Genomic DNA, 144,179 nt, shown 5'->3' on the forward strand with positions numbered 1-144,179 from the left:
TTAATAATGTGAGACAGCCTTCTTAAGTAGTCTTGCCTTTCATTGGACACACCTGCCAAACTAATTAGCACAGGTGTCTGCAATTGCTTACAGTGATATAAAGAGCCCTGACACACATCACCATCAATGAGTTTAACTGACAAACAAACAAATTCTTCCCTTATCACTCCTAAACACTTTTTTCATAATAATTTGGAACACAGTGTACATGTGCTTTTCCACAAAACACCAGTGGTTCACGTAGTGAATCTTATAGTTCTAACTTGCCAACCGTGGTCTGTATGGAGTTGTTCAATAAAGGGCCCAAAATTAAGATAACATAGATGGGAGAGGTCTCTATGAATAGGAATTCCTAAGTATTTGATACCCTGTGAGGGCCAGGCAAAGGGAAAGTTGGACTGGATGGAATCCTATATGGATTTGGGGAGGGAGACATCGAGGGCCTCAGACTTCGCTGCATTGATTTTAAAATTTGACCATGTAACAAAGTGATCTATTTCAGCCATAACAGCATGGATGGATATATGTGATTGAGTGATATATACTAGGACATCATCAGCAAATAGAGAGCCCTTGTACTCGGTGCCTCCCACCTCAATCCACCTAATAATGGGGTTATGGCGAATTGATGAGTGCAGGTGCTCCGTCACTAGGATGTGTAAGAGAGGGGACAGAGAACATCCCTGCCTTGTCCCATTGGTGATTGTGAAAGGTGATGAAAATGTTCTGACGCGCCCCCTGGGCCTTGGGACACCCGGAGCCGGACCCTTTTTGGTGGATGCTGGTGGTTGTAGTCTCCGTGGCGGCGACCCGGTTCCATGGCTCAGGGCGGTCAAACCAGTGGCGGAACTATTTATGTGGTTTTGATGTTTAAATGTCCGACTACGCCACCCGTGGATTGCGGTCAGAGTGAACCGCCGCTCCAGGTCAGACCGCTGAGGTTGGTGTTGTGGGTGCAGCAGAGCGTAGCATAACTCCCCACGGGAGGAGTATAGCCTCAGGGCAGTGTATGCGGAGGATGGGGGTGATGGTGCAGGGCAGCAGCAGTAACGACACGGAGTCAGTGATGCAGTCCAGGGCCTTTACTCACAGTTCTTATTATCCAGACCACGTCTGCAGGTAACGGCTGCCCACGTCGTACTGTGCTCACCAGGTGAGGGGCTCAGACAACTCCCAGATAACTTTGGAGCGCTTCACAGGACCCCCTTTGTGTGTCCTTTGTCTGGCCTTTCTTACCAACCCTTCTGTCCGGCTGCCTCGGGCCTCCTCTTGGTAAACTTGGCGCCAGTTTCCCTGACCCTATGTGGTGCCTTCCTAGCGGGTGTAGCGAGGGGCTGCGCCACATAAAATGTCACAGCCTCCTGTTTCTAGCTGAGGGTCGTTTCCTGCCTCCACTAGTTTCGGGGACCGGTCTCCCCCTTTGGCCTGACCCCTCCACGCAGGTGGATTCGGGCGTGCGGTGGCGACTCGCCCGTCCGCACCCCTGGGATCCCTTTGTTCCTCGTTCCTGGAGCCTTCTCCGCTCCTCTTCCTTCCTTCTCCCTCTTCCAGGCCTGGGCCTCTGTTACTAGGCCCGCCTCTGGAGCAGAGCTCATGCAGAGCCCCTGCTCCCTGCCACTTCTGCTCAGACTTCTCTGCACTGAACTAAGATGGTGCCCACCTTTTATACTCCCTTCTCAATGCACCCAGGAACTGTTTCCTCCCTGCTCCTGCACTACAGGGTTCCCCTTCCTCAGTGTTCCCTCCCCCCACTCCAGCCAGGGACAGGGACTGTCGTGCCCATCTCAGGGGCATATTGGTCGCCCTGCCCCACGGCAATGTGGTGTAATGCATGCAGGTGTCGGGTCCTGATCCACACTACATCCTTACCTGAGAGTGAGATATCACACCTCTGGGTGAGGTGCAATACCTCTGTAGCAACTGAGCCCTCAGGGTGCTACAGTTCCATTTATCTTCAGCCTAGGTGACATATTGCGATACAGGGCCGTGATTTTGGCTATAAAAGGGTCCCCTAGACCCCTACCCCAAGCTTTTTAAGAGAATCATATATGGCGTGCCAGGAGACTCTATGGAATGCTTTCTCAGCATCCAACGAGAGTATCTAATTACAAATTTTTAACTGCATCTAGCCCAGGAAATACTTTGTGCCTAGTAGCAGTGTCTGCTAGTCAGCGGATTATCCCGGCTGTTAAGCAAGCTACACCACCTGTAGTTTGGACACTTAATTTTTTCAAAGGAAATGCTTCGGGACCACGGGATACTCAGTGAAGAGCATCAGGAGGCACCCCAAGGCATAGGGGCTGGGACTGGCAGTAGGATGCCTTGCGGTGGACAGCCGAGCTCGATCCTTATAAAAGCTTTTTAACTGCAGCAGCTTTAGTGGACGCTACTGGAGCTGGAATTACGCGGCTGCTGGCATGAGACTTGCCCTCCAATAGATCCTTGTAAATGGATTTAAAGTGTATTCATTCAAATTAGAGAGACAATTTAAATTAAAAAGCTTAGAGCTGCCTCCACCACAGGGGGGCTCGCTCGACCCACCAGCGGACAGGCACCAGTATTGGGAGAGGGGGGCTGGCCGTCAGGGTTCACCGCGGCTCTGGCACAAACCCGGCGACGCGGAGGTGGCACGGGCAGGAGCGGACTGAACGTGTCGGCTTCTCACTTTTTGGATTTTAGAAGGGCATGACATGCCTATATCTGTGTCTCCCCCTCCTTTTACTCCTCCACCTCTTTTCTTTTCGCATGACTATATGTACTTGTCACTTTTCCATGTGTTAGTTGTGTCTTCTGAGCAGTTTGTCAGCTTTTGGACACCTTTGAAGGTGTTTTCTATGTGTTTCTATGTGTTTTTGTTTGCCTGCCATTGGTTTTAACGGTGTTCGAAGGTGTTCGACGAACAGTTCGACGAACAGTTCGGCGAACACACGGGTGTTCGACGAACCGAACCGAACTCGAACATTACGGGGGTGGCTCAACACTAGTGCCTAAAGATGTAATAACGATAGTATCACAAACTTTTTGTAGCTATTACAATGTAGGAAGGTAACCTACAATGCAATAGTTGAGGCTGCAAAAAATAGGCTAATACTAATCTGGCTGGGGCTGCAGGGCCCAATGCTGCAGAAAGGCTCCTCTATCTACTCCTATATAGTGTGTTTGGAACCAATTTAGCTGAATACGGATGGAACTGACGCGCCCCCTGGGCCATATTCTTTAGGGGGAATATCCGGAGCCGGATCAGATGGGAGTTGTAGTCTTCCGAGTGGCTGTGACCCGGTCCGTGCCCAGGGTGTCAAACTCAGTTGTATGTGGCAGTCCTTACTGATGTTACTAAAGTTCTTTATGTCGACTACGCCACCCGTTGTATTGCGGTCACTACGGCCGCCGCTGCAGCAGGGTCCGCTGAGGCTGATGGTGTTGGTGCAGCTTTTGGTGGTATAACCCCCAACGGGTGGGGTATAGCCTCAGGGGGTCAGGTGCAGAGGATGGGGGTTGTGGTGGTGCAGCGTAGATGTTAAAGGAAGACAGAGTCGGGTTATGCAGTTTAGGGTATTTACTCACTGCTGATGTTCCGGTCACTCCAGCTTCAAGTGACCTCCCGAGCCGTGCTGCATCCACCAGGTCCTGGATCCAGCCAACCCCCAAGCAAGTCCGGAGCGTGACCCTGAGCTCTCCTTCTGTCCTTTCTCTGGCCGTCCCCACTAGTGATCCACCCAGGTCCAGCTCCCTCGGGCCTTCTGTTGGGAGACCCTTGGCCTTGGGTTCCCTGACCCTCCACGTGGTATGCCTTCGTGGTGGATGTGGTGGGTGGCCGTGGCAGACGCTGCCCACGGCCTCCGGTCTCTGGCTGGGGTGTGTTTTTGCCCCCACCAGCTTGGGCTCCGGTACCCTGATGCCGACTCTTCACCCGTGGATTGGATTTGGGGTCTTAGAGTTCCTTTTCTGTTTCCCCCTCTGGGTCTTTCTGGCTTTCTCCTCTCTCTCTCTCTGGGTCTTCTCTGCTCCTCTTCCTCCTCTGACTTCTCTCTGCAAAAGGCTGACAGACTGACTGACTGTGGCTGACTGACCCTGTTCTTTGATGGTGCCCACCTTATATACACCCTCTATGTGTGAGCTCAGGTGACCAGCACCCAATGAGCTCCTATCTTTACCCAGGCTGCTCCCCCTATCTGCCCCTACACTACTTGGGATGTTCCACCCCCCTCCCACTCCAGCCAGGAACAGACTCGGTCGTACCTGCACATTTCTAAGTGGGAGTACCGTCGGTCTGCTCCTCGGAAATGGGATGTGTGTAGTGCATGCAGCCTACCGAGCTCAGATCCACACTCCATCCTTACCCGGGAGTGGAATATCACACCTCTGGGTTGAGGTGCAATACCCCTGTAGCAGCCGAATCCTCAGGGTGCTACATTCCCCCCTGGTAAATCACAGCACGTCCTCGGGCTGTAAGACATAACACCAAAAACATACAAATTTTTGCATAAACATATAAAACATATAAAACATTATATATATATATATCAAATAAACTTTTCATATAAAACATTCTCGTCGCCTCTGGCTCCTCCTCCGGTCACTGTGCAACGTGTGACCGGGTAAAGTGCGACAGTCTTTTCTTGAAAAATGGTTTTCTTATAAAACCGGTAGGGGGCGCTTTAGAAAGCGCAACTATTTACAAAAGGGAAGGTGGCCGCTCTCAGTCCTCGGCCAGGTAATGGGAATAGGGAGGAATGACCGCTCTCAGTCCTCGGTCAGTGGGATTTAAGGGTTAAACGGGTAAACAGTTCACACTCACTGGTCCCAACGGGGACTATATTAGCAACAGTTACAGTTTACTGTGCCCCGACGGGCAACTATATACAGCTTGTACTCTGCTGTACTTAACGACGGCGTCCTCCTGCTCTTTCTTTATGTTTTCCTTTAGCTTCAGACCCATCCGGGTCCTCTTGCTCTTCCTCCTCACACCGCAGCTCTTCCTCCGTCAGGCGATGCACATGGAGGGCGTAGGGTCCTTTGGCACACTTGTGCCGGGTGAAGGTGACCTCGTCCCCGATGTAAAGGTCACGACCTCTGTGTCCCTCCGGTAGGTGGGACTCAACGTCTCTCCTGGTCACGAAGACGTCGCCTAGGGTGTGGTGGTCTCGGATGAAGCCCCACCCATGCTGCATGTTAAACTTTATCACAGTCCCGGTGGTGCGGGGACTATGCGCTGCACGGGGGTCTCTCCTGGCCCGGCTCTTCTGCTCCGCGCTCCTTATTTGAGCTTGCTGTTCCCGGACCCGCCTCTCTCTCCGCTCCCTCTCAAAGTCCTCGAGCTGTTGGCGGCAGCACTCAGCACGCTCCGCTGCAGCTGCCCGAGTCTCTTGAGTGAACCCCATGAGGTCTTCTCCGGTGGGGTCCCACTCAAACTGCGCTTCTGCTAGCGGGGGCGAGATCCTCTTAACGGGCTTTGGAGCCGGGATCAGGGGTTCATCCAGGGGTCTCTCTCTCCGGAGTCGGGGATGGTGGAACTCCGGTGGCCATATAAATGGCTGCCCATCCGGGCACGTGTGCTGGGCGTACAGGTCCTCTCCCAGATGCGGCACTCTTGGTCTTATGGGCGCGGTGGTGTTAGCGCCCGGGTTGCCCAGGCCTTGCGGCCAGGCCTGGGGTATCTGGAAGGTGAAGGGCACCGTAAGGACGGCGGCGCCCTGGGCTACTTGGCCCTGCGACCAGGCCGGGGGCTCCGCGGAGGTAGGGGGCGCTGTTGGTATTGCGGCGCCCGGGGGTACTAGGCCTTGCGACCAGGCCGGGGGCTCCGCGGAGGTAGGGGGCGCTGTTGGTATTGCGGCGCCCGGGGGTACTAGGCCTTGCGACCAGGCTGGTGGTACTTCCTGCTTGGTCACGCTCGGGGTCGAGGCGTGTGACGTCACAGGGGTCGCGGCTCCCGTTTGAGGCCTAGTCTGCGGCGGTGACGTTGCAGCGACGGGCACGGCAGGATAGACTTCGGGCTCTGCGACGGGGAGCTGGGGCAGGTGCGCGGTTTCCCGGTTTGGGGTATAGACGTCCCCTTTACCTGCCTCCACTCGTTCGGCTCCCTTCTCGGCGCCGTCTCCGGCCTTCAGTCCTCCTGCGCCATCCTCAGAGGCGGTCTGTCTCCTCGTCTCGGGTGGCGTGCTCCGCTGACGAGTCTCGGTCTTCTGGGCCATCTCTCGGCTCCACTCCGCCAACGTCTCTCGCTGCACCCGGGCCATCCTCCGTGCGAGGCCCTCCAGAGCGGTCTGCGCACACTCCCGGTCTCGGGGGAGCTGTGCTAGGACCTCCACTAGGCCTAGTGGGGTCGTTGTTTCCAGCAGGCTCCTGACCAACGGGTCGGTGCTGCTCTGCTCTCCTACAGTTGTCTCCAGCAGGCTCCTGGCCAACGGGCCGGTGCTGCTCTGCTCTCCCTCCTCTGTTTCTAGCAGGCTCCTGGCCAACGGGCCGGTGCTGCTCTGCTTTCTCGCCATCTCCGGGTAAGCTCCTCCGATCTTCTTCTCCAGGCTTCTTGCCTCCGGGTGCGCTCGCTCCAGACTGCTCCAGGCGACACCCATCTTCGTTCTCTCCTTTCGTCTCCTCCCACTTCGAGGGCGGTCCCGGGGCCACTTGGTGACTGTCAGCTCCAGGGGCAGTTCTTTCACGCTGACAGACACCTCTAGCATCACAGTCTCTGTTGGTGGGGGCGGTTTCCACTTTTGGCGCCATTTTCGGTCCTGGCCCACGATGGGAGGTGGCCTCTCGCCACCCTCTGGCACGCCCATAATGGCGTCCGCTCTTCCAAGGCGGGAAACCTTTGGAAATGGCGGGAATCGCTTCCCAGTGGCGGGAAACTCTGCAGATGGCGGGAAAACGCTGTTAATGGCGGACAACCGGCTGGAATCGACCCGTGATGGGGTCCGATGGCGGGGACCCTCCGGAACCGGCAGGAGACTTCTTTTTGAGGTAAACTTGCACTTTTCTTCAGGCACGCAGTACCCGGTTGTTGTGGGCACGTAATCCTGCCGACTACGCCAAAGTTGACGCGCCCCCTGGGCCATATTCTTTAGGGGGAATATCCGGAGCCGGATCAGATGGGAGTTGTAGTCTTCCGAGTGGCTGTGACCCGGTCCGTGCCCAGGGTGTCAAACTCAGTTGTATGTGGCAGTCCTTACTGATGTTACTAAAGTTCTTTATGTCGACTACGCCACCCGTTGTATTGCGGTCACTACGGCCGCCGCTGCAGCAGGGTCCGCTGAGGCTGATGGTGTTGGTGCAGCTTTTGGTGGTATAACCCCCAACGGGTGGGGTATAGCCTCAGGGGGTCAGGTGCAGAGGATGGGGGTTGTGGTGGTGCAGCGTAGATGTTAAAGGAAGACAGAGTCGGGTTATGCAGTTTAGGGTATTTACTCACTGCTGATGTTCCGGTCACTCCAGCTTCAAGTGACCTCCCGAGCCGTGCTGCATCCACCAGGTCCTGGATCCAGCCAACCCCCAAGCAAGTCCGGAGCGTGACCCTGAGCTCTCCTTCTGTCCTTTCTCTGGCCGTCCCCACTAGTGATCCACCCAGGTCCAGCTCCCTCGGGCCTTCTGTTGGGAGACCCTTGGCCTTGGGTTCCCTGACCCTCCACGTGGTATGCCTTCGTGGTGGATGTGGTGGGTGGCCGTGGCAGACGCTGCCCACGGCCTCCGGTCTCTGGCTGTGGTGTGTTTTTGCCCCCACCAGCTTGGGCTCCGGTACCCTGATGCCGACTCTTCACCCGTGGATTGGATTTGGGGTCTTAGAGTTCCTTTTCTGTTTCCCCCTCTGGGTCTTTCTGGCTTTCTCCTCTCTCTCTCTCTGGGTCTTCTCTGCTCCTCTTCCTCCTCTGACTTCTCTCTGCAAAAGGCTGACAGACTGACTGACTGTGGCTGACTGACCCTGTTCTTTGATGGTGCCCACCTTATATACACCCTCTATGTGTGAGCTCAGGTGACCAGCACCCAATGAGCTCCTATCTTTACCCAGGCTGCTCCCCCTATCTGCCCCTACACTACTTGGGATGTTCCACCCCCCTCCCACTCCAGCCAGGAACAGACTCGGTCGTACCTGCACATTTCTAAGTGGGAGTACCGTCGGTCTGCTCCTCGGAAATGGGATGTGTGTAGTGCATGCAGCCTACCGAGCTCAGATCCACACTCCATCCTTACCCGGGAGTGGAATATCACACCTCTGGGTTGAGGTGCAATACCCCTGTAGCAGCCGAATCCTCAGGGTGCTACAGAACCACCACACTAATAGGAGATATCAGGAAAAATTATGAATTGGCAATAAAGGACAATGTATGAGGCAGTGACACACACTGAGTGCACTACAACCAGACGGGGTTGAAGCACACACTACAGGGTGAGCTGCACTCACACACCAGACCTTGCAGACAGCGGTGAACAGTACAGATGCAGAGCACTGTGCACTAGCGCTGCAAGACCAAAAAAATTTCTCTATCTACTCCTATATAGTGTGTTTGGAACCAATTTAGCTGAATACGGATGGAACCACCACACTAATAGGAGATATCAGGAAAAATTATGAATTGGCAAAAAAGGACAATGTATGAGGCAGTGACACACACTGAGTGCACTACAACCAGACGTGGTTGAAGCACACACTACAGGGTGAGCTGCACTCACACACAGAGACCTTGCAGAAAGCGGTGAACAGCACAGAGAACTGTGCACTAGCACTGCAAGGCACAGCGATTTATAAAGTAGCTTGGGTAAAGCAGAATAGACCAAATAGGTAGCTAAAACTGTCCCTCAGAACAACAGCGTCCTATCCCTAACTGAATTCACAGCAGAGTGAGCTCAAAATGGCGGCGGCGGCTTTTATAGTGCATCATGACATCATTTCAGCAGCCAATCACAGCCATGCCATTAGTTAAGATGCCTACATGCCTAACAGGATGTGCCCACACTTCTTAGGATCCTCATTGGCTGAATAAAATGAAAATGGCTCATTGCATTATGGGAACTTCCGATTCCGGTATACGATATTGCAAAAGTATCGGAATTAAGTATCGGAATTCCGATACTGCGAATATCGGCCGATACCCGATATTTCAGTATCGGAATGCTCAACACTAGTGATAACCCACAGCCACATTGACTGTGCCCCATGGGTAATAATGAAATTGCCATCATTAGATCAATGGAAATATAAAAATATTTTCAGTGAACAGAATATGAATGACCAATAAGACTTTTATTGAACACAACAGTATAAACTATGAACCAGGATCTCTCATTAGACTATCCTGTGTGGCCATGTATATGGCCAACATATTATACAGCCGCTCCTGGCCCAAAAGAATACAAAAAAGTGGCAATCGCACAGTCATTTACTTCATTGGACTTAACCAAAAGTCTACTGCATTCATAAGGTAAGCTCTCCATGCGTCCTCACTCAGCTGGGTGCGCTGCCATGTGTCTGCAATAGAATTGGTGCAAATTGACAAGCAAGACCCAGTTCATTGACCCAATCAGTAACCTGTGACAGCTGGACAGGATTCCTGAGAACCACCCCCTACCTGATGGCATTCACCGCTTTTCCTTTGATTAGTTGGCCTGACGAGACATCACATTTGTGTCACAACAAAGATCAACATCTCTAGGCTGGCTAATAAAAAGAAGAGTTGCAGCTGCATTCAGTAAGGAGGCGATTCTCAGGGCTTCTGTCCATGGGTTACCAATTACTCAAGTGGCCGATGGACCAGTTCTAACAATTGATTTACACCAACTTTAACCTGCATGTATATACTTTAAACAGCCCATCATTAGGAAAATAGCACAATACTTTATAGCTTTTGTTTTATTCTTTTTAATTGCTGCTCACAAGTTCTTTAAGAGATTTAAAGATGTTTTTCAATTCTGACTTCTTGAAAAAAAGGCATAGCCACTAGTGCGAACGTGCTCGCCACTACTCTGTACTCGCCCATGCATCACGGTGCTCGACAAGCTCGGTGCTCGGTGAGTATTTCGGGGTTGCTCGGGCGGGGTCCCCGCCCTGCATATTTGGCACTCTTTAGAGAGGCAATGAACATGCAGGGATTGCTTGCCACACACTGTAATGCCGTAGCCATGTTGGTTGTAGCATTACAGTGATTGGCTGGCCGCATAGCGTCATCAGGTCTATTTAAGACCCGGTGATGCTAGGCTTGTCACAATCTACCCCGGAAACAGGCAGAGTAGGGAGAGCTGCTGCTGAGTCAGGGAGAGATTTGCTTCTTTATTGTTAGTAAAAGTATTCCACAGCATATCTATATATCCATCTGAACTAACAGTCCTTCTGAGGACTAATCCAGCTGCATATATTCAGTGGTGATAGCAGGAGTTAGGCAGGCAGGGTTTGTGGCAGACTGCAGTGCATACAGCACAAGAGGGTCCATTGCACATTCTGTCTGCTTCTGCTGTTGTTACAGATATTTGTAGACATAGCCCCAGATATCAGGGGCCAGGGCAAATTTTTTTTTATATTAATCCTGGTTATTTGCTTAAAAAGCAATCCAGAGTACACCATTTTTCTGCTCCATTTTCTTGTTAGCACTGCAGAATACAGCCAGATCTTCTCCATATAACAGCGATAAAAATCCAGAAATTTGTAGTGAATGTGGAAAATATTGGCCTCCATTTACATTTTGTTGCAGTGTGTCAGTGAAGCTATTCACACAAGGTCGCTGTGAAGAATAGTAACTTACAGGCCCGCTATTTAAAACTGTGGTTTCCCGTCACATGTATCACATATAACTGCGCTCCTATTTCAGCCATTTCTGGCCTCCATTTACATTTTGTTGCAGTGTGTCAGTGAAGCTATTCACATGAGGTCATTGTGAAGAATAGTAACCTACAGGCCAGCTATTTAAAACCGTGGTTTTCCGTCAGACGTATCAGATATAAATGTGCTCCAGATTCAGCCATTTCTGGCCTCCATTTACATTTTGTTGCAGTGTGTCAGTGAAGCTATTCACATGAGGTCGCTGTGAAAAATAGTAACCTACAGGCCCGCTGTAGGTTACCGCTGCGGTTCAAATCCAGCCATTTGAATTGAACGTGGAAAATATTGTCCTCCATTTAAAATTGGCAAGGCGTGTAGCAAAGGACGGGGCAGTGAACATGATGGTGATGGTGCATGCAGAGGTCGAGGCCGTGGGCAAGCTGAAATTGTGCCACAACAAACACCCACATCTTGTTACTCAACCTTACTGTCCCAATTACTAGGGGACCGCAGAACACCACTATTGAACACAGAGCAGTGTCAAAAGGTTGTTGGTTGGATAGCAGATGCTTCCAGTTACTTTGCCACCACCACCACTACCCTGTCTTCCACATGGTCAAGTCTCAATAGCCGTGAGTCTGGACTGCATATTCCTCACCCTGATCCTCCTTCCTCCCACCACGCCGAGTGCCCAGAAAAAACTGATCCTACACTTGGACACTCATAAGAGCTGTTCACTTTTTCATTTATAGATTCGAGCCTCTCGCCCGGCCAGCTTCAAGCGGTTCAAGAGGAGAATGCATGTAACGATGCCCAAATATTTGAGCAGCCATGGTGACACGAAGGCAACAGTGGGAACGTGCAATTACTGTTGCTAAGGGTGGATGATGATGAGACACAGTTGCCAGAAAGTCAGGAGGAGGACCAGGGTGCGGAAGTCGATGACGATGTGGTAGATGATATAGTAACTAGCCCAACCTGGCAGGGAAACATGCAGAGCGAGGAAAGCAGGACACAGGGGGAGGGAGGCGTAGCACCACAACAGGCAGGAACAAGTAGTGTGGTGGCTGCAGACACAAGGCGGGGAAGCGTTCCCCGTAACACCAACACGACGGAAGTTGCCAGTACAACTGTTAGATCTTCCCGAGTCTGGTTGTTTTTTAAAGACTCTGCAGATAACCTCAAAAAGGCCATTTGCACCACCTGCCAGGCCAGCATCAGCAGGGGTAGCAAAACGAGCAGCCTGACCACCATCAGCATGATCAGGCGTATGGCAGCAAAGCACCCGACTAAATGGGCCAAACCCTAGGGGCCAGAAACAGTGTCTGCGGGTGACACCAATGCTTCTTCCACTGTTGTGCATGCACGCCAATCCCCTGTCCATGGCACATGCGATGATGCCTCTCGCCCTGCACCTGTCGTTGCACACTCTCAACTAGCACCATCAGCAAGTATGTCCACGTCCTTGTCCCAGTGCAGCGTTCAGTTGTCCATACCCCAGTCCTGGGAACGCAAGTGCAAATACGCAGTCAATGCCCCACAGGCCACACTACTAAATTCACACATTTCGTGAATGCTTGTGCTCGAAATGTTGCCTTTTAGGCTCGTGGAGATGGAAGCTTTCTGCAACCTGATGGCAGTAGCCGTCCCTCGGTACTCGGTCCCCAGCCGCCACTATTTCTCCCGGTGTGCCGTCCCCGCATTACACAAGCACGTGTTCCACAACATTAACCCTTAACAACGCAGTTACTGGGAAAGTCCACCTAACCACAGACACGTGGATAAGTGCTTGTGGGCAGGGACGGTACATTTCGCTGACAGCACACTGGGTTAATATAGTGGAAGCCAGGAACCAGTCGGACCTTAGAATGGAACACGTCCTCCCAATACAGAGGATTGCAGGCCCTAGGTCAATCAGGGTTGCCCCCACATTCTACAGCTCCTGCACCTCCTCCTCCTCTTCAGCCTCCATCTCGGAAATGACCACATCAGTCACAAGCTGGAAGCACTGCCTCGGCCTAGCGACAACAGGCTGTGCTGAAGCTAATATGCTTAGGTGACAAACCGCACAATGCTGAAGAGTTGTGGACAGCTGTGAAAGAGCAGGCAGATCTGTGGCTGACACCGTTGAACCTACAGCCAGGCATGCTCACGTGGCGGCTCTGAAGCTAGGCGAGCTCACACAAGTACCATGCCTGGCCCATGTGCTTAACCTCGTGGTTCAGCAGTTTCTCAAAACCTACCCGGATCTGCCGCATCTGCTTGTTAAAGTACGCCGCATGTGTGCCCATTTTAGAAAGTCAGCTACAGCTTCCGCCGCACTTGCCGTGCTTCAGCAGCATTTGCAACTTCCAGCTCACTGACAGGTGTGTGATGTCCCCACACATTGGAACTCTACACTGCAGATGTTGGGAAGGATTTGTGAGCAGAAGAGGGCAGTTGTTGACTACCAGCATCACCACGGCCGTCGGTATTCAGGTCAGATTCTACACATAAGACTTCAGGAGTGGACATGGATGTCAGACATCTGTACCATCCTCCAAAACTTTGAGGACTCCACTAAGATGGTGAGTAGCATGACGCCATAATTAGCGTCACCATCCCGCTTCTCTGTCTTCGGAAACGCTCTCTGCTCACAATTAAAGAGGATGCATTGTAGGCGGAGCACAATGAGATGGAGCAAGGAACCATACAAGGTGATTCCACACAGCCCAGCCTCATCTCATCCCAATTAGGAGGAGATGGAAGAACAGAAGCTAGTTTCATACGCTATAGACGGTACTACCTGCACAATTGTCATACCGTCTTTTCAGTGTGGATGGCCTGAGGACAGGGAGGAGGAGGAGAGGATAGTCAGTCGTCCTCTTGGTGAGGACACGGAAGTCTTGCCTGTTAGCAGTCTGGCACACATGGCTGAGTTTATGTTATGCTGCCTTTCCTGTGACCCTCGCATTGTCCAAATTTTGGGTGATAGTCATTACTGGTTGGTGACACTTCTAGACCCACGCTACAAGGAAAACTTATTCCCGCGGCGGACAGGCCTAATAAAATGGGGCAGTACCAGAAGGCCCTTGTTGCAGAATTATTTAAAAAATTCCCATCTGAAAACGCTAGCGGCAGAGGTCACAGTTCATTGGACAACCAAAGAGTACAGGTGAGAGAGACACAAATCCAATCCAGCAGAGGCAGGGGAACACTGTCAAATTTCTGGGACAGTTTTCTCAAACCCTCCCATCGCACAGGCCCTGATGCGCGGGGTACTCTCACAAGGAGGAAAAAGTTTCGGAGATGGTGAGGGAGTACCTTGCTGACCGTACCAACGTCCTCCATGATTCCTCTGTGCCTTATAATTATTGGGTATCCAAGCGGGACACGTGGCATGAACTGGCTTTCTATGCCTTGAAGGTCCTGGCCTGCCTTACCGCTAGCGTTTTGTCAGAGCGGGTTTTTAGTTCCGCTGGTGGAATTATAAATGATAGGCGCATCCGCCTGTCAACTGAAAATGCTGACAGGTTGACTCTTATAAAAATGAACAAGGGCTGGATTGGGCCAGACTTCTCAACACCACCGAATGATAGCAGCGTAACAAACTCAAATCCAGTGGGTTTTTTTTGAGAGGTCTATTCCAATGCACCACTTCACACCCAGACATGGATATACGCTTCCTGATTTTGTCTATTTGCTCTTATCCTCCTCCTTCTCCTCATCCTCCGTCACCATATCATTCACCACCATATCTAACATATCACCTCCTCTACGTGTCTTGCAAGGGGCATTGGAATGCCTCCAAATTTTTGACAGCCATTGCATTCACTGCATAAACAAACAGTATGGGAGACCCACTTCCTAATAATGGGAATATTGTTTTCAGGAGGCCCTCCTCTAAGTCTCTTGCAAGCGGCATTGGAGTGCCTCCAAATTTTTGGCAGCCGTTGCATTCACTGTATAAGCAAACAGTATGGGAAACCCACTTCCTAATAGTGGGAACATTGTTTTCAGGAGGCCCTCCTCTATGTCTCTTGCAAGGGGCATTGGAGTGCCTCCAAATTTTTGGCAGCCGTTGCAGTCACTGCATACGCAAGAACAGTATGGGAAACCCGCTCCTTTCTAATAGGAACATGTCATTACTGAGGCCCACCTTTATGTGTCTTTAAATTGTTATTGGTGTTTTTCCCAAATTTTGGCAGCCATTGTACTCACTGCATACCCTATAGCTGTATAGCCGACCCGCTCTTTTCTAATGGGAACATGTCATAGTCGTTACTGAGGCCCACCTCTATGTGTCTTTAAATTGTTATTGTTTTTTTCCCTAAATTTTGGCAGCCGTTGAACTCAAGGCACACCCTATAGCTGTATAGCAGACCTGCTCATTTCTAATGGGTACATGTCGAACTTGTTACTGAGGCCTACCTCTATATGTCTTTAAATTGTTATTGGGGTTTTTCCTAAATTTAGGCAGCCATTGTACTCAAAGCATACCCTATAACTGTATAGCAGACCCGCTTCTTTCTAATGGTAACATGTCGTATTCGTTACTGAGGCTCACCTCCATGTGTCTTTAAATTGTTATTGGGATTTTTCCTAAATTTTAGCAGCTGTTGTACTCACTGCATACCATATCAGACCCGCTCATTTCTAATGGGAACATGTCGTACTCGTTATTGAGGCCCACCTCTATGTGTCTTTAAATTGTTATTGGGGTTTTTCCAAAATTTTGGCAGCCGTTGTACTCACTGCATACCCTATAACTGTATAGCAGACCCGCCCCTTTCTAATGGGAACATGTCGTTACTGTGGCCCACCTCTGTGTCTTTAAATTGTTATTGGGTTTTTTTCTCAAATTTTGGCAGCCGTTGCACTCACTGCATATCCTATAGATGTATAGCAGACCTGCTCCTTTCTAATGGGAACATGTCATACTCATTAGTGAGGTCCACCTCTATGTATCTTTAAATTGTTATTGGGGTTTTTCCTAAATTTTGGCAGCCATTGTACTCACTGCATACCCTATAGCTGTATAGCAGACCCACTCCTTTCTAATGGGAACACGTCATACTCATTACTGAGGCCCACCTCTATGTGTTTTAAATTGTTATTGCTGTTTTTCCTAAATTTTTGGCAGCCGTTCTACTCACTGCATCCTCTATAACTGTATAGCAGACCCGCTACTTTCTAATGGGAAAATGTCATACTCGTTACTGAGGCCCACCTCTATGTGTCTTTAACCCCTTAAAAGCACATGACGTACTAATACGTATCTGCGCCCTGGGACTTAAGAGCCAGGTATGGAATAGTACGTCATGGCGATCGCACCCGCACACAGGCTGTGCGGGCGCGATCGAAGCTGGGTGTCAGCTGATTGTCACAGCTGACACCCGGTGCTATGTGCAGGGTTCTGCACCGCTCCCGACACATTAACCCCCGCAGCATTGCGGTGGCAAAAGAAGGTGATCGCGATATTCATCTCTCCTGCCAGCGTCCAACGCTGTCTGCCTCGGCTTCCCGGATGTTGCCATGATGACCTGATGTCATCATGACAACATCCGGGTCACCAGACAGTAGGAAGATACTTTGGTGATGCGCAGTGCATGACCAAAGTATCTTCTTCATCTGCAGCGCTGACAGCCAGTATAGCACAGGGATGGTGCTCCATCCCTATGCTATACAGGCGATCAGAATAAAAAAAGTGAAAGTCCCATAGTGGGACAAACACTAAAAGTAAAAACAAAGTCTTAAAAAAATAAATAAATAAATAAAAAAATTGTAAAAATATAAAAAAAAAATAAAAAAAAATAATCCACCAAAAATAAAAATATAATGGATCAATAAATATTACTATGGAAAAAAAAAAAAAACAATAAAAGTACACAGAACAACCTGACCTATAAAACTGTGCCACTAGTTAACCCCTTTAGTGAACATGATAAAAAAAAAACGAAGCAAAAAACAATGCTTTATCATCATACCGTCAAACAAAAAATGGAATAACACGTGATCAAAAAGACGAATATAAATAAAAATGGTACCGCTGAAAATGTCATCTTGTCCCGCAAAAAACAAGCCGCCACACAGCTCCATCAGCCGGAAATTAAAAAAGTTATAGCTCTCAGAATAAAGCGATGCAAAAAAATATTTTTTTCTATAAAATAGCTTTAATTGTGTAAAAGCGCCAAAACACAGAAAAACAATATCAATGTGGTACCACTGTAAACGTACTGACCCGAAGAATAAAGCTACCTTATCAATTTTACCACAAGCGGAACAGAATAAAAAAAATAAAAAAATAAAAATCCTGAATTGTTGGTTTTTGTTTATTCTGCCTCCCAAAAATCGGAATGGAAAGCGATCAAAAAATGTCACGTGCCTGAAAATGGTACCAATAAAAACGTCAACTCATCCCGCAAAAAACAAGCTGTCACACAATTCTGTCAGCCAAAATCTGGAAAAATTATAGCTCTCAAAATATGGCGATGCAAAAACTAGATTTTACAAAAAAATGTGTCTTTTAGTGTGTGACACCTGTCAGTCATAAGAATCCGATATGAATCTGGTATCGCTGTAATCACACTAACTCGAAGAATAAAGTCGTCTAATCACTTATACCACATGAGGAACGGCGTAAAAAATAAACTCTAGGGTTAGGGTTGTGTACATGGTGCATACTTGAGTACCCGATGCAAACTCAAGTAGCGAGTACTTGCGCTCAAGACTAATGACAACTTATTCAATATGATAACCTAATGTTATCAAATTCTCTGTCGTACCTCTGGGTTCAAAATGTTCACTATACCCCTTGATAAAATCATTGAGGGGTGTAGTTCCCAAAATGGGGTCACTTGTGGGGGATTTCCACTATTTAGGCACATCAGGGGCTCTCCAAACGCGACATGGCGTCCGCTCTCGATTCCAGCCAATTTTGCGTTCAAAAAGTCACACAGTGCTCCTTCCCTTCTGAACTCTGCCATGGCCCAAACACTGCATTTTCCCCACATATGGGGTATCGGCTTACTCAGGAGAGATTGCACAAAAAGTTGCATGGTGCAATTTCTCCTGTTACCCTTATGAAAATGCAAAACTGGGGGCTGAAAAACATTTTTGTGGGAAAAATGTGAAAATTTTATTTTCACGGCTCAATGTTATAAATTTCCGTGAAGCACCTGGGGGCTCAAGGTGCTCACCACACATCTAGATAAGTTCCCTGAGGGGTCTAGTTTCCAAAATGGTGTCACTTGTGGGGGTTTCCACTGTTTAGGCACATCAGGGGCTCTCCAAACGCAACATGGTGTCCGCTAATTATTCAAGCAAATTTTACATTCAAAAAGTCAAAAGCCGCTCTTTCTCTTCCAAGCCCTGCCGTGTGCCCAAACAGTGGTTTTCCCCCACATATGGGCTATCGACGTGCTCAGGGGAAATTATACAACAAATTACATGTGCAATTTCTCCTGTTACCCTCATGAAAATGCAAAATTGGAGGCCGAAAAACATTTTTGTTGCAAAAATGTGAAAATTTTATTTTTACGGCTCAATGTTCTAAACTTCTGTGAAGCACATGGGGGTTCAAGGTGCTCACCACACATCTAGATAAGTTCCCTGAAGGGTCTAGTTTCCAAAATGGTGTCACTTGTGGGGGGGTTTCCACTATTTAGGCACATCAGGGGCTCTCCAAACGCAACATGGCGTCCGCTAATTATTCAAGCAAGTTTTACATTCAAAAAGTCAAATGCCGCTCTTTCTCTTCTGAGCCCTGCCGTGCGCCCAAACAGTGGTTTTCCCCTACATATGGGGTATCGGCATGCTGAGGAGGAATTGCACAACAAACTGCATGGTGAAATTTCTCCTGTTGCCCTCATGAAAATGCAAAATTGGAGGCTGAAAAACATTTTTATTGCAAAAATGTGAAAAATTTTATTTTTATGCCTCAATGTTATAAACTTCTGTGAAGCACCTGGGAGATCAAGGTGCTCACCACACATCTAGATAAGTCCCCTGAGGGGTCTAGTTTCCAAAATGGTGTCACTTGTGAGAGTTTCCACTGTTTAGGCGTCAGGGGCTCTCCAAACGCAACATGGCGTCCACTAATTATTCAAACAAATTTTACAATCAAAAAGTCAAATGGTGCTCCTTCCCTTCCGAACCCTGTCGTGCACCTAAACAGTTATTTTTCCCCACACATGAGGTATCTGCATGCTCAGGGGAAATTGCACAACAAATTTTGGGGTCCATTTTTTCCTGTTACCTCTGCGAAAATAAAAAATTGGGTCTAAAGTAACATTTTTGTGAAAAAAGTTAAATGGCAATTTTTTTCTTCCACATTCCAAAAATTCCTGTGAAGCACCTGAAGGGTTAATAAACTTTTTGAATGTGGTTTTGAGCACCTTGAGGGGTGCAGTTTTTAGAATAGTGGCACTTTTGGGTATTTTCTGCCATAAAGACCCCTCAAAGTGACTTCAAGTGTGATGTGGTTTCTAAAAAAATGGTTTTGTAAATTTTGTTGGAAAAATGAGAAATCTCTGATCAACTTTTAACCCTTATATCTTCCTAATAAAAAAAATGTAGGTTCCAAAATTGTGCTGATGTAAAGTAGACATGTTGGAAATTTTATTTATTAACTATTTTGTGTGACATAACTCTCTGATTTCAGGGCATAAAAATTCAAATTTTGAAAATTGCTAAATTTTCAACATTTTTGCCAAATTTCTGTTTTTTTTCACAAATAAATGCAAGTGATATCGAAGAAATTTTACCACAATCATGAAGTACAATATGTCACGAAAAAACAATCTCAGAATCAGGGGGATCCGTTGAAGCGTTCCAGAGTAATTACCTCATAAAATGTCAGTGGTCAGAATTGTAAAAATTGGCCTGGTCATTAACATGCAAACCACCTTGGGGGGTAAAGGGGTTAAATTGTTATTGGGGTTTTTCCTAAATTTAGGCAGCCATTGTACTCACTGCATATCCTATAACTGTATAGCATACCCGCTCCTTTCTAATGGGAACATGTCATACTCGTTACTGAGGCCCTGCTCTATGTGTCTTTAAACTGTTATTGGTTTTTTTCCTAAATTTTGGCCGCCCTTGCAGTCACTGCATGGGCATTACCACTATAGGAGACCCACTCCTTTATAATGGTAGCATTTTTTTTTACTGAGGCCCTCCTCTATGTCTCTTCAAAGGGGTATTGGGGTGCATCCAAATTTTTGTCAGCCCTTGCAGTCACTGCACACGCAATAACAGTATAGGAGACCCACTCTTTAATAATGGGAACAACAAAGCATAGCCGGCTGATTGCCCTCTAACAATAGTGAGGGCCGACTGCTGGCTCTATAAAAATAGTCTTTGTGAATTTCAGAGTCCCTCCTTCATACATGAAACATGATGTGTCTGATGATGTCTCACACACCAAATGGCCAGATAATGTAGTAAAATGTTAAAATGACATTTAGCGGTGAATGTATTTTTCACCTTTGAAAGCAATGCAAAAGTGCAAAAACGCATCAAAAACACTACGTGTGAACATAGCCCAAGGTGTGGAGGAGAATTTTTGTTTTTGTATATTTATTTTTCATTATATACAAGTCATTATTCCGGAAAGGATGTTCCTTAACATTTTTCCCAGAAAAATCCATTTTGGTTTCGTTTTTGTATGTTCTATTGTGAGTCCGTAAAAGTGGCATACTACTCTGACAACATTGTTGACAGCAGTGACCTGGGAGTCAGAGATGCTTCCAGGGGTCTTCCCATGCTGTTCCCATGTCATTTGAGCACTGTTCCCGTCAATTTGAACAATTTTTAGGCCCTCAGCAGACCGCCAGAGTGGGGGGGGGTAGCGCCGGATTAATGCTCGAGTTTCCCATAGACTTACATCGGGCTCGTTGATTGGACCAAGCACTCGAGCATTCCAATTTGCTTGACTCGAGCAACGAGTACCCGAGCATTTTAGTGCTCGCTCATCACTAATAGCCACCTAACCAATTAGCAATGCTCCTCTTCTAACACTGTCCAGGTCCCCTGCCACCTCGATTAAGGGAGACAGGATTGTAATCGTTTCCCACAATCAGTGGCGGCAACACTGATTAGCTGCAGTGGTCACATTTGGACTGGCAAAGCAGGAAGTACAAAGACCAGTTCAGTACATCTTTTTCCTGTCATACACTACATGCCTGTTCACACCAGAAGTGGAAGCATGAGGAGTGACTGAAGTCCAGAGCAACTTTAGAAGAGGATCAGCACTCAGGTGGGTATATTTTTTTTACCTAACGAATCCTCAGGAGAGCTGTGGATTGGTAAAGTTTCATTTTTATTTTACCACCTGCTTAAGGTGTAGAAATCCCTTTTAACTATGCAAGAAATCTCAAAGTGATATAATCTGTGGTAACTTTACCTGTGGATGACTGGAGGCTATCCTGATGGTATTTATTATCATGGTTGTACATGTGATCAGATAACATCCTGATAAGAGACTTTGCACAAAAAGGGTTTTTATCCTGGAGCAAGGGACTGACTATCATAAAAATGTAAGGCTAGATTACAAGCTAAGATTCAACCTTCAGTCAGAAGGATGTGTAGCATCGTTCAGAACTTAGGATTCTGAGAAATACACTTTATTATGCCTTTAAAAGTTGGCAAAGGCAACTGTTTCCTATCCAGTTTCCTCTGCTGCATATAAAAAAAGTGCTGCCCTGATCTTCCTTGATATTTCAAGTTTTTTCAGTTCCTTAAAAGAGTATTCATATTAGACATTTATTGTAGAAGACACACCAGCATCCAATGAGCCCAGTAAAAAAAATCCAGCTTTATTCTTGTTGAATTAAAACATCAATACAGCTTCAGATATAATACCACCAAAACAAGATCCACCACTGACATATTTTGGTTCGGGCCAACGATGGTCATTATTTGTAGTGCATGGTGGACCTAGACATTACGTCTTGGATAATCACTACCAGGAATCAGATCATCATGAGAAAATCGTTTATTGAATCCCTGCAGCGCACCCTTAAGCAGCTGGAATTTATGGAGGAAAAAAATCATCTGCCAGGTGGACAAGGGAAAGGTTGTGGTTATTTTGGACCTTATGACAATCAGTAAACTCAGAGGCATGGGCTAGGCCAAAAGTTCCAGTCTATAGCGAAGAGGCCGGAGATGCGGTGTGACGGTGGAATGAAGAGGACCAGATGGCAAACGGCAAACAGTGGGGCTTCTGTAGCGGTCAGCTGTAAGGTGAGTATACGTTTTTTTTCCTGGCCCTGTTCCAACTTGCACACATATTTGGGTTACGAACAAACCTACAAAATGCAACTTGTTCATAACCCAGGGACTACTTGTAAACGTGAATCTTTGGAAATGTTGTGTGACACCAAAACATATGTTGAACTGGGTATTGATCTCACGTTCCAATTCTGATGTGCGTTAACTATGGTAGTAGAAAAAGGTGTCAGTTTAGGGAACATTTCAAATGAACAGGCAAAGTTTATATTAGTTGACCATCCAGTTTTGCCAGTACATCCTTGTCTTCCCAAAATTTAGAAAGGGAATTCCCTTCCCACCTCCACCCAGATGTGTCTGGTATGGGGTTCCTCAACGAACAATTCATGTGTGTGGGTGGACATCTTACTACCATCTTATATTATGATTCCAGCGTATACTTTTAAGACATGAAACATTTATCACATTTATCACCAGATAGAGCAGATCATGTGATGTGACAGATGTTCTTGAGTATCCATGGATGCTGCATCTCTTTATACTGTCATACCACATGATTTAGTCATAGTGGCACTCAAATAGTTTCTTCTATTTCCTTCAGGTTATTGGTGCATTGATGGAGGCAAAATTTTCCTCCATCGACAGCTACCATCTACATGGCCTGGATGGAGTCTCAGCACATTTTTACTGAATGTAATCCTTTTGTTAAATCTTTGATATGGTACGGCTGTTACATCGATGACTTGCTCCTAATTTGGACGTGTGCATCACAGTTGCCAACTTGACTTTTTATTTTTCTAGACAGCTTATCAAAAAATCATGGACAGAAAATATTTTATATGGACAAAACTATAATGAATCCTAATGATTATAAGTGATACATGACTACAGCCCGTAATTCTGATAAAAGTTGATTTTACTATATTCAGTGAAATTTATCTGTATAAATTTCTTCAGCTTCACAAAAATCACGGACATCATATTTTTTTTTACCGACAGCCCAAAAAAGTAGAAAAAAAGTAATGATATCAGCTCATCAAGGAAAATTCCTTGATTACGGTGCAGTGCATAGAGACTCCAGACCAGCTTCTGGGTAATGAATGCAACAAGAGAAGGGGTATAAATCCCCTAAAATTAGATAAGTATATTAAAACATCACATTTAATTAAGCAATTAAAAACAAGAAAAATTCAAAAAGAGAAAAAGGAAGGGAGAGAGAGACATCTGGTCTACGCGTTTCGAGCTCACCGCTCTTAGTCTTGGTGCCCTCGCTCTGGAAATTTATAAGGTAACACTGGAAAATACACCAATGGGTGTGAAGATAAAATCTCTGATGGCCTATGGAACAGATTAACTCTTCATGAAACTTAAATAACATGACAGAAGAATATTAAAGTTGAAATGTAAGTATAAATAAACATACATAAGTGACAGAAATACAATAATCCTATTGATGTCCAAAAAACTAAAAAAAACAGTCGTTTATACTCTGAGCAGAGTTTGACCAGAGCGTCATTAACATAATGATGATTGCAATTTCTTATTTTAACCAGTGAAGACTCACCAAAGTTGATCCATCATGTCAGTACATCCTTTTTTCCCCATTCCGCCACACTAATTTGCCCATAAAATGCACTGCTTAGTTACAATCCTACTCTCTTAGCTCAAATGAACAGGCAAAAAGTATTTAGGGCCTTGAGGAATCCCTAAATAAATCATTGTTTAAAGGATAACTATACTTTCATAGAACTTTTCAAAATAACGTGTCATATGTGAGTACATGAGGAATAACACTTTTTCTGGACAATAAAGGACTTGTATTCTGTATTTTTTCCTGTTTCCTCCTCGCAGTCTCTAATTTGCAATTGACTGAGCTGGTGTGTGGAGATAATCTGATTTCTTTTTATAGCATGCTCTATGGTACATTCACACATCAGTTTCCTTTTCACATCTATGTAAAATTGATCATTTTTCTATCATGTTATATTTATTGTCATTTTCCATTCGTGTTGAGTTCGTTCTTTTCTCATCTGTTTTTAACCCCTTAACGACATGTGCCATACATGTACGGCACATGGTGTGTCTCTCCTTTTGGCGCGGGCTCCAGCGATGAGCCCGCACTTTTCCAGGGACATGACAGCTGATCTGATCAGCTGTCATGTGCCCCTAAAAGTCGTGGGTGGAATCGCGATCCACTAGTCCCACCCATTGGCGTCCGTGTCACATGACCGCGGGTCACCGATAGGTTGGCATGGCAACCCGGGGTCTACAGGAGACCCCTACGGTTGTCATTTCCGGGAGACTATGAGCGCCGCCCAGCGCTTATAGCAAGTGAGCATTTCTGCTACACATAGGCAATCAAATGATCACAGCTTCTAGTCTCCCATGGAGACAATTGAAGCTAGTAAAAAGTAAAAAAAAATGTTTTTAAAAATATAAAAAAAAATTAAAAAAGTATAAAAGTTTAAATTACCCCCTTTCGCCCCACCCAAAATAAAACAATAAAAAAATCAAATATACACATATTTGGGATCGCCGTGTTCAGAATCGCCCGATCTATCAATATATGAAAAGAATTAATCCGATCGGTAAACAGCGCAATGATAAAAAGAAAATCAAAACGCCAGAATTAAGGTTTTTTGGTAGCCGCAATATTGCAATAAAATGCAATAACTGGCGATCAAAACATTGTATCTACCTCAAAATGGTATTAATAAAAATGTCAGCTCGGCGCGCAATAAATAAACCCTCACCCGGCCCAAGATCCCGAAAAGTGGAGATGCTACGGGTCTCGGAAAATGGCGCCTTTGTTTTTAAACAAACTTTGGATTTTTTTTTCACCACTTAAATAAAAAACAACCTATACATGTTTGGTATCAACAAACTCATAATGACCTGGAGAATCATAATGGCAGGTCAGTTTTAGCATTTCGTGAACATGGTAAAAAAAAAAAAAACATTTTCACCGCACAATTTTTTTCCCAATTTCCAGTACACGATATGGTAAAACCAATGGTGTCATTCAAAAGTACAACTCGTCCCGCAAAAAATAAGCTCTCACATGGCCAAAAAAGTTATGGCTCTGGGAAGAAGAGGAGCAAAAAACAAAAGCGCAAAAACGGAAAATGGCCCGGACGTGAAGGGGTTAAAAACTTAAGCAGGTAGACTGAACTTTTATTTATCCATTGACTCTTAGTAATGAATCTGTTAAAAATGGATGAAACATGGATAAAGCACTATAGTACAAAGTACAAAGCTATTAGGATTCGGACTTTATACAGCAGTACTGAGTAGTGTTGAGCCACCCCCGTAGTGTTCGAGTTCGGTTCGGTTCGTCGAACACCCGTGTGTTCGCCGAACTGTTCGTCGAACTGTTCGTCGAACACCTTCGAACACCGTTAAAACCAATGGCAGGCAAACAAAAACACATGGAAACACATAGAAAACACCTTCAAAGGTGTCCAAAAGCTGACAAACTGCTCAGAAGACATAACTAACACATGGAAAAGTGACAAGTACATATAGTCATGCGAAAATAAAAGAGGTGGAGGAGTAAAAGGAGGGGGAGACACAGATATAGGCATGTCATGCCCTTCTAAAATCCAAAAAGTGAGAAGCCGACACGGCCAGTCCGCTCCTGCCCGTGCCACCTCCGTGTCGCCGGGTTTGTGCCAGAGCCGCGGTGAACCCTGACGGCCAGCCCCCCTCTCCCAATACTGGTGCCTGTCCGCTGGTGGGTCGAGCGAGCCCCCCTGTGGTGGAGGCAGCTCTAAGCTTTTTAATTTAAATTGTCTCTCTAATTTGAATGAATACACTTTAAATCCATTTACAAGGATCTATTGGAGGGCAAGTCTCATGCCAGCAGCCGCGGTAATTCCAGCTCCAGTAGCGTCCACTAAAGCTGCTGCAGTTAAAAAGCTTTTATAAGGATCGAGCTCGGCTGTCCACCGCAAGGCATCCTACTGCCAGTCCCAGCCCCTATGCCTTGGGGTGCCTCCTGATGCTCTTCACTAAGTATCCCATGGTCCCGAAGCATTTCCTTTGAAAAAATTAAGTGTCTAAACTACAGGTGGTGCAGCTTGCTTAACAGCCGGGATAATCCGCTCACTAGCAGACACTGCTACTAGGCACAAAGTATTTCCTGGGCTAGATGCAGTTAAAAATTTGTAATTAGATACTCTCGTTGGATGCTGAGAAAGCATTCCATAGAGTCTCCTGGCACGCCATATATGATTCTCTTAAAAAGCTTGGGGTAGGGGTCTAGGGGACCCTTTTATAGCCAAAATCACGGCCCTGTATCGCAATACGTCACCTAGGCTGAAGATAAATGGAACTGTAGCACCCTGAGGGCTCGGTTGCTACAGACGTATTGCACCTCACCCAGAGGTGTGATATCTCACTCTCAGGTAAGGATGGAGTGTGGATCAGGACCCGACACCTGCATGCATTACACCACATTGCCGTGGGGCAGGGCGACCAATATGCCCCTGAGATGGGCACGACAGTCCCTGTCCCTGGCTGGAGTGGGGGGAGGGAACACTGAGGAAGGGGAACCCTGTAGTGCAGGAGCAGGGAGGAAGCAGTTCCTGGGTGCATTGAGAAGGGAGTATAAAAGGTGGGCACCATCTTAGTTCAGTGCAGAGAAGTCTGAGCAGAAGTGGCAGGGAGCAGGGGCTCTGCATGAGCTCTGCTCCGGAGGCGGGCCTAGTAACAAAGGCCCAGGCCTGGAAGAGGGAGAAGGAAGGAAGAGGAGCGGAGAAGGCTCCAGGAACGAGGAATGAAGGGATCCCAGGGGTGCGGACGGGCGAGTCGCCACCGCACGCCCGAATCCACCTGCGTGGAGGGGTCAGGCCAAAGGGGGAGACCGGTCCCCGAACTAGTGGAGGCAGGAAACGACCCTCAGCTAGAAACCGGAGGCTCTGACATTTTATGTGGCGCAGCCCCTCGCTACACCCGCTAGGAAGGCACCACATAGGGTCAGGGAAACTGGCGCCAAGTTTACCAAGAGGAGGCCCGAGGCAGCTGGACAGAAGTGTTGGTAAGAAAGGCCAGACAAAGGACACACAAAGGGGGTCCTGTGAAGTGCTCCAAAGTTATCTGGGAGTTGTCTGAGCCCCTCACCTGGTGAGCACAGTACGACGTGGGCAGCCGTTACCTGCAGACGTGGTCTGGATAATAAGAACTGTGAGTAAAGGCCCTGAACTGCATCACTGACTCCGTGTCGTTACTGCTGCTGCCCTGCACCATCACCCCCATCCTCCGCATACACTGCCCTGAGGCTATACTCCTCCCGTGGGGAGTTATGCTACGCTCTGCTGCACCCAAAACACCAGCCTCAGTGGTCTGCCCTGTAGCGGCGGTTCACTCTGACCGCAATCCACGGGTGGCGTAGTCGGACATTTAAACATGAAAACCACATAAATAGTTCCGCCACTGGTTTGACCGCCCTGAGCCACGGAACTGGGTCGCCGCCACGAAGACTACAACCACCAGCATCCACCAAAAAGGGTCCGGCTCCGGGTGTCCCAAGGCCCAGGGGGTGCGTCAGAACATTTTCATCACCTTTCACAATCACCAATGGGACAAGGCAGTGATGTCCTCTGTCCCCTCTCTTATACATCCTAGTGACGGAGCACCTGCTCTCATCAATTCGCCATAACCCCAATATTAGGTGGATTGAGGTGGGAGGCACCGAGTACAAGTGCTCTCTATTTGCTGATGATGTCCTAGTATATATCACTCAATCACATATATCCATCCATGCTGTTATGGCTGAAATAGATCACTTTGTTACATGGTAAAATTTTAAAATCAATGCAGCGAAGTCTGAGGCCCTCGATGTCTCCCTCCCCAAATCCATATAGGATTCCATCCAGTCCAACTTTCCCTTTGCCTGGCCCTCACAGGGTATCAAATACTTAGGAATTCCTATTCATAGAGACCTCTCCCATCTATGTTATCTTAATTTTGGGCCCTTTATTGAACAACTCCATACAGACCACGGTTGGCAAGTTAGAACTGTAAGATTCACTACGTGAACCACTGGTGTTTTGTGGAAAAGCACATGTACACTGCGTTCCAAATTATTATACAAAAAGTGTTTAGGAGTGATAAGGGAAGAATTTGTTTGTTTGTCAGTTAAACTCATTGATGGTGATGTGTGTCAGGGCTCTTTATATCACTGTAAGCAATTGCAGACACCTGTGCTAATTAGTTTGGCAGGTGTGTCCAATGAAAGGCAAGACTACTTAAGAAGGCTCTCTCACATTATTAAGCAGCCTACATTTTCTGCCAAAATGGGAAAGAAAAAGGATGTGTCGGCTGCTGAGAAGCAACAAATTGTGGAGTGTTTAGGTCAAGGCATGACTACAATCAACATTGTGCGATGATCAGGATGAAGTGTCTTGGCAATCAAGAAGTATGTAGCTGATTCACAGTACACACGTGTGCGTGCTGATAAGGGCAAATTGAGGACTCTTTCCTACAGGCAATTACGTCAGGTTGAAAGAGCAGCGGCAAAAAAGCCTTGTCATAGCAGCAGACAAGTTTTTGAAGCTGCTTGTGCCTCCAACGTCCCCCGAACAACAAGATGCAGGGTCCTTCAGAGGTTTGCAGCTGTGCATGCGCCATCCTGTCGACCTCCTCTATCCACTTCACACAAGCAGAAACGGCTCCAGTGGGCCAAACATTACATGAAGACTGATTTCAAAACTGTTTTGTTCACGGATGAGTGCCGTGCAGCGCTCGATGGTCCAGATGGATGGAGTGGAGGATGGCTGGTTGATGGACACCCCACGCAAACACGGCTACAGCGCCAACAAGGAGGAGGTGGAGTAATGTTTTGGGCTGGAATCATGGGGAGAGAGATTGTCGGCCCCTTTAGGATCCCTGAAGGCGCTAAAGATGAACTCCATAATGTATGTGGATTTTCTCAAACAGCACTTCCTGCCATGGTTCAAGAAGAAGAACCGTGTATTTCACAGCAAGATCATTTTTCTGCATGATAATGCACCATCTCATGCTGCACATAAAACATCTGCATCTCTGGCTGATATGGGCATAAAAGGGGACAAACTTATGGTGTGACCCCCATGCTCCCCTGACCTCTACCCCATTCAGAACCTTTGGAGCATCATTAAAAGGAGTGTCTATGATGGCGGGAGGCAGTTCACATCTAAGCAACAGCTCTGGGAGGGTATTCTGTCCTCATGCAAAACAATTGAAGCAGAAACCATCCAAAACCTGACAAATTCAATGGACGAGAGAGTTCAGAAGCTCCTTTCGAACAAGGGGTCTTATGTGAAAATGTAACATCACCTAGAATAAAGTTTTGAGTTGAAAACTGTTTGATTTCAGTTTCTAACAACCTGCTAATGCTTATAATTTCAAAAATGACCATTTTTTTGGTCTTTATTAAAATGAAAAGGTTGATCGAAAAGTTTGGGGGATCTAAGAGTGTGGCAACCCAGTAGTCATGATTACTTCGAATTCTGACAATATGAGGGTCATGCTGCAGGTAGTGCAGCAAGAAGGCACTTATGTGCCTTGCGCATCTCAGAGCCCCAAAATTATTTTCCGGGCTAGATGCAGCTAAAAATTATTTTTAATTTTAAATCTGCTGAAGCTTTAGTATAGATGGCCTAATAGGATCAGTGCTGCACACTGCTACAAAGCCCAAATTATTTTCCAGTCAAGATACAGATAAACATGATTAGTAATTTGAAAGCTTAAAACGGTTGGTAGGGTGATTTTAACCAATCATCAAGCTTTTACTCTCCCCAGGATGACACAGGGGTAGAAAAGTCATTTCGGATCCATGATTTGTTCATCTTTATGAACGTGAGTCTGTCTACATTATCAGTGGAGAGCCGCGTGCGCTTATCTGTCAGCACACCACCAGCAGCGCTGAACACACGTTCAGACAGAACTTGAACTTGAATTTGCAACCTGATGGAGGTCAGTATAGATGGACTAATACAAATAGTCCCACACACTGCTAGAAGCCCAAATATTTTTTCAGAGGTACTGTAGATGCAGATAAAAATTATTTTTAATTTGCAACCTGATGGAGGTCAGTATAGATGGACTAATAGACCAAGTCCCACACACCGCTAGAAGCCCAAATATTTTTTCAGAGCTAGATGCAGAAAAAAATTATTTTTAATTTGCAACCTGATGGAGGTCAGTATAGATGGACTAATAGACCAAGTCCCACACACTGCTAGAAGCCCAAATATTTTTTCAGAGCTAGATGCAGAAAAAAATTATTTTTAATTTGCAACCTGATGGAGGTCAGTATAGATGGACTAATAGACCAAGTCCCACACACCGCTAGAAGCCCAAATATTTTTTCAGAGCTAGATGCAGAAAAAAATTATTTTTAATTTGCAACCTGATGGAGGTCAGTATAGATGGACTAATAGACCAAGTCCCACACACCGCTAGAAGCCCAAATATTTTTTCAGAGCTAGATGCAGAAAAAAATTATTTTTAATTTGCAACCTGATGGAGGTCAGTATAGATGGACTAATAGACCAAGTCCCACACACCGCTAGAAGCCCAAATATTTTTTCAGAGCTAGATGCAGAAAAAAATTATTTTTAATTTGCAACCTGATGGAGGTCAGTATAGATGGACTAAAAGACCAAGTCCCACACACTGCTAGAAGCCCAAATATTTTTTCAGAGCTAGATGCAGAAAAAAATTATTTTTAATTTGCAACCTGATGGAGGTCAGTATAGATGGACTAATAGACCAAGTCCCACACACTGCTAGAAGCCCAAATATGTTTTCAGAGCTAGATGCAGAAAAAAATTATTTTTAATTTGCAACCTGATGGAGGTCAGTATAGATGGACTAATAGACCAAGTCCCACACACTGCTAGAAGCCCAAATATTTTTTCAGAGCTAGATGCAGAAAAAAATTATTTTTAATTTGCAACCTGATGGAGGTCAGTATAGATGGACTAATAGACCAAGTCCCACACACCGCTAGAAGCCCAAATATTTTTTCAGAGCTAGATGCAGAAAAAAATTATTTTTAATTTGCAACCTGATGGAGGTCAGTATAGATGGACTAAAAGACCAAGTCCCACACACTGCTAGAAGCCCAAATATTTTTTCAGAGCTAGATGCAGAAAAAAATTATTTTTAATTTGCAACCTGATGGAGGTCAGTATAGATGGACTAATAGACCAAGTCCCACACACCGCTAGAAGCCCAACTATTTTTCCAGAGCTAGATGCAGAAAAAAATTATATTCAATTTGCAACCTGCTGGAGGTCAGTATAGAAGGACTAATAGAACAAGTCCCACACACTGCTAGAAGCCCAAATATTTTTTCAGAGCTAAATGAAGAAAAAAATTATTTTTAATTTGCAACCTGATGGAGGTCAGTATAGATGGACTAATAGAATGATGCTATGCCCAAAAGATTTTACTTCACTAGGTGCAGTAAAAAAATTGGTATTCTATACACAGGTGTTATATCTTGCAACACAGATAGGCTACTCCACTGACTAACACACTCTGCAATAGGCCAAAAAGGATTAGGTTTGCTAGATTCAGCCAAATGCTGTGAAAAAAACTTGCACAGCACTGGCACAGACCTGCCTGGCAAAAACTGATAGGAACTCATGTAACCTAGTCCTGAAAAGGACTCCAATTACAATTAGTCTTTACTCCCACAACCTATCTATTTAAGAGCACAGACCTCCCTGATAAAAGTCGTAGGAAATGCTGTAACCTAGTCCTTAAAAGGACTGCAATCACAACTATTCCCTACTCCCAAGCTATCTGTATATTTGTGCGAAAATTGGCTTGAAATTAACAAGGTATAGCGCACACAGCAACAGCGGTGCCGTCTAACACGCAGCTGCAGCAGTGAGAAAATGGTGGCGACGGGGAAAATGGCTTGGTCTTATAGGGCAAGGACATGTGACATACACTGCCAATGACACATGCCCTTGCTTGTGTGAAAAAAAGCACTTCGCTCCGTGTGTGCGCTGCTGATAGGCTGACAGATTGCACCTCCCCACTGCAAATGCGGGAAAGAGAAAAAAAAATGGAGATCTTCATTGTTCCTGCAGAGATCCATCCCCTGCCCCTCCCCCCACCCCGCTGTACACTCAAACTGCGTATTAACATTAATTTTCATCATTACTGAGATTTAATCCAGTTATGATTTTGGTGCACGAACAGTTATCGAACATAACCTCGAACAGCCGAATTTTTCTCAAATTGTTCGTGTTCGCCGAACGGCTCGAACACCGCCCAAAACAGCTCGAATTTGAGATTGGCGAACAGTTCGAGTAGAACAACGCTCATCTCTAGTACTGAGCAGTGTAGTTGTGAATCCTGCACTTAGCTAATCTAAATGAAACTCTGCTCCTTTCTCTTCCTTCCATTTTATAGACTTCAATATGCTGTGTAACCTGGGTTTTTCTGTTTTTGCAGCTTAAGGATGGCTTGTTTCACCTGCATGGAGAGCTCCTTTGACCGCATGTTTACTTCACAGCAAAACCTTCCAAATGAAAGCACCCCCCCTCAAATCAACTCCAGGCCTTTTATCTGCTTAATTGAGAATGACATAATGAAGGGATTGCCCACACCTGTCCATGAAATAGCCTTGGAGTCAATTGTCCAATTACTTTTAGTCCCTTTAAAAACAGGGTGGCACATGTTAAGGAGCTGAAACTCCTAAGCCCTTCATCCACTTTTAATGTGGATACCCTCAAATGAAAGCTGAAAGTCTGAACTTCAACTGCATCTGAATTGTTTTGTTTCAAATTCATTGTGGTAATGTCTAGAACCAAAATTAGAAAAATGTTGTCTCTGTCCAAATATATATGGACCTAACTGTATATAATATGGTTGTACAGAACTGGAGATGGAAACCTAACAAACAGCACAGACCATGGTCGCTAACAAAGTGATTTCTAAATATCATATACCTCTATTTCTGGATGATAGGGGCTACACATAACTGAAAATGTTGAGAGTCTCCCTTCAGGTGCCCTCTTTCCATACCAGAAGTTGGACACTTCTGCACGGTTTAAGATTTGCTAAGCTCAAATATCGGATGCACGGTTTCGGCCTCTGCTGACCAATTGACATGACTCTGTGCAGCTACAGTCTGTGTGAATGGGAAGTGTCTGTGTCTTAAGCTTTTTAGATCTTTTTTTTTTTTTTTTTTTTTTAAATAGAGCATTATAAATGTTACTAGTCATTATTTGAGCGCCACCTAGTGACTGAGGGGATCATGTCAACACTTTTTACATCCCCTTAGCATTAACAAAATAATCAAAATTGCGAGTCATCAGTGGTTGATGCCTTTTCATAACAGAAAAGTTGGTAAGAAGTAGCAACTTTCAAGACTACTTGGGTCTTTTTATCAGACATTGTATAAAACAAAATCTGAAGAGTCACATATTTATACCCAACAGGACATAGAATACTGCAAATTAAGACAAGTGATGGGAAGCAGAACTATCAGTATGGGAAGGGGAGGGACAGTTGTGGTAATATATATTGGTCATCTCATAGATAAGGAGTTTGAAAGTTTTATTGTCCTATGATGAAAATCTGGTCCAGGGTTGTGATGCCCCCAAATGGTCTGAGGAGCACATTCCTTAATTGATGTAGAACAACATAAATCAATGTGACACATCTGTTCCTGCTCTGTCACAGGTTGTCATGAGCTTGTACTCCCAGACTATTTTGTCTTTCAGGGATTTGGACCTTTCAATAGTAATATTTTCATGACCATGATGCTGTGATCAGAGCTACAAAAATGCATAGCCACAGGTAGCTCGATTCTACTTTCATCCTTATTCTACGCTTTTGTCCTGTTTGCCATAGATAAAGACCCCCAGTCAGACATATGGAACATATAATTAAAAAGAATCTGTCAACAAGGTTTTGCCACCTCATCTGAGAGAAGCATAATATAGAGACAGAGACTCTGATTCCAACAATGTGTCACATAATGGGCTACTTGCTGTAGTTTTGATAATCTCCTGCTGATTAATCAGTGATTTGATCACTAGAGGACTAGTAAACCTACTGCCAGGTAGTCCTCCATATTCATGAGCTCTCTATAACTCTGCCCCCAACACTGATTGGCAGCTTTCTGTGTACACTACATAGGTGCAGAAAACTGCCAATCAGTGGTGTGGGCAGAGTTATACAGTGCAAGGTATTCAGAGACCTGTTAAATCTACCGCAGGTAAAACAGGGATTTTATCAAACTGACAAGCAGTCGAGTAAGTGAAACATCACTGGAATCAGTGTCTCTGATCCTACATTATGCTGCTCTCCGTTGGGGTAACAAAAACCGGGTAACAGGTTCCCTTTAAGTAGACCACATTAGGTGTGATGCAGCTGAAGATACTGGGCATCTTCTATTTATCTTGTCCGTAGTTATTAGAAGTGGATAGATTGTACATTTTTTCTGGTTTTAGGCTAAGTGCCCACGATGCAGAAATGCTGCATATTTTTTCCCCTTCTCCCTGGCAGGAAAAACGCATGTGGATTTTACATGCGTTTTTCCCGCCAGGTAGAAGCGTTTGTCAAGCGTTTTTGCATGCATTTCTGCATGCGGGTTATCAAGCGCTTTTCCAAGCGATTTTAGCATCACTTGGAAAAGTGCTTGATAACTTGGTCACATGATATAAATCCATGCAACCGACATGGATTTATATAGTGTGACTAAGTTATAGTTAAAAAAAATAAATAAATAAAAATAGTAAAAACTAAAGATTTTACTTACCTTCCGATGGCCCCCGATATTTTCTCTGCTCCGTCTGGTCTGTTGTATGGGTCGCGGTGGTGTGAAAGAACCTGCAATGACGTCATTGAGTCATGTGACAGGTCACGCGACTGCCGACGTCAGCGGTCGCGTGACCTGTCACATGACTAAATGACATCATGTCAGGTCCTCACACCACCGCGACCCATACAACAGACCGGATGCATCGCTGAGGAGGCCGGGGGCCATCGGAAGGTAAGTATAATCTTTATTTTTTATTTTAAATTCTTTTTTTAACAGGTTCTATGGTACCTGGGTCTGGTGGAGATTCTGGTGGATGCCACATAACTATAACTGTGGATTTGCAATTCTACGGGTCAAATCTCTGTATTATCCTGCTTTTGGCATTTTTGCTGTAAAAAAAAAAACAGTAATAGTGTCTCCCTGACTGTTCAGACACAAATATATCGGTTTAAAAGAGTCTGGTGTAGGCCAGAAAAATATAACTGTGGTTTTGCAGTTCCACGGGTCAAATCTCTGTATTATCCTGTTTTTGCCATTTTTTGCCGTAAAAAAACTGTAATAGTGTCTCCCTGACTGGTCAGACACCAATATATCTGTTTAAAAGAGTCTGGTGTATGCCACATAACTATAACTGTGGTTCTGTAGTTCCACGGGTCAAATCTCTGTATTATCCACTTTTGGGTCTTTTTTACATAAAAAAAAACAGTTTGAGTGTGTCGCTGACTGTTCAGCCCCAAATGTATCTATTTAAAAAAGTCTGGTATACACCAGTAAATTAGAACTGTGGTTTTGCAGTTCCACAGTTCAAATCTCTGTATTATCCAGCTTTTGGCCTGTTTTACGTAAAAAAAAACAGTAATAGTGTCTCCCTGACTGTTCAGTCACAAATATATCTATTTAAAAGATTCTGGTGTAGGCCAGACAAATAGAACTGTGGTTTTCCTCTTCCACGGTTCTAATCTCCTTTTCATTACCTCTTTTTCCATTGATAGTGCGACTGTAAGCTATTTTACTTCATTTACAATGGGCAAGGCGCGTGGCAAGGGATGTGGAACTGGACGTTCTGGTGATGGTGCGTGTAGAGGACGGGGCCGTGGCCAAGGTGAAAATGTGCCTCAACCAACAGCACATCTTCTCGCTCCCACTTCTTGACCGAATTACTAGGGAAGCACACTACAACACCAGTATTGTGAACTGATCAGTGTGAACAGGTTATTAATTGGATAGCAGATAATACTTCCAGTTACCTGGGCACCACCACCTCCGGTCTGTCTTCCACACGATCAAGTTTTAGTAGCCGTGAGTCTCGACCGCATACTCCTCCTCACCCTGATGCTCCTTCCTCCCACCATGCCGAGTGTCGTCAGACAGCAACTGATCCCACACTTGGACACTCTGAAGAGCTGTTCACTGGTCCATTTCCATATTTGTGCCCCTTGCCTGCTCCGCTTGAAGTGGTGGAAGAGGAGATCCCATGTAGCGATGCCCAAATATTTGAACAGCCACGGCCACAGGAAGTCGACGCTGGCAATTTGTCACAAGAGGTGGACGATGACGAGACACAATTGCCACGAAGTGAGGAGGAGGATCGTGGTGCGCAAGTGGAAGAGGAGGAGGTGGTGGATGATCTAGTAACTGACCCAACGTGGCAGGAGGACACGCAGAGAGAGGCCAGCAGCACCCAGGGGGAGGGAGGCAGAGTACCCCAACAGGCAGGAAGAAGCAGTGTGGTGGCCGCACACAGAAGGTGGGCAACAGTTCCCCGTAACACCAACACGAGGTACGTTGCCAGTACAACCGGTAGGTCTTCCAGAGTCTGGAATTTTTTTAAAGACTCTGCTGATAACCCCAAAAAGGCCATTTGTACCACCTGCCATGCCAGCATCAGCAGGGGTGACAAAACTACCAGCCTGACCACCACCAGCATGATCAGGCACATGGCAGCAAAGCACCCGACTTTGTGAGGCGAACCCCAGGGTCCACGACCAGTGTCAGCGGGTGTAACCACTGCTTCTTCCGCTGTTGTGCATGTAATAGAACCCCCTATTGTGCGTGCAAGGCAATCCCCTGTCCATACTGCATGCAAAGATGCCCCCTCCTCTCAGTCTTCACTTGTTATGGCAGTTTCTCAAGAAGCAGCATCAACGTCCACGTCCACGTCCCACCGCAGCGTTCAATTGTCCATATCCCAGAGCTTTGAACGAAAGCGCAAATTCGCAGCCAACGCCCCACAGGCCACAGTCCTAAATTCGCACATTTCACGACTGCTTGCATTGGAAATGCTGCCTTTTAGGCTGGTGGAGACGGAATCCTTCCGCAACCTTATGGCGGTGGTCGTCCCTCGGTACTCGGTCCCCAGCCGACACTAATTTGCCTGGTGTGCTATCCCCGCACTACACAAGCACGTGTCCCAAAACATCTGCTGTGCCCTCAACAACGCAGTTACTGGGAGAGTCCACCTGACAACGGACACGTGGACAAGTGCTTGTGGCCAGGGATGGTATATCTCCCAGACGGCACACTGGGTAAACATAGTGGAAGCCGGGACCCAGTCGGACCTTGGGACGGAACAGATCCTCCCCACACCGAGGATTGCGGGGCCTATGTCAGTCAGAGTTGCCCCTACAGTGTACAGCTCCTGCGCATCATCCTCCTCCTCCTCATGTTCAGCCTCCATCTCAGATTTCACCATATCAGTTACAAGCTGGAAGCACTGCAGTACTGCCTCAGCCAAGCGGCAACAGGCTGTGCTGAAACTCATAAACTTAGGTGAGAAACCTCACACTGCTTGTGAGTTGTGGACAGCTGTGAAAGAGCAGGCAGATCTGTGGCTGCGACCACTGAACCTACATCCAGGCATGGTCGTGTGTGACAATGGCCGTAACCTGGTGGCGGCTGTGAGGCGAGGCGAGATCACACATGTACCATGTCTGGCTCATGTGCTTAACCTCGTGGTTCAGCGGTTTCTTAAATCATACCCCGAGTTGCCAGATCTGCTCGTCAAAGTACGCCACCTGTCAGCTCATTTTCGCAAGTCGGCTACAGCTTCTGCCGCCCTTGCTGTGCTGCAGCAGTGTTTGCAGCTTCCGGCACACCGACTGGTGTGTGATGTCCCCACTACCTCCACATGTTGCAAAGGATTTGTGAGCAGAAGAGAGCAGTTGTGGAGTACCAGCTGCAACAAGGAAGTCAATATTCAGGTCAGACTCCACACATAAGACCTCAAGAGTGGACCTGGATGTCTGACATATGTACCATCCTGACAAACTTTGAGGAGTCCACCAAGATGGTGAGTGGCGATGACGCCATCATTAGCGTCAGCATCCCACTTGTCTGTCTTTTGCAATGTTCTCTGCAGAGAATTAAAGAGGAGGCATTGCAGCCAGAGTATGATGAGATGGATCAAGAAGCCGTAGCGGGCGATTACACACTGCCCAGCCTCATCTCATCCCAATGTGCATTGGGGGACAATGAGGGAGAGGAGGAGGAAGAACGGGAGCTGGTATCATGCGTTGTAGACGGTAGTACCTTTACAACTGTCATACCGTCGATTCAGCGTGGGTGGCCTGAGGACAGGGGGGAGGAGGAGGAGGAGGAGGAGAGCATGGTCAGTCGTCATCTTGGTGAGGACACGGAAGTCTTGCCCGTTACCAGTCTGGCACGCATGGCTGACTTTATGTTACGCTGCCTTAACCATGACCCTCGCGTTGTAAAAATGTTGGGTGACAGTCATTACTGGTTGGTGACACTTTTAGACCCCCGCTACAAGTAGAACTTTCACTCTCTTATTCCTGAGATGGAGAGGTCTACAAAAATGGGGCAGTTCCAGAAGGCACTTGCTGCAGAACTCTTAAAAAAATTCCCATCTGAACACGCTAGCGGCAGAGGTCACAGTTCATTGCCCAACCAAGGCGTACAGGCGAGAGAGACGCAACTCCAATCCAGCAGAGGCAGAGGAACACTGTCAACGTTCTGGGACAGTTTTCTGAGACCCGCCCAGCTTACAGGCACTGAGGGCGGGGTACTCTCACAAGGAGTGGAAAGTTTCAAAAGATGGTGAGGGAGTACCTTGCCGACCGTACCAGCGTCCTCCGTGATTCCTCTGTGCCTTTTAATTATTGGGTATCCAAGTTGGACACTTGGAATGAACTCGCTCTGTACGCCTTGGAGGTCCTGGCCTGCCCTGCCGCTAGCGTGTTATCGGAGCGTGTTTTTAGTGCCGCTGGGGGAATTATAACAGATAAGCGCATTCGCCTGTCAACTGACAATGCTGACAAGCTGACCCTTATCAAAATGAACAAGGGCTGGATTGGGCCAGACTTCTCATCACCACCAAATGACAGCAGAGTAACATAAAGTCAAATCCACTGTGTTATTTCGGGAGGTGTATTCCCATGCACCGCTTCCAACCCACACATGGGTATATGCTTCCTCATTTCGGTTGTATTTTGCTTTTCTCCTTATCCTCAGCCTCCACCACCACTATACCACCAGGTTGACCTTGATCCATGTTGCCAGCATTGCAAGTTCCTCCATCCTAATTTTTGGCAGCTTTTGCTTGGAAGGCATAGGCAAAGACTATGGGAGACCCACTCCCCAATAATGAGAATAATGTTTTTAAGATGCTGTACTGCATGGCTCTTCCAAGGGGCATTTAAACCATCTTGTTAAGCTACTGCAACCTCCACGTCTCTTCCAAGGGGCATTAAAACTGTCTTGTTAAGCTACTGAGACCTCCACCACTTTTCCAAGGGGCATTAAAACCGTCTTGTTAAGCTACTGCGACCTCCACCACTTTTCCAAGGGGCATTGATATTGTCTTTTTATTCCACTGCGACCTCCACCATTCTTCCAACGGGCATTGCATTTCCTCCTAATTTTAGTCAGCTTTTGCTTTTCAATGCATAGGCAAACACTAAGGGAGACCCACTCCCCAATAATGGGTAGAAGGTTTTTAGTATGCTGTAATCCACGTCTGTTTCAAGGGGCAGTTCCTCATAATTTCTGGAAAGCCTTCCATTCACTGCTTAGGCCAACAGTGCACAGGAGACCCAGTTGCTATAAATGGAAAAAACGGTTTAGTTAAGGCCCTCTGACCTCCATGTCACTTCCAAGGGGCATTGGAGTGCCTCGAAATTTTTGGTAGGCATTGCACTCACTGCATGCCCTTTAACTGTGTAGCCGAACAGCTCCTTTTGGTACAGAAACATATCCTACAAGACATGTGTGGTTGACTGGCCTGATATTGATATTGATGGTCCCTGTTCCTCCTGCTCTTTCTCCTTTGCCACCACCTCATCCATCATTCATCACCTGAAGCTTTGTTTTAACGGGAGTCATAGAACTGGGATAGTAGCAGGAAAACATCCAGCAATCCTCGGAGGAGGTAGGATATGCGCCAAAATGCTGACCACCTCAGGCCTAGCCGCTACTACATACATGCGCTTGCATTCCAAGAAAACAAAGCAAACGCTAACTTCTATCATCGTCATGCTCCTCATCTTGGCACTCTCAACTCTCCTGATGGAGAAGCCAGGGCCCACCGGAGGAGTCTGGTTCTCTGGTGGGCTCGTCCAATGCTGCCCTAAAGCAGGCTGGGCTAAGAAAAGTGTGTGGGGGGGATGTTCCAAGGAGAAATGGGGGCGGCTGTGGACCGTTTATGGACACCCGGCCGCCCCCTGGCGGCTGGGGATCGAGCGTGGACACCTGGCCGCCGGGCGGCTGGGGACTGAGTATGGATACCTCGCTCCCGAAGCAGTCATGAGGTAGTGGCCAGCTTCGGTCTCCTCCAAACTAAAAGGCCCCATTTCAAGTGCAAGCAAGCTAGGAGTATGGTATTGCAGCCTGGGGGTGGGTGGGTGGCAGGCTGCATACTTGCGCTTGCATTGCAAGGAATGGGGGAGGTACAATTGAACACTGCCCTGGGACAAGAACTTGCACGGGGATAGTTGCAAGTCTGCATCTTCTGATGCGGCAAGGATCACTTCTGATGGGCACACTTTAAGGCAGTGACCTGGGAGTCAGAGATGCTTCCAGGGGTCTTCCCCATGCTGTTCCCATGTCTTTTCAGCACTGTATGCATGTGTCACACAGCACATGGCCAGATAAGATTGTAAAATGTTAAAATGACATTTCCCGGTGAATTCATTTGTTACGGTTGAAAGCAATACAAAAGTGCAAAAAACGCATAAAAAATGCTACTTGTGAACATAGCCCAAGGTGTGGAGGAGTATTTTTGTTTTTGGTTATTTATTTTACCTTATACACAAGTCTTTACCCTGGAAAGGAAGTTTCTTAACATATTTCACAGGAAAACCGTTTCAGTTTCGTTTTTGAACGTTTTATTGTGAGCCCGTAAAAGTGGCTTAATACCTCTGACCACGTTGTTGACAGCAGTGACCTGGGGGTCAGAAATGCTTCCTGGGGCGATGCCCATGCTGTCCCCATGTCTTTTGAGCACTGTCACTATCGTTTTGGGCACTTTTTAGGCTTTCTACAGACTGCCGGGGGTGCCGCTGCAAAAATGCTCGGGTCTCCCATAGAGTAACATTGGGCTCATTGCTCTGGTCTCCCATAGAGTAACATTGGGCTCATTGCTCGGCCCGAGCTTCGAGCACCCGAGCATTTTAGTGCTCGCTCAACACTAATAATAACACTTTCACACTCCTCATTTGTGAACTATCCAAAATGTACAGCCACTCCCATATTGATAGTTCTGCTTCCCATCACTTGTCTTATTACTGCACTCTTGTCCTGTTGTGTATGAAGAGACCTGAGTAGTCCCTAAAGCTGCTATTTGTTATCATCTTTTCAGAAAGCCATTAAAATGTACCAACCACTGAGGACTCTCAATCTACTGGCTAACATGGTGCAAAGATAATTTTTTTTAGTAACAAAGTATTACCAGTATCCCCGCAAGATTTTGTGCAGTGCCTGTAGACCTGCATCATGATAATCTTGCGCTGATGTCCAGCCCCATGTGACAAAGTGTCAACTCCCGTAATCCATACCTTTATGGATGAAAGAAGGACATGCGGATACAGCATTGTTGCACCAAGAAATGTCCCGAGCATCACCATGACAGTTGCTGCCATATTGCGGTACAACACTGACAGTGACAACGCCACCTGTGTCATCTACAGTGACCTGTCAGTGTCATCTACCTCTAGGAAACCGGTCACAGCTTTTTCTGCCCCGAGACTATCATCATGGTGATTTTTCTGACAGTGATAAGATTGTAAAAATGCCTCTGTCACAACTGTCCCTTGGGACATAAAAGTATAAAATGAGGTTATAAGGCAGGGCATACTGTATATGTAATTACATACATACTGTATATATTGATGATGTGAAGAATCACGAAGATGATGGCGGTCTCCTTACAAGGTATGCCATCCAGGATTACATGTCATTACAAGTCTGTGCAATGATGCGAGGCGTACTGATGTCGGCTTTATCTGCACATTAGCCATGCACGGGAGTAGGACTGTAATCGGGCGGTGCAGTCAGATTTATAGAGTCAGAATCGGAGCCAGTCTGGAAAACTAGGAGGAGCTGGAGTTTGGGGTTATTGACTCCATAGCTCTGATTGTAATGATGTATCCCAGACCGTGCAAGATCAAGTAAGTCAGGTTGATTTCATGTCACCAATGATTAGCTGCAGCGGTCATATGTCAAGGTGACACAACAGAGTAAGCAGAGACTAGCAGGGAACCAGCACAGAATATTTTTACTTTTGTTATTTCGTACCATTGTCAGCTTTTTAGAAATAAAAAAAAATAAGGACTCTGCAAACCCCTTTAGATCTCTTTGATACCCATTTTTTAAGCTTGTAAATATTGGCATAAATATCATGTGTTTTCCATGGTATTTATTTAACATGTGCTTTTTTTAAAAATTCAATACATTGGCTACTGAGGTTTCTAGATATGAGCACTTCACTTTGCGCTGCCCTGGTGCAATGTCCTGGCGGCATCCACTTCTAGGCGCCTCTAGTAGTAAAGCCTCATTCAGACGTCCCTGCATTACAGACATCTAAATGAGGCTTTACGCTGACATAGCAGAGCTGAGTTAGTGATCAGAGTACAGCAGCGTGATTTCTCTGCTGTGCTCTGAACACTACAGTGTTAACAGCAGCGGTGAGCACAGGTCGAGCAACCTGGTATTGTACTACTAATCTACTAAGCTCGCATCTCCTATGCCCAGGGGCTGCCGTATTTGCTATCATGTCATTCTCAGACCGGCAAACAAAAGTAGCAGCCCCCAGCAGCTGCTTAAAAAATCAATACGTTTAAACACATTTGATTTTGTAAAAATAGCTGATTACATAATCAATAATTATTAGCAAGAAAATTAAAATTGTGACACATTCCTTTCAAGGGAGCCTGCTGATCTTATATATACTGCTCAAAAAAATAAAGGGAACACTCAAATAACACATCTTAGATCTGTATGAATGAAATATTCTCATTGAATACTTTGTTCTGTACAAAGTTGAATGTGCTGACAACAAAATCACACAAAAATCATCAATGGAAATCAAATTTATTAACCAATGGAGGCCTGGATTTGGAGTCACCCCCAAAATTAAAGTGGAAAAACACACTACATGCTGATCCAACTTTGATGTAATGTCCTTAAAACAAGTCAAAATGAGGCTCAGTATTGTGTGTGGCCTCCACGTGACTGTATGACCTCCCTACAACGCCTGGGCATGCTCCTGATGAGGTTGCGGATGGTCTCCTGTGGGTTCTCCTCCCAGACCTGGACTAAAGCATCCGCCAACTCCTGGACAGTCTGTGGTGCAACGTGACGGTGGCTGGAGCGAGACATGATGTCCTAGATGTGCTCAATCAGATTCAGGTCTGGGGAACGGGCGGGCCAGTCCATAGCTTCAATGCCTTCATCTTGCAGGAACTGCTGACACACTCCAGCCACATGAGGTCTGGCATTGTCCTGCATTAGGAGGAACCCAGGGCCAACCGCACCAGCAAATGGTCTCACAAGGGGTCTGAGGATCTCATCTCGGTACCTAATGGCAGTCAGGCTACCTCTGGCGAGCACATGGAGGACTGTGCGGCCCTCCAAAGAAATGCCACCCCACATCATTACTGACCCACTGCCAAACCGGTCATGCTGAAGGATGTTGCAGGCAGCAGATCGCTCTCCACGACGTCTCCAGACTCTGTCACGTCTGTCACATGTGCTCAGTGTGAACCTGCTTTCATCTGTGAAGAGCACAGGGCGCCAGTGGCGACTTTGCCAATCCTGGTGTTCTGTGGCAAATGCCAAGCGTCCTGCACGGTGTTGGGTTGTGAGCACAACCCCATCTGTGGACTTCGGGCCCTGATAGTTTCTAACCGTTTGTGCAGACACATGCGCATTTGTGGCCTGCTGGAGGTCATTTTGCAGGGCTCTGGCAGTGCTCCTCCTGTTCCTCCTTGCACAAAGGCGGAGGTAGCGGTCCTGCTGCTGGGTTGTTGCCCTCCTACGGCCCCCTCCACGTCTCCTGGTGTACTGGCCTGTCTCCTGGTAGCACCTCCAGCCTCTGGACACTACACTGACAGACACAGCAAACCTTCTTGCCACAGCTCGCATTGATGTGCCATCCTGGAGGAGATCCCACAGGAGACCATCCGCAGCCTCATCAGGAGCATGCCTAGGCGTTGTAGGGAGGTCATACAGGCTCATGGAGGCCACACACAATACTGAGCCTCATTTTGACTTGTTTTAAGGACATTACATCAAAGTTGGATCAGCCTGTAGTGTGTTTTTCCACTTTAATTTTGGGGTGACTCCAAATCCAGGCCTCCATTGGTTAATAAATTTGATTTCCATTGATGATTTTTGTGTGATTTTGTTGTCAGCACATTCAACTTTGTACAGAACAAAGTATTCAATGAGAATATTTCATTCATTCAGATCTAGGATGTGTTATTTGAGTGTTCCCTTTATTTCTTTGAGCAGTGTATTTACCTTCCACTGACACCTAGTGGTCATATTGTATAACAGTTTGTCACTCTGGAGCCCTGCAGCCTTATTTATCTGTAAGACCCCTAGTGGCCACATTGTGCTACTTAAAGGGGTTGTGCCACCATAAAGAATACATTTAACTAAGCAGAAAAGGTGGAAATAAATAGTTTTGTGATTCGGTTATTAAAAATTATGCTCCATTCACAAAATAAAAAGCTTTCATCTTCTGAAGTATGCCCTCTGGCGCCCCCTGGCATTATTCCATTCCGTCCTCCTAGTGGCCGACCAGCTGGCCGAGCAGGCGCAGTTCCTGTCATCATAAGAGGCAGGGCCGGCCTTAGACTAAATGGTACCCCGTGAAAAACTGCACTTTGGTGCCCCCAGTGTTTTGTCTTTTTACTCAGTTTTCTCAGTTTTTGCCAGAAATGTTTTATAAGTGCAGTATATGATAGCTGGGGAGTCATTGTACAATGATTGTATGTGGCTATACTCCTATGCGGATGACACCTATTGAAATGTAACTAACCTTTGTTAGTAATGACAGCACATTCAGTGTCAGACTGGGGGGGGGGACCTAGGGTCTGCCAGTAAGATTAATTCCGAGGTCCCACCCCACTGATAAAAGGAAATATAACCTGAACCCTGTTACAATTATTTTTTAAATAAAGCGAAAACTGACCAGCATATCTTATAGTGTGAACACGTGCCTACTGCAACGACAACATATTGTGCATAGAGAGAGAAAAGCGCAGCAGCTCTCTATGAAGGTCAAATATTTGAAGATATTGGAAACATTAAATCTGGACTGTTTTATCACTCAATGAAATGTACTTACAAAATGAAGGTTCTTAGCACATAACTTGGCCAATTCACACTATAAGGCTGCGTGCCCACGATGCGGATTTAATGCGTTTCCGCCGCGAAAACGAATTAAAAACACTTGTTAAGTTGTCTGCCATGTTCCCAATGATAATCCACATGCTGTGCACATGCTGCGGAAATTTCCGCTGCGGATTATCATTGCGGAAAAATCTGCAGCACAACCATTAATTTTGCAGAATTGCGGCGTTTTAGCTGCCATTGACTTGCATTGCACCGCATAACATCCACATGACTACACGTACACATGCGGACATAATGCGATTCAATGCGCGGATGGTGCCCGGATCTGGAGAAAAGAAGACTCTCCTCCAGACCCGGGTACCATAGTACCTGTAGTTAAAAAAGAATTAAAATGTAAAAAAAAAAAACATATACTGACCTTCTTGGCGGCACTGCTGGCTCTTTGGCTGCTCGTGGTTGTGTAAAAGGACCTTCCATGACGTCATTTAGTCATGTGACAGGTCACGTGACCGCAGCGGTCGCGTGACCTGTCACATGGCTAAATGACGTCATGGAAGGTCCTTTTTAGAGCACTGCGAGACGCCAAAGACACCGGACGCGCCGTACAGGAGACCGGGGGCCATCAGAAGGTGAGTATAATGTTTTTTTTTTATCTTTCAACATTTTTATTCTTTCTTTTACTATTGATGCTGCATTTGCAGCATCGTAACTTGGTCACACTACTATAAATCCATGCCGGTTGCATGGATTTATATAGTGTGACCAAGTTGTCAAGCACTTTCCAAGTGATGCTAAAATCGCTTGCAAAAGCGCTTGATAACTCGCATGCGGAAATGCATGTGAAGAACGCTTCACAAACTCTTCGACCTGGAAGAAAAAACGCATGTACAATCCACATGTACAATCCGCATGCGTTTTTTCTGCCAGGGAGATGCAGAAACGCTCCGCAGCATTTCTGCATTGTGGGCACTTAGCCTTAGACATGCTGGTTAGTTTTTGCTTTATTTAGCTATTTGAGGTTTGACAACCTTTTTTCTGACTATGCAACCCTCCCATTGACTCACATCTATAAGATGCTGCTTTTGAGCCAACTTTACAAAACTACCATCTGATGTTTACTGTAATGGCGCATACGTCTTTGTACGATCCTTTTGGATTCATGTATTAAGTATGGAATGGCTTGATATATATGCATTCTGGATGTTAGCAATTTATTTGGTTATTTAGGCACCTCTAGTGGAGTCCACCTTTGTTTTAACATCTCCTTTTTTAATCCCTTTTTTCATATTTTATATTATGTGGTTTTCCAATAAAATTATATTTTACTCCACTTTTGGCTAACTCACTCCTGTTATTGTGTAGGTTTAATAAATTGTTCAGGAGAGGCTTGTATTATATGGCCTAATTATAGGTCCTTACATTCTCACTATGTATGCATTATTTAGGGGCAGACATTAATTTTGGGCTATAAATAACCCCACTTATATCTTCCTCCAAAATGGCCGCTGAAGAGTCATGTTTTTGGTCTTTTGCATATACTAATGATATGATGGATGGGAAATTCTGCAGTTGCAGTAAGTTGACACTTTGCCTTCTTTACCCTTTTCTTCTTCTATGAATGATAGATAACATTCGTGGACATGCACCGTTCTGTGCTGTGGACACCACAAATATTCAGCGTGGAGTCATTTACTGGCCATTGTAATGCAGCGGCTTGCTGCAGTGCCAAAATGTCAGAGGGAGTGTGTTCTGGCTGACCACGTACCTCCCCTTCAGGTGACTGATCACCTGACTGTGACATCATCACAGGTCCTGTGCGCACAGAAGGATATATAAATCCTGGTGGTTTTTGAAACAGTGGAGAGGCCAGGTCCCTGTGTCTGGGACCCCATTAGCCTGGAGAGGCAAGAGGCCTGGTCCCTTTGTCTGGGACACCCGTAGCCTTGGAAGGCAAGAGGCCTGGTCCCTGTGTCTGGGATACCAGTAGTCTTGGAAGGCAAGAGGACTGATCCCTGTGTCTGGGACACCCGTAGCCTTGGAAGGCAAGAGGCCTGGTCCCTGTGTCTGGGACACCAGTAGCCTTGGAAGGCAAGAGGCCTGATCCGTGTCTGGGACACCAGTAGCCCTGGAAGGCAAGAGGCCTGGAGACCACGTCTCGGGAGCCTTAATCCACAGCTGTGGCAGAACAGAGCTGATAGAAGCAGCTAAGACCGGGCAAAGGTAAATCGGTGCTTTAAATGAATATTGATGTTGTACCTTGCTGAAGTCTGTATCTGAAGCCAAGCGGGCATAGCTGCCACTGAAAAGGCTCTAGGATATTACATGTGTAACATTCCTGCTAGCCACTGAGATGGACTATGTTATAAGCAGTTTATGATGTATAATAAACTGCTGGACTTCATATTACCGTAAAACGTTGCATGTGTGCTTTAATTGACCCGGTGAAGTGAGTGCCCCTCAACATGATCATTAGTGCTACCTTACACCATGTAATGTGTCTTTTTAAGAATGGAGTCACTAGTGGGTGTGAACACTTGTGAATTATACATTTGTTGGATCACTATATCCTTTTCACATATTGTCATATATAATGACACATGAATTGTTTTGCCCAATATTTATGGAAGTGATATCTGACACACGTTGATATGATGATTGATCGCTGTGCTTGACACTTTTTTCTGCTTAATGACACAATGATGATGAAATTACTGATTGTTCACACATGTAGAAATACTGCTCATTGCTGCTTTATTGTTATGCTGGAGAAAAGCTCACTGGAGATGAAACGTCGCATGAGTGAATAAAAGGTTAATTTCACTGGCCGTGCTGCCTGAATCTCCATATTTGTGACTTTAGCTCAGGTGTACTACTACTCCCCCCCTCCCCCGTACCCCATACACTGGCTGTGTAAAATGAAAGCTGAGAAGTGTTAGTTGTAGTCAGGCACAGGTGACCGTGGAAGAGGAGAGGTGCTGCTGCAGATGTGTTTGTAATGAGACAAAGCCCAGCTCTGCTGTACTGTGCCAGTTATACACACACAGCTCTGCAGTGAGATCAGGAGAGCAGAGAGCGGCCATTACACATCACACTGGTAACAACTCCCCTTCATGTAAAGTAATCTCTGAAGACAGATCCTCATGCAGATCAGTGTCTGGCCCATAGTCTGGAACAGCTCATTTACATATAAGAAAAATGTGGATTTTTCTGAAATAAGGCCCCTTTCACACTGCGTTGATGCCCAAGCTCAGTGGTCCCACAGACTATAATAGTATTGACAGAGTTAACGTGCGCTCTGTCGCGCATTATATTCGGGTGAATACGCCTACTGGAGGTGGAGAGCAAGACGCAGTAGACTACGTTTGGGTGTCCGCGTCCAACTCTGCTGGCACCATTATAGCCTATGGCCTCTTTGACGCATACACCCGAATCCATTTTGCGGGGGGTTCGGATACAAACCCCAACGAGATCCACTGAAAGTGGGCAAGAACGCAATGTGAAAGCCATCTAAGACATTGGATCGCAGATATTAGGGTGTCACTTTATCTAGTTTCCTATGAGGGCTCTTTCACACGTCCGTGTGTCCGGTATGTGTGGTGACAGTCTCCAAATTTACTGGAGACACTGACACACGCATACCCATTCAAATCTATGAGTCTGTGCACATGTCAGTGTGTTTCCACGGACCGTGTGCTCCACACATAGACATGTCCGTTTTTTACACGCTGCATGGTCCGCAAAAGTGTCTCACGCCGAACACACACGGATGACATCCGTGTGTCATCAGTGTGACACGGGCCGGCGCTTGGGAATCAGTGTACAGTTAGCGCTGTTCCCAAGCGCAGGGTGCTGAATGCTGCCCTCATCATTGTTCTTTGCTCGCGCTGTGATCAGCACAAGCAAGAGACAATGTTGGGAGTGTCTGCTCCTGCAGTGTCCCTGTGTAAAAATAAGGCTATGTGCACACTGTGCATTTTTGATGCATTTTCACTGCGGATTTTTCCCAGCGAAAATCACCAAAAACGCTAGGTAATCCGTGTCCCAGCTAATGCAATGACAATCTTGATGAGCTGTGCACACGATGCGGAATTTTCCGCTCAGGATTGTCATTGCGTTTAAATCCACAGCATGTCTATTCTTTGTTGTGTAAATGCAGCGTTTCCCGCCCATTGACTTCAATTGAACGGCCGCAAACCCGCAGGTATAAATATATTTGCGGATTTGCTGCATATTTGACTGACTCCATTGAACTCAATGAGTCAAATATGCGGCAAAAACGCACAAAGAATGGTACCCGGGCCGGGGAAGAAGACTATTTCTCTCATCTTCCGACCACAGCCCCCACTGATAATAGCAAGAGCAGCACGGCTGGAGGGAGAAGTAGTCTCCTCAGCCGAGCCGGCGTCTGTGCGCGGTGTAACAAAAGAAAAGTAAAAATCTATATTAAAATAAAAAAACACCTCATTCTCACCTGTCCAGCATCCTCCCGATGTTCCCCAGCGACCCAATCACCCGGCAGTACACTGACGGGAGCGTGCTCGCTCCCGGCAGTGTACATCGCAGCGCTGGCGGGACTGAGTTCCCCAGAGTTCATCAGCTGTAGATCAGCTGAGAGCTCCGGGACCTCACTTTACGGCACTGATGCTGCGTGGGAATATTCTCACGAATCCTCCCAACACTCATGCAGTAAATGAGGCCACCAGAGATGATCAGCTGATGAACTCAGCCTGCAGCAGTGATGTACACTGACAGGAGTCATTACACTCCTGTCAGTGTACAGTGCTGTCTTCTACAGTAGTCATATCAGTGATTGATGTGGCTGCTGTAGAAGTAACCCGAATCGCCACGGGACACTGTGGATTACGTCATGACGGCGGACAGGTGAGGGATATGGTTGTTTTTTTAATTTTTTACAGGAGACGAGGGATTCGGGGATTAGGAGAACAATAAATTTATTAAAACCGTGTCATTTTATTTCAATAAAAGACTTTATTCTGGCCGTGTCTTTATTGAAAAAGCGTGGTAAACCTTACTATGGGGTTAGTAATGGGGGCGTCTTACAGATGCCTCTCCATTACTAACCGCAGCCGCCAATCCCATTACCCCACCGCTACACGGCAGTGGGAAGAGTGGAGGCTAAGCGCCAGATTTGGCGCATCTTATGGATGCACCATTTCTGGGACTGCTGAGGGGTGATATTAATAGCTGCGGAGGGGGCCAGGATCCATGGCCCCTTCCCTGGCTATTAATATCAGCCCGTAGCTGTCTGTTTAGCTTTTTCTGGTTAGATTTCATAGAGTGACCCTATGTCAATTTTTTCTGGGGTCCCCTTGTAATCTGGCCTTTAAAGGCTAAGCAAACAGCTGTGGGCTGTTATTAATAGCCAGGGAACATTTTTGGCTAATGGCTCCTTCACCGGCTACTAATATCAGCCCCCAGCGGTCGGCTTTCCCTCTGCTGGTTATGAAAATGATGTGGTAGCCCATGGCATTTTTTAAAAAAATTTTTAGGCTGTGTGCTCACGTAGCAGCGCTTTGGACGCAGCATATTTTGCTGCGTCCAAAACGTTGCATTCTATTGAACGCAGGTAGATCCGCATGTGTTCACTGAACCATGCGGATTTACCGCATTCAATACATTCTAGTGGTCAAATTTCTGTTGCGGAGACTAGCGACTCCGCAAGAGAATTTGACATACTGCGGTCCTGAAAAACACGCCGCATGTCAGTGTCCACAGGTGATATGCAGCCTCAGATGCACGCATAATGGACATGGGATTTCTAGAAATCCCATCCACTCTGCTGTAACATCTGGACGCTGCGGGTTTGACGCTGCGTAAACACACAGCTTCAAACCCACAGCGGTTCCTGATCGTAGCTAAACTCACCCGCAGCATGTCAATTTCTGTAGCGGAGATGCTAGTCTCCGCTGCAGATTTTGACCAATTGAAATGTTATTATATGCGGTGGATCCGCATGTACTGACAACAAAAGTGCAGCATTAGAACACAGTGTTTTGGACATAGCAAAAATACGCTGAGTCCAAAGCGCTTCTGATTGCTGATCGGGGGGGACGTGGTGGTTAACAAAACAGTTGTGAGCTGTTATTAATAGCCAGGGAACATGTTTGCCTAATGGTACCTTCCTAGGCTAAAAATGGCAACTCTCAGCTGCCCCAGAAATGACCTGAGTGGAAAGGCTAATGAGATTGGGTTAATAGGATTAGCTGACACCTAGCCCTTTTATTTGATGGCAAGGTGTCAATCAGACCCTTTCATTACTAAAAGCTAATTAAAGAGTTAAATAAACACACACAGAGTAAACACTTTATTTGAAATACAACAGACACATTCTTTAATCATTTAAATTAACCAATATACTCACCCCAGATCTGATGGTAATCCAAGGGTTTAAGCAATGTCCCACCAAATAACTTTATTTAACTCCAAAAAGCATTCATTGCTGTACAAAAATGCATCCAAAAAATGCATTAAAAAAGAGGCAAAATATTGTTTTTTTTCTGCAGCGTTTTTCCTGCCAAGAGATGCAGACACACTGCACAAATCTCTGTATTCAAATCCTGAAGGTGCGCACATAGCCTAAGGGTATGTGCACACAGTCGGTATTGGCAGCGCTTTGAACGCAGTATATTCTATGTTGCATCCAAAGTGCTGCACGCAGGTGAAGCCGCATCCTATATATTGCATTGATATAATTTCTCTTGCGAAGACTAGCGTCCACCTCCAATAACTAGGGTCTCCGCAAGAGAAATTGACGTGCTGTGGTCTATAAAGATGTCTGTCTCCGTGGGTGATCTGCAGGAGAACGGAGACGCATAGTGGGCATGGGGTTTGTATAAATCCCATCCACTATGCTGTAACATCTGGACGCTGAGGATTGCACGCAACGCAAGTGCTCTGCGTCCAATGCGCAGGGTTTACTTACCGTGTGCATGCACCCTAAGACATTGGATCGCAGATATCAAGGTAGCATGTTATTCAGATTCCTATGACCTACATGCCATATAGACGGCTTAGGAGGGACGATCCCCCTGACAGGCTCCCTGTGACTGCTGTAAGGGCAATAACAGTAAGAGTATCCACTGCTTCTGAAAGGGTTAACCTCCCGTACTGCCTATGTGTGGTCATTCCAGGCATCTGTCCTCTATGGTCTCCATGTGCCCAGCACTGAGGCCGGAGCCCCGCACGGCCGCCGTCACCGCTCTCACCCCGCACAGAACGGAGCCTGCGCCGACATGTTACCATAGTGACGAGCGCAGCGCCGACTGGTGACAGGCATGTCAGGGAGCACAGGGCAGTGACGTAGGCGGCGGGATGCGGTCACCTGCAGCTCACTGAACATGGAGGAATCCCGAGCCGAGGAGAGCGCACAGGACGAGGCTGAAGGTCAGGATGGAGAGGAGGAGGAAGGAGGAGGCTGCAGGGAAGAAGAAAGTCACAGGGAGGAGGAGGCGGAGCAGGAGGCGGGGCCAGCGCCGCTCAGACCCTCCGTGCTGGACATTCAGGTGTGTGGGGTCTCACCGTCCAGTCCTCTCCTCCCCGGGGGGATTCTGCCCGTGAGGCCTGTCTGCAGCTTGTAGCTGGTGCCAGTGTGCGGGGACGTCATTCTCTGTGCACAATGCATAACATGCCATGTAAATGCCCTGTGCACATCCTGTGTATATACCCTGTACAGCCCCTGTATATACCCTGTATGCCGCCTGTACATACCCCATACATGGTCTATACACACCCTGTATATATCCTGTACACATCCATATATGTACATACATACTGTGCTTACCCTATACACACCCCTGCATATACCCTGTACACATCCAATATATATCCTGTAATACCCTATACACGCCTCGTATACATACCCTATGCACGCACCGTATATACCCTGTACCTACCCTATGCACGCACCGTATATACCCTGTACCTACCCTATGCACGCACCGTATATACCCTGTACCTACCCTATGCACGCACCGTATATACCCTGTACCTACCCTATGCACGCACCGTATATACCCTGTACCTACCCTATGCACGCACCGTATATACCCTGTACCTACCCTATGCACGCACCGTATATACCCTGTACCTACCCTATGCACGCACCGTATATACCCTGTACCTACCCTATGCACGCACCGTATATACCCTGTACCTACCCTATGCACGCACCGTATATACCCTGTACCTACCCTATGCACGCACCGTATATACCCTGTACCTACCCTATGCACGCACCGTATATACCCTGTACCTACCCTATGCACGCACCGTATATACCCTGTACCTACCCTATGCACGCACCGTATATACCCTGTACCTACCCTATGCACGCACCGTATATACCCTGTACCTACCCTATGCACGCACCGTATATACCCTGTACCTACCCTATGCACGCACCGTATATACCCTGTACCTACCCTATGCACGCACCGTATATACCCTGTACCTACCCTATGCACGCACCGTATATACCCTGTACCTACCCTATGCACGCACCGTATATACCCTGTACCTACCCTATGCACGCACCGTATATACCCTGTACCTACCCTATGCACGCACCGTATATACCCTGTACCTACCCTATGCACGCACCGTATATACCCTGTACCTACCCTATGCACGCACCGTATATACCCTGTACCTACCCTATGCACGCACCGTATATACCCTGTACCTACCCTATGCACGCACCGTATATACCCTGTACCTACCCTATGCACGCACCGTATATACCCTGTACCTACCCTATGCACGCACCGTATATACCCTGTACCTACCCTATGCACGCACCGTATATACCCTGTACCTACCCTATGCACGCACCGTATATACCCTGTACCTACCCTATGCACGCACCGTATATACCCTGTACCTACCCTATGCACGCACCGTATATACCCTGTACCTACCCTATGCACGCACCGTATATACCCTGTACCTACCCTATGCACGCACCGTATATACCCTGTACCTACCCTATGCACGCACCGTATATACCCTGTACCTACCCTATGCACGCACCGTATATACCCTGTACCTACCCTATGCACGCACCGTATATACCCTGTACCTACCCTATGCACGCACCGTATATACCCTGTACCTACCCTATGCACGCACCGTATATACCCTGTACCTACCCTATGCACGCACCGTATATACCCTGTACCTACCCTATGCACGCACCGTATATACCCTGTACCTACCCTATGCACGCACCGTATATACCCTGTACCTACCCTATGCACGCACCGTATATACCCTGTACCTACCCTATGCACGCACCGTATATACCCTGTACCTACCCTATGCACGCACCGTATATACCCTGTACCTACCCTATGCACGCACCGTATATACCCTGTACATACCCTATGCACGCACCGTATATACCCTGTACATACCCTATGCACGCACCGTATATACCCTGTACATACCCTATGCACGCCTCGTATATACCCTGTACATACCCTATGCACGCCTCGTATATATACCCTGTACATACCCTATGCACGCCTCGTATATACCCTGTACCTACCCTATGCACGCACCGTATATACCCTGTACCTACCCTATGCACGCACCGTATATACCCTGTACCTACCCTATGCACGCACCGTATATACCCTGTACCTACCCTATGCACGCACCGTATATACCCTGTACCTACCCTATGCACGCACCGTATATACCCTGTACCTACCCTATGCACGCACCGTATATACCCTGTACCTACCCTATGCACGCACCGTATATACCCTGTACCTACCCTATGCACGCACCGTATATACCCTGTACCTACCCTATGCACGCACCGTATATACCCTGTACCTACCCTATGCACGCACCGTATATACCCTGTACCTACCCTATGCACGCACCGTATATACCCTGTACCTACCCTATGCACGCACCGTATATACCCTGTACCTACCCTATGCACGCACCGTATATACCCTGTACCTACCCTATGCACGCACCGTATATACCCTGTACCTACCCTATGCACGCACCGTATATACCCTGTACCTACCCTATGCACGCACCGTATATACCCTGTACCTACCCTATGCACGCACCGTATATACCCTGTACCTACCCTATGCACGCACCGTATATACCCTGTACCTACCCTATGCACGCACCGTATATACCCTGTACCTACCCTATGCACGCACCGTATATACCCTGTACCTACCCTATGCACGCACCGTATATACCCTGTACCTACCCTATGCACGCACCGTATATACCCTGTACCTACCCTATGCACGCACCGTATATACCCTGTACCTACCCTATGCACGCACCGTATATACCCTGTACCTACCCTATGCACGCACCGTATATACCCTGTACCTACCCTATGCACGCACCGTATATACCCTGTACCTACCCTATGCACGCACCGTATATACCCTGTACCTACCCTATGCACGCACCGTATATACCCTGTACCTACCCTATGCACGCACCGTATATACCCTGTACATACCCTATGCACGCACCGTATATACCCTGTACATACCCTATGCACGCCTCGTATATACCCTGTACATACCCTATGCACGCCTCGTATATATACCCTGTACATACCCTATGCACGCCTCGTATATATACCCTGTATATACCCTCTACACAACCCGTATATACCCTCTACACACCCCGTATATATACCCTGTATATACCCTCTACACAACCCGTATATACCCTCTACACACCCCGTATATACCCTGTAATACCCTATACACACACCCCGTATATACCCTGTACATGCCCTGTATATACCCTATACATGCCCCATATATACCCTGTACATGCCCTATACACACCCTGTATATACCCTGTACATGCCCTGTATATACCCTATACATGCCCCATATATACCCTGTACATGCCCTATACACACCCTGTATATACCCTGTACATACCCTATACACTCCCTGTACATACCCCGTATATATACTGTACATGCCCTATACACGCACCGTATATACCCTGTACATGCCCTATACATGCCGCATATATACTCTATACACAGCCCGTGTATACCCTATACATAACCTATACACCCCGATTATATACCCTATACATGCCCCGTATATACCCTATACACACCCCATATACACACCCTGTGTATACCCTATACACACCCCATATACCCTGTACATACCCTATACGCCCGTATATACCCTATACACCCCCATATATATACCCTGTACATACCCTATACACACTCCTGTATATACCCTGTACATACCCTATACACACTCCTGTATATACCCTGTACATGCACTGTATATACCCTGTACATGCCCTATACACCCTTTGTATGTACCCTATACATGCCCCGTATATACAGTACAGACCAAAAGTTTGGACACACCTTTTCATTTAAAGATTTTTCTGTATTTTCATGACTTTGAAAATTGTACATTCACACTGAAGGCATCAAAACTATGAATTAACACATGTGGAATTATATACTTAACATATACTTGACATATTTTCAGTTGTTTCACACTTTTTTGTTAAGTATATAATTCCACATGTGTTAATTCAGTTTTGATGCCTTCAGTGTGAATGTACAATTTTCATAGTCAAGAAAATACAGAAAAACCTTTGAATGAGAAGGTGTGTCCAAACTTTTGGTCTGTACTGTACCCTATACACGCCCCGTATATACCCTATACACCCCTATATACCCTATACACCCCCCGTATATACCGTGTACATACCCTATACACACTTCTGTATATACCCTGTACATACCCTATACACCCTTTGTATGTACCATATACGTGCCCTGTGTATACCCTATACATGCCCCATATACCCTATACACCCCTATATACACTGTACATACCCTATACACCCCCGTATATACCCTGTACATACCCTATACATATCCTTTACACACTACTGTATATATCCTGTACATGCCCTATACACGCACCGTATATACCCTGTACAAACTGTAAGGCGGCGGTGTTCACACCATGCAGTAACTAAGGCAGTGACCCAAGCAAGTCCAACATAAACAGCTTTTATTTCAGCAACTCACAGGTTAACAGAAAGTCCTCCGGTTCGCAGCCGGGTTAACAGAAAGTCCATACACAATGGTTGCCGAGGGCAACGGCCGTGCCGGCCGCTCCGAGCCTGACAGGTGCAGAGGGTTCCCAGGCAGGGGTTCAGCCACACTCAATCCTGCTGAGCTTTCCTGCTGTGCTCCTAGCAGGTTCCAACATAGAACAACACTAATCCTTAGTGCAGGGATTTAAAGGACCTGTGGCAAGAGCCTCTGGAAAACCCGGGTTGGAGGGAGGAGGCCGCCCCACTGCCTCCTGTGACCTCCTCCCAGAAATGAAGGCCCTGCCAGGTTTTTACTAATCTGCCTTAGCCGGATAGCCTGACTTGGTCAATGCTCACCTTCATTCCTGCATTGCAGCCGCAGGTGTGCCTGTGACTGCAATGCACTCCAATGGTTTTAATAGGTCTCTGTGCACATTCTGGGGGAGATATAACGTCCCTCGTATACGATCCCGGTCACTTCCTCACAATACCCTATACACCCTTTGTATATACCCTATACATGGCCCGTATATACCCTATACACGGCCTGTATATACCCTATACACGGCCTGTATATACCCTATACACGGCCTGTATATACCCTATACACGGCCTGTATATACCCTATACACGGCCTGTATATACCCTATACACGGCCTGTATATACCCTATACACAGCCTGTATATACCCTATACACGGCCCGTATATACCCTATACACTCCCCTATGTACCCTGTACATAACCTATACACTCCCAGTGTATACCCTGTACATGTCCTATACACGCACCATATATACCCTGTACACACCCTATACACGGCCCGTATAGACCCTATACACGGCCCGTATAAACCCTATACACGGCCCGTATAGACCCTGTACATACCCTATACACCCCTTTATACCCTGTACATGACCTATACACGCACCGTATATACTCTGTAATACCCTATACACCCTTCGTATGTACCCTATACACGCCCCGTATATACCCTATACACGCCCCGTATATACCCTATACACACCCCATATACCCTGTACATACCCTATACACCCCTATATACCCTGTACATACCCTATACACCCCTGTATATACCCTATACACACCCCATATATACCCTGTACATACCCTATACACTCCTGTATATACCCTGTACATACCCTATACACCCTTTGTATGTACCCTATACACGCCCCGTGTATACCCTATACACGCCCCGTGTATACCCTATACAGACCTATATACCTTGTACATACCCTATACACCCCCGTATATACCCTGTGCATACCCTATACACCCCCGTATATACCCTGTGCATACCCTATACACACCCCTTATATACCTTGTACATACCCTATACACGCCCCGTATATACCCTGTACATGCCCTATACACGCACCGTATATACCCTGTACATACCCTATACATTCCCTGTATATACCCTGTACATACCCTATACACGCCCCTTATATACCCTATACACACCCCATATATACCCTATACACACCCCATATACCCTGTACATACCCTATACACCCCTATATACCCTGTACATACCCTATACACCCCTGTATATACCCTGTACATACCCTATACACACCCCATATATACCCTGTACATACCCTATACACTCCTGTATATACCCTGTACATGCCCTATACACGCACTGTATATACCCTGTACATACCCTATACACGCACTGTATATACCCTGTACATACCCTATACACGCACTGTATATACCCTGTACATACCCTATACACGCACTGTATATACCCTGTACATACCCTATACACCCTTTGTATGTACCCTATACACGCCCCGTGTATACCCTATACAGCCCTATATACCTTGTACATACCCTATACACTCCGTATATGCCCTGTGCATACCCTATACACCCCCGTATATACCCTGTGCATACCCTATACACCCCCGTATATACCCTGTGCATACCCTATACACGCCCCGTATATACCCTGTACATACCCTATACATGCCCCGTATATACCCTGTACATGCCCTATACACGCACCGTATATACCCTGTACATACCCTATACATTCCCTGTATATACCCTGTACATATCCTATACACGCCCTGTATATACCATGTACATACCCTATACTAGCTCCATATATACCTTGTACATACCCTATACACCCCTGTATATACCCTTTACATGCCCCATATATATACCCTATACACGCCCCAGATATATACCCTATACACGCCCCATATATACCCTGTGCATACCCTATACACGCCCCGTATATACCCTGTGCATACCCTATACACGCCCCGTATATACCCTGTGCATACCCTATACACGCCCCGTATATACCCTGTGCATACCCTATACACGCCCCGTATATACCCTATACACACTCCGTACAGTGGTGGCCAAAAGTATTGGCACCCCTGCAATTCTGTCAGATAATACTCAGTTTCTTCCTGAAAATGATTGCAATCACAAATTCTTTGGTCTTATTATCTTCATTTAATTTGCTTGCAAGGAAAAAACACAAAAGAGAATGAAGCAAAAATCAAATCATTGATCATTTCACACAAAACTCCAAAAATGGGCCAGACAAAAGTATTGGCACCCTCAGCCTAATACTTGGTTGCACAACCTTTAGCCAAAATAACTGCGAACAACCGCTTCCGGTAACTATCAATGAGTTTCTTATAATGCTCTGCTGGAATTGTAGACCATTCTTCTTTGGCAAACTGCTCCAGGTCCCTGATATTTGAAGGGTGCCTTCTCCAAACTGCCATTTCGAGATCTCTCCACAGGTGTTCTATGGGATTCAGGTCTGGACTCATTGCTGGCTACCTTAGAAGTCTCCAGTGCTTTCTCTAAAACCATTTTATAGTGTTTTTGGAAGTGTGTTTTGGGTCATTGTCCTGCTGAAAGACCCATGACCTCTGAGAGAGACCCAGCTTTCTCACACTGGGCCCTACATTATGCTGCAGAATTTGTTGGTAGTCTTCAGACTTCATAATGCCATGCACACGGTCAAGCAGTCCAGTGCCAGAGGCTGCAAAGCAACCCCAAAACATCAGGGAACCTCCGCCATGTTTGACTGTAGGGACTGTGTTCTTTTCTTTGAATGCCTCTTTTTTTTCCTGTACACTCTATGTTGATGCTTTTTCCCAAAAAGCTCTACTTTTGTCTCATCTGACCAGAGAACATTCTTCCAAAACGTTTTAGGCTTTCTCAGGTAAGTTTTGGCAAACTCCAGCCTGGCTTTTTTATGTCTCGGGGTAAGAAGGGGTCTTCCTGGGTATCCGACCATACAGTCCCTTTTCATTCAGATGTCAACGTATAGTACGGGTTGACACTGTTGTACCCTCGGACTGCAGGGCAGCTTGAACTTGTTTGGATGTTAGTCGAGGTTCTTTATCCACCATCCGCACAATCTTGCTTTGAAATCTCTCGTCAATTTTTCTTTTCCGTCCACATCTAGGGAGGTTAGCCACAGTGCCATGGGCTTTAAACTTCTTGATGACACTGCGCACGGAAGACACAGGAACATTCAGGTCTTTGGAGATGGACTTGTAGCCTTGAGATTGCTCATGCTTCCTCACAATTTGGTTTCTCAAGTCCTCAGACAGTTCTTTGGTCTTCTTTCTTTTCTCCATGCTCAATGTGGTACACACAAGGACACAGGACAGAGGTGGAGTCAACTTTAATCCATGTTAACTGGCTGCAAGTGTGATTTAGTTATTGCCAACACCTGTTAGGTGCCACAGGTAAGTTACAGGTGCTGTTAATTACACGAATTAGAGACGCATCACATGATTTTTCAAACAGTGCCAATACTTTTGTCCACCCCCTTTTTTAGGTTTGGTGTGGAATTATATCCAATTTGGCTTTAGGACAATTCTTTTTGTGTTTTTTTCATTGAAGACAAATTAAATGAAGATAATAATACCAAAGAATTTGTGATTGCAATCATTTTCAGGAAGAAACTGAGTATTATCTGACAGAATTGCAGGGGTGCCAATACTTTTGGCCACCACTGTATATATCCTGTACATACCCTATACACACCCCTGTATACACCCTGTATGCGCCCCGTATGCGCCCATTACACTGCCTGTACGCACCCTGTAGATACCCTGCATTCACCTAATAATTGTTCTATAAATGCCCTGTATATGCCCATAAATATCCAATAAACACTGTATAAATACCTTATATATGTCATATAAATACCCTATAAAATACTTAAGAAATGTCCCGTAAATGCCCTGTGAATTTCCTATACATTTCCTATAAATAGCCTATAAGTGCTCAGTAAATGCCCCACATATGCCCTATAAATGCCATTGATGCCAGTCAATAACAATTAATATTACACGCCAAGTTCCCATCGGTGGCTGCTGAGCATCGTGGCCTGCACTTTTATCAGCTTTGCTTGAAGAGTTGAGGCCAGTCTGGAGCTTCTGCAAGAGGGGTTCCTCCTATGTTTACTCTCAGGTCACAGAGTGTGTGGAAGGTGAGTTTTTTGCTCCTTTCATGTGGTGTTGGTGCAGTGTGTCGGCCATTGCTGCTGTGACTTTGTGCTGGTGGGGCAGTGCGGTCTGGAGTCATGGGGACTCGATCTTGCAGCATGGGTGCTGTGAGGCACCAGGCCGCCCACCCTGCTAATGCATTGTCACTGCGGTAGCGGTTAACGCACAACGCCACTCCTTTAAGGCAGTAAAAGTTAGAACCCATTGAGAGGTTCCCCGGGACGTGGCAGTGGGCTTCATACAGTCTGATCAGAATGTTACACTAAGAACCTCATGTTCAATAATGTATACTTTTGCCTAGCAGCATTAGAGCAATGTATGATTTTTGGATGTGCTGTCTCCATTAGTGTTGAGCCACCCCCGTAGTGTTCGGGTTCGGTTCGGTTCGTCGAACACCGGGATGTTCGAGGAACTGTTCGTCGAACTGTTCGTCGAACACCTTAGAACACCGTCGAACACCTTTAAAACCAATGGCAGGCAAACAAAAACACATAGAAACACATAGAAAACACCTTCAAGGTGTCCAAAAGCTGACAAACTGCTCAGAAGACGCTTTCTTTAAAAAAGCCGGCCGGCAATTCAGCAGCGGCATACACCGGTACCCGACAATTTAGACAAGAAGGAATAGAGCCTCACACATAGATTAGATAGATAGAAACATGTCAGTCACATATATATGAAGTACAGTGACAGTGTTGCTTACTGTACTTGTCATTTAGTGTAAAGGATTTATTAAAAAAAATAATAGTGTTTTCATGCACCGTCTCTTTAAGAAAGCCGGCCGGCAATTCAGCATCTGTACCCGACAATTTATAACAGAAAGAATAGAGCTTCACACATAGATTAGATAGATAGAAACATGTCAGTCACATATATATGAAGTACAGTGATAGTGTTGGTTACTGTACTTGTCATTTAGTATTAAAATAAAGGATTTATTATTAAAAAAAATTGGCGTGGGGTTCCCCTTAATTTTAGTCTCTAGCGGAGGTTAAGCAGACAGCTGGGGCAGATGTTTGAAGCCTGGGAAGGGGGTAATACCCACGGAGCTTCCCAGGCTACTAATATGAGCCCCCAGCTGAATACATAGCCTTTACTAGCTATTAAAATGGGGGACCCCCCAAAAAAATGACGTGGGGTCCCCCCTAATTTATTAGCTAGCAAAGGCTAGGCAGACAGCTGGGGGCTGATATTAATAGCCCAGGAAGGGAGCCATGAATATTGGCCCCCTCCCAGGCTAGAAACACCAGCCGTCAGCCGCCCCAGAAATGGCGCATTCATAGGATGCGCCAATTCTGGCACTTAGCCTCGCTCTTCCACGCTGCCCTGTAGCGGTGGCAGGGGGTAATAGGGCTGGGGTTGATGTCAGCTTATAATGCCAGCTGACATCAAGCCCAGGTTAGTAATGGAGAGGCGTCTATAAGACACCCCCATTACTAACCCCATAGTCAAAGTTAAAAGAAAACACAAACACCCAGAATAAAGTCCTTTAATTGAAATAAAGACACAATCCTTTATTGTTCTAAATTAAACCATACTTACCATCACGCCCATTCCAGCTGAAGCCAACGATCTCCTGCAATAAAAGAAAAATAATAAAGCAACATCATCCTTACCTTTCCATGGTTCCCACGACAGCTTCAGCTCTGCTACATCGAGATGACAGGCTGGACCGCAGCAGAACGCTGCCATCCAGCCTGTCATCCCGCAGACACTGAGAAGCGCAGGCATGCTTGCGCTCTGCAGTGTCTGGCTGTGACGGCATAAAGATGAGACGAGTTCATGTCCAATGAACTCGGCGCACCTCATGCACGTCACTGACAGCGTGGGAAAATTCTCACGCTGAAGCGCTGAGTGCAGGAGAATTCTCCCACGCTGTCAGTGACGTGCATAAGGTGAGCTCATGTCCAATGAACTCAGCTCACCTCATGCACGTCACTGACAGCGTGGGAGAATTCTCCTGCACTCAGCGCTTCAGCGTGAGAATTCTCCCACGCTGAAGCGCTGAGTGCAGGAGAATTTTCCCACGCTGTCAGTGACGTGCATAAGGTGAGCTCATGTCCAATGAACTCAGCTCACCTCCTGCACGTCACTGACAGCGTGGGAGAATTCTCCTGCACTCAGCGCTTCAGTGTGAGAATTCTCCCACGCTGAAGCGCTGAGTGCAGGAGAATTTTCCCACGCTGTCAGTGACGTGCATAAGGTGAGCTCATGTCCAATGAACTCAGCTCACCTCCTGCACGTCACTGACAGCGTGGGAGAATTCTCCTGCACTCAGCGCTTCAGTGTGAGAATTCTCCCACGCTGAAGCGCTGAGTGCAGGAGAATTTTCCTACACTGTCAGTGACGTGCATGAGGTGAGCTGAGTTCATTGGACATTAACTCGGCTCATCTGGATGCCCTCACAGAGAGACACTGTGGAGCGCAAGCAAGCCTGCGCTTCTCAGTGTCTGCGGGATGACAGGCTGGATGGCAGCGTTCTGCTGCGGTCCAGCCTGTCATCTCGATGTAGCAGAGCTGAAGCTGTCATGGGAACCATGGAAAGGTAAGGATGATGTTGCTTTATTATTTTTCTTTTATTTCAGGAGATCGTTGGCTTCAGCTGGAATGGGCGTGACGGTAAGTATGGTTTAATTTAGAACAATAAAGAATTGTGTGTTTATTTCAATTAAAGGACTTTTTTCTGGGTGTTGTGTTTTTTTTAAATACTTTACTAGAAATTCATGGTGGTCATGTCTAATATTGGCGTGACCCCATGAATTTTGGGCTTAGGGCCAGCTGATAATGCCAAGCTGGCCCTAACCCCTTTATTACCCAGTGAGCCACCGCATCAGGGCCCTGGATGAGTTGGGTACAGCGCCAGAAGATGGCGCTTCTATGAACGCGCCATTTTCCGGGGTGGCTGCGGACTGCAATTTGCAGCGGGGGTGGCCCAGAAAGCTTGGGCCTCCCTGCGCTGCGGATTCCAGCCCCCAGCTGCCTAGTTGTACCTGGCTGGACACAAAAACAGGGCGAAGCCCCACGTCAATTTTCTTTAAATTATTTCATGAAATAATTAAGAAAAAAAGGGCTTCCCTATATTGTTGTGTCCGGCCAGGTACAAATAGGCAGCTGGTGGTTGGGGGCAGCCCGTTCCTGCCTGCTGCACCTGACTGGACACAAATATAGTGCGAAGCCCCACGTCAATTTTTTTTAAATTATTTCATGAATTTCCTGAAATAATTTAAAAAAATTGAAGTGGGGCTTCGCACTATATTTGTGTCCTGCCAGGTACAGCAGGCAGGAATGGGCTGCCCCCAACCACCAGCTGCCTATTTGTACCTGGACGGACACAACAATATAGGGAAGGCCGTTTTTTCTTAATTATTTCATGAATTTCATGAAATAATTAAAAAAAAAATACGTGGGGCTTCGCCCTATTTTTGTGTCCAGCCAGGTACAACTAGGCAGCTGGGGGCTGGAATCTGCAGCGCAGGGAGGCCCAAGCTTTCTGGGCCCCCCCCGCTGCAAATTGCAGTCCGCAGCCACCCCGGAAAATGGCGCGTTCATAGAAGCGCCATCTTCTGGCGCTGTACCCAACTCATCCAGGGCCCTGGTGCGGTGGCTCACTGGGTAATAAAGGGGTTAGGGCCAGCTTGGTATTATCAGCTGGCCCCAAGCCCAAAATTCATGGGGTCACGCCAGTATTAGACATGACCGCCATGAATTTCTAGTAAAGTATTTAAAAAAAACACAACACCCAGAATAAAGTCCTTTAATTGAAATAAACACACAATTCTTTATTTTTCTAAATTAAACTATACTTACCATCACGCCCATTCCAGCTGAAGCCAACGATCTCCTGCAATAAAAGAAAAATAATAAACCAACCTCATCCTTACCTTTCCATGGTTCCCACGACAGCTTCAGCTCTGCTACATCGAGATGACAGGCTGGACCGCAGCAGAACGCTGCCATCCAGCCTGTCATGCCGCAGACACTGAGAAGAGCAGGCATGCTTGCGCTCCTCAGTGTCTTGCTGTGACGGCATCCAGATGAGCCGAGGTCATGTCCAATGAACTCGGCTCACCTCATGCACGTCACTGACAGCGTGGGAAAATTCTCACGCTGAAGTGCTGAGTGCAGGAGAATTCTCCCACGCTGTCAGTGACATGCATGAGGTGAGCTCATGTCCAATGAACTCAGCTCACCTCATGCACGTCACTGACAGTGTGGGAAAATTCTCCTGCACTCAGCGCTTCAGCGTGAGAATTTTCCCACGCTGTCAGTGACGTGCATGAGGTGAGCCGAGTTCATTGGACATGACCTCGGCTCATCTTTATGCCGTCACAGAGAGACAATGTGGAGCGCAAGCAAGCCTGCTCTTCTCAGTGTCTGCGGGATGACAGGCTGGATGGCGGCGTTCTGCTGCGGTCCAGCCTGTCATCTCGATGTAGCAGAGCTGAAGCTGTCGTGGGAACCATGGAAAGGTAAGGATGAGGTTGCTTTATTATTTTATTTTTATTACAGGAGATCGTTGGCTTCAGCTGGAATGGGCGTGATGGTAAGTATGGTTTAATTTAGAACAATAAAGAATTGTGTCTTTATTTCAATTAAAGGACTTTATTCTGGGTGTTTGTGTTTTTTTTAACTTTGACTATGGGGTTAGTAATGGGGGTGTCTTATAGACGCCTCTCCATTACTAACCTGGGCTTGATGTCAGCTGGCATTATAAGCTGACATCAACCCCAGCCCTATTACCCCCTGCCACCGCACCAGGGCAGCGTGGAAGAGCGAGGCTAAGTGCCAGAATTGGCGCATCCTATGGATGCGCCATTTCTGGGGCGGCTGACGGCTGGTGTTTCTAGCCTGGGAGGGGGCCAATATTCATGGCTCCCTTCCTGGGCTATTAATATCAGCCCCCAGCTGTCTGCCTAGCCTTTGCTAGCTATTAAATTAGGGGGGACCCCACGTCATTTTTTTGGGGGGGTCCCCCATTTTAATAGCTAGTAAAGGCTATGTATTCAGCTGGGGGCTGATATTAGTAGCCTGGGAAGCTCCGTGGGTATTACCCCCTTCCCAGGCTTCAAACATCTGCCCCAGCTGTCTGCTTAACCTCCGCTAGAGCCTAAAATTAAGGGGAACCCCACGCCAATTTTTTTAATAATAAATCCTTTATTTTAATACTAAATGACAAGTACAGTAACCAACACTATCACTGTACTTCATATATATGTGACTGACATGTTTCTATCTATCTAATCTATGTGTGAAGCTCTATTCTGTCTGTTATAAATTGTCGGGTACAGATGCTGAATTGCCGGCCGGCTTTTTTAAAGAGACGGTGCATGAAAACACTAATATTTGTTTTAATAAATCCTTTACACTAAATGACAAGTACAGTAAGCAACACTGTCACTGTACTTCATATATATGTGACTGACATGTTTCTATCTATCTAATCTATGTGTGATTCTCTATTCCTTCTATTCTAAATTGTCGGGTACCACTGCTGAATTGCCGGCCGGCTTTTTTAAAGAGACGGTGCATGAAAACACTAATATTTTTTTTGATAAATCCTTTACGCTAAATGACAAGTACAGTAAGCAGCACTTTCACTGTACTTCGTATATATGTGGCTGACAAGTTTATATCTATCTAATCTATGTGTGAAGCTCTATTCTTTCGGTTCTAAATTGTCGGGTACCGGTGTATGCCGCTGCTGAATTGCCGGCTTTTCATGTTTCACTGTTGGCACTGTTCCCATCGATTTGGGCAATCACTGTAATGCCACAACCACCATGGCTGTGACATTACAGTGAGTGGCAGACAATCCCTGCATGATTGGTGCTCTAAATAGCACCAGACATGCAGGACACGCTTTTGGTGCACGAACAGTTATCGAACATAACCTCGAACAGCCGAATTTTTTGCAAATCGTTCGGGTTCGTCGAACAACTCGAACACCGCCCAAAACAGCTCGAATTTGAGATTGGCGAACAGTTCTAGTCGAACACCGCTCATCTCTAGTCTCCATGCTCTTTTTTTTTTTTCAGCGTATTATAATTTAATATGTGATTAGTGAAGCAGTTTTACAAAGTTCCACAAGATGGCGATGTAAGCAGATGTCAATTTATCCCATTTAAAACAATGTATGCCTTTCAGCTGGATGCCTTTGAATTGAGAAGTGTGGTCAAATACAGTATGCAAGGAACGGACTGAATCTGACCCATTCTGGCTGGTAGTATGGCAATGTTCAAGTACATAAACCTTTACAGATACTTTTGTACCAGGAGCATTCTACACCACATAGGCAATGCAATCGCAGTAGGGATGTCCCAGGTTGTCATTTATTAAGTAATACCGCAGACGGTATATTGTGCTCTGCGGAAGGATCCCATAACCCCTATGGCAGGGACCAGCACTCCAGGTGGTCTGAAACTACACCTCTCAACATGCCCTGACAGCCTGCATTTGTCGAGGGCTACTGAATACTGCCACATGGCATAAATGTAAGAAAACCACAGCAGTCAGCAAATTATTTATTAGCCAACACATGGCTGAGAAAAATATCACTTCATCCATAATGCATATAAGATTTCATTTCAGTCTAGACAGACCAATATGTAGCCGAGGACTGGAGGACAGGCAGCACCTATGAATGAAGAATCAGGCCCAGAGCTCATACATCCAATCATACTGATCCTTCTAATCAACGGAGGGGCCGCAAGTCCTGTAAGTTGTTAGTTGGGGCTTCTAGGATAGGCGGTATATGTCAAAGTATCAGCGTACAATGATGCCAGGGTACCAAGAAGGTTCTCCAGCAAAGCTTTGCGCAGAGTATCACACTGCCTCTGCCAATGATCCTCCTATGAATCCTCATGGCATCGCTACCCATGTAAGCAATGCACACTCGCCATGATGCCAAGGAAAAGTGATTCTGTAAACCATTAAACCTTTCATTGTTCTGTGGTCCAGTTCTGATGCTAGTGTGCTAATTGTAGGCAGCGGACCATTGGCTCTCTGATTGGTCTGCGGCTGCTCAGTCCCCTGTGTAGACAGATGTATAACTTTTTTGTGCCAATATGTGCTGCAGCTTCTCTCCTGTGGGCTTAGATCAGATGGCCTAGTCTTCTCTCCTAACATCAATGAATGCCTTGTGAAGTCCATTACTGTGTTGTTGGTTTTCCGATTGTCCTTCTTTGGACTAATTGTGTTAGATACTAACTGCTGCACACTGGGAACACACCGAGACTGACGCAGTTGTCTGTCCATCACAGTTGGCTCTTGTCAAAGAACAACTCACTGTTCACTTGCCACCTTAAAGGGAGTCTGCTTCCCTAGGCCCCTTAAACCACCCCCTTGTCTTTATTGACCTCTTTAAGTCCTTCCTAACGAGCTCCTTTTTGTGGCTTTATAGAACTTTGATTCTCCATAAAATCAATGTTATAACTGGGCTTGCGATATGCTAATTAGTGGGTGACTAGTTGTGAGGGCATTGTTTTTTGTAGTCCTGGGAAAAGAACACTCCCCCGACTAGTCTCCCACTAATTAGATCGAGATTGAAAACTTTATAAGCCGCAAAAAGTGGCTTGCTGGGAAGTACATGGAGGGTACAGTAAAGTCAAAGTGGTGATTTGGGAGTCCACTGACAGGTTCCCTTTAAATATCCCACAGATATATGCAGCCTTCCATGCTGGTTACCAGATAGAGTGCAGCCTTCTTTGCCATCTTCTGAATGCTCTTGTATATCATTTAGGCCACAGCAGGGCGCTGTAATTATTGCTATTTTTGGCCCTTGACGTTTTGCTTCTGTCGTTTTGTATAGTTGGCATTGGAACGCTTATGTGAGGACGGCTACGGAGAGCAGCAGTCCGAATCTGACAGACCTATTTCCTTGGAAACCAGCCAGGAGGATTCACTTGAATGGTAGGGGCAATAAACAGATCATTTGTATATGTGCATTTAAAGAGGACACGCTGGTCCTGTCTGATTAGTGAATTCTTGCATTTCCCATGAAATAACAATTCTGGGGCATAATTTCTTAAAACTGGTGCAGTTCCGCATTTATTCCACCTGGAAGTGTATGAAGAAATTGGAAAAAAACGGTTACCAGTTTGTGGTGTAGGGGGGGGTGGGCATGTCCCATTATACTCTGACACTGTCCAACCAGTGCTAACTGTGTTGGATCATGCCTCTTTAGTAAGGGGAATGGTTAAACCCAGTTGTCAAAGTATTCATGAATATTTAAGAGAAAAAGGAGGAATTACACATTGCAGAGCTCTACGAAAAGATGATCACGGGGGTACCAGTATTTACTAAAACAGACATGTCAGGAGAGCTGAGGTCCGAACATTGCTCATCACTGATGAACCGTGAAGTGGCCAGGAGGGGACTGAGTAAGTGATGGTCCGCATGCGTGCTGCTCCAGTGAGGGTCTGTGGGGCTGACGAGAACTTCCTAGCGCTTATAGTCACCGTCTCCACCAGTCCCCTGGACTTTGAATGGATGGGTCCAGACAATCAGACATTAATCACCTGTCAGTAGGTGAAATCCTGTCCATAAATGTCAATTGTCGGAAGACCCCTGTACGTTGCCTTTTACAGCTTTACTGTAAATATAGTGATTGATAGGTGGATATTTTTTTCTTTCCATTGCACACATAGTACACTGCTCAAAAAAATAAAGGGAACACTTAAACAACAGGATATAACTCCAAGTAAATCAAACTTCTGTGAAATCAAACTGTCCACTTAGGAAGCAACACTGATTGACAATCAATTTCACATGCTGTTGTGCAAATGGAATAGACAATAGATGGAAATTATTGGCAATTATCAAGACACCCTCAATAAAGGAGTGGTTCTGCAGGTGGGGACCACAGACCACATCTCAGTACCAATGCTTTCTGGCTGATGTTTTGGTCACTTTTGAATGTGGGTTGTGCTTTCACACTCGTGGTAGCATGAGACGGACTCTACAACCCACAGAAGTTGCTCAGGTAGTGCAGCTCATCCAGGATGGCACATCAATGCGAGCTGTGGCAAGAAGGTTTGCTGTGTCTGTCAGCGTAGTGTCCAGAGGCTGGAGGCGCTACCAGGAGACAGGCCAGTACACCAGGAGACGTGGAGGGGGCTGTAGGAGAGCAACAACCCAGCAGCAGGACCGCTACCTCCGCCTTTGTGCAAGGAGGAACAGGAGGAGCACTGCCAGAGCCCTGCAAAATGACCTCCAGCAGGCCACAAATGTGCATGTGTCTGCACAAACGGTTAGAAACCGACTCCATGAGGGTGGTATGAGGGCCCGACGTCCACAGATGGGGGTTGTGCTCACAGCCCAACACCGTGCAGGATGCTTGGCATTTGCCACAGAACACCAGGATTGGCAAAGTCGCCACTGGCGCCCTGTGCTCTTCACAGATGAAGGCAGGTTCACACTGAGCACATGTGACAGATGTGAAAGAGTCTGGAGATACCGTGGAGAGCGATCTGCTGCCTGCAACATCCTTCAGCATGACCGGTTTGGCAGTGGGTCAGTAATGGTGTGGGGTGGCATTTCTTTGGAGGGTCGCACAGCCCTCCATGTGCTTGTCAGAGGTAGCCTGACTGCCATTAGGTACCGAGATGAGATCCTCAGAACCCCTTGTGAGACCATATGCTGGTGCGGTTGGCCCTGGGTTCCTCCTAATGCAGGACAATGCCAGACCTCATGTGGCTGGAGTGTGTCAGCAGTTCCTGCAAGATGAAGGCATTGAAGCTATGGACTGGCCCGCCCGTTCCCCAGACCTGAATCCGATTGAGCACATCTGGGACATCATGTCTCGCTCCATCCACCAACGTCACGTTGCACCACAGACTTTCCAGGAGTTGGCGGATGCTTTAGTCCATGTCTGGGAGAAGATCCCACAGGAGACCATCCGCAACCTCATCAGGAGCATGCCCAGGCGTTGTAGGGAGGTCATACAGGCAGGTGGAGGCCACACACAATACTGAGCCTCATTTTGACTTGTTTTAAGGACATTACATCAAAGTTGGATCAGCCTGTAGTGTGTTTTTCCACTTTAATTTTGGGGGTGACTCCAAATCCAGGCCTCCATTGGTTAATAAATTTGATTTCCATTGATGATTTTTGTGTGATTTTGTTGTCAGCACATTCAACTTTGTACAGAACAAAGTATTCAATGAGAATATTTCATTCATTCAGATCTAGGATGTGTTATTTGAGTGTTCCCTTTATTTTTTTGAGCAGTGTACAATACCAGTAGGTGGCACCTTTTCCATACAGATGCAATGGACTCCTTTAATGGGAACCTGTCAGCAGGTTGATTCCTGATCTTACTAAAGTTGTAATAATTGAGACTTCTGGTCTGTACTTCAATGGGAAAGTGTCCTGCGATCTCAGCGGGATCCCCTCCAATCTAGATATGATTGACATCTTTATAGCGCACAGTGGATGATGCAATATAAAGCAGAGAAGTCAGTTAAAGGGCTTGTCGCATTTCAGAAAACTTTCTGCAATAAGCTGCAATAGTTTTTAAAAAACAAACTGAGTATTACTTGCCCTCCCACCGCTGCCCCTATCTCTGTTGTTTATTTGCAGCACTGATGCCAAATCAACAGCGCTGCAGCTCATCACTAAGCGCGCGGCTCGTGCCATCTACATGAGAAGAGGAGCTGAGCTCAGTGATGGGCTGCAGTCAAACAACAATATGAAGTGAGCGCTGCAGACTAACAACAGAGACTGTGACAGCAGCGCAGACTAAACACTGGAGCCCAGGAGGGTAAGTAATATTCTGCTTGTATTTTGTTATAACTATCACATCCTATAGCCCAAAGTTTTCTAGCAGAGAAGTTAGGACTCACAGCGTGCTTTTCTGGGCCTGCATCCAGCAAGATGGGACAAATGTGTGTTAAATGGTTGTCCACTACTTGGACCCACTACTTGGACAACCCCTTCTTAAATGGCCGAGTCCACTGAGTGAAATAAGAATAACTTATAGTGAACTCCCGCCTTGGTGCCATTTCAGCGATGTCTGGTTGCCCTGCGATTGTGTGACATTGTTGTCACTTGAGTACTGCAACCGTCAAGCAGTCACTGATCAGCTGCAGCTCATCAATATTCTATCAGAGCGGAAGTCTGCTCTCAAGAAATAGTAGAGACTGCAGCCAATCAGTGGCGCTGATTGGCTTCAGCGTCACATGACAACATCATGGAGACTCAGCCCGCCATCAATGGAATGGAGCCAATGCGGAGAGGTGACTATATGTTTTACTCAGGAATCTCAGGCATTTAAGAAGGATTTGTCCAACCCTTTTAATATCACAGTTAATATTGATAATTGTTTTCAAATGCATTATATAGAATAATTGAACGTTAACATTGTCTTTTTCTTTATCAGTTATTCTAGATTTCATTCTCCGGGTAAGATAGTAAATGAGCTTTTTAAGGAAGCAAAGGAGCATGGAGCAATCTCTGTGGAAGAAGCCAGTAAAATGTCAGAGGAACTTTTTAAACCAAGGGTATGTCTATTGCTTAACAGTGAAGTTCCCCTTGTACTTTTTGCACGTCATCACATGATGATTTATAGGCCTCCTCTTTCACTAACGTTTCCCTGTTCCCAGTTGTTTTCATTTTTACTTTAAAAGTCTCATCAAAAGGACAAAAATAAATATGTTCAAAATAATTAAAGTTCCTAAATTAATAAGATTGTAATGCAAAAGAAAATTCCCAAACTTCTCATCACCACTATAATAACATTATTTTCTTAAGAATATTAAAAAAAATACTAAGAGAATTTTATTTTCCTTGTTTTCTGATATTCCAAAAAAATCATATTGAGTAAACAGTGACTTATTGTGTATGTAGTCCAGAATGTGGCGAGGCACTTTTTTCGGACTATAAGACGCACCGCATATTTTGGGGTGGAATATAGGAAAAAATATATTTTTTATAAGATGGGGGTCTGTCTTATAGTCTGAATAGGTATCTTACCTGGGGGGCGGTGAAACGAGGGTCACAGGAGGTAGGGTCCTTCAGGAAGCCGGTGCTCCACAATGGGGAGTTGCGGAGGTGGTGGAGCAGGATTGCAGGGCTCTCCATTCTCTCTCTCAGGAACCTGGCGGCTGCATCAGAAGAGGTGAGGTGGCTGAGGCCTGGGGCCTGGCTGAGAGGCCGGGGCCGGTGTCTGCCAGTGTCTGGCTGGGGGCCGCCCGAGCTACCAGTCTGTGCATGCGCCGGCTCGAGCGGCCATTTTCCTGTAGATCACAGCTTCAGGAAGATGGCCGCGCACACTGGAAAGCCGCGCACGTCGCTCTGCCACGCCGCTCACCGGCCCAAAGCCAGACATCGGCCCGCAGCATCTCACCTCTTCTATTACCGCCGCTGGGTTCCTGAAGGAGGGAGGTAATGGAGGCCCCTGCGATCCTGCTCCACCACTATCAGGTGAGCTCTGCATTCGGACCATAAGACGCACCCCCCATTTTCCTCCCAAATTTGGGGGGAAAGAAGTGCGTCTTATGGTCCGAAAAATACGGTAAATCCTTTAAGTGATTAAGAAAAAAAGTAATTTATTCACTCCTGCAAATTTTATAGCATTTATAGTTTGTATAAGAGGTCAAATTAGGACTGATGCCCACGCAGTATTACAGCTTTATAAGTTTGATAATAGTGTTTCCATAGATATCAAAAAACTGACTGGCATTTCCAAACAGAAAAAGACAAGTGTGAACAGGTGCAAGCTAAGAGAGCCACTCTATGTAAGTGGCCCATTTGTGTGAGCCCAGCAGCCAGCGACAAGACGTACCCCTTTATTGGGACCCTAAACTTAATATGATGCCTCTCCTGGGCTAAAAGCCTACAATTATATGGGCAGGTATTGGCCAATTTGTGCGCTAAGTTCCTTCATTTTTTCACATGTTTTCTACGGCATTAATGTAGTTGTAATTTCATATATTCAATGTTTACATATTATAGCGTTTCAGAGAGCAGCTTTAATTTGTCAGTGTTTCCATAGATGTGCATGAAACATCTTTTTTGTGGTATTCTTCATTGCTCTCTGTATGTTAGGAGACATGCGCCGTCCCCAAAAGCTTTGTCTTGTAGGGGACAATATACATTCATGGCCAAAAGTTTTGAGACTGACACAAATTTTGTTTTTACACAAAGTTTGCTGCCTCAGTGTTTTTAGCTCTTTTGGTCAGATGTTTCTATGGTTACTCAAGTACAATTATCAGCATTTCATACACTTTAAAACTTATTGATAAATACATGAAGTTTATGCAAAGACTCAATATTTACTGTGTTCACCCTTATTTTTCAAGACTTCTGCAATTTTCTCTGGCAGCTATAAAGTTATTAATGATTGGTATCTATTTTTCCAGTCTTTTTCCGGTGGTGGTTACATTCTGGGTGATTCATCAATAAGGCAATCTGAATACATTCACGGGGAGGAACTCTTTCCTGGAGGACCTGATGTAAGCGCTTTCATCTTATGGTTTTGTAATAAACTGTGAATAATCTCTTTAGGGTGCTAGTACACTTAGTAGTAGTATTAGTGTCCCGCATGGCAAAACCACACATGATTTTACTGTGAATTGCAATGTAGAAACTGGAGCAGGTAAAGAATATATTTTCAATGTGTTTCTCATCTAATAGAGGAGAATTGTAATCCCTTTACCAGAGTGTAGAGGAATTACAGAGACATTGTCTTTGTAACGCTGGACAGGTCCTCGGAAATGAGACAATATATTAATTTGAATGAGAAATATCTAATACTTAATGATGTAGAAAAATAGGACACTTACTGCCATGTTTTCTACATATTACATCGGATTGCTGGGGTACCCATCAGGGCAATCCTTTGTGCTCAGCTTTTTGTTAAGGGGTCCTTACAACATGTAGGCATTGTCCAAAGTGGAGAATCCCTTTCAGCTAAGTTTAAGCATTTGACCGCAAAGTACATGAGTATTATGTTCTGGCAGTATGTACTTTTATAACTGTGAATTGAAGATCAAGAGGAGGGTTACGAGTTAGGTGACATTTTAAAGCCAAGACTCTTAGTATTAAAGAGGTTGTCCACTACTTTTAACACTGCCGATCATCTGTTATCGATACCACCGGCTGGAAGTACTTACTTGCGGAGCTGACCATCTACTTGGATTGGTTGCCACAGGGTACTGCACATCCACATCCTAGTCAACTCAATAGGAAGCGAATGTGCAGTACCCTGCGGTAGCAACTACAAGCAGACGGCCAGCTCTGCAAGTAAGTACTTCCAGCTGGCAGCCGCCAACACCTGTAACAACTGATCGGCATGGGTGCTGGGTGTCAGACCCCGGCTGATCAAACATTGACGACCTATCCTTAGGATAGGCCATCAATGTTAAAAGTAGTGGACAACCTCTTTAAGTTCAGAATCCGAGCAGGAAAGGGTAGGTTTGTAAGAGCAACTGTCACTGTCATGCTGTGATCCCACTCCTTAAAAACCTTCAGTGTGCTCTCTCATACAAACATATGAGGGGTCTTTTTTTCTAAAGCTTTCATCTAATGTCTCCATTGTACCTAATCAGGACATACAATGGGTGAAATAAGTATTTGATCCCCTGCTGTTTTTGTAAGTTTGCCCACTGACAAAGACATGAACAGTCTATAATTTTAAGGGTAGGTTCATTTTAACATTGAGAGATAGAATATCCAAAAAAAACCACATTTTATAAATTTGAAAAATTTATTTGCATTTTGCAGTGAGAAATAAGTATTTGATCCCCTACAAACCATTATAAGTTCTGGCTCCTACAGACCAGTTAGACGCTTCTAATCAACTCGTTACCTGCATTAAAGACAGCTGTCTTACATAGTCACCTGTATATAAAACTCCTGTCCACAGATTCAATTAATCCTTCAGACTCTAACCTCTACAACATGGGCAAGACCAAAGAGCTTTCTAAGGATGTCAGGGACAAGATCATAGACCTGCACAAATCTGGAATGGGCTACAAAATCATAAGTAAGACGCTGGGTGAGAATGAGACAACTGTTGGTGCAATAGTAAGAAAATGGAAGAAATACAAAATGACTGTTAATCGACATCGATCTGGGGCACCATGCAAAATCTCACCTTGTGGGGTGTCCTTGATCATGAGGAAGGTGAGAGATCAGCGTAAAACTACACGGGGGAACTTGTTAATGATCTCAAGGCAGCTGGGACCACAATCACCAAGAAAACCATTGGTAACACATTACGCCTTAAAGGTTTAAAATCCTGCAGTGCCCGCAAGGTCCCCCTGCTCAAGAAGGTACATGTGCAGGCCCGTCTGAAGTTTTACCAATGAACACCTGGATGATTCTGTGAGTCATTGGAAGAAGGTGCTGTGGTCAGATCAGACAAAAATTGAGCTCTTTGGCATTAACTCACTGTGTTTGGAGGAAGAAGAAGGATGAGTACAACTCTAAGAACATTGTCCCAACCATGAAGCATGGTGGAGGAAACATTATACATTGGGGGTGCTTTTCTGCAAAGGGGACATGACGACTGCACCGTAGTAAAGGGAAGATGGATGTGGTCATGTTTCGCGAGATTTTGGCCAACAACCTCCTTCCCTCAGTAAGAGCATTGAAGATGGGCCGTGGCTGGGTCTTCCAGCAAGACAGTGACCCAAAACATACAGGCAAGGCAACAAAGGAGTGGCTCAAAAAGAAGCACAGTAAGGTCATGGAGTGGCCTAGCCAGTCTCCAGACCTTAATCCCATAGAAAATTTATGGAGGGAGTTGAAGCTCCGAGTTGTCAAACGACAGCCTCAGAATCTTAATGATCTAGAGATGGAGTGGACCAAAATTCCTCCTGACATGTGCGCAACCCTCATCAACTGCAAAAAACGTCTGCTGTGCTTGTCAACAAGGGTTTTGCCACCAAATATTAAGTGTTGTTTGCCAGAGGGATCAAATACTTATTTCTCACTGCAAAATGCAAATACATTTATCTAATTTATACAATGTGATTTTCTTGATTTTTTTTTTGATATTCTATCTCTCAATGTTAATTTTAACCTACTCTTAAAATTATAGACTATTCATGTCTTTGTCAGTGGGCAAACTTACAAAAACGGCAAGGAATCAAATACTTATTTCCTCCACTGTATGTGCCACTTAATGTTAAAATCTGTGATATCTTTGAACTCACAGATATAATTTATTTTTTCTCTTATGGCAGTGTCCTTCTCCGTATTGTAGGCTGCATTTTAGGTCTGTTTGTATCAGTGGTGCTTCTGTCCTCATTAGCTCAGCCTCCAATTTGTAAAGCTTCTATTCTGTACTTATTTCCTCTCCATGTGCGTTCCTTCTTTTATATAACCTTTTTTTTCTGCCCTCCCTGAGACTGTAAACGCTTTTCCTTTTCTCCAGATATGGCGATCTGTGTACAACCCTCACTGCAGCCATTTCTAACATTAAGAGAAGGGAGTGGGGGGAGCAAAGATTAAAATCAGAATTGTGAGAAGCTATTACCGATGTGTATCTTTATTCCACATCTCTCGGTTATATAGAAAACTTACAAATACTTTGCATCAGCAAAATGTTAGATTTTTTTTGAAGTCTAACTTAAAAGTAGTTGTGTTTCCCCTGTCAGTTGCACATTGAGACTTATCTGCACTGAAGTCCCACATTCTTACATTTGTCAGTGTAAAATGAAGATGATCCCCTGTCTACCTTGTTTTCTCCTAAACCCTTGGGTTGATTAGGAGTATTGCCAATAGAAAAGTACTATCATGCAGCTCAGCTAGCCCAACAAGTTCAAATGGAGCTGTAGTCTCTGACCCATGTTGGGTTTCAGTGGATACAAGAGCAGTACCAGACTTCAATATTAAAATGCTCTTGTGGTCTAGTCATTCCTCCCAACCTGCTATATTAACTTCTTTGCTGTCCCATTCCCTGGCACTTTGAAATCACCTATCAAAATGGTACCATCTTCACTTTGCTCATACTCCTCTTACCCCATTAGTTAACAATACAAATTTTCCTTCTGGCCAAAGTGTGGGGGAAGTTACTGTGGTAGGCAAGAAGGGTCTTCTACATATTGCCGTCTTTGTAGATGGGACAAGAATAAGATCTGAAGATGTCTTTTCTTCTATTCACGGTATGTCCTCTTTGGCACATTTCCGTTTTCAGCAAATTCTTGATGGGATCACTAAAACAAAAAGATGGCAATCTAAGTACTAAATCTATTTTTGAACACAAATGTTTAATGCTAGGACTGCACAATGACACGTATCGCCAAACACTGCAGTCGCAGAAACAAATTGCAACATTTAACTCTAATGATTTCCTATGGTGTCGCATTGTGACCTGGGACATGCTGCAAAAGGGATAGAGTTGCATACAGTACAGACCAAAAGTTTGGACACACCTTCTCATTTAAAGATTTTTCTGTATTTTCATGACTATGAAAATTGTACATTCACACTGAAGGCATCAAAATTATGAATTAACACATGTGGAATTATATACTTAACAAAAAAGTGTGAAACAACTGAAAATATGTCTTATATTCTAGGTTCTTCAAAGTAGCCACCTTTTGCTTTGATGACTGCTTTGCACATTGTTGACATTCTCTTGATGAGCTTCAAGAGGTAGTCACCGGAAATGGTTTTCACTTCACAGGTGTGCCCTGTGAGGTTTAATAAGTGGGATTTCTTGCCTTATAAATGGGGTTGGGACCATCAGTTGTGTTGTGCAGAAGTCAGGTGGATACACAGCTGATAGTCCTACTGAATAGACTGTTAGCTGCTTTTTTATTGCCATAATACAAATTCTAAGTAAAGAAAAACGAGTGGCCATCATTACTTTAAGAAATGAAGGTCAGTCAGTCAGAAAAATTGGGAAAACTTTGAATGTGTCCCCAAGTGCAGTTGCTAAAACCATCAAGCGCTACAAAGAAACTGGCTCACATCAGGACCGCCCCAGGAAAGGAAGACCAAGAGTCACCTCTGCTTCTGAGGATAAGTTTATCCGAGTCACCAGCCTCAGAAATCGCAGGTTAACAGCAGCTCAGATTAGCGACCAGGTCAATGCCACACAGAGTTCTAGCAGCAGACACATCTCTACAACAACTGTTAAGAGGAGACTTTGTGCAGCAGGCCTTCATGGTAAAATAGCTGCTAGGAAACCACTGCTAAGGACAGGAAACAAGCAGAAGAGACTTTTTGGGCTAAAGAACACATGGAATGGACATTAGACCAGTGGAAATCTGTGCTTTGGTCTGATGAGTCCAAATTTGAGATCTTTGGTTCCAGCCACCGTGTCTTTGTGCGACGCAGAAAAGATGAACGGATGGACTCTACATGTCTGGTTCCCCCCGTGAAGCATGGAGGAGGAGGTGTGATGGTGTGGGGGTGCTTTGCTGGTGACACTGTTGGGGATTTATTCAAAATTGAAGGCATACTGAACCAGCATGGCTACCACAGCATCTTGCAGCGGCATGCCATTCCATCCGGTTTGCGTTTAATTGGACCATCATTTATTTTTCAACAGGACAATGACCCCAAACACACCTCCAGGCTCTGTAAGGGCTATTTGACCAAGAAAGAGAGTGATGTTGTGCTACGCCAGATGACCTGGCCTCCACAGTCACCAGACCTGAACCCAATCGAGATGGTTTGGGGTGAGCTGGACCGCAGAGTGAAGGCAAAAGGGCCAACAAGTGCTAAGCATCTCTGGGAACTCCTTCAAGATTGTTGGAAGACCATTTCCGGTGACTACCTCTTGAAGCTCATCAAGAGAATGCCAAGAGTGTGCAAAGCAGTCATCAAAGCAAAAGGTGGCTACTTTGTTTTCATGAAAATACCGAAAAATCTTTAAATGAGAAGGTGTGTCCAAACTTTTGGTCTGTACTGTATGTTTCCAAATATGTTAGATTTTCTGTGACACACTTTCTTTAGACTGCAACTTGTTGCTGGTTTATTTTCAGCAAAATCTGAGCTCTAAATCTGCCAAGTGATAGCAAGCCACAGGCAAGTTGCACAAATGTTTCTGATCCCGCAACTTGTGAGAGAATGGATGTCCAGCAACACAAGTCCCCACGTAGCCCAAGCTGTAATGTTTTAATAATCCTTGAGGATTATGAAATGTCTCCACACTGTACAAGTGATTTTTCTATTTTTCAAACAAACGTTCCTACATCTTACGTTGGGAGGAGGATCTTGAAGAATCCTTGTATTTCAAAAATAGTCAAAATATCTGTCCATAAAAGTCCATAGCCAAACTTTCAACTGATACTGCTCTGATTGAATGTGCATATAAACTCCTCATGAGATGGTATTTGACACCTCAGAAGTTGAGGTGGCTTTCTCTGGTTGCTTTTGAAGTTGTGGAGTGAGAGCTCACTATTATACATACATATATGGTGGTCCTGTCACAAGTACACCACTTTTAGGTATGCTTTTAGTATCTTTTACAGTATGTCACTCATATATCCCTTGAATGGTCCCCATGGGCGGATTATTGAATAGACCTAACACACTGAGCAATAAACTCATTCATGTCTCTAGCACCCACAATCACAATCACAGTGGCTTGGAAACCTGCTTAGCTTTGGAACATAGAACTAAAACTCTCCTATATAATGATCAGTTAGAAACTATTCAGTATATTTCAGGACAAGGTTACTATATTTAAGAAAAAACCTGGTTACCTTGGATTCCAGACATTTGATAGTTTTCCACTTCATTTCAGACTAATATTTTGTCTCTCTTTGAGGGATTGATGAATGATGTAACACTTTTCTTCTAGTTCTCACACACACATTAGACTAATGTTGACCGAACCCACCAATATCGACAGGTTTGGCCGACGGTCTACTTTTTATGTAGATGCCGCTTGACTGATGGTCGATAAAGATGTATGATTTTCCACTGCCAATCACATTGTTTTCTTGGAGATAGAGAACACAAGAGTTCTTGGCCAAATGAGTCCTCCTGTGTATGGGAGAGTCGGCTATCCGCTGAACGATCGACCAAACCATTATTTGACTGACATTTATCTCTCTTAAGGTCCTTTTACACGCACCGACTGACAGCATGATATGATCACCGGTCGTTGGCTGCCTGTTTACACTGAAAGACCAAAGCCAATGATGTACACTGAGCCAATGATGTGCACTGAGCAATCTATACTACATCACTCAGTGCGCATAGGCTGCCATAGGTCACGGCGGTGCGAGTCCTGTTTACACAGGACGATGCACTGCCAATAAAGATGATCTTTTACGCTGTGCAAAAGATAGTTTCATCCAATGAACAAGCAAAAGGCAGCCTGTTTACACCGCAAGATAATTGTGAAGCTAGCGTTTTTAACAACACTCGTACATGCCTATCTTGCTGTGTAAATGCCCCTGTACTTTCTGTTGTCTTTTCCTATTTTTTCTTCTCCCCTTGTCCCCTTCTTTCTCTCTTCTTTTTTTTTCTCACCTTTGTTTTAGTTCTACTTATACTCTATGAATAATAGAAGAAGAGGAGGAAATCACATTAGGTAATGTCGCCAAGAGAGTGGTCAAAAAAGCATGACTGGTACCTGCCACCATCTGATACTATGTATATACAAATATATGTTGTTTTTATTCTTCCTGTCTTTTATTTTAATATTATTTCTTATATCTCATCTGTTACATTTAATAAAAGTGAGTATCACTTTTTTATTTCAAAACTTTGAAAAAATAAAATAGGTGAAAAGAAATATTATCTATCCGCATAACCCCAAACTTATTTGTAGGTTAAAGAATGAATCTACGCACATCAGTCTGTTACCCAAAGGAGATCAATACTCCAAGTATACACATATACCAATTACATAGGAAACTAATTCATAGTATGCTGACTACTGTGCCTAATAAAATCAGCCCTAATTCTTTTGTAGTCCTTGGTATACCCAAGTACTTTTTGTAAGTGCTTTATGGCAGCTCTGTACAAAGAGGAGCCGTAATATGAGAGTGCCCAAGATCTTAGTTTGTGTGCTGCCGACAAAACATGACAACGTGCTGCAGAAGAGACAGACCCCATCCAATAGGTCATCGAACATTGCCAAACAGTAAAAGACAGGACGAATAATAGCACGACATGCTGCAATAGAAAAGGAATTAAGTAATATGCTATTGAGCTAGTTTTCTTTTTATAAGGGATGAAATACAGAATATATTTTGATGTGTTACTTGTAAATATAGGTCTGTAGTGTCAGTTTATTACTGCCTTGCTATGCGTGTTATCACAGACTGCTCTTATCATTCCAGTGCGTCACTGATTGTTATGTCAAGGCTGATTGACCATTTCAAGGGCATTAGCCTGTCTCTATGCCAACACGTTGGTAATCCTCTCTGCTCTCATGCCCATGATCCTGATTGGCCATGAACTTTGACTTAGATCTTGAGAAACTAACAGCGAAAGTCCACAAATCTACTAAAGCAAATAAGACGGCCGTGTCTGTAGTTCTTATACAGTAGTTTTCTTTGTTATAGACACATTGTGGTGTTTCCATGTACAAGTAATAACTGCACTAGTTATATTTCTAAACACGTTGGCCTATTTCAGAATTTTCATTATAACGTGTTTTATCACCTTTTGTATTGTCTAAGCGTTCATTATCATTTTTTTGACAGGTGCAAATATTGCTCAAACTATGGAGCAATGGCTTTAGTTTAGACGATGGAGAGCTTCGTTCTTACACAGATCCAGTCAATGCTCAGTTTCTGGAATCCGTTAAAAGAGGGTAACTTTCTTTTTAATTTGTATACAAATCTACATTTAAAGGGTTTGTCCATTTGCAAGATATTGATGACCTAACCATTGGATAGTTCATTAATATCAAGTCAGTGCAGGTCCGCCACCCCTGGTAATTAGCTGTTCCATTGAATGGGATTGTAATGGGTAGCTCCATTTAGTGTGTAGTGGCCGCTGCCAAGTACTGCAGTACGGATCCTGTTCTTTTGAGTCTCAGTGCATAAATGAGATGCTTTATTTGAGGATACATTATGGAAATTACCCAACTCCATTTAGGAACTCTGGGGCAAGGGATCTAGACATGCTCAGTGGTTACCATAATGCACAATTAGCAGAATGTTCCTCTAGGTCCCTCTATGTATGTGTGCCTGTGCTGCTACTACATCTCAGATGCCCATCCATGTAAATGGGATTGAGCTGTAGTACCAGACACAGCAGCATAGCCAGGTGAATTGCTTTGTGGGGACGGGCACTCCAGTGAGCACTTCTGCTTCCTTTCTTCTGTGAGGGCTGTGATCATTCCTGAATATTTGAGCAAAGTCATTTGCAGACTTTTAAATGACAATAAAGGGGTATCCTATCCCAATATGTGTTAGGTATAATAATAATAATAATAATATTAGCAAATACCTCCAATTAGAAATTAAGTATAGTTCTTCTGATAAGCTATGTCGGTTACCTCATGTGCAGGGCATTGCAGTAGCTGGTTATGACCACTAACAACTAGCTAATTGTCACTATATGAGTTGTCGTAACCATGGATACCTAAGCTACTGCAATGCCCTGCACATGGAGTAAGCAACATAGCTTATCAGAAGAACTATACTTCATTTCTGATTGGAGGTATTTGCTAATATTATTATTATTATTATTAAACATACTACATATTGGGATAAGATCTTGGAGGTGGGAATACCCCTTTTAGCTTCCTTTTTATAGTATATAAGTCACAAGTACCTGACACACTTCCCGCATTTTTTTTAAAAATTGACATTTCCAGAGGCCTCAATTAAGCAGGATTGCTACACAATTCATACACTTAATATTATGTGTGGATTGTAACCCCCTGGTCCTCAGAAGGGGCTGGTGTGCACTGCTTCTAGGAGAGATCATAATAATCTTTTGAGATATTTCTGTCAACTGATTCCCGTTCATATCTGCTGCCATAAAGTCCAGACACCCTGCTGCACTGTCTATATGAACAATACGGGAAGGAAATCTCCAATATGGAGGCTCCCAGTAAAGTTTTTGAAAATTAAAAAATAATTGGCTACCACATTTAAAGGGACAGAACACATTGATCACTTCCATTGCCAATTATTTTCACATTCACCCTATGAAAATCATATGGGTGCCAGGAGCTTTATACAATAATACGAGTTTAGCAATCTTAGATTTTGGAGACTATATGGCTGGATGCCTCACTTTTTGCCATTGATGTTGCCATAATGGGCAAACTGCTAATTAGTGTGTTCATATAGCTTTCAACATGTAATGCACTTTTTATAAAAGTCAAAGCAGATCAGTTATCAGACTATGATGGCACCATGAAAGGACAGCGTAGTATGAGGACAGGACCATTATAGCAAACCATAATACAGAAAAACATATTTGTTAAATTTAAGTGTATTTTTCTATTCACTAATTAAATAAAATTCCCTTAGCATAGTTACCAGAGGTATAGGTACAAACATAGGAGCACTCAGACCCTTAATCATCCCCTGACTGTAACCATAAGCAATGCATTATTATATTAGATGTGACATACTGTATCATAGGTAGAAAATCTTGTACTTGCTGTGAAACAAAATAATTTCTTCACCTGTTCCTATGTATTATTTATCCATTATATTTTAGGGAAATTCCTTTAGAGCTGCAGCGAATGGTACATGGCGGTCAAGTCCGCTTAGATATGGAAGACCATCAAGACCAAGAATATGTTAAACCAAGACTAAAATTCAAGGCCTTTAGTGGTGAGGGCAAAAAACTTGGAAGGTATAAGTGTAATTTATTTAAGTTCAGATCTTATTTTTTTCCATTCAGTTCACTTGGATTAATTCAAATGTTATTTATGAAGCATAACAAAACTGTATTTAGACATTATTTCAGTGGAAGCACACGCGGGCCCACATTTATCAACAATATTATTGTTTGCGCTGATTTTAACTGCGCCACTCAATATTTATAATAAGTTTTGCACATTATCATAAATTTTGAATCCAGTTATGTAAGTACTACTTTTTAAAGAGGTTGTCCAGTACTTTTCTTCTGAGAGCCTATCCTTAGGATAGGTCATCAATAGCAGATCGGTGCGGGTGAGACACCCGGCACCCCCGCTGATCAGCTGTTCCAGGTGCTGATGGCGGGCGGATGTGATCGGTACTGCACCTCCACCCCTATTCATTCAATGCACTAAACAGCCACAGCCACTATGCAGTTGACAAAGCTGTGTATAGTCACCAGATATTTCTGATCGGCGGGGGTGCCGGGTGTTGCACTCACATTGATCTGATACTGATGACTTATCCTAAGGATAGGCCCTCATAAAAAAGTACTGATCAACCTCTTTAAACATTGTAATATTCTTCTCAATGTTAGCTAAGGGTCTGAAACCAATGTGTCAAATGTTGCAAGTCCATGCAAAATATTGTACAAATTGAAACTTTTTATGCTTGTTAATTGGTATACTTCATGATTTTACATAACAGTAGCTCAATATGTGAAATTTTGCTTATTAATGTAGAATTTTTTAAAAAATTTGACTTTTTATGCATGGTTAAAAGATATGTCAGTAGGATCAACCCTCCTAAGCCGTCTATATGAGCATGTAGGTCATAGGAAGCTGAATAAAATCACACCTTTAGATCTGCGATCTAATGTTTTGTTCCAGAGAAATTCATATTCTTTTTCTTATATGTAAATGAGCTGTTAATATCTATGGTCTAGACACTGATCTGCATGAGAATCTGCCTCCAGAGCTTGTTTTAAGTGAAAGGGGGAGTTACTAGTGTGAGACATGTAATGACTGACAGTCTGCTATCCTGATGTAGTGTCTCACACTGGTAGCGACCCCTTTAATTAAAATTAGCTCTGGAGGCAGATTCTCAGTAAGATCCGTGTCCGGCCCATAGATCTAAACAGCTCATTTACATGTAAAAAAAACATGGATTTCTCTGGAATAAGACATCAGATCGCACATATCAAAGTATCATGTTATTCAGATTTTTAGAACTTGCATGTCAATATATACGGCTTAGGAGGTTTGATCCTACAGATTCCCTTTTAACCCCTTTCCGACATGTGCCGTTCATGAGCCTGCATCTTTCCGAGGACATGAAAGCTGATCTGTACAGCCGTCATGTGCCCCTAACAGCTGCAGGTGGAATCGTGACACCCCCCCCCCGCGCGCGCGCGGTTGTTAACATGTTAAATGCAGCTGTCAATCTCTAACATGGCCCTGGCAGAAGGACGTCACTAGTCCCACCCATCGGCACCCGTGTCACATGACCGCGGGTCGCCAATGGGTTGGCATGACAACCCGTGGTTTGTAGGAGACCACTGCGGTTGTCATTGCAGGCAGCATTTCTGATCATCGCCTGTGTGTAGCAGAGGCAATCCCATGGAGACTATTGAAGCATGTGTAAAGTAAAAAAAAAATGTTTTTAAAATTATATATACCATATTTTTCGGACTATAAGACGCACCGGACCATAAGACGCACCCCAAATTTTGGGGTGGAAAATAGGAAAAAATATTTTTTATAAGATGGGGGTCCGTCTTATAGTCTGAATACGTATCTTTCAGCAGCATAAGGGAAGGAAGGGAGACACAGATCCATTACTAGTGGGTAGGCGGAGCCCCACAAGATAGTTCACCTCAGATTAGGAAAAGTGACGACCGGCCCCTCCAGCTTAGGCTCCTCCTACTCCCATGTCCTTCAGTCTAAAATTTGAGGTCGCAGAGGATAGCCGCTGCCTTTGCAGCTCCTCAGAAGAATTTTTTGTTCTATCATTTCCGGAGACCTGGACCCCCCGTGGTCTAGAGGTCTCAGGGGGTCTCGGCGCTGCTGGGACCCCTGACCCTCCCCTGGCAGATCTGCGTACCCCCTAAGGAGGTCCCCGCAGAAGCCTACCGGCCCCGGGGGATACAGGGCGCTCCCTGGCGGAGACGAACACCGCTTCTGTGGGGTCCCTGCGCGCTCAGCCGTGGGGGGAGCAAAGGGCCACGGCGCCACACATCCCTGGGGGTCCCTGTGGCGCTCAGCTGGGTAAGTGCTCTCATGGTTTGAGTGCTTCAGCGGCTGCGGCGGCAGCCACTGTTACTGTTTCAAGTGGTGACTGCTGTTTTGTCCTTGCAGGATATCACCGCTGCAGGCATTTGTGTAATTCTCTGCTGGCAGGGGAGCAGGGACGGAGGAGCGCGGGCTCCGTTAGTATGCGGCGGCGGGGGGCGTGGCTTCGCGCCTCTCTGCTGCCTGTCATCATAGCCTCAGACAGGAAGCGCCAGGAAAGCACGCGCTGGAGCTGACCCAGCCCCCTCTTCTTCTTCCGGCCATTACCTCGTGCAACCTCCTGCTCCCCGCTCTCTACACCAGACACCGAGCACTGTGGCTTAAGGAAGAGCAGTCACCGCGGCCAGCTGGTGAGTCACTTATGCCTTTTAAGGCAGAAGATTCCTTTTTCACACTATTGCAGCGCAGAGCACCTTACTGCTGGCTGTTAAGGCAGACAGGGTGTGCTATATCCGGCGCTGCTACCTCCCCGCTGAGGAGGCTCTGGGACTCGCACACCGCTGTCCTTTTAAGGCAAAGGTGTTTTGCGTGGTCAGCAGCATTAACCCCTTCTGAGGGTCTGGCCTCATCAGGGCAGTTAACCCTTTCTGGACCCTAGTCTGTTAGGTTAACTTTGGCTCTGCAGGCAGCTGGGGTAGCTCTTCTCCCTCTAAGGAGGAGCTTTAACCCTTCAGTGCTTGGGGGTTTTTTTTGTGTAGAAACAGGCTGTGGTAGCCCAATCACACATCCTCGGTCCTGTACCCATTGTAAGGGGTTATTACCGCCTTATCCGCGACGCTCGCAACTGTGTGGGGGCATGTCGGATCAGGGACCAGGGGGCGCGGATCTCTCTCCCGGTCCGCTTCAGGATCAGTCACGCGTATCTGATACGCCGGGGTCTTCGACGGCGTCAAGTTCAACACTGGTCGGGGGTCTCAGTGATGTTAAAGTGGAGGCGCTCACTCACTCCATTGACAGTCCTTCTGACCTCCTGGGTCATTGGGTATCAGCTAAGTCCCAACCGACATCACGAGGCAAGAAGCACCACAGGCCTGTGGTGGCGCTGTCTCCTCAGCGCAGTACGTCGGAGGCTTCGGAATCACCGTCAGACTCTGCTGGTGAGATCTCCGATTCTGATGAAGAGGATCGGCAGGGTCGCTCTGCTTCGCTTTCGGGCCGCGTGGACGTTTTTATTGGGGCAATGTGGGAAGCGTTACAGCTGTCTGAAGAGGTGACTAGGCGCCCTGGCAAGTCGGCCCGGCTGTATCAGGAGTCGCGTCGGGCTCGTTCGACACTGCCGGTGCACGATGAACTTAACGAGGCGGTGGAGAAGGAACGCCTGTGTCCGGATAAACGCTTCCAGGGGATGTGGTTTTTTGATGCCCTGTATCCCTGCTCCACGGAGACGATCGCTAATTGGGTCCCCTCTCCTGAAGTGGACGTGCCATTGTCTCAGCTGAGCAAATCCTCTTTGCTTCCTGTTAAAGGGAAGGTGAGTCTACAGGAACCGCTGGACAGAAGGACGGAGTTAGCAGCGAAGTCCATCTACGAGGCCGGGGGTCATGGATTCCGAGCGGCCTTGGGGGCCATGTGGGCTGGTGAGGCTTTTCTGCGGTGGTTGGATCAGCTGCGGATGGCGTGGCAAGATGGGACTCCACTGTCTCAGGTGGAAAGGCTCTTCCAGCTCTTGGAAGAGGCGGCCCGATATGGCAGGGACGCAGTGCTGGATACTACTTCGGTTCTGTCCAGGGCTCAATCCTCAGCAGTCACAGTCAGGAGAGCACTGTGGCTTAAACAGTGGACTGGAGACGCAGTATCCAAACAAGGTTTGCTGAGTCTGGCGTACAAGGGCGATCAGCTTTTTGGTTCGGACCTCACGGAGCTGATTGCTAAGGCCAAGGATTCGGCTTTGCCGCAGCGAAAAGCAGCGGCTTCTACGTCTGGCAAGTCAAGTGCCGGTAGTGGTCGTCGGTCCTTTCGGCCCAGGGGACGGTTCGGTCAGCCCTCTTGGAGATCGGGTCGTCCCTCGTCTTCCGGAAAAAAGACCACCCAGAAATCCCGTACTCCCTGGAAACAACATTTCCTTCAGGACAAACGGGAGGTTGACAAAAAGCCCGCTAAGGCGGACTGACGCCAGGAACCCTCTCGAGGGCTCTCGGGAGGGAGGTCGTCTGCTACAATTCGGGTCGATTTGGGCGTCCCACGTATCGGACGCCTGGGTGACGCGAGTTATGTCGGCAGGCTATTTCATAGAGTTTCATTCTCGACCCCCGGACAGGTTTCGTCAGTCACGCCTCCCGTCCGAGCCCAAGCTGGCTGCCGCACTGCTGCGGGAGGTCGACTCTCTTCTGCAGCAGGGTGTGGTGGTTCCGGTTCCGCCGGAGGACCGGGGAAGGGGGTTTTACTCCAACCTTTTTGTGGTCCCCAAAAAGGAGGACAAGTTTCGCCCCATTCTGGACCTCAAAGAATTGAATGTTCATGTCCGGACCCGGAAATTCCGTATGGAGTCTCTTCGCTCTGTCGTGGCGGCCCTGTCACAGTACGATTTCTTGGTGTCGATCGACATCCGCGACGCCTATTTGCATGTCCCTATCGGCAGGGCTCACCAGCGCTTCCTGCGTTTCGCCATAGGTCAGGCCCATTACCAGTTTGTGGCCCTACCATTCGGGTTGGCCTCGGCGACCAGGGTTTTTACAAAGATTCTGCTGCCGCTCATGGCGCTCCTTCGAAGGCAAGGAGTTACGATTCTCCCCTACCTGGACGACCTGTTAATTGTGTCGCCCACAGCGGAGGAGGCGGTGACAGCTCGCGATCTCTCCCTTCAGCACCTGGAGGACTTCGGGTGGCTGGTCAATTGGAAGAAGTCGTCATTGGAGCTGTCGCAGTCAATCCTGTTCTTGGGGATGCATTTTGACACGGTACGAGCAGTGGTGTCCCTGCCTCCCGACAAACAAGCGAACCTTCGTCACCATGTCCAGACTATGAGGTCGGCGATGCTGATGTCCCTTCGGAAGTGTATGCGCCTTCTGGGTCTGATGGTGGCGGCAATGGAAGCGGTACCGTTTGCACAATTTCATTCCCGGGGTCCCCAAGATCTTATTCTGACCCGTTGGGATCGATCGCCGGCTTCGCTAGATCGCTGTGTCGGTATCTCCCGCAGGGTGCGAGAGTCTCTTGGATGGTGGTTACGTCCGGAGGCTTTATCCCTGGGGAAATCCTTCCTCCTCCCACGGTGGTCGGTCATTACCACCGATGCCAGCCTGACTGGCTAGGGGGGCGTTTGGAACGATCTCTGGGTTCAGGGGGTCTGGTCATCAGAGGAGTCGTCTCTGCCGATCAACATCCTGGAGTTGAGAGTGATATTTCTCTGCCTCCGACATTGGACGGTCCCTTTGAGCGGTCTGCCGGTCCGGATTCAGACGGACAATGCGACAGCTGTCGCGTATATCAACCATCAGGGCGGGACGAGGAGTTCCAGACTCATGATGGAGGTCTCTCGGATCCTGGTATGGGCCGAGTCCAGGGTTCCAGCCATCTCCGCGATTCACATCCCAGGAGTGCTGAATATCACGGCGGACTTCCTCAGTCGCGAGCAGGTGGATCCCGGAGAATGGAGTCTTCATCCGGAAGTTTTTGCACTGCTGTGCTCCCGTTGGGGGACTCCCCAGGTGGACTTGATGGCATCCAGGCTGAACACCAGGGTTCCGACGTTCATGTCCAGGTACAGGGACCCGGAGGCTGTGGCGGTAGATGCTCTAGTGACCCCGTGGGACCAGTTCGAGCTGATCTACGTGTTTCCGCCGGTATCCTTACTTCCTCTGGTGATCCGGCGGATCAAACTCGAATGAATTCCGGCGATTTTGGTGGCGCCGGATTGGCCGCGGAGGGCGTGGTATTCAACGCAGGTGTCTCTTCTGGCGGCGCCTCCGCTTCCACTGCCTCTTCGCCCGGATCTGTTAACCCAAGGGCCCATTCGTCATCCGGACCTGAAGTCGCTTCGTTTGACGGCGTGGCACTTGAGACCGAGATCTTGACCCGTCGTGGGTTTTCGGCCGAGGTCATTGCCACCTTGCGGGCGGCCAGAGGTCCAGCTACAACTAGGATTTATCACAGAACTTGGGAGGCCTTCTATTCATTCCCAACTTCTTGGCTTTTCTGCAATGTGGTTTGGCCAAGGGTCTGGCGGTTGGTACCTTGCGGGGTCAGGTATCTGCACTATCCGTTCGTTTTTTCGCGGGGTTGCATGTCACTCTCCACCTCGGAGGGCGTTTGTGGCTCCTTGGCGTCTCAATCTAGTCTTGGAGGCTCTAAGGCATGGGCCGTTTGAGACTATGGATTCAGCTACGCTTTACTTGCTTTCTTGGAAGGTGGCCTTCCTGGTGGCGGTCACCTCTTTGAGAAGGGTTTCTGAGTTGGCGGCACTGTCTTGCTCGCCCACTTTTCTGGAGTTCCACTCGGATCGCGTGGTGCTTCGTACCCGTGGCGATTTTCTGCCTAAAGTGGTGTCGCGTTTCCACGTCAATCAGGACATCGTGTTGCCCTCCCTCTGTCCGAATCCGAAGAGTCCAAAGGAGCGAGCCTTGCACTCGTTGGATTTGGTGCGGGCTTTGAAGTTCTATCTTACAATCACGCAAGGGTTTCGGAAGTCGGACTCTCTTTTTGTGATTCCTGCTGGTCGTCGGCGTGGTCAGCGGGCTTCCAAGGACACTATAGCTCGGTGGATACGTTCGGCAATCCTGGAGGCATACCGGCTCAAGGGCGAGCCTTGTCCGCTTAAGGTTCGAGCTCATTCCACGAGAGCTGTTGGTTCGTCGTGGGCTTTTCGGCAGGGGGCCTCGGCAGCGCAGCTCTGCCGGGCGGCTACCTGGCGCTCCGTTCACACTTTTACTAAATTTTATAAAGTGGACGTGAGTGCTTCCGCCGATGCAGCCTTGGGACGCAGGGTCCTGCAGGCGGCGGTGGTTTAGGTTATCTCTTTATCTAGTTTTGGCGCTTGTTGCGCGCTTGCCTAAGTTGTTGGGGTGTTGGCGATTCTGCCACTGTTTCCCACCCTTGAGTTCTGGACTGCTTTGGGACGTCCTACTAGTAATGGATCTGTGTCTCCCTTCCTTCCCTTCTGCTGCTGAAAGATGGATTTTGGTAAGACCTTACCTGTAAAAATCCTTTTCAGCGAAGGAAGGAAGGGAGACACAGCACCCTCCCTTGGCAGAAGTGTATTATTGTTTTCCAGATGCGACGCGACTCCTCTCTGATGGCGGTCATCTGGGCGGGGGTCGGCGCGCTAGAGCTCTGTTCCAGCATTGCCAGCTCATCGCAGTTGTCAGGTCCAGTGAGTAGTGCCTGGGACTGTGTGTTTTTTCTGTTATATGCATAACCTGTTCTCTCACATTTCTGAATTTTTGGAAGGGGTTGTGTTGTTCCGCTGCTCTTCCTTAGCTTGTGTACGGACTGAAGGACATGGGAGTAGGAGGAGCCTAAGCTGGAGGGGCCGGTCGTCACTTTTCCTAATCTGAGGTGAACTATCCTGTGGGGCTCCGCCTACCCACTAGTAATGGATCTATGTCTGCCTTCCTTCGCTGAAAAGGATTTTACAGGTAAGGTCTTACCAATTCCGTCTACCTGGGGGGCGTTGGAGCGAGGGTCACAGGAGACAGGGTCCTTCAGGAAGCCGGCGGAAGTGGGGCCTGGGCCTGTGCTGGGGCCTGGGGCCTGGGCCTGTGGTGGGGCCTGTGTTGGGGCTGGGGCTGGAGCCTGCCTGGGGCTGGAGCCTGATTGGGGCCTGTGGTCCGGATGGGGCCGGGTCATGGGCCTGTGAGCGGCGTGCGCTGCTGTCCGGTGGCTGCGGCTGTGCAGCGGTGCGACAGAGCGGTGGTGGGTGCTGCTATGCGGCTTTCCGGTGGCCGCGGCCATCTTCATGAAGCTGTGATCCACAGAAAAATGGCCGCCCGAGCTCCCAGACGGCGCATGCGCCGGCTCGGGTGGCCATTTTCCTGTAGATCACTGTGCACCCACCGCCGCTCTGCCTCGCCGCCACATCCACCGTCGCTCTGCTGCATCGGCCCTGCCGGCGCACCCACCACCGCAAGTATGTGGTAAGGTTCGGCCCATAAGACGCACCCCCCATTTTCCTCCTTAATTTGGGGGGAAAAAAGTGTGTCTTATGGTCTGAAAAATACGGTATATATATATTAAAGTTTAAAACCCCCCTTTCACCCCATTCAAAATAAAACAATAAAAAAAAATCAGATATACACATGTTTGGTATCGCCACGTTCGCCCGATCTATCAATATATAGAAATAATTATGGTAATCCGATCGGTAAACGGCTTAATGAGAAAAACAATTAAAACGCCAGAATTACGTTTTTTGGTTGCCGCAACATTGCAATAAAATGCAATAACGGGCGATCAAAACATCATATCTACCCCACAATGGTATCAATAAAAACGTCAGCTCGGTGCTCAAAAAATAAGCCCTCACCCGGCCCAAGATCCCGAAAAATGGAAACGCTACGGGTCTCGGAAAATGGCGACTTTTTTTTAACAAACTTTGGATTTTTTTTTCACTACTTAAATAAAAATGAACCTATACATGTTTGGTGTCTACAAACTCGTAATGACCTGTGGAATCATAATGGCAGGTCAGTTTTAGCAATCAGTGAACATGGTAAAAAGAAAAAACAACTGTGGAATTGCACTTTTTTTGCAATTTCACCACATTTGGAATTTTTTTCCCGTTTTCCAGTACACGATATGGTAAAACCAATGGTGTTGTTCAAAAGTACAACTTGTCCCGCAATAAATAAGCCTTTACACGGCCATATTGACGTAAAAATACAAAAAGTTATGGCTCTGGGGAGAAGGGGAACAATAAACGAAAACGCAAAAACGAAAAATGGCCAGGGGTGAAGGCAACACAAATGTATTTATTTCCCGTCTTTTTTAAGACATTTATGACTTGTCTAGAATATGTGACTTTTTGGCAATTTTTCTATAGAAATGTAAACATAAATGTGTTGTACTTTATGCTAAAAGGTTAACTACACCTTTCTCGTCATTTTTAATTTTTGGTAAAGGCACTAAAAATGTTGTGGTAAATGGAGTAAAACATTGATAAATTTGGTTTTAACATTTCCAACAAGGTCAACAATTTTTTGTGAAAATTTAGATGTAAATACAATAATAAATGTCCCCCTCTGTGTGTGAAAAAATGTAATATGGCACACCGTATAGTATAAAAAAGTCATTTATTGTACAGGACCAAATAGACACAGACAACAAATTGAAAAAATGCAAAAATGTACTTAGAGTAACTGATATTTTTTTCCTCATAAATCAATAGTACACGTGAAAATAATAAACTTATTAGATACATTTGCTTCTTTCTCCTCTGGGACTGATGAGTCATTTTCAGAATTCTAAATTCTTTGGTAAAATTTGTCTTCAGTGAATATAGACTTTCCCATTACTGAGATAGGAGATGTCAGTTGGTGTTTATAAAGTTCTATGGAGGACTGTAAAGTGTCTCAGGAGAATTTGCAGCAGAATATCTGTGTCCGCCTCTTGCTCCTCCATACTCTTCTCCATAGAATTTTAAAAGCACCAACTGTCATTTCCTATCTCCGTAATGGGAAAATCTGTCTTCCCTGAGTACAGAATTTTCTCATGAAATGAAAGTGAAAGAAGCAAATTTCTCTGATAAAATATATTACAGAGTTGCTTCTTTTCATGTGTACGATTGATCTATGATATAACAATTTAAATAATGGTTACTCTTTAACGATACCATCAATGACCAGAAAATCAATGATAAATAGTTTACACTATCCACCCCTAAATACCAATAAAATGATAGCTACCAAAAAGTGGGAGAGCCAGGATAAGCTCCAGTCCAGTTATCCTAATAAAACATTAGATATGCTGACTATACTAATAAAGTAAATCCAATAAATGGTACAGTAAAAGGTGAGGAATGCATTAGGTTACTATGTAGACCAATATTGGGTATAGATTAAAGGGGTTGTCCACTACTATAACAACCCCTTCTTGATCTCAATGTTTGGCACAGATAAAATAAAAAAGCTTATACTCACCTCCCATGCCGGCGCCATTCCAGCGGTGTCGGCAGTAATGGTCCTGGGGCTCTCGTGGAATAACACGGGCACCCAGTCAGCGCTGGCGTCGCTGTCCCCGCCGTCAGACGTATTGAACAGGAATAGGAAGTCCAGGCTGCAGCTGATCTGACTTCCTCTTCATGTTCAATTCATACATAGGCGGTTACAGTGACTCCCGTGCTGATTGAACTATGGGCACCACGTGTCATTCCACCGCATCACAGCCCCGGAATAATAGTGTTGACACCACTGGTACGGCGCCAGCACGGGAGGTGAGTATGGGTTTTTTATTTTATCGGGGCCAAACATTGATATCAAGAAGGGGTTGTCCTAGTAGTGGACCACCCCTTTAAAGTGCATTTGACTCGCCCCCTGGGCCTTGGGGTACCCGGAACCGGGCTTCTGTACGATGCTGGGGGTAGTAGTGGCAACTCGATCCCGTGGCTCAGGGTGGTCAGACCAAATTGTGGCAGTCTATCAATCAGTGCTTTAAATGTCCGACTACGCCACCCGTGGATTGCGGTCAGGGATAACCGCTGCTGCAGGGCAGGCCACTGGGGCTGGTGTTGGTGTGCAGCACAGAGGTAGGATAACTCCCCACAGGAGGAGTGTAGCCCCAGGGTAATGTAGGTGGATGTTGGGGGTGATAGTGCAGGCCGCAATAGTAAGAGTTCAGAGTCCGCTTCAAACAGTTCAGGGTCTTTATTGTAGAAATTATTAATGACCCAACAGTAGTACCGGTTAGGAATGGGCCTGGGTGTCTGAGAGCATTCGGGGAACCCCACTGGTCAGGGTGAGTATGTAGGCCTACTGTTCTCTCTATGCTCTTTCTGACTATCCCCCTCTTCGTGGTGTAATAGCCCACGTCCCTGAGCTGGCCGTGCACTTCTTGCCTGTATGGCTTGCGACTCGGGCCTTGGGTACCTTTTGCTTTCTCCTCGCTGTACTGGTCCCTCTGTGTGGCGGAGCCTCCAGGCTTCTTAGGCCAAGGGACCTGAAATCCCTCGCGGGTTGGTTCTCTGCTGCTGGGCTTATAACCCTGACAGCCTCGGACCCCAATGTCCGGCTGTGTGATTCTCTCAGCCAGGACCGGCTCTCGTCGCCTCTGTCCCTGGCTCGCAGTCTCTCCTCTGCCTCACGGACTCCTCAGCTGCTGCTGACCTGTCCCTCTTCTCTGAGAACCCTTCTGGTCACTTCAGAAGTGGGTTCTGGTCTCTCTAACCCTGCCCCAGTTCCAGCTTTTATAGGGCAGCCAGCTCCCCCTACTGGCCTGGAACAGGAGGTGCTGCATGCTAATGGTCCCTAACCAGGGAACCTCCCTCCTGCTCTCAGACACAGATTATTGTTTGTGGCATCCAGGCCTGTGGTGACACATTCCCCCCTAGTAAAATTTAGTACTCCGGACTAAACAGGAAACACAAATACAGGGTATAAATGATAACATAACATATATACAAGTACATTTTGTCCTTAAGGTCACGGTGCTTCCGCGACCGGGTGTCCATGTCACAAAAGTAGGTGAAGTTTTGAACGGTGCGGGGACCTGTCTCCATAAACCCCAAGTTCCTGGCCTTGGGCGTGGCGACAAGGATGAGCTACCTTCTTTGGACCACAAGAGGGCCACGCCGGACAGGTTTTTCTTCTGTGGCAATCTTCGCAAGAGGGCACCAAGTGCAACTATCTACAAGACCGTTCCGGCCATTCAGTGTCCATGACCGGTCAGTCCATTGAACTAGGAAAAACTGGAAAAACAGTATTAATAACCAGGTAACAAACATAAAACATTTGCACCATACAGGTAAATATATACTTTGCATTTAGATCCTCCAGCGAGCTGGTATTTGACCCCTAGTGCTCTGGGTTGACCTGCGTAACCCACTGTCTGGTGGTGGTCTAACCTGGCTTTCCCCACTAGCATTTAGGGTACAGCTACTAGCTGGGTCTACAGACAGTGCAGGCCGCTGTCTGCGGGTCCTTTGGTTTACCGCAGGCATGGCAGGCTCACTGTCAGCAGCGCCTTGACTCTCCTGGGCTGCTGGCATGGGTTCTTCTGCCTCCGGGGCTGCTTGTTCCTCTTGTTCTTCCTGCTGTCCTGTAGGTTCCTGCTGGGTTGGCTGAAGGAAGCGTAGGACGGTTACCACTATTGCGTCGTTTATCCGAGTCCAGGACCGGGGAAACTCTCCGAGAGCGGTGCTGACCATTTCTTCCTGTCCACTGCGGGCTCAAGGTCATCTTGATCTTCACTTGGACTCTGCAGTTGCTCGGGGCACATTTTTAGGTGGTCTCTGGAGACAGTGCTAGTGGTTTCTCCTCCATCCTTGGTAATTACACATACCTTCGGGTTGTTGTGGTCGGACGGTAGTACTGTGTACGGGTCGCTCTCCCACTGGTCATCTAGCTTGTGAAGCCTTCTCTTCCGCTTCAGGACCTGCTCACCAGGTTCCAGGGGACCAGCAGGGGCGTGTTGGTTGAAGAGCCTCTCTTGCTTTTCTCTCGCTTGAGCCAGACTCCTCTCCACACTCTCCTGTACCTTCTTGTACTGTAGCCGCCGTTCCGTATCCCAGTCCGCGTCTGGGGAGGTGTCCTCGGGTGTCAGGACTCCCATGTCCAGGTCTACCGGCAGCTTACCTGGTCTTGCTCGCATAAGGTAAGCCGGGGTGCAATTTGTAGCATTCACCGGGATATGGTTGTATAAGTCTATCAGGTCTGGCAGCTTCTCCGGCCACAGGCTACGTTCTTCCAGGGGCAACGTCTTGAGGTGATCAATGACGATATTATTAATTTTCTCACACAGCCCATTGCTTTGCGGGTGGTAAGGCTTTGTCCGAATCTTCTTACAGCCGTAGAGGTTGCAGAACTCCTGGAAGACTTCAGCCTCAAACGCTGGACCTTGATCTGTCAAGACCTGTTCCGGATACCCGTGTGGATGGCAGAAGTGTTGTTGGAAGGCTCTGGCCGCTGTTTGGGCTGTCAAGTCTTTAACAGGAACCACCACCAGGAACCGGGAGTAATGGTCCACAATCGTGAGGGCATAGATGTAGCCGGACCGGCTTGGAGCCAACTTCACATGATCTAGTTCTACCAGCTCCAGAGGCTGCCTGGTAATGATGGGCCTCAATGGAGTCTTCTGGCTGGCACGGTCCTTCCTTCTAAGGTTACATGGGCCGCAATCTCTGCACCATCTTTCTATGGCCCCTCTCATTCCTATCCAGAAGAACCGCTCCCGTAACAGGAACTCCAGTTTCTTCCACCCAAAGTGTCCTGCTCCGTCATGGTAGGCCTCCAGGACCATAGCCGCATCTCGCCTGGGAACTACTACTTGCCAGGTTAACTCGTGTGTCCGGTGGTTGACAAGCCTTCTGCACAGTTTACCTTCGTAGAGAAATAGTCTGCTCTTCTCCTTCCACAGCTGCTTAGCCTCCTCATGGGCATCCGGATCGGGATAGGCATCTGCCTGAGTCAGCATTTATTTTCACCAAGCGAACTGCAGGGTCACTATCCTGCGTTTCAGCCCTGCCGTGGTGAGGTAAGGGATTGAACATGACGGTGGTCGAGTCTTTGTCTCTTACATGGTGGGAGTACTGAGTGGCCCCATACCGGTGGAATGCAGGGAGCTCTATTTCCTCCAGCTCGTCTGGATCTTCTCCCTCATCGGGCAAGTGGGGCATCTGCATTGGCATTGGCTCGGCATGCCCGGTACTTGATGGTGAAGTCATAGTTTGCTAGCCGGGCCATCCACCGCTGCTCTAGGGCACCAAGTCTCGCAGTGTCCAGGTGCGTCAACGGATTGTTGTCCGTGTACACAGTGAACTTCCCAGAGGCCAGGTAATGCTTGAAATGTTCCGTTACGGCCCACACCACGGCCAAGAACTCCAGCTTAAAGGAGCTGTAATTCTCCGGGTTTCTCTCGGTGGGCCTCAGCTTCCGGCTGGCGTACGCGATCACCCTTTCTCTGCCCTCTTGGTTCTGTGACAGTACGGCTCCCAGCCCCACTTTACTGGCGTCCGTGTGGAGGATAAAAGGCTGGCCATAATCGAGGTAGACCAGGATCTCATCCCCCTTGAGGGTCATCTTCAGCTGGCGGAAGGACTCCTCTTCCGGCTTGTCCCACTTGAAGGGTGGCTTTTGGCTTCTGGTCTTAGATTGTCCTATAAGGAGGTCCTGCATAGGGGCTGCCATCTTGATGAACCTGGGGATGAACCTTTGGTAGTAGCCTACCAACCCGAGGAACTGCCTCACTTCTTTTATGTTAGAGGGGCTTGGCCAGTTCTTTATTGCCGTGATTTTGTCAGGGTCGGGGGCTACTCCTTCTGCACTCACCACGTGTCCCAGGTACTGTACCTTCTGCTTTAACAGATGGCACTTGAAGGGTTTCACTTTCATGCCAAAGCCTGACAGGGCCTCAAACACCTCGGCCAGGTGCTTTAGATGGTCCTCGTAAGTCTTCGAATAGACAATCACGTCGTCCAGGTAAAGTAGGACCGTCTCAAAGTTTCAGTGCCCTAGACAGCATTCCATCAGCCTCTGGAAGGTCCCGGGTGCTTTGCAGAGCCCGAATGGCATACAGTTGAATTCACTTAATCCCATCGGGGTGGTGAAGGCGGTCTTCTCCTTGTCAGCCTCTGCCACAGGAACCTGCCAGTACCCGCTAGTAAGATCCAAAGTAGAGAAGAAGTTAGCTGATTTTAGTGCGGCTAAAGACTCCTCTATCCTTGGTAACGGGTACGCGTCTTTATGGGTGATACGATTGACCTTTCTATAGTCCACGCACATTCTCATGGTACCGTCTTTCTTTTTTACCAGAACCAAGGGGGCTGCCCAGGTGCTACAGGTGTCTCTAATGACCCCGGCTTCTTTCATTTCTCTCAGCATGCCCTTTGCGTTCTGATAATGTGCAGGGGGTACAGGTCTGTGTCTCTCTTTTATTGGTGGGTGGCTCCCCGTGGGGATGTGGTGTTCTACCCCTTTCACTCTGCCGAAGTCTAGCGGGTGCTTACTAAAGATTCTCTCGTACTCCTGAACCACCCGGTAGACTCCTTGTTTTTGGTGCAGGGGAGTGGAGTCAGCACCCACATGGAGTTTCTGGCACCAGTCCTCCTTGTGTTTCTGGGAGCCATTATCCTTCACCAGGAGAGATGGAGGCAAGGGCTCCAAGACCCTGAGAGCATTGTGTTCGACAGCAAACAATTTGGCTACTGTAGCGTACCGGGGCAAATGTACTTCCCTTTCCCCAATGTTTAAGATCCGGACGGGCACCCTTCCATGGCGGACATCAACCACCCCCCGGGCTGTCAAAATGGTGGGCCTGCTGTCTGAGTACACGGGTTCTACCATGGCTTGGTAGTCTCTCCCTCTTAACCCGATTGCAGTCCGACACCAGATCATCATTTCTCTTTTGGGAGGCATGGCAATGGGGAACGGGTCGCTCATCCTCACGCTACCGATCTCACCTCCAGACAGTTCTACCTGTTGCCGTCTCATCAGGGCTCTTATCTCTTTCTGGAGGACCCTCTGTTGGCTGGAGCTAGCATTCATCGCCACCTGCTGCAAAATTACAATTACTTCTGAAAGACAATTTTCAATCACGTTAGTACCCAAGGTTATTTTAGGGTGACTTTCTCGACGGTCAATGTCCACAATAATCACTCCCTGTGCCGGCAGTTCAACCTTACCAATCTTGATGGTCATCTCTCTGAACCCCACCTGCGGCACGGGTTGACCATTGCTGGCGATGATGCTCAAGTCATCTTCTGGATAACGGGTTATATCAGTGTCACTCCAGTACTGCTTGAAAAGTACATAGGGGATGGTAGTCACTTGGGACCCGGTGTCCAGCAGTGCACTCATGGGGATACCGTCCAGCACCACGGGTAAAACTCGGCGTCCCCCTACGTACTTATCACGCCAATTAGACGGGCCTGGTGACCTTATGCCTGGGGGTTGACCCTCTGTCCCAGGTCGGACCCGTTTAAAGTACAGTACCTGGCTATGTGTCCCGGCTGGCTGCAACGGCGTCAAATCGGCTGTCCTTCCTCAGTGTAACGATCGGCGGGCCTCCCTCTGAACGACGGGATCCTCCTCCGTCGACGCCACGGGACATCCTCCGGACTGGAAGCCAGCTTGATTGGTCCTGACGGGTCCATCTGTAAAGACTGTACGGTCCTAGTCAATGCAGCCACACTCTTTGTTAGTTCTTGGACCTGATGGTGCAGGTTTGCAGGCGGGGATGGGTTTAGGGCCTGCTCTTCAGCCCCCACAAGGTCTGCAGGGTAGGGCGCTGCCTCCTGGTGGTAAGTGATGGCAGGGCGCCGGGAAACTACAGCGCCACCTGGTGCGGGTTCTCGGAGCACCCGGATGGCCCTATCTTTGAACTGTGCAAAAGTCAAATCAGGGTTCTGTAGGGCCATGAGGCGCAGCTGGGTTCTGTGGGCGCTGGATAGCAGACCTTCTATGAACTGGTCAGTCAATAGTTTATTTGTATCCTGCACGCTGCCAGGGTCAGCTTGCTTGATTGCTCCCAAGGCTTCCTGTAAATTTAGGGCATAATCTCTGATGCTGTCCTGTGTCCGCTGCTTACATCCGTAGAACCGCATTTTAATTTCAGCGGAGATACGGGTATCAAAGGTGTCCCGTAGACGGGTCAGAACCCCCCTTACAGTCCTTTTCTCCTCAGCTGTCCAAGACTTTACCTCCCGCTGGGCCGCATCAGTTAACTGCCCTATCAGTATGCTTACTTTCTGTTCTTCTGTCAGGGGATAAACTTTGAACAAGCTATACAGCCTTTCTTTAAAGTCGCCCAAGGTATGCGACTCGCCGGCATACTGTGGCAGCCAGGCCGCTCCGGGGATATCGGGCATGGAAAACGGCATCACAGCTGCAGCGGCTACGCTGGCGGTAGAGGGTCCCTCCGCGTCTGACATCTTCCTCCCCCCTAGTTAACCGTGGCCTACCTTCCAGCGATCCTCTTCTGTAGGCCGCGGCTCCGCTCGCGATGCTCTGGGCGAGGACCTTGCGTCGCTCGGTGATGACGTCGGCGTCCGCTGGATCTCCTTCCAGGACCTTGCGCAGCGTCTCAGCGTAGGGCAGGGCTTCAGGTCTTGCGCGTTTTTGACATCCACGCCCCTCTTCTTCCCGTGCGGCGTCCTGAAGATGGCGCCCGATGGTGGGAAACTGCTCCGATTGGCGGGAAATGGCCCCGAATGGCGGGAAATTTCACTCAGGTATGTATGAAGTCTTTTTCAGGCACGCAATACCCGTTTGTGGCGGGTTGGTCACAATCCTGCGACTACGCCAAAGCTGACTCGCCCCCTGGGCCTTGGGGTTCCCGGAACCGGGCTTCTGTACGATGCTGGGGGTAGTAGTGGCAACCCGATCCAGGGTGGTCAGACCAAATTGTGGCAGTCTATCAATCAGTGCTTTAAATGTCCGACTACGCCACCCGTGGATTGCGGTCAGGGATAACCGCCGCTGCAGGGCAGGCCACTGGGGCTGGTGTTGGTGTGCAGCACAGAGGTAGGATAACTCCCCACGGGAGGAGTGTAGCCCCAGGGTAATGTAGGTGGATGTTGGGGGTGATAGTGCAGGCCGCAATAGTAAGAGTTCAGAGTCCGCTTCAAACAGTTCATGGTTTTTATTGTAGATATGTAGATATTATTAATGACCCAACAGTAGTACCGGTTAGGAATGGGCCTGGGTGTCTGAGAGCATTCGGGGAACCCCACTGGTCAGGGTGAGTGTGTAAGCCTACCTTTCTCTCTATGCTCTTTCTGACTATCCCCCTCTTCGTGGTGTAATAGCCCACGTCCCTGAGCTGGCCGTGCACTTCTCGCCTGTATGGCTTGCGACTCGGGCCTTGGGTACCTTTTGCTTTCTCCTCGCTGTACTGGTCCCTCTGTGTGGCGGAGCCTCCAGGCTTCTTAGGCCAAGGGACCTGAAATCCCTCGCGGGTTGGTTCTCTGCTGCTGGGCTTATAACCCTGACAGCCTCGGACCCCAATGTCCAGCTGTGTGATTCTCTCAGCCAGGACCGGCTCTCATCGCCTCTGTCCCTGGCTCGCAGTCTCTCCTCTGCCTCACGGACTCCTCAGCTGATGCTGACCTGTCCCTCTTCTCTGAGAACCCTTCTGGTCACTTCAGAAGTGGGTTCTGGTCTCTCTAACCCTGCCCCAGTTCCAGCTTTTATAGGGCAGCCAGCTCCCCCTACTGGCCTGGGACAGGAGGTGCTGCATGCTAATGGTCCCTAACCAGGGAACCTCCCTCCTGCTCTCAGACACAGATTATTGTTTGTGGCATCCAGGCCTGGGGTGACACACATTCACATTGGACTATTATTGGAAATGAACGCTCGTTTCCCAATAATCATTCTGTAGAAATGGGCTGCCAGTAACCCAACAAATTAGCAAAATGGTCGTTCATTGGGTGACGTGATCCTTTGGTTTGCCTAAAAGATCCTCATTCTTGGGAGTGCATTGTCCTGTGTAATCAGAACCTGTGCTGCTGAGAGCAGTGGCAGCTTATACTCACAGAACGATTTATTACTGATCGTTCTGTGCACTTCAGAAGTGCACTTCAGAAGTGCACTCAGCCTGCCTAAACAGGCAAAAGAACACCCACTAACCAGCAAATATGTTGCTAATTGGTAATTTGACTTTGTGCATCAGCTGGTATAAATACACCATTAGATACAGTTGTTAATACAATTAAAGATCTTATAATACTAGGAATTTAGGGAGGAGGGGTGCAGGAGAATAAGACACTTAGAGGTAACTCATGTGGGGTCTTCCACTTGTCTACTGGCTGTGGGCTTGTAGCTGGTGGTAATTGCTTAATCCATTTGTATTGTATATTATATCGTGTGCCTATAACATTTTTTCACACATCCTCTGAATCTTTTTCCATGATTCTACTTTGATTGTCCTAGATGTATGGTTTTGGGGCCCTGGTCATCACTTAGGGAAGTCTATTCTGCTATCTTTTTGGCTGCACGTTATTTGGAGGCACATTTTTATGAGAATCAGAATCAGATTTGCTTGCCAGCCTTCCTAGATAGTGGAGACTAAAGGCCCCGTCACACTAAGCGACGCTACAGTGATCCCGACAACGATACGACCTGTCAGGGATCGTTGTTGCGTCGCTATGTGGTCGCTGGTGAGATGTCAAACAGTCAGATCTTCCCAACGCCGCAGCAATGATGCAGCGACCCGTAACGATCTGTATAACGATGCACGCCTATGTGTTTCTGTGTCTGAGTCGTTAACAAGGTCGTTGGTAAGGTGTCAAACACAGCGATACATGCTACCCAGCGGGGCTTCAACGATCAAAGAAATGTCCAGACCATTCCGACACGACCAGCGATCTCACAGCAGGGGCCTGGTCGCTGCTAAGTGTCAAACGTAGCGAGATCGCTGCTGAGGTCACTGTTGCGTCACAAAACTTGTGACTCAGCAGCGATCTCGCTAGCGATCTCGCTTAGTGTGACGGGGGCTTAAGGCTAGGGCCACAGGAGCGAGGGAATCTGGTCAATTATGCAAATCACACTCTGAGCAAACTCTGACCAGCGTGTGATCATAGTGTGATCCGATTCTCTCCAGTGAGGAGAAGATGGGGAAAAAATATCTCCATCTTCTCCATTCTGTCAGTCCATGGAAATCCACAGATTCATTGACTTGCATGGCTATCCAAATTGGATGTTGGCTCCAATTCGGGCATGCTTAGATTTTTTTCCTTGGGCCAGGTCTGTCCGAGGAAAGAAATCGGACATGTGCACGGCCCCACTGCATAACATTGGTCCAAGTGCAATCCGATCTTTTCCCAGATCGCACTCAGACCGAAAATACGGCCATGTGCACGAAGCCTTAGACAGCTGAGTTAGTAAATGGTTCCTTGTGTCCCACAACTTAGGTCACGGAGGCACATAAACTTCCAGAAAACATCTTGATGTAAAAGGAGCGAAGACTGAGGGATATCATCTCATTTATCAATGAAAAAAACTATAATACTCAGGAGAGCAGTGGGAATGAAATAGGAGCAAAGGTTGGCTAGTTTGACCTGCAGACTTGTCCTCTAAATCTGTAGGAACTAATAATGTTTTATGTAATACGGTACATTCATTTAGTATTTAGTATTTTTTTTATTAGAGTAAGCTTTACATAAACACATCAGTAAAGTGTTCCTTTTACTCTTTTTTTCATATTTCATCCTTCATTTCAGTTAGTGTACTGGTCATTGCTGCTTCAGGATGCAATATTGTCTACAGTCTCCTTTCATCTATTACCTTCCAGGAAGGAAAAGCTAGAATCACTATTGTATGAGGCTACAGTGAGTGGAGAGGCCAGTCAGTGATATCAGTAGGTGGGATGCTGTCCTAACACCTTTATAAATAGGATTTGTTTTCCACCTTAACCTCCAGAAGTTTGTATAAAGCTATTACTTCTAAGGGAGAACATATTACCAGACGTAGGCGCTATGTGGTGACACACACAAGGAGAACTTGCAGCTCGATAACACTTCTGCTGCTTATTTGCGTGGTCTCACTCTCCTGGACCATGGTACTCAAGTAATTCCATCCATGCACCAATACTGATTGACAATGTTAATTTGTTGATATATGCATCTTTTATGTTCTTCTGTCATGCAGCCTGACTCCTGAAATAATCAGTACACCATCCTCCCCTGAAGAGGAACACAAACCATTTTTAAATACAGAGGTTGAACTTGATGAGCACGTTCCAACAACGAAAATTCAGATTAGACTAGCTGATGGAAGTCGTCTCATCCAAAGATTCAACCTGAGTCACAGGTAATGGCAAAGCCTTGACTAACTTTACAGCTTTACTCATGCATTTTAGGATATAGATCTATACTAGAGAGAAGGCTAAGGACCCCAAACTGCCTATTCACTGGTTCTGTATAAGGGTATGTTCACACAACTTTTTTTCAGACAGGCAAAAACGACAAGTTTTTTTAGGCTTCAGGAAACGCCTGCATTTTTATTAGCGTTTTGTTAATGTCTTTCTTTGGTGTTTTCTGTTATCCTTTTTTTCAGCATTTTTCTTAGTGTCTTTTGTGCAATTTATGGACATTTTTTTGAAATACATTAAGGAATGAAGAAAATGCTGGCCTTTTTTTAAGAAGAAAAAGCTTACAAAACTCTCGAAATGACGCCAAGGTGTCTTCCAGGCACTTTTATCCATTCCATTGACTTCTGCTGTAAAATATGGAGTGGCTTCACAGTGGAAAACACCCAAAGAATTGTTTGATTACTTCTTTTAACTACTTGCTGTTTTGTAAACCTGAAAAAATGTTCAAAAGACTGAATGTGTGAACAACAATGTAATCTTTCAATAAAAATGAATAGTAAGAGTCTTTAAAGCATTTTCGAGTGCTTTTTCTGGCATTTTTCAAAGCTTTTTTACAGGGCTATGGAGTCGGAGTCATAGAGTCAGTGTCCGTTTTGTTGGAGTTGGTGTAAAATGGAACGACTCCTAAAATATATAATAAATTGGTACAGTAGTTCTATGCAGGATGTGCAGTAAATATTTTCATAAGAATTTGGGAAAGTTGTGAAATGTTCTGTTCCTGATCTAAAGATCTCGGCTTTTAGTTGAGATGAATCTGTGCTGCACTTTATGTACACGCTCAGTAGTGAGGCAGTGAGATGAATCTGTGCTGCACTTTATGTACATGCTCAGTAATGAGATGAATCTGTGCTGCACTTTATGTACATGCTCAGTAGTGAGATGAATCTGTGCTGCACTTTATGTACACGCTCAGTAGTGAGGCAGTGAGATGAATCTGTGCTGCACTTTATGTACATGCTCAGTAGTGAGGCAGTGAGATGAATCTGTGCTGCACTTTATGTACACGCTCAGTAGTGAGGCAGTGAGATGAATCTGTGCTGCACTTTATGTACACGCTCAGTAGTGAGGCAGTGAGATGAATCTGTGCTGCACTTTATGTACACGCTCAGTAGTGAGGCAGTGAGATGAATCTGTGCTGCACTTTATGTACATGCTCAGTAGTGAGGCAGTGAGATGAATCTGTGCTGCACTTTATGTACATGCTCAGTAGTGAGATGAATCTGTGCTGCACTTTATGTACATGCTCAGTAGTGAGGCAGTGAGATGAATCTGTGCTGCACTTTATGTACACGCTCAGTAGTGAGGCAGTGAGATGAATCTGTGCTGCACTTTATGTACACACTCAGTAGTGAGATGAATCTGTGCTGCACTTTATGTACATGCTCAGTAGTGAGGCAGTGAGATGAATCTGTGCTGCACTTTATGTACATGCTCAGTAGTGAGGCAGTGAGATGAATCTGTGCTGCACTTTATGTACATGCTCAGTAGTGAGGCAGTGAGATGAATCTGTGCTGCACTTTATGTACACACTCAGTAGTGAGGCAGTGAGATGAATCTGTGCTGCACTTTATGTACACGCTCAGTAGTGAGACAGTGAGATGAATCTGTGCTGCACTTTATGTACATGCTCAGTAGTGAGATGAATCTGTGCTGCACTTTATGTACACGCTCAGTAGTGAGATGAATCTGTGCTGCACTTTATGTACATGCTCAGTAGTGAGGCAGTGAGATGAATCTGTGCTGCACTTTATGTACACGCTCAGTAGTGAGGCAGTGAGATGAATCTGTGCTGCACTTTATGTACACGCTCAGTAGTGAGGCAGTGAGATGAATCTGTGCTGCACTTTATGTACACGCTCAGTAGTGAGGCAGTGAGATGAATCTGTGCTGCACTTTATGTACATGCTCAGTAGTGAGGCAGTGAGATGAATCTGTGCTGCACTTTATGTACATGCTCAGTAGTGAGATGAATCTGTGCTGCACTTTATGTACATGCTCAGTAGTGAGGCAGTGAGATGAATCTGTGCTGCACTTTATGTACACGCTCAGTAGTGAGGCAGTGAGATGAATCTGTGCTGCACTTTATGTACACACTCAGTAGTGAGATGAATCTGTGCTGCACTTTATGTACATGCTCAGTAGTGAGGCAGTGAGATGAATCTGTGCTGCACTTTATGTACATGCTCAGTAGTGAGGCAGTGAGATGAATCTGTGCTGCACTTTATGTACATGCTCAGTAGTGAGGCAGTGAGATGAATCTGTGCTGCACTTTATGTACACACTCAGTAGTGAGGCAGTGAGATGAATCTGTGCTGCACTTTATGTACACGCTCAGTAGTGAGACAGTGAGATGAATCTGTGCTGCACTTTATGTACATGCTCAGTAGTGAGATGAATCTGTGCTGCACTTTATGTACACGCTCAGTAGTGAGATGAATCTGTGCTGCACTTTATGTACATGCTCAGTAGTGAGGCAGTGAGATGAATCTGTGCTGCACTTTATGTACACGCTCAGTAGTGAGGCAGTGAGATGAATCTGTGCTGCACTTTATGTACACGCTCAGTAGTGAGATGAATCTGTGCTGCACTTTATGTACACGCTCAGTAGTGAGGCAGTGAGATGAATCTGTGCTGCACTTTATGTACATGCTCAGTAGTGAGATGAATCTGTGCTGCACTTTATGTACACGCTCAGTAGTGAGGCAGTGAGATGAATCTGTGCTGCACTTTATGTACATGCTCAGTAGTGAGGCAGTGAGATGAATCTGTGCTGCACTTTATGTACACGCTCAGTAGTGAGGCAGTGAGATGAATCTGTGCTGCACTTTATGTACACACTCAGTAGTGAGATGAATCTGTGCTGCACTTTATGTACATGCTCAGTAGTGAGGCAGTGAGATGAATCTGTGCTGCACTTTATGTACATGCTCAGTAGTGAGGCAGTGAGATGAATCTGTGCTGCACTTTATGTACATGCTCAGTAGTGAGGCAGTGAGATGAATCTGTGCTGCACTTTATGTACACGCTCAGTAGTGAGGCAGTGAGATGAATCTGTGCTGCACTTTATGTACACACTCAGTAGTGAGATGAATCTGTGCTGCACTTTATGTACATGCTCAGTAGTGAGGCAGTGAGATGAATCTGTGCTGCACTTTATGTACATGCTCAGTAGTGAGGCAGTGAGATGAATCTGTGCTGCACTTTATGTACACGCTCAGTAGTGAGGCAGTGAGATGAATCTGTGCTGCACTTTATGTACACGCTCAGTAGTGAGATGAATCTGTGCTGCACTTTATGTACACGCTCAGTAGTGAGGCAGTGAGATGAATCTGTGCTGCACTTTATGTACATGCTCAGTAGTGAGATGAATCTGTGCTGCACTTTATGTACACGCTCAGTAGTGAGGCAGTGAGATGAATCTGTGCTGCACTTTATGTACATGCTCAGTAGTGAGGCAGTGAGATGAATCTGTGCTGCACTTTATGTACACGCTCAGTAGTGAGGCAGTGAGATGAATCTGTGCTGCACTTTATGTACACACTCAGTAGTGAGATGAATCTGTGCTGCACTTTATGTACATGCTCAGTAGTGAGGCAGTGAGATGAATCTGTGCTGCACTTTATGTACATGCTCAGTAGTGAGGCAGTGAGATGAATCTGTGCTGCACTTTATGTACATGCTCAGTAGTGAGATGAATCTGTGCTGCACTTTATGTACACGCTCAGTAGTGAGATGAATCTGTGCTGCACTTTATGTACACGCTCAGTAGTGAGGCAGTGAGATGAATCTGTGCTGCACTTTATGTACACGCTCAGTAGTGAGGCCGTGAGATGAATCTGTGCTGCACTTTATGTACACGCTCAGTAGTGAGATGAATCTGTGCTGCACTTTATGTACATGCTCAGTAGTGAGGCAGTGAGATGAATCTGTGCTGCACTTTATGTACATGCTCAGTAGTGAGGCAGTGAGATGAATCTGTGCTGCACTTTATGTACACGCTCAGTAGTGAAGCAGTAAGATGAATCTGTGCTGCACTTTATGTACACGCTCAGTAGTGAGGCAGTGAGATGAATCTGTGCTGCACTTTATGTACATGCTCAGTAGTGAGATGAATCTGTGCTGCACTTTATGTACACACTCAGTAGTGAGGCAGTGAGATGAATCTGTGCTGCACTTTATGTACACGCTCAGTAGTGAGACAGTGAGATGAATCTGTGCTGCACTTTATGTACATGCTCAGCAGTGAGGCAGTGAGATGAATCTGTGCTGCACTTTATGTACACGCTCAGTAGTGAGGCAGTGAGATGAATCTGTGCTGCACTTTATGTACACGCTCAGTAGTGAGGCAGTGCTGTGGAGTTAGAGTCGTGTAGTCAGAAGTCAGGGAAATTGAGGAGTCGGAGTCAGTGGTTTGGCTTACTGACTCCACAGCCCTGCCTTTTTAGACTTTTTTCAACACGACAATGCCAGAGTGCATGTTGCTCGTGCTACTGTGAGTGGCCTGCATAGGCCAGGGTCCCACTAGCGAATCACATCCGATGCATTAGCATCGGATGCGATATGCTAATGACATTCGGCTCCTGCTCTGCTGCGAGCGGGAGCCGAATGTCAGTGCTCCGTGCTCGCACAGAGAGGATCGCAGAACAGCTGCGGAGGGGATGGAGTAATCAATTTCTCCATCTCCTCTGTTGCGGCGGGGATCGCACTGCACCTGGGTGTTATCCGAGTGCAGTGCTATGTTTCACACGCACCCAAAGATTATATGGGTGCATGCGATCCGAATACAGCATGCAATCGCAGCATGCTGTGATTTTTTCCAGCCCGATCGCAATCGGATCGGCGCTGGGAAAAAAACACAACTGAGCACACACTCATAGGATTAAATTTTTATCGGATTGCATTCGTCCAATTTAATTGCAAGTGAGAGCGAGCCAATAGCCTAACTTTGTCTCCCATCGAGCACATCCAAGACATTATTGGTCGGCAATTGCACAGGGAACTGTCAGCAGTGGATCTTGATGATTTGCTCAAATGCATTTAGTGTGGCAGAATATTCCTCAGACAACTATTAATAACATAATGCCATGACTTTATCTTGTTGTGGTTATTTCATTGTTCTGAATTGTGTGTGTGTGTGTATATATATATATATATATATATATATATATATATATATATATATATATATATATATATATATATATATATATTTATACTTTATTACTTAGGCAGGTGTGGAAAAAATGCTTTCAAAATAGAAGTGTCAATCATTTTTTATCAATTAACAACATGCAAATTGAATGAACAGAAGAGAAATCTAAATCAAATAAGTATTTGATGTGACAACCCTTTGCCTTCACAACAGCATCAATTCTTCATCAACACTTGCACACAGGTTTTAACCCCTTCATGACAGATTACATACATTTACGTCACATGTTGTGTCCCTGACTTTGATGCGTGCTCCGACCCTGAGCCCCCGTTTTTCCACGCCCATGACTACTGATTTGATCAGTCATCATGTTCCTTTAACAGATGCAAGTAGATCGGAGCGCCACCCACGGCTGTTAACCAGTTAAATACAGCTGTCAATCTCTGACAACAGGATTTAACACGCCCACACCGCAAGCGCGCCATTCCTGCCGCACATCAGTGCCCCGTCACATGATCGCGGGGCGCTGATGGGTTGTCATGACAGCCGCGGGTCTGCAGAAGGCCCCCGTGTCTGTCATTATGATACGCCTGTGAACGTCGGCCCGTGGCTGGCGTTCATAGAAGATCATGATTTCTGCTATACATAGCAGTGATGAAGCCCTGCTATGTGTAGCACAAGTGATCGGATGATCGCAGGTTTAAGTCTTCTAAGGTACCATCCGCACATTGGAACGCGTGGAATGCGCATCTACATATGCAGTAATGCGTAATCCATGCCTTCTAATGCAAGTCAATGGCGGCGAAAACGCAGCACTTCCGCAAAATAATTGGTAGTGCTGCGTTTTTTTCCGCAATGACAATCCGCAGCGGAAATTTCCGCAGCATGTGCACAGCGCATGCGGATTATCATTGGGGAACATGGCAAACCTTCTACCATGCGTTTTTTTAAGTGTTTCTGCATTGTTTTTGCCGCTACGGAAACGCTTAAAAAACGCATCGTGGGCACACAGCCTAAAGGTTTTCTGATAAATGTGTTGGGGTGTACTCATTTATCCTGAGCACTGTATATAATTGGTCAACAGTTTGGACGCAATTCTCTTCCTTCTATATATATTCTCTTTTTCTTCCCTTTCAGAATTGTGGACATACGACACTTTATCATTCAGTGTCGCTCAGACTTTGCACAGACTGATTTTGTGCTGGTGACCACATTTCCAAACACAGAACTTACAGATGAAGACCAGACACTGGAAGAAGCCAATATACTCAACACTGTGATTCTTCAGAGAATGAAGTAATTCTGCCCTCACATTTCCTGTGGCTGAACAAATATTTAAGTGCCATTTTCTGCCTCCAGCCAGTAGGGCTTTTATATTATTGTGATTATGCATTTATCATACCTCCATCAGTGATTCGTTTTTTTTAATGCATTTTTTCTTCCTGGAGCCAATGATATAGCTTTTACAGACCGTCCTATTTTATATTGCCAAGCATGATATATAGATCAAAGGCAACTGTGAAGTTAGAGGACATGTATGAAGATAAAATAATGAAGATGCATATATAGTATAATATATTTTCTTAATATAGAGCTGATCATACATATAATGGGTGCAGATGGGAAATTCCTTATTTACATTCCAATTGAAAAAGTTCTCAAGTCAATGAAAGTGGGATGTAATACAGCAGATCAGGACTTTAGTACAATAGCCAAGTGCACATATTAAATGTGTGGACCACACTTACAGTACTTCTCCTGCCTCCTCCAGACTGCACTTGGAAAAATGGTGGCATATTCCTGTACTGTTTTCCCGTCCACGAGTTTTCCAGTATACAATGTATGTGTGTATGCATGTGTGTGTATGTATCTATGTATTATATTTACATTGGTCAGCACTATCAATACCACTAGTATCAATAGCATCTGTCACAGGTTTGAGATATTAAATAGCGTCAGGAAAAATAGAGGTTATGAGCAACTTTGCCAATGGCTAAATTGGGTAACTGGCCAGGTCACAGAATCTCCAAAGCAGTAGATTTTATGGGGGTCTTCACAATATGCAAGAAGGGTGAAAAGGTAAAAAAACATAATACTGCCAATGATTTTTGGGTTTTAGTTTTATGGTGTTAATATTTTCTTTTAGACCGAACTTTGTAAAAAATATAGAAGTATATTGATATTTTCTAAGACATTACTTATTATTTTTTTGCATAGAGCTGAAAGAGGGCATATTTTTTGTTAGGCGAGCTTTGGCTTTTATTGGTACAATTTTGGGGTTTATTCAATGTGTTGAACCCATTTTATTAAATTTTTTTAGCATGTGAGATGATGAGGGGACCTGTACCTGCAATTGTTTAATACTTCAGAATTGCAGTGTATTGGCAGCAATAGTGGCCTTCAGTACCATGGCTTCCCACTGGCACCTCACAATTGTGTGCACACATATCGAAATTATTCAAATGCCTCTGTCTGAGTTTGAAAATGGCTGAAATCTATCAGTAATTAGAAAGCAATCCTGCCACTTAGTGAAAAATATTATCAGTTCAACTAATGGCCTGTAAAAAGGTGTCTCATTACCAAGGTTCCACACAAGAAGCATCTCATGATGGGTAAAACCAGTGCGCTGTCTCAAGACGGTCACAACCTTATTGTTGCAAAACACACTGACTGCATTGGTTACAGAAGAATTTTTAAACTACTGGAGATTCCAGTGAGCATTGTTGGGGCCATAATCCAGGAGAGGAAAGAACATCATTTCACAATGAACCAGCCACAACAAGGTGCTCTGCGCAAGAGTTCAGGCAGGAGTGAATAGAATTATAAGAAGAGTTGTCTAAGAGCTAAGGACCACCTCTGGAAAGCTATAGAAAGACCTGGAATCAGCAGGTACAATTGTTTCAAAGAAAACTATCAGTAATGCACTCAACCACTATGGCCTGTATGCTCGCTCACCACGCAAGACTCCATTGCTGAACAAAAAGCATGTTCAAGCACGTTTAAAGTTTGCTCAACAACATTTAGACGAACCTGTGAAATACTGAAAGAATATATCTGGTCAGATGAGACCAAAATTGAACTCTTTGAATGGCATAATACACACCACGTTTGGAGGCCTAAAGTCACTGCATCTCACCCCAAAAACAACATACCAACAGTGAAGTTTGGAGGTGGAAAAATCATGGTGTGGGGCTGTCTTTCAGCATATGACACTGGCAAACTTCATATAATTGTAGAAAGGAAGAATGGACAACCGTACAGAGACATTCTTAATAAAAAAAAATCTGCTGCCATCTACCAGGATGATGAAGATGAAACGAGGGTGGACATTTCAGAAAGACAATGATCCCAAACACACAGCCAAGAAAACTCTCAATTGGTTTCAGAGAAAGAAAATAAAGCTGCTAAAGTTGCCCAGCCAGTCCCCTGACCTGAATCCAATAGAAAATTTATGGAAGGAACTAAATCTCGGAGTTCATAGAAGTAGCCCATGGAACCTTCAGGATTTGAAGAGTGTTTGTGTGGAAGAATGGGCCAAAATCACACCTGAGCAATGCATGTGACTAGTTTCTACATACAGGAGGCATCTTGAAGCGGTCATCACCAACAAAGACTTTTGTACGAAATATTAAATATGAAAACCTCCATCATGCTAAATTCATATCACAACTGCTGAATGACCACACATAGCATCTTAGGACCAATATACAGGAGCCAACCGTGGCTTTTAAATGACCACCAGTTTACACATGCCAAGGAACGTTCTATGCACATAGAACAATTGTAAATACGATTGTTCTGTGCCCTTAGAATAACATATTACTAGCGGCATATATCTTGTTTACAGAGGGCAATTAACTGCCAAAAATGATCATTTTTAAGCTGGCTTAAAAATCATGACATCTGATTAAACGTTTTGCTCATTCATCAAGTGATTTCCATCAAGTTAAGATGGGCCTATCTTTGTGAATTAGTGATTCAACGTATAAACGTAAACACCTGGAAAAGGGTACAGTGAAGCCATCTTATAAAGATAGAGAACAAACTTGAGATATGCTGAGCCGTGAGGAAGGATGAGTGTGTGTGTGTGTGTGTGTGTGTGTGTGTGTGTGTGTATATGTGTGTGTGTGTGTATCTGTGTGTGTGTGTGTGTATCTGTGTGTGTGTGTATCTGTGTGCGTGTGTATGCATAGCAGAGAACATCCAGGTAAGCAATGCTCAGAAATGCCAGGAGCTGTAACATGAGAAGTTTATTCTTCCAAGACTCCCAGGATATTTGTTTAGCGGGAAGCCAAAGATTTTTCTGTAAATTACAAAAATATAAATGTTAGGCTTATACCACTGATGATAGAAATGCACTCGTGGGGCCACTGTGAGCCAGGCATGGGGTGGAATTTCATCTGTAGGTCACTGCTCATAGCATTATTGGTTGTAACACATACAAATGCTTTTGGTGGATTTCTTTGCATTTTACTGTAAGCTCACAATGACTTCTCAATATGAATCATTTTCAGTTTTATTGTCCAACTAGAAGTTGTAGTTGGAAAGCCATAATTTTACAACATATTGGGATAGTTTAAATGTTAGATATTAATGTACTATAGTAAGTAAATTAAGTAAAGAGGACCTATGAGCTCCTTGTAAATACATAATTCCTCAACAAATAATTTCTGAGAGCCCTCCATTGTGCCATCCCGCTCTTATTCCACCTGGAAATATATGAATAAAGTGGCAGTAAGTTGTGACCATGACACATGGTAATAGGTACAGTAGGTCTCCACCAAGTCTGAGACTGTCAGCAGTGATAGGGTCATGCACCTTCCAACATTGTCCAGTAAAAAAGTTATTCCTACATTTCCAGAAAGAGCTCACAGGTCCTTATTAACATGTTTTCATCTTTGATTATACGACGCACTTTATTATTAAAGGAAATCTGTCAGAAGATTTTGCTATGTAATCTAACAGCAGCATAATGTAGAAACCTAGACCCTGATTCCAGTGATGTGTCACTTAGCAGTTATGACAGACTCACAGTTTTCACTGATGCGGATTTAGCAGAGGTTGGAATGTTGATGCCGCCCGCTGATTGGCAGCTTTCTGTGTATAATGTACCGTATTTTGTGGATTATAAGACGCACCGGACTATAAGACGCACCCCAAATTTTGGGGTGGAAAATAGGGAAAAAATGTTTTTCACATAAAATAGTGGTGCGCCTTATAATCCGTTTTAACGGTAGCTTACCTGGGGACAGCGGTGGTGGAGCGGAGTCACTGCTCCAGGAGACCAGCGGCGGCAGGAGTGGGGCAATTGATATCTCAGTAAACAAGATCTTGTCTCCCGAGATCTCAATCTGCGCATTTTCTCGAAGCAAAAACTGAATGGGAAAGGGGACTCCGCTCACCGGTGCCGACATCTAATGAGCACGTAGGCACTGCAGCTTCATCGCACTCCTGCTGCCGCCGGACTCCTGAAGCAGCGACTTTGCCTCCTGTGACCCCACTCCACCCCCACCGAACCCCCCCCCGATAAGCTCACTTTGGATTATAAGATTCACCCCCATTTTCCTCCCAAATTTGGAGGAAAAAAGTGTGTCTTATAATCCGAAAAATACAGTATATTAACAGAGAGCTGCTAATCAGTGCTGGAGGTGGGGTTGGACCATCAAGCACAAGGCAGCTAGTCAGATAGTGATATTCTGCTGATTAAACACTGAATTTATTGAAACCGATTCACACAGTCCAGTAAGTGAGAAATCACTGGAGTTAGGGTCTGAGCTCCTACACCATACTGTTCTCAGATAACAGAGCAAAAACCTGCTGACAGATTGCCTTTAAATACTGTGTACTTTCAATGAAAGGCACACACCTCGTTGGAAATACGTTCATGAAATATGCTCAAGACTACTTTCCTTGTGATGGCTGTCATCTGACATGTACAAAAACGTGTACAACCAAAACATGGAGGATACCCTAGTAGCAACCAGTAAGGGTAAAGCTAGCATTTTTTAATAAAGCATTGTGTTGGTTGATTTAGATACAGACTCTTTCTTTGCACTCGTTTTCATACATTAGACTTTATGTTTAGTTTATTTTTTATTGATAGACGTGCTGTAAAAAAGAACTGAACTCGATGCACTTAATAGATAATACAATAAATAGATAACAACCACAGATTTTTATTAAAGTTGCTTAGCATGGACATGATTGTGCAGTCTGATTTTTACATTTACAGTATATTATTTCTTAGATTGTACTAAATACAAGTCCATTTGCCTTTTTGCATATTCACCATTGTATTATTGCATCCCCCATTGTGCATAAACAGTAACCTTGTATATTTGTTCAAGAACTATGCTGCTTAAAAAGAAACTTTTCAAATATTTTACAGTTTATTTTCATTTGTCTTAGTGTAAAACGTGCATCTGTTGTTGTAGCACTATAATAGGATAGGCCATTAATATTTAATCTGTGAGATCCAATCGCTGATTAGAACTATGAAGGACCAGGGCTATCCTGCATGCAGCGTGTCCGGTTCATTGCTTACACCGGCCGAGCGGCTTGTCCATACAAGCCTAGTACTGCGGCTGCTAATGATTCAGACATTCTAAGCTGTTAAAATTCTGCCTTTGACCTTATTTGAAGAATCTCAGTTGTTTTGTGCTTCAAGCACCTATAGCCTTCAAGTCCTGACAAAAGAGCCATTTTAACTCATAGGGCTAATATATTGGCTACCTCGTAAAGTCTGTGACACTTCCCTCTTGCAACCAATCAATATGAGAACCCTTTTGATCTCCATCCCTTATACTTTGATACATAAAATCATTCCTAAAACCCATCATACGTGATCTTATATGTGAGGCTAATGAAAATGTAGAGTCCATGTGGGTGGAGATAAGGGGAGCGAGAAAGAATAATAAAATACTGATAGGGGGTTGTTATAAGTCTCTAATATAATGGAAGTGGCAGAAAATATCCTCATAAATCAAATAGATGAGGCAACAAATCAGGGAAAAGTTATTACTATGGGAGACTTCCGCTACCCCGATATAAATTGGGGAGCAGAAACCTGTAGGTCCAGCAAAGGAAACATGTTTTTAACAACAATGAAAAACAATTACTTTTCACAACTGGTTCAGGACCCAACAAGAATGTGGCACTGCTAGACCTAATGTTAACCAATAGGCCAGACAGAATATCAAATATACGGGTTGGGGTTACTTGGGTAATAGTGATAACAAAATAATACATTTTTATGAATTGTAAGATGGCCGCCGGACAGGTTCTTGAGGGGAGATATGTATTATAGAGGTTGGTAGCTTCGGTAATGTAAACCCGGGAAAGCATACTCCAGCACGTATAGTGCTGAGAGGGTTAATAGGGCGTTTCAGGGCCGGGTTTTACGAGCAGTCATAAGAGATGGGTGGGAATGGCTGCATACATATTCCCACCCCAGGGGTGTGGTTTGGTAAATAAAATGGCGACCAAGCGTCTCATTCAGTGTCTGTGACTGGAGGTGTGGAGACCTCCAGGGTGTTTTTTGCTTAAAGGACACCGACCTGAGCGGGCGAACTCGCACTACTGTATGGACAGTTTATTTTCTGTTTTTCCACTTTGTGACGGAAAAGTCTGTTTTGTTTACTACTAAAGTGCGGTTTATGCAGTTATAGTAAACCTGCCTTGGACATTTTAAAGAAACCAGTTTCCTGTGCCTACCTCAACCGCTCCTGAGTGAGTAAAACCCTACAATTGGTGCTAAAAGCACTAGCACGAATCCCGAGGGGCAGTGTGACTGCCGCAGAGTATCGCATGTACTGGGTGAAAGCGACTGCAGGAGCAAAATCCAACAACATGGAGGAGCTGATAAAGCAACTGGTGCAGGCTAATCTCTAACAGCAACAGATATGGCAGCAGCAGCACAAGCAGCAGATGGAACTCCTAGCCGAGGGAATCCGTGGCAGGGCCTGCACCCCACCTCCTACTCCAGGGGATGACTCACACGTAAGGAAGACGGTAAGAAGAGCCTTACAAAAGATGACCCCGGGTGATGACATCAAGGCGTTCCTGACGGTTTTTGAGAGGGTGGTGGAGTGGGAGAAACTGCCTCCGGAGCAGTGGGCGAAGGTTCTGGCGCTATATTTAACAGGGGAGCCGCAGAAGGCCTATTATGACCTGGCCTTGCAGGACGCAAAAGAGTACGCCAAGTTGAAGACTGAGATTTTGGCGCGCTTAGGAGTGACTGTCAGGGTGCGACGGGTGCACCACTGGGCCTTTTACAGTGACAAACCTCCCCAGTCCCAAATGTTTGACATCCTACACCTGGTCCAAAAGTGGTTACAACCTGAGGCTTCCTCCCCAGCACAGATGGTGGAGAGGGACATCATGGACTGTTTCCTACACTCCCTTCCGAGGCCGGTGCAATAATGCCGATGACCTGGTGGGATTGGTGGAAAGGTACCAGGCGGTCGAGAGTGCTTTGGGGAATCAAAGGGGTTGTAGCATCTCCATACTGGGGTTTCCAAATAGGGGCTGACACCTAAAAGAGGGGAACAAGAGCCCAGGAAGGGTCTGAGTTGCTGCCAAAGGCCCATCCAATAACGTAATTTGTTGGAGATATCACATCCCGGGTCACATAGCCACCCATTGCCTCATAACCAACGAGCCAATGGACTGCAGCATATTACGGCGCTGGTCGTACTTTGCATATCCCCCCTGCAGTGCTAGCCCTCAACCAGGCGAGGGATCGCAGGCATCGCCCGTATCAGTGGATGGAGTGCAAATGACTGGTCTGTTGGACTCGGGGAGTTTGGTAACCCTAGTGAGGGCCACAATTCCTCATCGGCTGATTCTGGGGAAAAAGGTGGGCGTCTGCTGTATCCATGGGGACGCTAAGGAATACCCTGTGGCCCGAGTGTTCATAGACACAAATTATGGCTCCCAGTCCTATGAGGTGGGTGTAGTCAAGGACCTATTGCACCGTTATAATAGGGCAGGAGTTTGCCTTGTTTTGGGACTTGGGGAAAGGGAGGACATCGGGTTGTATGGACAACAGCCAGGTCTCTCCTAAAGAAACGAGTTCCCTATGTGTGTGTTTGTGGTCCATGAGGATGAGGCAGCGTCCCCAGAGGCCAACATCTCTGAGCTGGAGGTGTCCGGAGGAAACTTTGGAACCGCCCAACTCAGGGACCTAAGTCTAAAAGGGTAATTTGATAATGAAACTGTTCTTAAGGGTGTTGCTCAAGAGTTGATGGCTGACACCCGATACCCGTACTTTTCTGTAAATCTGGAGTTACTATATCGGATTACCAAGCTCAGAAGGGAGGTATTCGAGCAGTTACTAGTGCCAGGACCATACAGATACAAGGTGTTAGACATGGCCCATACACGTGTTAGGTGGTCATCTGGGGGTAGAAAAAAAACAGGAAAGGATTCTCTAGAGGTTCTATTGGCCCGGTTGTCACTGAGAAATTGTAAATTATTGTAGGTCATGTCCCAACTGCCAGCTGACCTCCCCAGTGGCTCACTTCCATAGTCCCTTAGTGTCGTTGCCGATCATTGAGGTGCCATTTGATCGCATAGCTATGGATCTAGTGGGACCCCTGGTCAAGTCTGCCAGAGGGCATCAGTATATCCTGGTAGTACTGGACTGTGCTACACGGTACTCTGAGGCCGTACCACTACGGAACTCCTATGCAAAATGTATAGCCCGTGAGTTGGTGTACATTTTTTATAGAACGGGGTTGCCTAAGGAGATCCTAACAGACCAAGGGACTCCATTTATGTCAAGGGTGATGAGGGAGTTGTGCAAAACCCTGCAAATCACACAACTCCGGACCTCCGTCTACTGTCCCCAGACAGATAGCTTGGTAGAAAAGTTTAATAAAACCTTGAAGGCCATGTTGAAGAAGGTCGTAGAGAAGGATGGCCGAGACTGGGACTGTCTACTGCCGTACCTTCTATTCAGAGAAGTCCCACAGGCCTCTACTGGATTCTCCCCTTTTGAGCTGTTGTATGGCCAACACCCCCGTGGACTCCTGGACGTAGCAAAGGAGACCTGGGAGGCGGAGTCTACACCCTACAGAGTGTAATCAAACATGTGGCCCAGATGCAAGATAGGATTGCAGAAGTGATGCCCATTGTGAAAGAGCACCTCATCAAAGCACAAGAGGCACAGTCAAGGGTGTACAATAGATCAGTGAGTGTGAGACACTTCAACCCTTGGGATCAGGTACTGGTGCTGGTACCTACGGTGGAGAGCAAATTCCTGGCCACATGGCAGGGCCCATACGAAGTAGTTGAAAAGGTGGGAGACGTCAACTATGAAATCCACCAACCAGACGGAGAATGGCGGTTTTGCAATGACTATAGGAAACTGAATGAGGTCTCCAAGTTTGATTCGTACCCAATGCCCAGGGTAGATGAGCTGATTGAAAGGCTAGGGCTGGTACATTACCACCCTTGACCTCACAAAAGGGTATTGGCAAATTCCAATGTCCCAAGATGCCAAGGAAAAGACGGCCTTTTCAACGCCAGATGGTTGTTTCCAGTACACAAAGATGCCGATTGGGTTGCAAGGAGCTCCAACTACCTTCCAGAGAGCCATGGACCAGATCCTAGCTTCCCACAAGAAGTAGGCAGCGGCCTACCTGGATGACATCATGAGCTATAGTCAGGATTGGGGAAGCCATCTGAGCAAAGTCCAGTCGATATTTGATGCTCTACGAAAGGCGGGGTTTTCCATCAACCCAAAGAAATGTGCCATGGGCATGGAGGAAGCCAAATATTTGGGCTATGTTGTAGGCAGAGGCGAAATAAAGCCCCAAATAAATAAAGTTGACGCGATCCAGAGTTGGCCACAACCTCTCTCAAAAAAGCAGGTCAGGGCGTTCCTGGGCATCGTGGGCTACTTTCGCCGGTTCATCCCTAAATTTGCCATGATAGCCGCCCCTTTGACAGACCTCCTTAAAGGGACAAAATCGGCTATAGCTAGGTGGACTCCAGAAGCTGAGACTGCCTTCCAGGAACTAAAGTTAGCCCTCTGTAAACAGCCAGTGTTGGTGGCACCGGATTTTTCTAAGGAGTTTTTGGTCCAGACGGATGCGTCAAATACCGGGCTGAGTGTCGTCCTATAACAAGAGATGAACGGGGAAGAGCACCCCATAATATATTTAAGCCGGAAGCTGACATCTTGTGAGAAGAATTACTCCATAATGGAGAAGGAATGTTTGGCCATCAAGTGGGCATTGGACACTCTAAGATACTAACTCTTAGGCAGGAAGTTCAGGCTGGTGTTAGACTATGCCCCACTAAGGTGGATGAGAGAGAAGAAGGGGAACAATGCCCGAGTGACCAGGTGGTTTCTAGCTCTTCAGGATTTTAGCTTCTATGTAGAGCATAGGCCTGGGAGACTGCATGGCAATGCTGACGCACTGTCGAGGGTCCACTGTTTGATAGCGGAAGGTGTCAAGCCCCCCGGCTTTGGGCAAAGGAGGGGTATGTAAGATGGCCGCCGGAGAGGTCATTGAGGGGAGATATGTATCATCGAGGTTGGTAACTTTGGTGATGTAAACCTGGGAAAGCATTCTCCAGCACGTATAGTGCTGAGAGGGTTAATAGGGCGTATCAGGGCCCGGTTTTTCGAGCAGTCATAAGAGATGGGTGGGAATGACTGATCACATATTCCCACCGCAGGGACATGGTTTGGTAAATAAAATGGAGACCAAGCATCTCATTCAGTGTGACTGGAGGTGTGGTGACCTCCAGGGTGCTTTGGTTAAACGACACTGACCTAAGCGGGCGAACCCATACTACTGCATGGACTGTTTATTTTCTGTTTTTCCACTTTGTGCTGGAAAAGGCTGTCGTTTTGTTTACTACTAAAGTGCGGTTTATGCTGTTATAATAAACCTGCTTTGGACATTTTAAAGAAACCGGTTTCCTGTGTTTACCTCAACCGCTGCTGAGTGAGTAAAACCCTACAGTATCCTTTAATAAGATGTATAGTAGAGGGGCTACAAGGACACCAAACTTCAGGAAGGCAAATTTTCAACGGCCAAGAGATAATTTCAGTGCCATAACTGGGACAAGGTCCTGATAAATATAAGTACACAAGGCAAACAGGACACTTATATAAGCATCCTGAATAGGACCTATGCACAATATATAGCTTATGGGAACAAACAAGCTAGAAATAGGAGGAAACCACTATGGCTAAATAGCACTGTAAGGGCTGCAATAAATGATAAAAAGAAAGCGTTCAGAGAATTAAAGCAAGAGGGCAGTGACAAGGCATTAAATAATTATAGAGAAAAAATAAATTGTGTAAAAGCAAATCAAGGCAGCAAAGATTGACACAGAGAGACTCATTGTCAAAGAATGTAAATATAATCCCCAAATATTCTTCAACTATATAAACAATAAGAACCTCAAAAATGATACTGTTGGCCCCTCAAAAATAGTCTGGGTGAAATGGTGGAAGAGGATGAGGGAAAGCTCAATCTGCTAAACACCTTTTTCTCTACAGGATTTATATAAGTTAATCCCATCACAGATAACATGATCAGTAATACCGTAAATTCTCCATTAAATGTCACCTTCCCAAGAGGAAGTACGGTACCGCCTCAAAATCACTAAAGTAGTCAAATCCCCCGCCCCAGATAGCATACACCCCCGAATACTACAGAAATTAAGTACAGTGATAAACAGTCCGTTCTTTTTAATATTCACAGATTCCGTAACAGGGTCTGTACCACAGGACTGGCACATCGCATATGTGGTGCCAATATTCAAAAAGGGGACAAAATCTGAGCCTAAAAATGATAGGCCAGTAAGTTTAACCTCTACTGTGGGTAAAATGCTTGAGGGTTTCCTAAGAGATGCTATCCTGGAGTATCTCAATAAGAATAGCCACATGACCCAGTATTAACATGGGTTTATGATGGATCAGTCCTGTCAAACTAACCTGATCAGCTTCTGTGAGGAGGTAAGCTCCAGACTGAACCAGGGAAACACACTGGATCTTGTCTATATGGACTTTTCAAAGGTGTTTGATACGGTGCTACACAAAAGGTTGGTACATGAAATTAGAGTAATGGGACTAGGGGAAAATATGTGTAAAGCCACCTTCACACATCCATGTCTCCGGTACGAGTGGCATCTGTGTTCACACGTACCAGAGACACATACGCAGTCACACCCATTATAATCTATGGGGCATGTTCGTGTTATCACAAGGACCGTGTCTCCGTGTGAACCACATGTGTGTACGTGTGACACACACGTGTGTACGTGTGACACACGTAGACATGTCATTTTTTTTCAAGCATCACGGATGGCAATACATCACTCGTGCACACGGATGACATAAAGTGTGACATCCATGTGCCGTCCGTGTGACATGTACCGAAATGGAATGCAGAATAGAAATGACAGATGTTTAGGTGTTAAAGATGTGCAGGGATATAGATATGGGGTAAATAGTTGATAGATAAATAGATAGATATGGGGTAGATAGATAGCTAGATACATATCCGTGAGATATATAATTAGTGCCTTGCGTGTGTTGTTTACTGTACATGTATTAAGCTAATAAATTAAGCAAATGACATGAGGACCTCCCCATTTTTTATAACCAGCAAATGTAAAGCAGACAGCTGTGAGCTGATAATATAAGTCTGGGAAGGTCCATGGTTATTAAGCCCTTCCCAGCCTAAAAATACCAGCCTGCAGCCACCCCAGGAGTGGAGCATCACATTAGATGCCCCAATTCTGGCGCTTTGCCTCGGCTCTTCCAGATTGCCCTGGTGTGTTTGCAATCGAGGTAATGATAGTTGGGGTTGATGTCAGCAGTGATTTGTCAAAAATCATAGCTGGCATCAAGCCCTGTGTTAATAATGGAGAGGTGTCTATCAGACACCCCCATTACTAAACCAGTAATGAAAAAAAAATCTGTAGCTAATGAGCTGGAACTCCAAACACCATCAACATTTAAGGCTTTCCAGCAAAGAAGGCAGTGTATATAGCCCTTCCCAAGAAAGGCAGACAGGGCACACCTGTGAAGTGAAAACCATTTCCGGTGACTACCTCTTGAAGCTCATCAAGAGAATGCCAAGAGTGGGCAAAGCAGTCATCAAAGCAAAAGGTGGCTACTTTAAAGAACCTAGAATATAAGACATATTTTCAGTTGTTTCAAACTTTTTTTAAGTATATAATTCCACATGTGTTAATTCATAGTTTTTATGCCTTCAGTGTGAATGTTCAATTTGTAAAGTCATGAAAATACAGAAAAATCTTTAAATGAGAAGGTGTGTCCAAACTTTTGGTCTATACTGTATATGCAAAAAAAAGTTTATTGAACATGGATATACAATATAAGCAAAGAAAGGTAAGAAAAGACAAAAGAACCAGCAGCAGTTGGAGAGAGACCAAACAGGCTGTGGTTCAGCAGAAAGGGACAACGACCACGCAGCAAGAGGTCACCGGATCAAGTCCCGAAACCAAGGCATGAGAGTATCCCCCCTTCTACGAGGGGCCACTGAATCCTCAGTAGCCCTCACCATCTGATGTTGCTGATGAAACTCTTACCAGGTGATTCGCATGAAGATCCTCTGAATTAACGGAGGAGTTATCTTCAGGACCGTAACCCTTCCGCTTGATGAGATACTGTAAAGGACGCCTGACCTGCCTGGAACCAGAACTCCATACTCCCGATCCTCCTCCAAATTCACCTTAATTATCCCAAGCCACAGGGAGTTGAAAGACAGGGGTTTTCCTACGTCTGCGCTTGGTACCTTTTTTGGCCCAGTCACTGGTTGCTGAAATACCCTTTTCTATCTCCTTCCTCACTTTAATTAATTGGGAAGTCTCTCCTCCACTGGGTTAGGCAAATCAGTGGCAAAGTCCATGGACAAGGCGAGAAAAAACCCACTGGGACTTGACGTGAGGTTTTAGCCCTGGTAAGAGGCTCTGCAATTACAGACATACTCCTCAATATCCTTACAAGCATTCTGAATGCATTGTCTGAGATCTGTCTTCAGAGCACCCTCCAACACCCCCTCACCAAGAACTTTGACTGTTTTTTGTCCCTCAATTCTGGGACAATGCTGCAAGACAAAACATCAGCCTTATCATTGTTGGATCCGGGGAGGCAAGTTATGGAAGCTAAGGATTTCTACAGACATCTAGAAAAGTGGGAGTCATCACATGACCTAACCTCTTGTGTCTCCCAATTGATAGCCAGATTGTGCTTACATAACCATGGGAGGCCTAGCACTAACTTGGCAGGTAGAGTAGGTAGACCCATAAATGAAATGGACTCCTCCTGACCTTGATGGTAAGGGCCGCCGTCACCACTCGGCGCACCCGGGCAAGTGCTGGGGCCCTGAGCAAGCAGGGGGGGCCCGCTCACCGGCACGCTGTGGGGCCCATGAGTCGGGAGAGCCTGGTGCCAGTGCCTGCGAGTGGGCCGCCACTTGCTTAGGACCTCGGCACTTACAATACTTACCTCTCCCTGTTCCACTGCAGCTCCAGTGTCTTCTGCGTCTCTGTGACGTCTCAGGGCTGAGGGCGCGATGACGTCACTACAGCGCTCCCTCTGCTCTGTACAGTTACAGTGCGGAGAGCGGGCAGATACTGAGGAGTCCGGAGCACTACATGCTGTATGGAGCAATATTTGGGGGCCATACTATATGGAGCACTATATGGGGCCCATTCTGTGTAGCACATTATATGGGGCCCATTCAGTATGGAGCGCTATATGGGGCCCATTATTGTGTATGGAGCATTATATGGGGCCCATTATTCTGTATGGAGCATTATATGAGGTCCATTATTCTGTATGGAGCATTACATGGGGCCAATTCTGTATGGAGCATTATATGGGGCCCATTATTCGGTATAGAGCATTATATGGGGCCCATTATTCTGTATGGAGCAATATATGGGGCTCATTATACTGTATGGAGCAATATATGGGGCTCATTATTCTGTATGAAGCAATATATGGGGCTCATTATTCTGCATGAAGCAATATATGGGGCTGATTATTCTGCATGAAGCAATATATGGGGCTCATTATACTGTATGGAGTACTATGTGGTGCCCATAATACTAAATGGAGGACTATGTGGTGCCCATAATACTGTATGGAGAACCATATAGTGCCCATAATACTGTACAGAGGACTATACTGTCCGGTTTAAAATGAAAACTTTTGAATCCCCCTGTCATAGAAAATATTAAGGATTCCTTTAAACCCCGCTTTCCCCCTCTTCTATACCATTTGTCAAAGGAGAAGAGCTAACAATCTATGGAGCTGTACGTATGCAAATAGCAGTACAAAAGAAGCCCCTCTCTTCCCCTTTCCCTTATCAACCATCTGTCAGAGTAAACTAGGCTCTATGAAAATTTCAGCACACAGGAGAGGTGGCAAACTCAAGTGGCACAGGCCTGTGATAAGTTTACACCTGGGTGAGGAGGATGCAGCTCATTTAAACTTCAAACACCACTCACAATAGCCAGGACATTTCCAGCGGCAAACTCCAGGCTTTTCGGCACCGTCATGAAATATGGAATATGGGAAGTTCTATGATTCTGATAATAATGGGACACATATCTTTAGCAGCAGGGTCAGCTAAGGAACAATATGCTTATTTTTCCATAGCTGTATGCCCCTCCGGTGAGCTGTGGCGCAAAAGTACCAGAATAACGGACTGCAGCTATGCCATATATAATCTGTAAGGAAAGGTAAATTCAAAATAAAGAATATGGCGTCACTTGCAAGCTTCTGCGATCAAGTGTTAAGTTATCCCAGAAGTTAGAGATTTTAATAAAAATATGAAGGCTGGAGCCCAGCCCACGTGATGTCATCACAGGGGTTGTGTGGGCAGGTCCCCCCTTCGACATAAAAGACCCAACCGAGGATGGGTCAGTACTGTTTGCCGGGAGGTACAGTGGTGGCCAAAAGTATTGGCACCCCTGCAATTCTGTCAGATAATACTCAGTTTCTTCCTGAAAATGTTTGCAATCACAAATTCTTTGGTATTATTATCTTCATTTAATTTGTCTTCAATGAAAAAGCACAAAAAGAATTGTCCTAAAGCCAAATTGGATATAATTCCACACCAAACCTAAAAAAGGGGGTCCACAAACGTATTGGCACTGTTTGAAAAATCATGTGATGCTTCTCTAATTCGTGTAATTAACAGCACCTGTAACTTACCTGTGGCACCTAACAGGTGTTGGCAATAACTAAATCACACTTGCAGCCAGTTAACATGGATTAAAGTTGACTCAACCTTTGTCCTGTGTCCTTGTGTGTACCACATTGAGCATGGAGAAAAGAAAGAAGACCAAAGAACTGTCTGAGGACTTGAGAAACCAAATTGTGAGGAAGCATGAGCAATCTCAAGGCTACAAGTCCATCTCCAAAGACCTGAATGTTCCTGTGTCTTCCGTGCGCAGTGTCATCAGGAAGTTTAAAGCCCATGGCACTGTGGCTAACCTCCCTAGATGTGGACGAAAAAAAGAAAAATTGACGAGAGATTTCAACGCAAGATTGTGCGGATGGTGGATAAAGAACCTCGACTAACATCCAAACAAGTTCAAGCTGCCCTGCAGTCTGAGGGTACAACAGTGTCAACCCGTACTATCCGTCGGCGTCTGAATGAAAAAGGACTGTATGGTAGGATACTCAGGAAGACCCCACTTCTTACCCCGAGACATAAAAAAGCCCGGCTGGAGTTTGCCAAAACTTACCTGAAAAAGACTAAAACTTTTTGGAAGAATGTTCTCTGGTCAGATGAGACAAAAGTAGAGCTTTTTGGGAAAAAGCATCAACATAGAGTGTACAGGAAAAAAAAATAGGCATTCAAAGAAAAGAACACGGTCCCTACAGTCAAACATGGCTTAGGTTCCCTGATGTTTTGGGGTTGCTTTGCTGCCTCTGGCACTGGACTGCTTGACCGTGTGCATGGCATTATGAAGTCTGAAGACTACCAACAAATTTTGCAGCATAATGTAGGGCCCAGTGTGAGAAGGCTGGGTCTCCCTCAGAGGCCATGGGTCTTCCAGCAGGACAATGACCCAAAACACACTTCCAAAAGCACTATAAAATGGTTTGAGAGAAAGCACTGGAGACTTCTAAGGTGGCCAGCAATGAGTCCAGACCTGAATCCCATAGAACACCTGTGGGGAGATCTCAAAATGGCAGTTTGGAAAAGGCACCCTTCAAATATCAGGGACCTGGAGCAGTTTGCCAAAGAAGAATGGTCTACAATTCCAGCAGAGCATTGTAAGAAACTCATTGATGGTAACCGGAAGCGGTTGTTCGCAGTTATTTTGGCTAAAGGTTGTGCAACCAAGTATTAGGCTGAGGGTGCCAATACTTTTGTCTGGCCCATTTTTGGAGTTTTGTGTGAAATGATCAATGATTTGATTTTTGCTTCATTCTCTTTTGTGTTTTTTCCTTGCAAGCAAATTAAATGAAGATAATAATACCAAAGAATTTGTGATTGCAATCATTTTCAGGAAGAAACTGAGTATTATCTGACAGAATTGCAGGGGTGCCAATACTTTTGGCCACCACTGTATATATTCTTTAAGCAAGGGGTCACGTTCGCTGAACGGGCATTGGAGCTCCTCTTCTCCCTCTAAACTGAATCGTCTGCGATCTTTTTAGTAAGTTCTTCTTTAATCCTATTTTATTTGTGTAACTGTATATTCTGTATTATAAATGTCCCCCTTTGTAAAACTTTTGTATATTTTTAATAAACACTGCCTCCCTTTTGGATTAAATATAAAATTTAATAGTCCTGTTATCGTTCCATAGCCATATACGCTACCAGAAAGCAGGCGTCTGATCAGGCATGTATTATATTTTAAAGCTGATCGGGGGTGGCAGCGAATAATCGTAATTGGGGCTATCGTGAAGCTAGCAGTGACTGTACGGGGGCATAAACACATATTCCATGTGTTGGAATCCAGAAGTGTGTACGCCATACGCTCTCTGCTCGCTTGCCGATAGCTATGTAGTGAGTAATCGGGATCGTGTGCGCGCAAATCCCTGACAATACTCTGACAATCCTGATAAAGTGACAGCAGCGGTGGATCTCCCCAGTGTCGTCCCTGTGAATCCCTGACTCCCCCCAGGACACGCACTGTGCTCTGCAAAGATTCACCAGTTAAATCTTTGTCATTGTACTATACATATATTTCCCTGCCGTATCTTGAATCGTGGTATGTGTTAAACGGAAAACTTGGAGCCGGCCCTGTTCATAGTAACATGACTTTGTGAAAGAGGATAGTTATCAATAGCAGAGACTTCAATAGATAGATTGAGAGAGGAGAAATCATAATTATAATCAACAGCGAAGTCATAACCAATTAGATGTAAGCCATCATGTCCGAAATCTGCCTCCAAAATCCTTGACAGAATTGACTACAATGAGCGGCATTGTTCCAAGAGGTCTCTACTGCCCAGCGTCTAAACTGTGAGCAGTAGTCCTCAACTCTATGGCCTCCCTGAACCAATTTACGGATTTTGGATTCAGCAACAGCGACTTTGTCAGGGTCGTCATAGATGAGGCCAAGAGCTCAGATAAATGCCTCAATAGAGGAAAATGCCGGGGAATCCTTGGGCAAAGAAAATGCCCAGGTATATGGATCCCCATGGAGTAAAGACAAAATAATGCCCATTCGTTGACTCACCCAGAGGAGGCAGGATGGAGGCGAAAGTATAATTTGCATGAGGCAGAAAAAAATTGAGAACTTCTATCCCCTTTGAAGCAGTCCAGAACCTACACACTCACACTGATAACGTACAAACCGGGAGAGACGCAATACCTAGACTCAACATGTCAGACTAGGAAAGTCCCTAATCTGACCCTGATTTGTCCCTTGCCTGACCGCGGAGGTTGGCACCCTAAGATTACGAAATGGCACCCTCACTCAACGTTGACTGACCCTGGATGTTGCACTCTTACTATAGACAATGTGCAACATCAAAGCAATAATAACTATATAAAAAAATACACATAAATTAGAGGCGCAGGCCTATGAACGTGTTCACACAGGAAAGACGGAGGAAAATAAGCGGAACCAAAAAACAAACGCAACATGTGGAAACCTCCCAGACCCTAAACGAAGGAGAAGGGAAAGGGTGGTAGGGAGGAAGACACACAAACAGACCGTAAGAAAGCAACTAAGATTACTAAAACAAAATAATCTCTAGCTAAGGAGCTAGAACTCCAAACACCATCAGAAGAAAACCAAAGAAAGGAAAGAAAATACAAAAGAACCATCAGCAGTTGGACAGAGACCAAACAGTCTGTAGCTCAGCAGAAAGGGAAACTGACCACGCAGCAAGAAGTCATCGAAACCGAGGCATGACACAAGTTATTTATGGTGTTTGTCAAAAGCCTTGTCAGAACCACATTATTTTACTAATTCTTGTTAAAATGATTTTTTCCTTGTCTTACCATGATCCATTCCTCTAATCTCACAAGAGCTATAGGTTTGGTGTAAAAGTTTAATCTTTGGCATGCCGCTGAAAAGGGTAAGAAAGAGGTGAAAGGCTTCTGCTGCATACAGTGGCCACATAGCCAGAAACAAGATAGCGAGGAGGACAGGGGGGCATGGCTGATCTCTTTGAACACATTCAAGATTTCTTTATGAATTTCTTAGTTTGTCATTTTAAGTGTGATTTAAAGGGTTTGCCCACTTTGTCTTTTTTTAACAAATGTGTTGGGGACTTGATTTTGTGGCACTCAATAATTTATATGTATTGCAGGTTATACTACTTTCCTTGTTAGTACAGGCTTCCTCACAGACTGCATAGAGTTTCTGTTCTCAAAATGGGTACTGACAGAGGGGCATGTGACCATATTTGTCCATCACTATCCTCCAATTAAAAAACACTGCACATGAGAGCTGTCTTTCAATCCAAGAAGATTGACGGACAGGTTTGGTAACATGCTCCTCCATCAGCTGCCATTATGTGGAGAGATCATCTGTGCAGTCTTTCGAGAACGGCTGCACTAACTAGTGCAGGAGGATGACCATTGATACTTATATATTGGTAAGTGCTTCAAAATCATGTCTCCAGCACATCTGTTAAATAAATGTAAATAGGATAGCCCTTTTAAGAAGTAATTACTCTGTTTAATTCCTGTGTTCCTTTTAAAACGTTATCACAAGCCTGTCTTCAAGAACGTTATTCAAGCCATACAAGGCAAGAATATGATGTGAAAATCTTGACTTAGCTCTGTATCTCCACTTTGACTTGATAGAACTAATTAGCCAATGGCTCAGATGGCCATTAAATGTCATGAAGAGAACTATCAGGATGTAGCCTTTGAGGAGCAAAAAAACTTCCAGGGGATTCCCTTTAATTTTTTTTTTTTTGCAGTCTGACTTGTGTTGGTTTTCTACGGTAAGAGACTTTAAGTGTATGAATAAGGCTTGCAGTTTTACATTTGTTGTGAGCGTATTATTTGCCACTGTTAGGGTCTGTTATTGAACAGCACGGACTGTAAGCTATGGTGCAGTGGAGTGGGACTTGCTGAACGGCACGTGGATTAGCGAGGACCAGAACAGCAGGGTATGCAGGAAGGCAGATAGACAAGCATAGCAGGAAGCACCGAAAACAGAACCAGATGTGCAGATACAAATGGGAACAGTATTTGTAGATGCAATCTGATAACTTGCTTGCGGCGATTCGGTTACACAGGAATAACAGATGTACAGTCATGGCCAAAAGTCTTGAGAATGACACCAAAATTATATTTTCATATGATCTGCTGGCCTCTGGTTTTTATTAGTGTTTGTCTGATGTTTATATCACATACAGAAATATAATTGCAATCATATTATGAGCACCAATAGGTTATATTGACTGTTAGAATGAGTTAATGCAGCAAGTCAATATTTGCAGTGTTGCCCCTTCTTCTTCAAGACCTCTGTAATTCTCCCTGGCATGCTCTCAATCAACTTTTGGACCAAATCCTGACTGATAGCAGTCCATTCTTGCATAATCAATGCTTGCATTTTGCCAGAATTTGTTGGTTTTTGTTTGTCCACCCGTCTCTTGATGATTGACCACAAGTTCTCAATGGGATTAAGATCTGGGGAGTTTCCAGGCCATGGACCCAAAATCTCTATGTTTTGTTCCATGAGCCATTTAGTTATCACCTTTGCTTTATGGCAAGGTGCTCCATCATGCTGGAAAAGGCATTGTTGGGCACCAAACTGCTCTTGGACGGTTGGGAGAAGTTGCTCTTGGAGGACATTCTGGTACCATTCTTTATTCATGGCTGTGTTTTTAGGCAAGACTGTGAGTGAGCCTATTCCCTTGGCTGAGAAGCAACCCCACACATGAATGGTTTCAGGATGCTTTACAGTTGGCATGAGACAAGACTGGTGGTAGCGCTCACCTCTTCTCCGAATAAGCTGTTTTCCAGATGTCCCAAACAATCGAAAAGGGGATTCATCAGAGAAAATGACTTTGCCCCAGTCCTCAGCAGTCCACTCCCTGTACCTTTTGCAGAATATCAGTCGGTCCCTGATGTTTTTTCTGGAGAGAAGTGGCTTCTTTGCTGCCCTCCTTGAAACCAGCCCTTGCTCAAAGAGTCTCTGCCTCACAGTGCGTGCAGAAGCACTCACACCAGCCTGCTGCCATTCCTGAGCAAGCTCGGCACTGCTGGTAGTCCGATCCCGCAGCTGAAACAGTTTTAAGATACGGTCCTGGCGCTTGCTGGTCTTTCTTGGGTGCCCTGGAGCCGTTTTGACAACAATGGAAGCTCTCTCCTTGAAGTTCTTGATGATGCGATAGATTGTTGACTGAGGTGCAATCTTTGTAGCTGCGATACTCTTCCCTGTTAGGCCATTTTTGTGCAGTGCAATGATGGCTGCCCATGTTTCTTTAGAGATAACCATGGTTAACTGAAGAGAAACAATGATACCAAGAACCAGCCTCCTTTTAAAGTGTCCAGTGATGTCATTCTTACTTAATCATGACTGATTGATCACCAGCCCTGTCCTCATCAACACCCACACCTGTGTTAATGGATCAATCACTAAAACGATGTTAGCTGCTCCTTTTAAGGCAGGACTGCTATGATGTTGAAATGTGTTTTGGGGGTTAAAGTTCATTTTCTGGGCAAATATTGACTTTGCAAGTACAGTAATTGCTGTTAAGCTGATCACTCTTTGACATTCAGGAGTATATGCAAATTGCCATTACAAAAAATGAAGCAGTAAACTTTGGAAAAATTACTATTTGTCTCATTCTCAATACTTTTGGCCATGACTGTATAGGCAATCTGGTAACTTGCTTGCAGAGATGCATTTACTCACAGGAACAGAAGAGATGCAAGCCCTGAGGCTGGAGCTGTAAAAGATGCAAAAGACACTAAAGTATTATATAACTGTAATGTTTTGTAGCCCAATATATAAGGACATATGTATGCTACTTTTGTAGCTATATTGATGGCCAAAGAAGCCATCCACAGAGCAGATGAAGAATGTACAAACAATTCCAACATGATTAACTACTAAGCAAGTATCTGCTAGGTGTCAAAGGTAGTGAACAATTCTTCGTGCAATGTTCCTACATGATCATTGGCTAAGCAAGTAAAATCATTTGCTTCTATCTATTGTGTATAGCCAATTTTAATTAAACCAAGGGAATTATTTTATTAACCACAAGCTGCCTACATTGTGTGTCTAATACAGTTAGCAGTTAAATACATGAGGCCAGCTTCCAAAGGACAAAGGTGCTGGTTGAAGGCCTTCAATAAATTTTATTGCATACTTAAAGAAGATAATGTGGGAATTCCCTTTAATCTCAAGGTTTTACAGATATTCTATTATAGAGGACTTTGCATTTATGATATTACTGATTAAAATAATTGCATGAATATGTTATGTGTTACTGTATTACAACTGAGGAATAGGCTGTTGTCTTTAATTCTGCTAAAACAACAAGTGTCCTTTATATACAATTATACATTGCTGCTACCACAAAATAAACACCAACTGCTGTTCTGTAATAATCACTAGCTGCTGGAAGCTTGGGAACAAATATAAGCAGTTTATGACAGCTGACACTCTGCTGAACAGGCTGCTTAACATGATATTTGCTGCTGTAAATAAAAACTGATTAATCTACGTTATTAGGCAAAAAGAGGACACTACCTCTGCCACCATATTGCCCTCCCACGTTACAACTGTGGGGTACCGATAAGTTACTGTGGCACTTGGAGAATAACAATGGTCACATGGTCTGGCATCTTATTTCACCTATTATAACCTGCCATTGGTAGGGCTTAATGGGATGCCTAGTAATGTTACACTAACAGGCATAATACAAAAGTATTCTAGTATAAGAGCGATCAGAAGATTGTATGGTCACGTCCCAATACTGAGACTAAAAGTCTTCATAATTGTTTACAAATATTAAAAAACAATCTGAAAACTCTCCATGTTCTCCATTAAATATGCTTGGATATGTCAAAAAAGAACAAGGACAATAGTGCACAAAAGAAAACAAAAAGTATGTACACAAAAATGTTACCAATATAAACATCAACTCGTCACAAAAAAACAGGTCCTCACAGAGCAGAAAAATAAAATGCTATGGCTACACAAAAATAAATTATGTTTAAAGGTTTCTTATCAGGCTAGACTAGTAAAATTAATAAGATATAAACCTACAGAAACTTGGTATTATTATAATCATATCAACCTGCAGAATAAAGGGTAACATGCTCTAATTCACAATGAAAAAATAGCTGAATTGCTTTCTTTTTCTTTTCCGATCAAGAACTTTCTGAAATCGGTGTTTTTGTCTTTGTGCGGTCTGTGTTTTCCACTGATAATACACCGTCACATTGGGGACTATTCATTAAGGTGTTTAGGCCAGAATTTTGTCAGAGGCACATTCCAGTTTAGAGGTGAACCCAAATCATTAAGTGGTATGCGCCTCTTAAAGGGGGTGTCCACTACTCGGACAATCCCTTCTTTTTACATAGTTACATAGACTGAAAAAAGACTCCAAGTTCAACCTTCCTCCACCAATTATATATTCTTTGTCCTAAATTATCTATATCCACAGTGCCATTTCTGCTAAGGAAATCATCAGGCCTTTTTAAAAACCGGTATAGTGTCTGCCATTACTACCTCTTGTGGTAAGGCTTTCCACAGTCTGACTGCTCTGAATCACTATTTTTCTCCCCAGTAAAATAATGACACTTAGGCCACGGCCCCACTATCAGTATTTGGTCAGTATTCGGTCAGTATTTTTACTCAGGAGAGGGAGCCAAAACCAGGTGAGGAGTGCACCAATTCTGCATTTATCACCCACTCCTGGTTTTGGCTCCCACTCCTGAGAAAAAATACTGACCGAATACTGACCAAATACTGATAGTGGGGCCGTGACCTTAGGCTCACCTCCGTTGCCGACGCCATTCCAGCAGTGTCGTCACTGACTCTCCCGGGGCTCTTGTGACAGTTTTATCAGTGACAGTTTTATTTCACACGATCCTTGCAGCTAATCAGTGCTGCCTTCACTTTTCTCTCCTTAGGACAAATCAAGATATCCAGAGGAAGTGCGAGCAAGGACTCGGGGCTCACTTGACATTTTTATCTCACATGATCCCTGCGGCCAGTCAGCGCTAGCATCACTCTCCTCTCCTTCAGAAAATTGACATCCGGAGGAGGAGGTGAGAGGGCAGCCGCAGCTCTCATTTCCTCTGTCCTTAGGAGAGGAAAGTGAAGGCAATTCTGATTTTCTGCAGAGATCGCGTGACATAACAATGTCACACGATCCCCAGCAGAGTCAGTGCTGACACCGCTGGAATGGTGCCGGCACCGAAGGTGAGTATAATTGTTATTATTTTACTGGGGGCAAACAGGGATTCAGAAGGTGTTGTCCATGTAGTGGTTAACCCCTTTAATGATTTAAGCACATAGTACTCCAACGAGCCTGTTCATTAACACTGTTATGCGTAATGCCAGTCTTTATACGTCGGCCACATTGTATTCTAGGGGGCTTTTCACATATCTGGTACATGTGCTTCTTTGGTCTGTTTTAGAAACAGAGCTCACACATTCAAGTGAATTGGGCCATGAAATATCACCAGCACACGGATGACAGCCATTTCATGGACCGGATCCTATGGAACACTTGGGAAACCTCCATTATATTTTTGTGCTGCATACAAGAGAAACAGATGAAACTCAGGTGGAAAAGAAAAGGACAGAACACAAATTGATGAAAAATATATCACATGGATTAAAAATGGTCTTTTGTTGTCTGCACAAAAAGGACACGTGTAAATAAAGCCTTCACTAAAATGTCAGTAGTCAGCCTAACCCCTTCACAAACAGCACTAATGACATACTGCTACAGGAAATTCCTATATTGAGCACAAGCCAAACCAGATCAGCCGGGACCTCATAACACACTGATAGATAAAGATTAGGTAAGCTTTGATAATGCAATACTAACAAGTTTAAATAAAATTATTTTTATCTGGAAAAACCAATGTAAATGAGACTTTGAATATTTGCTGGTGCCGACAGAGTCACTAAATACATTGTCTAGACTTTGGGGTCTGGCACTGACACTAGAAATATCAGGAGTGCTTATATTCGGAACAGTACATCTGATGAGCCACTTCTGATGGCCGATGATTTGCGCTGCTTCTTGCTTCGCTTTCTAGCCTTTCATACCACTGGTAATTCAGAATTCAGTTATAAATGTATATGTTTTTGTTACACATGAATAGATAGTAATTTAGCTGTGCTGTAAAGGCAAAGATTTATTGTCAGATAAGAGTCTTTCTCTATACATATAAATTATTTTACTGTCTTGTTTTATCAGGTCGTAAAATATATATTCTTCAACTTTACTCTGTTGTTTTACACAGTAGTTTATTAAGTCCAGATTTGGGCCAGGAACTGGGGGGAAGTGGGAACAACAGTCTATGTATTCTGCTGATTAGTAATGGAGGCCAATACTTTTACAGTCACCATGATGTGTGTGATGCCGTGAAGCTTTTCCCATATACAAGAGCCCACACTGTAGTAATTTTCCATAAAATATCTTGTGATAATGGACTAATGAAAAGGTACTATTAGCGGGCATTGTCTATAGGTATGTACAGGTACCGAATTGTTTTCCTTTACGGTACAATATGTGATGGCCCTCCGGTAACACAGGACCCTACTCGATGTAAAACTGACACCTAAATATTACACCTAAAGGGACTTCAGTGACATCCCATTGTAAATCCACAGGCATTAGTATGGAGTTGGTCGCCCCGTTGCAGCTACAGTATAACAGCTTCCACTCTTCTGGGAAGATTTTTTTACAAGATTTTAGAGCGTGTCTATGGGAATTTTTGCCCATTAACTTAGTAGTTGTATTTGATCATGTGCATTTTAAAATGTTGTTGCATAAATACGGATAACACACGGCTGGCAATACAGATGAAAACCTTCTGAGTTTTCTGGAGGAAATTTGGACGATTTTTCCCATGCTCGTCGCCTTACGTGTTTGGGTGTAAGAGTGTACAAAATATACATGTATTTTTTAATCTCAGAAATATTTTCATCAGCTTTGCATATCGAAAACACCTATTGCAGTCTATGAAAAGTGTTTCATCAGTATGTCATCAATACTGCATCAATTTTTTTTCAAAGGGGCAGTAATTCAATTTATGCAATACTGATGACATACTAATGCACTTTGATCTGTATACGTCCTTAATCTCAAACGAAACTTGGGCTGAATTCAGACGTCCAAGTATCACAGTTCAAGTATAAACCGTGAATTTTCTGAAACAGCATATATACCTATGCGAGTATTGCCACCAATCTGAGAAATCGGACCATAAAACACAGACATCTGAATTCAGCCTTAATCTGCATCAGTGTAATAAAGGAAGAAGCAAAGACTAACATAGGACCTTCGCTCCTCTGTGAATGCACCTGCCTAAATGGTCTTATTGGTGCTTGTGTTGAACGTAAGAATATTAATACTTCCGTTGTTTAAAATAAATTCAGAAAAAATAATTAAGATTTTCCTATGCACTTTAATAGAATTATCTCATTGCTAATGAGAATTCCTACGTACGCAGCTCGCATGATGTCTATTTGAGTTGAATGATGAAATGATGATCAATTTTTGGAACAGCTCCAAGAGATAGTCAGAGGTTAGATTAAGGTTTGTTTAAAATGTCAGTATAGAGTGTTGAACAAATACTTTACTCAAAGACATAATTTCAAGGCTTATTAACCCCTAAGAGTACTTTATTTCCAACACTGTCATACTTATATAACTAGGATCATAACTTATCTGAAACGCGTAGCATATCTACACTCTATGTCTTCTTCATATTTTTTGTGGATTATTCAATAAATCCATTTTTGATTACTTTATTTGGATCATGGGAACTGGATATTTGTTTGTTTTCATCTGAGTATCACAGTCCAAATACAGACAGTGATTTCTGGACAGGCAGTGGGTCTCTGGATCCAAACTCTAAAGCCTCATATACAGTCAAGGCTGAAAGTCTTGACACCCTTGAAATTGTTCCTGAAAATGAAGTGTTTCTCCCAGAAATTTATTGAAATTACACGTTTTGTTATACACATCTTTATTTCCATTGTGTGTATTGGAACAACACAAAAAGAAACAGAAGAAAAAAGGCAAATTGGACATAATTTCACACAAATCCGCAAAAATGGGCGGACAAAATTGTTGGCACCTTTCCAAAATTGTGAGTAAACAACTTTGTTTCAAGTGTGTAATGCTCATTCAAACTCACCTGTGGCAAGTAACAGGTGTGGGCAATATGAAAATCACACCTGAAACCAGATAAAAAGGAGAGAAGTTGACTCAATCTTTGCATTGTGTGTGCCACACTAAGCATGTGGAACAGAAAGAGGAGAAGAGAACTGTCCGAGGACTTGAGACACAAAATTGTTGAACAATGTCAACAATCTCAAGGTTACAAGTCCATCTCGACAGATCTTGATGTTCCTTTGTCCACAGTGCGCAATATAATCAAGAAGTTTACAACCCATGGCACTTTAACTTATCTCCCTGGATGTGGACAGCAGAGAAAAACTGATGAAAGATTGCAATGCAGGATAGTCTGGATGGTGGATAAGCAGCCCCAATCAAGTTCCAAAGAAATTCAAGCTGTCCTGCAGGATCAGGGTGCATCAGTGTCAGTGCAAACTATCCATCGACATTTGAATGAAGTGAAACGCTATGGCAGGAGACCCAGAAGGACCTCACTGCTCACACAGAGACATAAAAAAAGCTAGACTGCAGTTTGCCAAAATGTATGTGAGTAAGCCAAAATCCTTCTGGGATAGCGTCTTGTGGACACATGAGACTAAGATAGAGATTTTTGGTAAAGCATATCATTCTACTGTTTACCGAAAACAGAATGGGGCCTACAAAGAAAAGAACACAGTACCTATAGTCAAATATGGTGGAGGTTCACAGATGTTTTGGAGTTGTTTTGCTGTTATTTATTCCAAAGGGTATGCAACAAAATATTAATTTGAGGATGCCAACAATTTTACCAGCCCATTTTTGGTGTTTTGTGTGAAATTATGCTCAATTTGCCTTTTTTCCATTTTTTTGTGTTGTTCCAATACACACAAAGGAAATAAACTTGTGTATAACAAAACATGTTTAATTGCAATAATTTTCTGGGAGAAATACTTTATTTTCAGGAACAATTTCAAGGTTGCCAACTAGTGTTGAGCGATACCTTCCGATATCGAGAAATATCGGATCGGATTGTATCGGACCGATACCCAAAAAATATCGGGTATCGCAGATTCCGATACCGGAAACCAATGCAAGTCAATGGGACACAAATATCGGAATGAAAATAAACCCTTTCTTTCCTTGTAGGTTAATTCTACATGAAGGAAAACAACTAAGAATAATGTAGAATGTATTGGGGGAGGTGGGGGAGACGATAAAGGCATAGAGGTTTAGCCCAATCAAATGGAATAGCAGGAATTAATATTTTTTTTAAGACATTCTGAGTTACAAAGATATTGACTATGTTAAGTTTTTTTATATTTTGTCAGATATTTATGTTTCACTACTTCCATGCTCTTCACCTTCTTTTTTACTTCTCCCACACTTTCTCCTTCATCATCCTCAGCCTCAGCATCTTTTTCATCAACTTCTTCACCTTCTTCATCTTCTTCTTCTTCACCTTCTTCGTATTATTATTTTTTTTTTACATTCTTCATATTCTTCTTATTCAACTATTATTCTTCTTCATATTCTACTTCTTCATCTTCTTCATATTCTTCTTCTTCATCATATTCTTATTTGTGACAGGCATTCCTGTAGTTGTTATCTATAAAAGTTTGAAGATTACACCATTTGTTCTGCCTGTCACAAAAGATTTACAACAGGATTTGTCCGCATTCAGTTTGGCCTGCAACAGCAGGTCTTTTCCAGGGGCACCACGAGGAGGAACGGACTCACCCCCATACACTGCTTAGTCTTCTTCTGCTTATAATTTAGATAATATCTTTTGCTCTGATTTTTAGTCTTATGCTTAATGTTCTTCCGCTTTTTGTTCTGCAGCTTCTTGTTCTTCTGCTTCTTGGTTTTCTGTCTCTTGTTCTTCTGTATCTTGGTGGCTGTCTTCTTGTTCTTTGTCCTCTTGGTCATCTTCTTCAGGGTCATCTTCTTGGTCTTCTTCGGGGTGGTCTTCAGGGTCGTCCTCTTCAGGGTCGTCGTCTTCGTGGTCCTCGTCTTCTTCGGGGTGGTCTTCAGGGTCCTCGTCTTCAGGGTCGTCGTCTTCGGGGTTCTCGTCTTCTTCGGGGTGGTCTTCAGGGTCGTCGTCTTCTTCGGGGTGGTCTTCAGGGTCGTCGTCTTCAGGGTCGTCGTCTTCGGGGTCCTCGTCTTCTTCGGGGTGGTCTTCAGGGTCCTTTTCTTCAGGGTCCTCGTCTTCGGGGTCGTCGTCTTCGGGGTCCTCGTCTTCTTCGGGGTGGTCTTCAGGGTCCTCGTCTTCAGGGTCATCGTCTTCTGGGTCCTCGTCTTCTTCGGGGTGGTCCTCAGGGTCCTTGTCTTCAGGGTCGTCGTCAGGGAGATCCAGAGTGATTACCAGAACCATTTCAAAAAGCTTGAACTTGGAAATGTAGCAGAAGGTACAAGAAGGCTGAGGAACTGCCGAGAACCAGCTGAAGGTTCTAGAACCCGGATGGGTACCAGAAGGCACTAGAGCCAATGGAACTACCGAGGACCAGCTGACAGTACTGGAACCCGGTCACTAAGCAGGAGGTACCTGTGCCAGAAAGCACTACCAAGGACCAGCAGACGTTGGTGGAACTTGGATACCGAGAAGGAGGCACCTAAGCCAAAGGCACTGCCGAGAACCTGCTGACGGTACTGGAACTCGGATGGGTAGCAGAAGGTACCCATGAAAAAAAAAGTTGCAAGGCCGCGAGCCAGTCTGAGTTACCGAAACCCACAGTCCTACAGGGGGTGCTTGTCCTATTGGCTCTATGGAACCAGCCTTCATTGCCAGCTCCCGCAGCCCACATAGGAGTCACCTAAGCTGCAGGCACCATAGAGTCGGCTAACCCGACCGCAACACGACAGGACAACGTATTGGAGGCAAAGTGACGTTGACACTACCCAGAAACAGCTGGCGTGCTGGAACCAGGCTGGGCAGGAGGGAGTACCCGTGCCAAAGACACTGCCGGGAAACAGCTGGCGGGGCTGTAACCCAGGGTAAATACTGAAAAAAGAGTGGAGCCAGAGGTGTAATTGGAGCAAGTTTTAAATCTGTAGTACAGTGGATGTGGACAGAGCAGGAGAATTTGCCGGACACACAGCTGGGGATCA

General features: G+C 45.6%; 1 protein-coding gene across 2 annotated transcripts; it reads left to right on the forward strand.

Annotated features, from left to right (window-relative positions):
- The first annotated feature begins 52,789 nt into the window (after positions 1-52,789).
- UBXN2B (UBX domain protein 2B) lies at positions 52,790-118,532 on the forward strand. 2 transcript variants are annotated; one of them, XM_073679330.1, is made up of 8 exons: positions 52,790-53,062; positions 69,967-70,067; positions 73,537-73,657; positions 75,518-75,610; positions 83,777-83,886; positions 85,755-85,892; positions 106,917-107,078; positions 113,429-118,532. In XM_073679330.1, exons 1-8 carry the CDS (start codon positions 52,898-52,900, stop codon positions 113,589-113,591), a joined length of 1,053 nt encoding a protein of 350 aa, XP_073535431.1. In that variant the 5' UTR covers positions 52,790-52,897; the 3' UTR covers positions 113,592-118,532. The 2 variants fall into 2 exon arrangements, with proteins under 2 accessions (XP_073535431.1, XP_073535432.1); XM_073679331.1 differs by lacking the exon at positions 52,790-53,062 and adding an exon at positions 62,039-62,143.
- The last annotated feature ends 25,647 nt before the right edge of the window (positions 118,533-144,179 follow it).

The sequence above is a fragment of the Phyllobates terribilis genome, unplaced genomic scaffold (assembly GCF_046119375.1).
Source record: "Phyllobates terribilis strain yellow unplaced genomic scaffold, ASM4611937v1 Scaffold_4__5_contigs__length_816908805, whole genome shotgun sequence".
NCBI classification, from domain to species: Eukaryota; Metazoa; Chordata; class Amphibia; order Anura; family Dendrobatidae; genus Phyllobates; species Phyllobates terribilis.

What these genes read in the sequence shown, in the direction of transcription:
- UBXN2B (XM_073679330.1), top strand. Translation starts at nt 52,898, where the DNA reads ATGGAGGAATCCCGAGCCGAGGAGAGCGCACAGGACGAGGCTGAAGGT. An exon ending in TCTTTCCTGGAGGACCTGAT is followed by an intron (nt 75,611 to 83,776) that starts GTAAGCGCTTTC and finishes TTTTTTTGACAG; the next exon opens with GTGCAAATATTGCTCAAACT. An exon ending in CTGGAATCCGTTAAAAGAGG is followed by an intron (nt 83,887 to 85,754) that starts GTAACTTTCTTT and finishes ATTATATTTTAG; the next exon opens with GGAAATTCCTTTAGAGCTGC.